The following is a 140,955-nucleotide window of genomic DNA, read 5'->3' as shown; positions in this document are numbered from 1 at the left end:
GAGAATCAGAAGCATTAACGAAGGCAAGGAAGTTAGAAAGGATGTTTCAGGGTAGTGAAAACAGAATGAATACAGTCCTCAAAGCATGAAACCATATAGTGTGTGTTAAATATTCACCAAAGAGTGAATAATAAAATGGAAAATGGAAAGAAATGAAATTGGGAAAACAGCTAGGGGTCAGTCCAGGAGGGTTCACATCCATGGTAAGGGACTGGCTCAGTATTCTGAAGGTCATAGGAAGGTATTGAAGCCCTTTAAACCAGGAGCTAGATGGTCATATGTATGTTTTACATAGATTTCTCTGAGAACAAGATGGACACAGAACTGGTTAAAAAAGCGACTGCAGTATTCTAGGAGAGAGGGAATGAAGTCCTGGATTAGGACAGTAATAGGAAGTATAGAGAATATGGGATGGATTGGGATCTTGTTTTGACTGGGGCAGGAGAAGCAGGAGGTGAAGGAAAAAAAGAAACTGGGATAATGTAGTGGACCTGTGACCTTCTGCCAAGATCCCCTCTTTGGGGCTTTGTGAAAGATCTGCCACTGACTACCCCCAGTGGCTCCTTTGCTAGACATTCTCGTGGCTTCAGGGAATTGTTTCATCCAGTCCTTCAGGGGTTGCCTGTGACCAATGACGGTCTGATAAGGGTATTGAGCATATACCCATGATATTCAGGAGAGATAAAGGTTTAAGAATCATCAAATACAGATGATAGGTAAAACCATACAGTGGATGTGAGCATGTAAGGAGAGGAGGCAGAGAAGGAATGGTAGGCCACTACAAGGTACTGGAAACATCTGGGGCACCTGGGTGGCTCAGTTGATTAAGTGTCCAACTCTTGATTTTGGCTCAGGTCATAATCTCATGGTTTCTGGGATCAAGCCCCGTGTAGGGCTCTGAGCTGACAGTGCGGAGCCTGCTGAGGATTCTCTCTCTCCCTCTCTGTCTGCTCCTCCTCCACTTGCACTCTCTCTCTCTCACACACAATAAATGAATGAATGAATGAATGAATGAATGAATGAATGTCACTGGAGACATCAACAGTGAGAGAGTGAGCTGAGCAGGAGGAGATCATGAAGGGGTTTGAGAAAGGATGGTCAGAATGGTGTGAGGAAGAACAGGACAGGAGTGTCTTGGAAGCTATGGAAGTTGAGATGGTTAAGAAGAGAGTAGATTAATGCACAGGCCCCTTTGCCATCAGCCAAACTCCCCTACAAACTATTGTCCTCCTTTCTAAAATACAAGCCTAATCATGTCACTCTTCTGTTCAACATTTCCTGCTGGGATGCCCTTTCCTGTCCCTGCCCTTTGCCTCATTCCTTATTCCATAAGGTTAATCAGAGGAGACATCACACCTACAGCTCAGCCATGGTTGGTGTGTAAAAATTAGATGATTACTTGGAAGCTGACTCTTGGAGGAGAATCATGCCTTTTCAGAAGAAAGCATTCCCCTTTTCAATTCTTGGGTAAGGCCTAGAAGCTGCAGCTATTTTATAAGCTGGGAAGTATAGCAGGATAATCTTGAGCCCCTGCAGAGACTGAGCACATGGAGCCAGCAAACTCTGCCCCTGCCCATCCAAAAACTCTGGTGTCTTTTGTAGTAGGTGACAGGCAAGGAAATGGTCTTTCTTGGTTAAGTGGGAGGGATGATATTTGTGCATCAGCTTATAGATAGAGAAGAAATGGAGAAGAGCAGGGTTACTTGTTCCTTGGCCAATAAGGAACAAGATCTGACCCCCTGGAGAGATGGTAGAAGCACAAGGGAGAATTTTTTTGGATATAGGATCTTGGGAGATTCAGCATACAACTGTTATTTCAGTTGCAAATCACTGAAACTAACTCAAGTGCAATAGGATCTTAAGATCTGAAGGTCATGGGAAGTTACTGAAGCCATTTAAACCAGGAGCTAGATGCTTCAGATTCTGTCTCTGTCTCTCTGCCCCTCCCCCTTGCGTGCTCTCTCTCTCTTTCAAATATAAATAAATATTTTAAAAATAAATAAAAATTTAAAAAAATAGCACGGAGGGCCACAGAATCAATTTATCTGTAGATACTGAGGCATCTTTTATTCCTTTGTCAACCTGCTCCCATCACTGTGAATAAAAACACAAACCCCCAAACCACTCTTACTCATCCACCCTTGCACAAACTCAATTCCCAAAAGAGAGGGAAGGCATCAGAAGTAGACAGTGGCCTGTGTGAGGCTTTGTTGTGGGCCTGTTGTAACTAGCCACGCCTCTGAGTAAGGAGGGTGTTGGTCCTAAACCCCGCCAATAAGTCAGTGATATGCCAGTATCAATGTTCAAGTGTCCTTATTTTTATCCAGATACTAGAGAAACATGAGGATATTTGGGTTATAATAGAAACTGCTGTTTGTGGCACCATACCTTTGAAATAAAACAGTTTCAACATAGATGTGAAATGCAACATATCACCAAATTTACAAACTCTTAGAGTTCCCAAAGCCTAACAGATGCACTCATAAGATTGCTTAGTGTTTCTGAAAGCTTGCCAATTGGTCATTCATATACCCTCAGCATTATCCTATATCAAGGGTTCTCAAACTTGAGTATGCATGCATCAGAATCACCTGGAGGGCTTATTGAATCCAGATTACAGGATCCCAACTCCAGAGGGTCTCACAAAATGGGTCTGGGCTGGGGCCTGAGAAATTCCGTTTCAAATCTGGGAGCTGCTCCACCACTCCTAGGACCACACCTTGAGAACCACTGATCTGTGTCACTTTCCTTCTTAATTTGCCAAATAATACGTAATTGCTTCTTATTATATGGTTTTGAGGTAGGGAAGCTGTAGGGACTCCATTTTAGAAAGGTTCTGTCTTGGGGCACCTGAGTGGCTGAGTCGGTTAAGTGTCCAACTCTTCTTGGTTTTGGCTCAGGTCACGATCTCATGGCTTTGTGCGTTCAAGCCCTGAGTGGTGCCGTGCTGTCAGCACAGAGACCAGTTGGGATTCTCTCTCTGCCCCTCCCCTACTGTGCTTTCTTTCTCAAAATAAGTAAACTTTAAAAAAAAAAAGAGAGAGAGAAATAAGCTGGAAAGAACTTAGTGAATTAGAAAATACAGATAAAATGGAGGTATAGTTGAAGTCCACTTTCAGATGCATAAAATATAAAAAGTCTTCTCTTACAATAATTCTACAAGGATGCCCTGCAATGCCATAAACAAAAATGAAAAGTCTCTTTAAATTGAAACAAGTAATAAATATTTCCTTGTCTTCTGTTTTCTGTGATTCCTCTCTCTCTCTCTCTCTCTCTCTCTCTCTCTCTCTCTCTCTCTCTTTTTCCCTTGTTCCTTCTTTCTTTCTAAAACACTTGGAGTTTTTCCTCAAGTCATTTGGAAGTTGTTCTACAACAGATGATGCACAAGGCAGGGTTATTTGTGGATTACAGCTAAGTGTTTTTATTCACAGTAAAGCTGCAAATGTGCTCAATTAAGGTAACCTGCTGACAAGCTAAGTGCTTTTCTTTGTTAATGATGGCAGTCGTTGAGAACCACAGTAAAAGACTAAAATCTAAAGAAGAGGACAGTCTCATATATTAACAGGAGTCGGAGTTTTCTATTCTGAGCAAAATGCTCGCTCTGTTTAAAATTAATAAACCCCTACCACTCACTCCAAGCGACTAAGAATGTCTTCCTGCCATGTCTCATAAAGAAATTTTACATGTGTTTTTGTTTTTGTTTTGCAAGAGGAAGAGTTTTGATCCATACAACTTGAATAAGCAGGCAGAGAAAGGATGCTCTGCGCTAGACCAGAAACGCCTGATGGAGTAAGGCAGAGTGACACAGTCACAGAATAGTGGCAAGGCAAACAAGACAACAGGATTTTGTAATTTTGAGGAACGATTTTCTTTTGTTCAAATTGTCTTTGTAGTATTGCTACATTTATTTTCAATTACAATTATTTAAAATATAAACTGATGTCAGAATTTAGGCCTCTCCTTTGCTTACCTGTTTTTTTTAATCATCATTTTGTTTAATCGAAGCAGAATGCTAACAGAAAAGGATACAAATCCTAAGTGTACACCTTGATGGATTTTAGAGTGAACCCCCTCAAGTAACCACTACCCAAAATAGGAACTAGAATACCACCAGCATCCCCAAATCCCATCATACCTCCTCTCAGTTACTATCCATCCCCTCCTCCATTAACTGCTATTTTGATTTCCATCACCATATTAATTTTTTAAACTTCATGTTTTAAAATTTATTCATATTGATGCATTTATCAGTTATTCATTTCCATTGCTATAGGGTATTCATTCCACTGCATTAAGAATTGAGATTTGGGGCATCTGTGTGGCTCAGCTGGTTAAGCATCTGACTCTTGATTTCAGCTCACCCCATGATCTCATGGCTGTGAGATCGAGCTCCATGTTGGGCTCTGTGTTGAGTGTGGAGCCTGCTTGAGATTGTCTCTCTTCCTCTCTCTGCTCTTCCCCTGGGCTCGCTCTTGCATGCACGCTCTCTCTCAAAATAAATAAATAAATTTTTTTTAAATGGAGATTGCCTGCACCTACATAAACTTAAATGATGGGACTGATTGCTAAGACCACCTGTGTCAATATTACTGCCTTTACCCCCAGGAAATTCTTGCCAAGGAAGATAAAGTCACAGATCAATAAAATTTAACAGTTTGTATCAGGAAAATTGCAGAAACCAATTCCTATAAGCAAATAGTTTTCTTATCTGGGTAAACAACTCACTTATCAGGATAATAGTTTGTTCTTCATAAAACTCATCTCCAGATTATAACCTTGTTATGACCATCAATTCTAAAATGCGTGTCATGAACTTCATCCAGTTCCAACCAGTTCCCTACTGTGAACAACCTGTCATAAACCTGAGTTCAGAATCCCCAAACCTACAAATACTCTTCCCTAATGTCCCCTTTTAGGGACACTACTTATTAATGTCACCAGCTAGGCCCCAAAACTTGACCTTTAGTACTCACCTTCTTGTATTAGCCAATATTTGCTCCACATTTTTCCTTAAGCTTTTCTTTCCAGTTTATCTCTTAGCTCAGGTAAATGCAAAACCACCCCTAGAGCAATAGCAACTGCTCTGACAAGACCTCCAGCCGTCCCAGACCATCCAGACCAGTTTGAACTTTTCCCATTTTCTTTGGTGAAATGTCTTTTCCCATTTTCTAATTGGATTGTTTTTTTTACTGTTGAGTTTAGAAAATTCGCTGTTATGGATACAAGTTTTTTGTCATATATGTCAATTTATATGTCATATAAATATTTGTCATCAAAAATGTCAATATTTTCTCCTAGTCAATGGCTTTTTTATCTTTTTAATAGGCTCTTTTGCAAAGCAAAAGTTTTAAACTTTGATGAACCCCAATTAATGCATTTCTCTTTCTTTTTTCTTTTCTTTTCTTTTCTTTTCTTTTCTTTTCTTTCTTTCTTTCCTCCCCTCCCCTCCCCTCCCCCCCTCCCCTCCCCTCCCCTCCTCCTCTCCCCTCCTCTCCCCTCCTCCCCTCCCCTCCCTCCCCTCCCCTCCCCTCTCCTCTCCTCTCCTCTCCTCTCCTCTCCTCTCCTTTCCTTTCCAGAGCTTTATGGTATTATTTCTAAGAACTCTGCCTATCCCTAGTTGGTGAAGAGTTTCTCCTGTGTTCTCTTCTAAAAGTTTTATAGTAGTATGGTTTATATTTACCTCTATAATCTGTTTTGAGTCAATTTTTGGATAAAGTACAAGGTTTAGGTTGAGTTTTTGTTTGTTTTTTGCCTATTGCTGCCCATTTATATGTTTGTTTTTCATTCAGACACCCTATTGCAAAAATACCTGTTCTTTTGCCTATTTTTATATTGGGCTTTCTAATTTGTATTTTTAATTTGCATGGATTCTATAAAGATAGTGGATATGAGTCTCTTCTTAGATGTATGAAAATATCTTCTCCCAACCTGTGACTGCGTTTTCTCTCTCTTAGTGGTATCTTCTGATGAATTGTTCTTAATTTTAATGAAATTAACCAATTCCTTGAAAATTTGAAATTCACTTTACTAACCCTTCTGATTTGTGCTTTTTGTATCATGTTTAAGAAATCTTTAGGGGTGCCTGGGTGGCTCAGTTGGTTGAGTGTCCGACTCTCAATTTTGGCTCAGGTCATGATCCCAGGGTTGTGGGATCGAGCCCCATGTCATGCTCCACACTGAGCATGGAGCCTGCATAAGATTCCTTTTCTCCCTCTCCCCCCACTCATGTGTGTTCTCTGTCTTTCTCAAAAAAGAAAAGAAAAGAAAAGAATAGAAAAGAAAAGAAAAAAGGAAAGGAAAGAAAAGAAAAGAAAAGAAAAGAAAAGAAAAGAAAAGAAAAGAAAAGAAAAGAAAAGAAAAGAAATATTTTCCTTCATCAAGGAAGGCCACGAAAATATTGTTATCTTCTAGAACCCTAGAATCTTTATTGTTTTCTTTCTTGTTTAGATCTACAATCCTTCTAGAGTCATATTTTGTTTATTGTGTGAGGTCAAAATTAAGATGCATGTTTCTTTTATACGGATTTCCAATTGACCAGCACTGTTTATTGAAAAGGCCATTCTTTTCTCGTTGTGCTGCAGTACTATCACTGTAAAAAATTAAGAACTGTATATGTGTGAGTCCATCTGGACTTTCAGGGAATTTGCTTATGTAATTGTGGGAGCTGGTTAAGCAGGCTCTGTAAGACTGTCATCTCCTTGTCTGATGTTGGAGTTTGAAGTCCATAGGGCAGGCAATCAGGAAGAGAAGATCACGAAGCAGGCTGGAACTCACAAACATGAGTTGGAAAGCCACAAGGAACACTGAAACCTTTGTTCTTGTTGCCTCTGACCTTGGTGACAGGGGCATCCTGCTGAAGCCTCAGCCCTCAGTCACAGAGATAAACACATACCTGGCCCAGGAGTTAGGGAAGTTTAAGGAGGATCCTGGAGAAGGTGAAGTGATTGTGGGTCCAGCTGCTACTTCACAACAGCAAGGGGAATCAGCATATTAGCTACAGTAGCTGTTGCTTCCCTTTTACCTTCCAAATCTCCCAAGTATCTCTCTGGAAGCTCACCTTAATCAGGAACATACAAGAAAGCATTCTGGGAAATGTAGTTCATCCGGCCAAACAGACACAGTACGAAGCTACTTCAGAGTTATTTAAATATTTTTGTTCTTTCTTTGAGGAAAAAGAGATGGGGATGTGTTTTTTATAAGATTTTCACTAGGTTTAGAGTATTACATTGTCACTTCATTCAACACTTTTGTGTGTCATTTTATTGTTTTCTGGAGTTCATTGTTAATATTAATTGATCAGCAATCACTCTTATTTGTTCTTTAAAAGAAATGCATCTTTTTATCTGGCTGCTCTTAAGATTTTCTTTTTGTCTTTGGGTTTCTATTGTCTTACTATGATATAGCTAAGTATGTTTTCTTATGTATTTTATCCTGCTTGGGATTCATAAAATTTCTTAAATTTGTGTCTTGATAATTTTCATATGGTTTAGGAGATTCTTGCCTAATAATTAAATAGTATTTCTTCACATTTTGTCTTTCTTCTCCTTTTGGGACTCTAATAACTATATGTTAAAACTTTTCTTTAGATTCCAAATCTTTCTTTCTTTCTTTTTCTCTTTCTTTCTTTCTTTCTTTCTTTCTTTCTTTCTTTCTTTCTTTCTTTCATCCTCATTTGTCTCTGTGCTTCAGTCTTCAATCTGGATATTTTTTACTGACTTGTTTTCAGATTGCTAAATCTCTCTTCAGCTAATGTGAAACAATATGTATCTACCTATATCTATATCTGTGTCTATTTCTATATATATATCTATGTCTATATATAAAACTTCCCCCAGTTCCTGGCACAGAGCACCTGAACCCTTGTAAATTCCTAAGTAATAAGAGCACTAGGATCATCTTTTTTCTAACAAAGTGATACTAGGTGAGCTCCTGGATGGGGACTGATCACCACAAAGATCAAGAAGCGATTTGAGGCTTGAAATTTTCAGCTCTATCCTTCATCCTCCAGAGAGGGGGAAAGGCCTATACATGAAGTTAATAACTGATAATACCTACATGAGGAAGCCTCCACAAAAACCCCAATAGTAGGGAGCTTCCAGGTTGGTGAACATATCCACATACCAGGAAGGTGATATATTGCACCTCCACAGGAACAGAAGCTCCTGCAGTCAGGGCCCTCTCAGATCTCACCCTATATATATCTTCATTTGGCTGTTTACTGTATCTTTTATCACATCCTTTAATAAACTGGTAAACATAAGTGTTTCCCTGAGTTCTGTGAGCCACTCTAGCAAATAAATGAAATCCAAGGAGGGGTTTGCAGGAACCTCAGATTTATAGATAGTCAGTCAGAAGCATAGGGGACGATCTGGACTTGAAATGGCATCTGAAGTCAAGTGGGAGCAGTCTTGTGGGATTGAGTCCTTAGCCTGTGGGATCTGATATCATCTCCAGGTATGAAGTATCAGCCTTTGTTGAATTGTAGGACACCCAGCTGGTGTCAAAGAGAACTGCTTAGTGGGGAAAAAACCCACATCAGGTATCAGAAATGTGTGAGAGACAGAAAAGGAAACACACAGGAGGAAAGACTGAGGTTTTCCCCCAAACAGCTAATTGGTTGTTAAAGCCATCTAGTCCATTCTTAATTTTAGATATTGAATATTAACTAGAAATTCTAATTGATTTTTTAATATACTTTAGTTCACTGATGAAATTCTCCATCTTGTCGTCTACTTCCTTGGACACATTAATTATAGCTATTTTAAAGTCTGTATCTACTAACACCAATTTTCGGAATACCTGTGGGTCTGCTTTATGTTCTCATTTTTCTCAAATCTTTTAGTATGCCTGGTAATTTTTTATTAAATGCCTGAAATTGTGTATTTAATACTGTAGAAGTTCTTGGTAATACTATTTCCTTCCAGAGAGGTTGTTTTTTTTTTTTTTTTAAGCTTCTGAGACTCCATTAAAATAGAATCATATTACCCTCATCTAATAAGGAATTGATCTGATTCAGAGTTAAGTTTCAGCCCTTTAAAAGCCTAGTCTATTTCTTGTTTTCTTACTGAAAGCCTGGGAGTCTATACCAGGACCTCTATATCTTGGCAAACCCTGAAGACCAATTTTAACTCCCTAGAACTATGCGATGCTGGTAGCTCTATGTAAGATTCTCAGTCTCCTAATATCTACTTTCCTTGCAGTTCTCTTTCCTCCTGATCTGTGCTGCTTCCATAGCAGTATATGCCTAAGGGAAACAGAAAAGTTGGATATTGACTACCCCAATGAGTTTCCTTTCTTTCAGGGATCTTGGCTCCTCAAGTCCTGATTACATTGGTGGCTGTCTGATGCCTTCAAACAATTTTGTCTTGTTTTATTTTTGTATTGTATTTAGCTTTCTAGCTGTTCTCAGCTAGATGATTGATTTGCTACAAATTAATCTGCTATAGTTGAAAGGAGGAGTACTCTTCTATTCGTTTTGATTCTATCTTTGACTTTTCAGCACCTTCCTTCCCTTGCTTTGAATTGATAAGAACATTTAATTCTGGTGACAAAGTTGTACAAACACCCGTTATCTTCTCCCTTTGTCCAATGATCACCTCTTCTCTGGAGAATTTTTATATGCAAAATAAACAACAACAAAAAAATGGCCCTGCATTCAGGGTCAGTTGAACAGTCCCCACAAAATTCTTAAGTCCTTCACTCCACCTGTCCAGTAGGAGTGAGGAACACCACTGACTCAATGTTTATCCCATGAGAAAATCCTCTCTCATTATGCTGTAATCATGTGTGTAAGCCTAGAAATATCTCTGGCTTCCACTCGACTGAATTCCTTCAGAAAACTTTATTGTCTGCATACTCTTCTGTTGCCTCTCCATAGGACAATAACTTTGTTAAATTTTCTCCAGAGAATAAACAGAGACAATCCAATCGTTTATCTAACATAGTGGTTCAAATTTGCTTTTTATTATTGATAATTTTGGGGCACCTGGGTGGCTCAGTCAGTTAAGTGTCTGACTCTTGATTTTGGCTCAGATCATGACCTCACGGTTCATGAAATGGAACCCTGCACCGGCTCTGTGCTGACAGCACGGATATTTTCTCTCCCTCTCTCCCTCTGCCCTTCCTTCTCTCTCTCTCTCTTTCACAAAATAAATAAAATTTTAAAAAACTAGAAAAACATTTTTCTAATTACTTTCTACTAATAGCATATACATTGGAGGTTATTGCCAATTTTGCAGGAAGCCTCCATGAAGTTTCATCGTATTTAGAAGAGTTTCCCAGACCAAAATTTTGCCTTGATATATTTCAAACCTTATTTCTGCTCCATAACCCGGATCCCTCTGATGCTGGGTTTCACTAGACACATTCAAATTGCAACGAGACCACAATCTCTGCACCTTTGTTATAGCAATGTGTGAGTGGGCACAAGGGGCAATAGGATGATTCTTGAAAGCCATCCTTACACTGGAACACTTTGTAATAACTCTAAACAAAAGTGAATGTGAAACACACAAATCTATTTCACTAAACCAAAACTAAACCTAAAACAACTTTCCCTTAGCTGGATCCTCAAAATGTCCATGGCCACTCCAAACTCTGACAAGAGGGGAAGTGCAACAAAGGAGAAATTCTAATAGAAAGAGACAGCAATCTCAAGTGATTGTCTTATCAGTTAAAATATATTAAATTTGCAAATTTTATAGAAATATGTGTCTATGAAAACACACTGCTAGGGCCATTTCCAGGGCATTGGAGGGCACTGTGCAGGTGAGGAAGGGCTTTTTTAGCTTCATAGTAAATATACCTTGTATTTAAATATTATTAAAGACCCCCCTCCACCCCACAGGGTAGCTCATTTAGAATGTGCACTCTAGGAAAAAGGAAACTTAGTGTACTGTTGGTGGAAATGTAAACTGGTGTAGCCACTTGGAAACAATATGGTGGTTCCACAAAGAATCAAATATATAATTACCATATGATTCAATAATTCCACCACTGAGCATTTACTCAAAGAAAATGAAAACATTAATTCAAAAAGATATATGCACCCTATGCTTATTGCAACATTATTTACAATAGTCAAGATATGGGAGGAACCCAAGTGTTCATCAATAGATAGATGGATAAAGAAGAGGTGATAGTTATATCTATCTATCTATACATATATACATACAGATATAGTGGAATATTAACCATAGAAAGAATGAAATCTTGCCACTTGCAACAAAATGGATGAAGCTACAGGGTATAACTCTAAGTGAAATAAGTCAATAAGAGAAAGACAAATACTATATGATTTCACTCATATGTGGAATTTAAGAAATAAAACAGGAGCACCTGGGTGGCTCAGTTGGTTGAGTGTTGGACTCTTGATTTCAGCTCAGGTCATAATCTCACGGTTGGTGTCAGAGCCTGTGTCAAGCTCTGCTCTGGCAGACGTGGAGCCTGGTTGGGATTCTGTCTCCATCTCTCTCTGTCCCTCCTCTGCTCATGCTTGCACACGCTCTCTCTCTCTCTCTCTCTCAAAATAAATAAATAAACTTTTTTTTAAAAAAAAGAAATAAGGGGCGCCTGGGTGGCGCAGTCGGTTAAGCGTCCGACTTCAGCCAGGTCACGATCTCGCGGTCCGTGAGTTCGAGCCCCGCGTCAGGCTCTGGGCTGATGGCTCAGAGCCTGGAGCCTGTTTCTGATTCTGTGTCTCCTTCTCTCTCTGCCCCTCCCCCGTTCATGCTCTGTCTCTCTGTCCCAAAAATAAATAAACGTTGAAAAAAAATTTTTTTAAAGAAATAAAACAAATAAACAAAGGACAAAGAGACAAAAAAAAAAACAAACAAAAAAAACAGACTTTTAAATATAGAGAACTGGTGGTTGCCAGAGGAGAAGCAGGTTGGGGATGGGTGAAATACATAAAGAGAATTAAGAGTACACTTATCATGATGAGCACTGAATAATGTATAGAGTTGTTGAATCGTTACATTGTGCATCTGAAGCTAATATAACAATGTATGTTAATTATACTTCAATTTAAAAAATAAATAAATAAGATAGCTGAAATTTAAAAAAAAAGAAAAGAATGTGGACTCTGGAATAATCCTAGACTAAGAAATCCTTGCCCTTTATATAAATTCATACACATGGTCTTAGGGAGATTCAGTACCACATCAAACCATGTCCCCTAACTGTCTCATTTCAGTAGGGCTTCCTGAGGGGAGGGGCAAGAGAACAATAATTGTTCCCCAAATTCCTCCTCTCTCTCTAAATGTCCAGTCAAATATACTGCCCCTACCTCTCTTCTTTCCTACTCTCAAAGTTCTCAGAGGACAAAGAGTGGTGAGAGCATTCTGAAATACATTGTCCTTACAGAAGACTGGAGTGAATAAAGCCTTGCCTCCCTCTACTCCCCACTTCTCCCACAAACCTTCTGGATTAGCTTTTAATCCTTGTACTTTCTCTCAAATGCCTAAGGGAAGGCCATTATACACCCTGGGTTTACCTCTTCACTTTTCCAAAAGGCTAAAGATGTTCAAATCTCTGGGATTTCAGTGTTGGGCTACAAAGTGTTGACTTTGGGTGCCATAGTCTTAATTCTAGGTACAAACATATAAAGGCTGTGTGCAAAGTTAGCTGTGTTTATTTCACCACAAGAAGAAAAATCTAAGCGTACTTGGGCATTAAAACTTAGAACAACGGATGGCTATATTATGTCCGTGTTTACAGAACACCATCTGCTGAGCTGTTATGGCAACATGCAGAGTGGTGCAATCCATAGACCTTAAGTCCTGAATGGGATTTGAAGTGTGTGTACTTCATCTGAACCACAAAAATAGTTGACTAAGGTACTTTTTTATGTTGTTGTTTTTGTTGTTCTTGTTAAGATTAGGTAAACACTGGAGGAAGCATTTGACCTAATTATTTCATCATCTATAATTACGAATGTTAAATATTAATACTTTTGCCCATCTATCCCATTGGACTAACCTATGATCTGAAGAAATCATGCTACTACTTTTAAAAATTTTAACTTACATCCAAGTTAGCATATAGTGCAATAATTTTTTCAGGAGTAGAATCCAGTGATTCATCCCCTACATATAACACCCAGTGTTCATCCCAAGTGTCTTCCTCAATACCCCTTGCCCATTTAGCCATCCCCCCATTCACAACCCCTCTAGAAACCCTCAGTTTGTTCTCTACATTTGAGAGTCTCTTATGTTTTGTCCCCCTTCCTGCATTTATATTATTTTTACTTCCCTTTCCTTATGTTCACCTGTTTTGTATTTTAAAGTCCTCATATGAGTGAAGTCATATGATATTTGTCTTTCTCTGACTAATTTCGCGTAGCATAATACCCTCTAGTTCCATCCACGTTGTTGCAAATGGCAAGATTTCATTCCTTTTGATTGCTAAGTAATACTCCATTGTATATATATATATACCACATCTTCTTTATCCATTCATCTGTCAATGGACACTTGGGCTCTTTCCATACTTTGGCTATTGTTGGTGACCCTGCTATAAACATTGGGGTGCATGTGTCCCTTCAAAACATCACACCTGTATCCTTTGGATAAATACCTAGTAGTCAGTTGCTGGGTCGTAAGGTAGTTCTATTTTTAATTTTTTGAGGAACCTCCATACTGTTCTCCAGAGTGGCTGCACTAGTTTGCATTCCCACCAGCAGTGCAAAAGAGTTCCCCTTTCTCCAATAATGCTATTACTTTTAACATGTGATTGTTTTTCAAATGTGAACCTCAAATTTTCAAACTCAAATTGCAATAGCATTTATCAAATTCCTGGGCACTGTTACCCAATACTTTCACATTATTGCCAGATAATCAGAGCTAACAATTCCCAAGCACATAATGAAGTTATAGTTGCAATGAGTCCAACCTATTCCAACCATCCTGGAGTGGGAGATCTTTACTCACATTTGTATGTATATTTCACATTATTAATCTCCAGGTTACATTTACAAATTTATATATATTTTCTATAGAAATGAGATTTTTTGCCTATATTTATGTATCCAGCTAAAATTTAACTTTTAAAATAATATTCTGGGGGGCATGCAAGCGATTAAATTATTTAGCCAAAGTTGGTGGAGAAGAGATAAAATTTGTTGTTTAATCTCCAATATATGCATTAACATCTATATGCACACAAAACTATTCATATTATTTCTTTTAAAGCAGATTCAAATAAAAGGGAAGAGAGATAAAAATTTAGGCTTATATGTCACACAAGTGTAATAACTTTTATATTGTATATAGTGTGAACATATCAGTTGGATTTAAATATTTTCCAATTCTGTGCACTTGTTTTCTTAAGTAAAGGTGCACAAAATGCTCATAAGTAAAATATGGCCTTTTATTTGTTGACTTAACAACAAGAAAAATTAACTAGAGCTAGAGGCACATGCAACTATCAACTTTGAGCCCTGTCAAATTTTGAAAGTTTTGAGAGAGCAGTAGCTACACTCATGATAGGTGAAGTTTTTTTCCTTAGAAAAACAGTTTCACAAACATTTCTTGGACATGGCAAATGCTTAGAAAGTATTTGATGCTTTAAATGCAAATATTGAAATTGTGAACCCTTTCAATGACATGGGAGGAGACATGGTATCCCGATGGGGTCTGGGGCTGTGGCTTGCTGACAGCCAGCTGTGGTGTGGGGCAAATTCTGTATTGCCACTGGGTCCAGAAAGGGCTAATTAAAGAGAAGTTAAAATCAAGGAGGCAATGTTCACATTTTCACTTGAAAAATGTTGAAAACTCATTTTAGATATAGAAATGGTGCTAAAATGTGACCTCTCCTACACCCCTGAGATATTCTGTACCCACAGGGCATTTTACCTTGATCCTTTCCTACATCAGTCAGAAGAGTAATAAATACTTATAGAGCCAGAAGAGACAGCAGCTGAAAGCACAGAGCCCCTCAAACCACTCTTACCGGAACAGGAAACTTCAGAAGCACTTGATATTGCCAACACCAATCATTATTAAGTAATACTTAGTATGTTCCTGGAGTTGTCTTAGGTGCTATAAATCTCCTACAAGCTCCTGGTGTAACTGAGAATTACTTTTTTCCTCATGTAAGGTGTCTTGTATTCACAAATGGTACTGAAAAATTGTTCAGAGATGTGCAGCCAAGTTCCCCCCAACATGAAAGGTAACTTTTGGTGTCAACTCTATGCATATGTCTCTCATTTCTGGCACCATTTTTTTTGGACAGGAAATTTCATAATCCAAGGTCAGTGCCGCTTTCAGTAGACAAAGATAATGGTGGCTACCATTTTTTTGAGCAGTTATTATTTCATTTAACCATCATAAGAACACAGAGGTAGGGAATGCCTTTCTATTATGCAAATGAGGAAATGGAGGTTCAGAGAGCTCAAGCATCTTGAGCAAAGCCACAAAGTTAAGTAAAAACTAGACTCAAGATCCCAACTCTGGTTTTTCTGAACTCAGAATCTGAAACAGAAACAGAGGTGAACGAGGTTTATGGTATTCATTACACTCTTTTTCTAGTTCTGCCTTCTTTTATTTCTCCCCAACCTGGGCTTTGAAATGACGTTATTTCAACAAGACAGCTCACTTTTTGCAGTTTTTATTATGTTTGTTTCTTCTAAATGAACAATGGTGGTGGAAGAATTAAATGTCTTTGTCAAAAGCATAGCCAAAAGTCATGAGTGTAACTGAGAAGGTATAGGGTTCAGCAGACACACTTTGTCCAGAACACACCCCTGTTCCTATCTCTCATTCCATAAAGATCCATATCCCATATCCCACCTCTTCTATAGAGCCTCTCCTGATTGCTCCCTGCCCCTGGCAATTTCTCCCTCCCCTGGCTTCTGTGTAAGGTGCTACAAGATCCTTGAGCAAGATCCTTGGGGACCTTTGTGTAGGGAACTGTGAATCCTACCTTTGTTTGGGTTAGTGCTAACGTTACTGGAAGGCTGGGATCCCCTGAATCATTAGTGCTCAAGGATTCAGTAAGGCCTCCCTGAAGGTTGCCCTAAAAACCAACTACCTCAAACCAAGTGCTCCTGGAAGAAGGTGTCTCAGTACAAACAGCTAATGTTTTAAGAGTATGGATAAAGCTTGGTAAGCGCCAATTGTAAACAAAGGAGTGGGAACTGAAAAGGGTGACCGATTCCAGAGACAAGACTCTGGGATCTTACTGTGATAGTAAGCCTTTGGAAACTGGGTCACTATTCTGGGATCCTGAGATCTCTGTAAAAACCAAACCAAACCAGATTTGCTTTTGGGGGTATAGAGAGGATTTATCCAGTAATTATCCAGTAATGTAATTAATAATGTAAATAGATGATTTTTCAAAATAAACTGCACTCTTCTTTGAATTTTGGATTGAATATATCAATATATGGGATCATGTTAAAGGCCACAAATGCTAAGAGCAGTAAGAGAGAACCTGTACGGAAATTCACATGGTCTGCAGAAGTGGCTATCACAGAGTAAAGGAAAGATCTCTGAGACTTGGCATTCATTCCCAGGTACTTCCTACACTCTCTATCCTAGCTCTGGGACCTGACACAGGCTGCTCTCTGTGGTTCTGTTTTCTCATCATTAAAATGAAGGCCTTGGGGCACCTGGGTGGCTCAGTTGGTGAAGCGCCTGCCTTTGGCTCAGGTCATGATCTCACGGTTTGTGGGTTCAAGCCCCTTGTCAGGCTCTGTGCTGACAGCTCAGAGCCTGGAGCCTGTTTCCGATTCTGTGTCTCCCTCTCTCTCTGCCCTTCCCCCACTCACGTGCTGTCTCTCTCCCTCTCAAAAATAAACATTAAATTTTTTTTAAAAAGTAAATAAAATGAAGGCCTTAAACTTCATAAATTTAATATCATTTCCAAATGTGAAATTCTGTTTCTAAGCTATTCTTCTTCCAAGAGAAAAATCATATTTTCATTTCCACATATCTTTAATTGTAACCAAATTCATACCTAGAAATAAAAAGATAAAGTACTTTCTCTTTCTCCCCTTCTTCCTGCCTCTCCCCTGCTTTCTCTCATCTGTTTGTTATGTACTTACAAAGTGTCTGTTATTGATGCTTTCTGGGTTTGTGAGAGTGATTTTTACTATGCCTTCTTACTTTCTGGATTGCTAAGAATAGGGTATATGATGTAAAGTTAAAGTAAGTTCATCAAAGATAGACTGACTTAAATTATTCTCTATCAACTCAATCCTTTAAAGAGATGAAAACCTTTCTCTCATTGTTCCAATTTCTTTGTGTAAATAATGACAAGGTTTTATAAAAAGAGATGTTCAATGAATTGTGTGTATGTGAATGGCTTTGAATTAGTTTTTCCAGTTTCAATTCTCTTTTAACATATATCGTGAACAGCAAAGACACAAGAGTTCTCATCTAAGTTATGAGCCAAAACAAACGATCAGGTTACACCTGTTTGGCTTATGCTACCTTGGAAACCACTAGACTCCATTTGCCTGAGCTTAAAGCACTAGCTTCCTCTCAGGGAAATAATATAATCAACTCATGATTTTTTTTTTAATCAAATTAACAACTGACTGGATCTCTTCTTAATCTTCACATCTGAGCCAATGGGTAAGTTAAGCTTATTTCTCTTATAATAGGATTTGTTTATGCAAGGGAAGATGGCATTTCTTGTAATTGGGTAGTCATTACCTCTTTCCAAAAAGTTTTGGTGAGAGAAGTAATCCTAATTATTACAAACTAAATGCACCGCTATCCAGTTTTGTGCTGCATCACAGACACCCTTTCTGGATAAGCTGCCTCTAAGTAAATGGCCCATTTGGAAAGTGTGAGTGACTTGGGGGCTTTGTGGTTGTGGCCAGGTCAGAGCACCTGGCTTGAGCACAGAATGCGAATGAGTGGAATTTGGGGGCATAGTGGAACAGCCCAGGACCTCTCAGTGGCCCCTTCTGTGCGGCTTCAGGATAACCTTTGCACTGTTCTGAAGAGAGGATCCTCTAAAAATGTCAATATCTTTGTTCATACAGGAAATTGAAATACCTGGCAAGAGGTATATATATATATATATATATATATATATATGTATATATATATATATATATATATATATATATATATATATATATATACATACAGGTGTTGGCCTGGGTGGATACTGTTTTACTCAGCATTGTTCCTGTACCCTCAATGTTGACAATTTATTTTTTTAGTATACTGTTATTTATATGTAATGAGACCTAAAATTAGATGTGAAATAATTTTACATCCACAGGCTAATCCTTAGACGTATAGCTCTTAAGCAACTGTATTTACAAAAGTAAAATCAAATATCACAAAACCAATAAAATTAAAATTAATTCAAGTTTAGTGGACAAACGACACGGTTTGGCTAAAATTAAATTACTACTCACTAAGAGAATAAGATACTGACTGCAGAAGCCCAGATTCTTTGAAGCTGTGGACCCACCGTGGGTTGGGTAATGGCTTGTCCCTTGTTCACTTGTCTCCATTCAAACTGCCAGCAGGCTTCATTCATGCTGTGCTGTCAATATGCCTTCACATAGCTTTCTCTTGAGCAGGACCCATCATGTGTTGTTTCTTGGAAGCCCAGATAATGAAAGTTTTGCAACTTGGTTCCAGTATGATTTCAAATACGACATAAATATCAGAGGTCGGCAAATGACCTCTACAAAGGCCAGATAGTAAATAATTTAGGGTTTGAGGGCTGTGCTATCTCTACTGAAACTAGTCAACTCTGCTATTTTAGCATGAAAGCAGCCATAGACCATAGTAAATGAATGGGCATGGCTGTGTCCCCACAAAACTTTATTTACAAAACAGGTGGAAAACTGGATTTAGCCTGCAGGCTGTATAGTTTGCCAAACACTGGTAAATATGAGTACTGAAATACTGTGGCTATGAACTAGTCCTTGGTTATGAATTAGTCATCCAGCATTGTTTTGTTTGTTTAAGATCATAAAAACAAAATACAAAATACACACATATAAACTCATAGACCCTTGAGAATCTAATGACAGACCTTCAGGGGTCATGGATCCTGGGTTTAGAAACACTCTGCTTTCAGGATTTTCCAAATAAGCTACTGTTAAAAGTGAAAATGCCTTGTATTCAAATAAGGCATTTTATGGAATTTGCAAGAGTCAGCAGGTGGTGGAAAGAGAATCTGAGAGGAAATTCTATTCTTTAGGGGTTAAATAATTTGTGTACAAGGTAGCACAGAGTTGTTAATGAACCAGAAAATCCAGCCTGCTGAGGGGGAGCTGGAGACCAGTCATTTGGGATCTGGGTTCTGCTGCTGAGTTTTCTACTGAGGAGTTTCTGCTACTGAATTTCTGGAGGAGTCTTGCACAAGCCCCTTCTCTGAATTTCCATTTCTTCATTACTACATTGGGGTCCATACCACAGACGATATCAACCCAGAGGATGGAGGTAAGGGTTACATGAGATGCTGTGAAACTCTTCAGGAACGCTCAAGCACTATCCAAGGACAGGCACTGTTATTACTGAGACATGAAAGGGGCTGCCTATGAAGCTGACAGCTTTTTCATGGCTTGTCATGGTGGTCTGCAAGGATATTGGAAATCCAGTGCCCCTCAAACTCAACTTGCAAAAAAGCACTTTTTAATAACTTCAGAGCAGGACTCCGGCTCCCAGCAGTGCCAGGGCTCCTTAGTGTTTTTGTGCCCATTCAGGGCACAGAGAAGGCATGTGCTTATAGATGGCTGAACCACACAAGTAGTGAAGACTCATGTCAGGAAAGTTGTTGGCATAAAGGTTCGTCCTGAAATAAGTGAAGGACAGGTGGGCTGGTGTTCAGTCCCAAAGGCTCAAAAGCTCAAGTGTATGATTCACCCCAAGTTGAATCAGCTTTAAGGGATTCATTAACCAAACCCAGAGGAGCCTGATTTATAAGGCGCCTCTCCAGGGACTGGAACTCTTGTATGTAATCTCAGGAGAATATCCTTGCACAGTTTAAGGAATCTCCTCAGCAAGAAAATTATTACTCAGAGGTTGCTTGGTTAATTGGAAGAATGAGAATCAAATGATTGTAACAGACATTTAATCCAGGATGTAGAAAAGTCACATTATTAATTATCCTTGCTGCTACTATATGGTTATTGTAACTCATTTTCTCAACCCAAAACTTGTACATGTTCTCATTAGTTCTGACATCAGCTTAGCATGCTTGCAATAGGGTTATTCCAGAAAATCCAGAATCCTTGGTTGCAGAAGAAAATGATGGAGTATTTTACACATGTACAGATAATATTTTCCCTGTATATAGACTGATGTAGACATTGAGAAGGTCTATGTGGTTTCTGTTCACGTATCATTCACACAGAGCTCTACTCTTCTGCTAAACTTTGCTTCCATATCATTATGCCAGTGCAGGACCACATGGTTGATTAGCTTCTATCCATTTTACTCAGGTACCCTCTGGTTGTGGGGAACTATATGGGAAAATAAGTTTCTAATTCTCACCTTTATGTTTGAGGTCTTACATAATTTTACACCTTTATCTCTACTAACGTTCTAATATTTTCCAGCTCCCAGGAATATGGGACAAATGGTCTCTTTGGGATAGGTTTCTTCTACAAATTGGTAATCCTTTCCCATGAGGGTTTTTACTCATTTCACACTCAAAGGAAGTATTTGTCTCCAAATTCTGAGTTACTTAATTTAGTCTGACTATGCTCTCCACCCAGGATGTCACATTTTATGGAGGCCTGTGATTGTATTCTTCATGGTGTTGTTGTTGCTTGATCAGTTAGTAGAAACTTAGTATAGTTGGTGGAAGATTTTTAGTCAAGTTTTTTTGGGTCCTTCAACTTTCACTAAGTTCATAATGATGATATTTCAATTCATATTTGTTATATATCAGATGATATCCTAACTACTTCAAATGAACTTATTCATTTGTATCTATTTACTCATAGCTATACTAAAGCAAGTTCCTTCTAAGAGAGTAGACTGTGATGTGTACAAATTTATTTCCTCTATGTATTCTTTTGGTTGTGACTCTGAAATATGTGGCACACAGGGGATAGTTATTTTAAATTTGACATTTACAGGGGCGCCTGAGCAGCTCAGTATGTTAAGCATCCAACTCTTTTAAAAAAATTTTTTTTTTCAACGTTTTTTATTTATTTTTGGGACAGAGAGAGACAGAGCATGAACGGGGGAGGGGCAGAGAGAGAGGGAGACACAGAATCGGAAACAGGCTCCGAGCCATCAGCCCAGAGCCTGACACGGGGCTCGAACGCTCGAACTCACGGACCGCGAGATCATGACCTGACTGAAGTCGGACGCTTAACCGACTGCGCCACCCAGGCACCCCAAGCATCCAACTCTTAATCTCATGGTCAGTCGTGAGATCAAGCCCTGCATTGGGCTCCACGCTAGGCATGGAGCCTACTTAAGATTCTCTCTCTCTTCCCTGCTGTGCCCCCTCCCCTGCTTGCACTCTCTTTTTCTCAAAAAAAAATTTTTTTTTGACATTTACACATTTTTCTCCAAAGTCTGCATTTTGATGATTAGATCTCTGCCATGAAGATAAGAGTTAAAACAATTCATCAATGTTACTAGGGCCTTCCAACTCCTCATTACAATAGTGCATGTGCACGTGTGCACCCACACACATTTCATTTGGGATTTTTAACGGAATTATGAAATACTTGAATCAATCAACACTGATGCCAATCCTGAAAAAAAAAAAAAAAACCCTTGCTGTAAGTTTAACATTTGAATTTGTTGAGTAAATAGGAATGAATGGATATTTTCTATTAATATTAGTATTAAGTATAATAGCAAAGTGATATGAAAATTAATTTCTCATGTTTCAGCTAAGTTTTCTTAACGTGGTCAATGGAAAGAATTACGGCCCTCAAAGACTGTATGAGTGACTTATTCTATGTCAAAGAGCAAAAAAATTTGAAACTGAATATTTCACCTGAGAGTCAACATTCAACTTTGCTATTTCTTTCTTTTCTTATGTGTGTGTGTGTGCTTTATGAAATTCTTATATTTCATCTTGATTTATATTCACAACAAACCTCATGAAGTCAGCTTGGAGAATATTAGTATCCCCCTTTACAGATGGGGAAATTGAACCCTCCCAAGAGTGAACTTCTTGTTTATAGTGACATAGCATGGAACAGCCCACTCCAAAGTGCCATGTAACCTGGCTGGACCTCCTTTTCCAACCTCATCTCAGGCCATCCATCCCTCATTCACTGAGGTCTAGTCACATGGGCCTTCTGTTCCTCAAATTCATTCTGTCCAGCCATTCCATTTTCCTAGGACGTTCTTCCTCAGATCTTCATGTAGAGCTGACTCCTTGTCTCTTGGGGCTCGATCCAAAGGTTACCACATCAGAGAGGCCTCCCATGGCCAACTGAAAGAAGCTCTCCTGGACCCATCATAATTACATTACTCTACTTGTGCTTCTTCACAGCTTTCATCATTATCTGATATTATCTTATGCATTTGTTTCTTGTTTGTTTCTCTCACTCCCTAGAATATAAGCTCCTTGAGAGCGAGGTCCTTCTCTGCCTAGCTTGCTCTTGCACCTAGAGCATATATTTGTCATAATTTCTAATTGCATATTTAGGTAACTAAAAAAAAACATACCTATTTAACCTCTATGCTGTAAGTTTTTGAGAGAAGGAACGCTATTTTGTTTACTGCTGTGCAACACAGATTAGGTACCTACAACTTTGCTGTTTCTTTAGCTACATGCAGCTAATAAACATTTACTAAACAGCCACTTTATGCTAAGTACTTTGGAGTATACAAAACAAGTAACAAACATGGTCTTAAGGCATGTTAAAGCAAGGCATAAGGTTCTTTGGTGAGAAACACCAAAGTCTATATGAGAGCCACCAAGGGCTAAAATATGTGCTAAGGCTTAAGGGCTACAAATACGAAGAGAGAAAAATCACAACTTGGAAGGCAATAGTGAGGTAGGGCAGGGAGGAGGGAGGAACAGCATGAGCAAGTGCATGGAGATGAGAAGAACATGAGGCCTTGAGACAGGAAGACATAGGTAGGTGGGTGGGAGGATGAACCATCTGACCAAAGTGGGTATTGGTGAATGTTGGTAGACACAAGAGTGTAAGATCTTGAACATGAAGGTGAGACTCGGAAACTTATTCCAGAAGTCTCATGGAAGCTAGAGAGTATTCCCAAGCAGAAGAATAACAGGATGGAAACAGCATTCCACTCTAGCAGTCAAAAGCATGGAGTGGATTTTAGGAGAAAGTCTGGGGGTATATCCCACTTGCTTTTCTTGCAGAGATGAAGCAAGATGGTCTGAATCTCAGGTCCATCCAGAAGTTACAGGAAGTGGGGACCTCAGAGCAGACTGCATAGTTTTGTGGAGAACATAGCAACTTAATTAAGGTGCAGATAGAGAGGCTGGGTATAAGGAGAAGAATGATTGAGTTTTCCAAATGTTTCTGAGCTTTAGAGCAAGCTGTGTTCCCATTTGTTACTGAATTTTGCACTGTTACTTAGGCACTGAGTACACAACAAAGGACAATCAAAGTACTTGTTTAGGTTGCCACATAAAATATAGATTGTCCAGTTAATTTTGAATATCAGATAACTAATGGATACTTTTTGGGGCGCCTGGGTGCGTCAGTCAGTTAAGCCTCCGACTTCAGCTCAGGTCATGATTTCATGGTTCGTGGGTTTGAGCCCTGCATCAGGCTCCGTGCTGACAGCTCAGAGCCTGGAGCCTGTTTCAGATTCTGTGTCTCCCTCTCTCTCTGCCCCTCCCCGACTTGTGCTCTGTCTCCCTCTCTGTCAAAAATAAATAAACATTAAAAGTAATTAAGAAAAAATAATGGAATACTTTTTCAGTTTAAGTAATCCTGAATATTGGATGGCACAGTAAGAAATTATTCATTGTTTACCTGAAATTCAAATTTAACTGGACAGCCTACATTTTATTTGCTTGCTCAATCTGGCATCCCTAGTCCTTTCTCTTATAGAACACACAGTATCTTCAGATATTAGTCATATAAATAAGTGATTATAAGTTATAAATGGCACGAACGAAAGATGCCAATATTGTAAACAAGAATACCAAAGAAGACTAATTTAGATTGGTGGGGTCACAAAAAGCTTCTCTCATTCAGGTGAGGGAGACAAGATCATCTCAGGTAGGAGGAACAAAATGGATGTAGGATCTAAAGGAGGAAATGAAAGGAGAGGAGCATGCCTGGAATTCACTGTGCCTTGGGGATGTGCAAGATGAGGTTGGAGAGACAGGCAAGGGCACCAATATGCAAGGCTTCATCGTTTGGTAAATATTTGCCCTTTTTTTCCTACCCTAAGTGCAATGGGAAGTTGGGTTAGAGGTTTAAGCAGAGAGATGATAGAACGAGATGATATATTCTCCATTTTATTTTCATTATTATTTTTTATTTTTTAATGTATATTTCTATGTGCACTTTTTCAAATTTTTATTTAAATTCTAGTTAGTTAACATATAGTGTAATATTGAACTTAGTGATTCATCACTTACATATAATACCCAGTTCTCATCATAAAAAATGCTCTCCTTAATACCCATCACCCATCTAGCCCATCCCATGCCCATCTCTCCTCCACCAACCCTCAGTTTGTTCTCTATAGTAGACAGTCTATTATGATTTGCTTCCCTCTTTTTTTCCCCTTCTCTTATGTTCATCTGTTTTGTTTCTTAAATTGCACATATGAGTGAAATCATACGGCATTTGTTTTTCTCTCACTCACTTGTTTTACTTAGCATAATACATTCTAGCTCCATCCACATCCTTGCAAATGGCAAGATTTCACTTTCTGATGACTGAGTAATATTCCTTTGTGTATATATATCACATATTCTTTATCCATTCATCAGTCAAAGGACATTTGGGCTTTGTTAAAACTGGACTAATATTTGGGGCGCCTGGGTGGCGCAGTCGGTTAAGCGTCGGACTTCAGCCAGGTCGATCTCACGGTCCGCGAGTTCGAGCCCCGCGTCGGGCTCTGGGCTGATGGCTCAGAGCCTGGAGCCTGTTTCTGATTCTGTGTCTCCCTCTCTCTCTGCCCCTCCCCCGTTCATGCTCTGTCTCTCTCTGTCCCGAAAATAAATAAAAACGTTGAAAAAAATTTTTTTTAAAAACTGGACTAATATTAGAACACCTTTCCCTCCTAAGAAAAGCCACTGCCTTTCTATCAGCAGAGAATTTCAAAATAGGATAGACATTCATCAGTCAAATGAAATTCATGATTCTTACACATTTGATGGTGTCAGTCTTCTAACTCTATTCAAACAGCAGTTTCTTTCTTACTGCTTTTCTTTTAGCAAAACAGTCTGGATCTAGTCTTGCCTTCCTCCCTTTTCTAAAATGATCAGCAGGGTACTTTCAAATGTTTTGTAACATTACATAAATATCCTTTTAAATAATATGGACAAATGCCCAATGACACATGTTGTAGGAAAACATAATACCTTTTGTTTTCCCTTTTTAACCTTTGGGACTTTGTTTTAATAATTCATGGAGACATTAACCTTTCAGGTGGATTTGAAACTCCTTTTTATTTAATACAATTTTGTTTGTGTTCTGAAAACCCAAGGACATTGAAGTATTTATTCCCTGCTCAATAGATCACTGTGTACATGTATGTTTGTTTTCTCTGAAAACATCTCTTAACCTTCATACATCTCCTCAGGGCTTTTGTGTGTGGGCTTGCTACATATTGTTTCCCCTGTAAGAGGTAATGTGCCATGCTACAACAGGTGTGCTGCTATTAACAATATCCCAATTTTCTTAACCTCCTCATTCCTCTCACATGATCATTTCCATGATACTCTTTCAGCTGAGTTAGAGAGAAAGCAAAAGGTAATTAATTTTTGTAATAGAAAACAAGAACTAAAATGGCAAGAATTTCACCTAAGAAATCACAAAGTATATTAGTGGCAGACCTGGAGCTCTAGCCCACATCTTCTGATTATAGCAGAGAGTTATGAGAAGTGGCTTTCACTTGGAGAGATTCTGTCTCATCTCCACAGGGTACATTTGGAAATGTCTGGAGACATTTTTAGTTGTCCAAAATGGGGAGGTGGTGCTACTGGCATCTAGCTGGTAGAGGCGAGAGATTCTGCTAAACAACCTACAAGGCATAGGATAGCTGCTCCAACAAAGAATTATCCAGCCCCAAATATCAATGGTGCCACCGTTGAGAAGCTCTGTTTTAGAGTGATGGAAATTAGATTTGAACCCTCTGCATCTTATTTTGTGACCTTGGGAAAGTGGCTTCATTTTTCAGAATGTGCTTTCTCATCTGAAAGAACAAAACATCCACCACCATAAACAAACAAACCAAACCAACCAACCGACCAACTAAACAAACAAAACCCCCACTTTCCAGGGTAGTTGGGAGAGACCAACTCAAAAGCACTGAACAGAGTATGCTGTGTATATAATGGGCCCAACAAACATAAATCAGGGAATCCAATTATAAGAAAAGATGGAAGTGGAGTGTGCCAGAAAGACAACATCACTGAAATGAAAAAGGCGGCTCCCTAGTTTCCTTTCAACTTTTATATAGAAAAGGGCAAAAGAGATGGAGAGAGGTACAAGATAATTAAACAGCATCAAGGACATATTAGGAGGAGAGGGGAAGAGATGGTAAGACTGGGAATAGAAATCTGTGAGAAGGCTGTACAGGTGAGAGAGATTTTAGCAGTGACCTGGAGATGAATTTGAGAGATATTTGGAGGGAGGAACCAGAAGAATTTTGTGAGTAATTAAGAAGGGTCATAAAAGGGGCACCTGTGTGACTCGATTAAGTGTCTGACTCTTGGTTTTGGCTCAGGTCATGAGCTCACCATTCCTGAGTTTGAGCCCCGTGTTGGGCTCTGCACTGGCAGCATGGAATCTTCTTGGAATTCTCTCTCTCTCTCTCTCTCTCTCTCTCTCTCTCTCTCTCTCTCTCCTTCTCTCTCTCCCCCTCTCTCTGCTGCTCCCCTGCTTGTACTCTCCTCACCCCGCTCTCTCAAAATAAGTAAATAAATATTTAAAAATTTTTTTAAAGGGTCATAAGAGAGAGAGGTCCAGGATGAATATGAGATTTCCAACTTGGGTGCTTGGGTATTGGTGATGCCATTAAGCAATAAAATCAAAGAGCAGAGCAGATAATAAATTCATCTATAGATACTTCAAGTTTGAGAGGCCTGTGGCATATTTAAATGATAACCAAGAGGCAGTGAGATATGGAAATCTGGTGAGAAGCCAAATATTTGAGAGTCAGAAATCTGAAAATGGTAGATGAATCCCTGGGAGTGAATGAGATTTTCTAGGGAGAGCATATGGAGTAAGAAAAGAGCAGAGGACACAGCTTTTACGAATTAGACAAAGGAAACTAAGATGGTACAATCAAGAGAATCAGAACAATAGAAAGAGAAGATAGAAACAATAGAAAGAAGATGATCCTGGATGTCAAGGCTCAAAGAGTTTCAAGAACACAAGAGCAGGCAACAGTATCATAGAAAAATTAAGTGAGATCCAGAGTGTCCAGAAGATTTGGCAAGTCGGTGGTAGTGCTAATTTTAGCATGCAATGATGAGCAGAAAAACTAGACTCAGTGAGTTGAAGAGTAAATGATAGTTGTAATAGTAGAAATAAGGGATAAAACTTAGGCACATTTATATGCTGAGATGAAGGAACCAGTGAAGGTTGAAGATACAGAAGCAGGGAAAATGGATAAATCAGAGTGGGGTGTAGAGTTGGAATGATCATTTTGAGGCAAGATGAGGCTGACCCCTCCCTCTAAACTGTGTAGAGCATGTTAAGTTGGGCATTGATGTAAGTAGACCTGCAGGGGTGAGGAAACATGAGTTTGAAGAAGTTCATATTGGAGACCCTCACTTTTCACTATGGGACTGTAGGTGAGCTCAGTTGTTGGTATGGGATATGGGACACAGGACATGAGAGGAGCTAGGGGAAGGAAATAACCTTTAAGGATTGGGGAGGGGCATTAACAAACTAGAGAAAGTGAGTAGAGATTACAATTTCAAGAAGCTGGTATGTGAGGGGTATTTCAAGGTGCCAGTGTCACCTTGGGATTCATATCTATTTTTTTTTCTAGATCACTAACAGAACCCATCCATCCTTAGAAGCAATAAGCTGGAAGGATTTGTTTGAAAATGAGATAGTGTGTGTGGGATCACCAACTAAATTCCAAACTTAACTTGGCAAGGAATCAATTACGTCTGTGGACCGATTGTGTCATCTCCTTGTATGAATGTGAGTCCTCAACAACCAGAGTTGAAATTCAACTTTATCGTCCATAATTCATAATCAAGTAAGACAGTGGAAATGATCAATAAAATGAAAATAAATGAATCTTGATGAAATTGTTTTCTTTTGCAGAATCTTACCTTCTTTTGAGCCTAAGTCATGAGTTGGATGTTCCTCAGAGACCTCCTAACTGGAGTAAATAAATACTCAACCGGAATTGGGCGGATTTGGTTGGCTGTTGTGTTCATCTTCCGTTTGCTGGTCTACATGGTGGCAGCAGAGCATGTGTGGAAAGATGAGCAGAAAGAGTTTGAGTGCAACATTAAACAGCCTGGTTGCGAAAATGTGTGTTTTGATCACTTCTTCCCCATTTCCCAGGTCAGACTTTGGGCCTTACAGCTGATCATGGTCTCTATGCCTTCACTTCTTGTGGTTCTACATGTAGCCTGTTGTGACAGTAGAGAGAAAAGGCACAGAAAGAAACTCTATGTCAGCCTAGGTGTGATGGATGGGGGTCTGTGGTACACTTACCTGATCAGTCTCATTGTTAAAACTGGTTTTGAAATTGGCTTCCTGGTTTTATTTTACAAGCTGTATGATGGCTTTAGTGTTCCGTACCTTATGAAGTGTGATTTGAAGCCTTGTCCCAACACTGTGGACTGCTTCATATCCAAACCCACCGAGAAAACGATCTTCATCTTCTTCTTGGTTATTACCTCATGCCTGTGCATTGTGTTGAATTTCATTGAACTGAGCTTTTTGGTTCTCAAGTGCCTTATTAAGTGCTATCTCCAAAAACACTCTAAGACACTCAAGTCTTCAGTGTGTGAGTGCCACAACCTCAGATATGTTGAATGTGGTGGGATAGGGGCTCCTCCCCTGCTCCAGAATTGCCACTCAGACTCAGCCATAAGCACACTGCACACCCCTGAACCCCCTCCCTCCCGAGGTAAAACAAAACTGCTTTGTGATACACAAGAGGGTTGGCAAGGAGAATCTGCATCCTTCCTAAGCAAGACCTAAGCTGTGTTGGAAAACGAAGGGTGTCAGCCTTAATGTCATTTGGGAAAATTTTTAAAAAAATTTTCAGTATGTGCTCAGTTGTACACACTAGACAGAGATCTCATTGTCATAGGGTTCAAGTGGATATGTGAGTTGTGTTTGAATAGTTAATTGCAAATTAGTCTGAAAAAATCCAGTGAACGGCATTCTCTTAAACACTTAGATCTGTCACCTGGAAAATATAGAAAGTGACATTTCTGACAAACGTGATGGCTTCCAAGCTGAGGTTGAGGCACTGGCAATCTTTCCAAAGTGGCAGCCAAGGCTCCCCTCACTCAGCTCTACACAATCTTTGCAGAGAAAGAGCGTGGTGAGGGCACAGTAGCAGGTAGCCAAGGCAAACAGAAGCACACTCAGTGAGAAGGCCTGGCCTGGGGAAATGACCACAGAGCCCAGGCCTCAGCAGTTTAGGTCTCCCTGGATATAAATGGACTAGGGGAGAGGGAAGAAAGCCATAATTTGTGGTTTCCAAGTTAACACAAATATTACTGGGGACATGTCCCACTTAAGCCTGAACCTAGCAGATACCTGAAAGGGTCACTCCAGTCATACCAGAAGGCAGGTCCCACCAACTACACAGACAGGGAGCAGGTAGGACCCAGAAAAGGAACATACCCACTTGATAATTACTTAACCCTTCTCTTTTAACCACTGAACATTGAATACTTTGTAAATTTCTGTATTTATTGGACCTTTTTATGATCAGGAATTCACAGTGTGTTATACAATATGTCATAGTTTGCCTACAATTTACTAGTACATCTCTCTCTAGAATGGATAATAAAATGCGTACTATGCTGTTACATTGGTTTGAAAAATGTAAAAAAAAAAAGATGCTTATTATTACTTTATTTGGAGCCTAGCTCTTTCTTATTTTTTAAAAAATCATATATTATCTTTGTATTTAACACTCTAACAGACGTGCATTTCTCCAGAATAAAAATTCAGTGGTTTTGTTGTGTTATTTGGCTGTCCTTGATATTGTTACTTGACTGCACGGGTACAATTATTCTGTGAAATAAAACTTTTCTGACAATTTTAGAGCAGGACTTGCAGCCCTGCTTGATAAAAATAGTTCAGAAATCATTCTTGTCCACTGGGAATTTTTTTAATGAGAAATCAGTGCATAAAAATGTAATTTTAACTGAAACTGATTATGTCATGTCTTCCATGGCCCTGCCCTCTTCAGCATAAAGTCACTACAATTCATGCAGGTTTTCCCCTTCTTTCAATTTATATCCCAGATCCCTCACTGCTGCACTCCTGAGCTTACATTCATTTGACATGAAAACAGCCAATCTTTGCAAATGCAGGTAACCACTAAAGGATTTAAAGGAATATAAACACGTGTTTTTGACAGTGATGGGGGTTAAAGAGGTTTGAGATTTTTGAGGCCCTCATCATGGCATAAAATCTAGAAAATGGGGTTTTAGTGCACAGAAGTGAAATGGAGGCAAGATGATTTTTCCCTTTAAGTTTGTAGCCAAAAATATTTTTGAAGAGCTCAGACTTCACATCAGTTATGACCAGTGCTGCTGTAGGGAAAAGGATTGGTGGGACATGTGCATTTTTTGCTCTTTCCACTTTGCATTAAGAGGAAATGACGAGGTAATGGGAGCAAGAGCTGTGAATGAAGTTGTTTAGACAGGCAGGGGAATGATTTTTTCCCCTGTAATCTTAGTTTATAAAATGAGTTTCCTATAAGAATACTCTGGAGGTTGTCTTGGCATCAGTGAGGACCCAAAGCGTTTGACTGAGAGAAACTGGCATTTAAATTTGGCATCTTTAGTCTCTTATCAATAAATTAATTTTTATTGAGCTATGATCAGCAGGAACAAGACACTGCATTATGCACCTTCAGAGATATATAATTCCGGCTGTAAGAAAATTTCCACTTTCATGCGGGAGCATGGATGTTAAGATGGGGTGGAGTATCTTGCACTGGTCCTCACTGGTCACCTCACTTGACCTGACTCCCCCACACAACATTGGTGCTCAGAGAGTAGACATTAACCTTAGAGATGAAGAAGACCCAAAAATTCAGTCCCTTTTTTCAGGGATATTCATCCAGTAAAAGCCGAGTTACCATAGTTCTTTCTTAAACCTTCCTCACCTCATCGGGCTTCCCGGATCACTGAACAGGTGTCTTCTTAATTTCATTCAAGCCATTCCTGGCCGGCAGTTGGCTCTCTAAGACTTATCCCCCAAATCTTTCCTGTTAAGACACTGTCTGTGGTCACAAGGTTTCGTCTCAATGGAGCTGGAAGGAAATTTTTTTCAGTATTGTATGAAAGAATGCCTAGGGTTGCAAGTAGCTATGGTTCCAGTCTTCCCAAGGAAATTTAACAAAGATAGCTTAAGACAGAAAGACTGCAAAGTTAAGAGAAGGGGGAAAAGGCAAAGACCTGAGAATGTTTGAATTTTTAATTCCTGCTGTCTCTGACACAGACTCCCCCCTATCCTTTCTGTAGTTTAGTTACATGAATGATAAATTCCCCATTTTTGCTTAAACTGGCTTAAATAGGGTTTCTGTATCTTGCAACTGAAAGAATCCTGATAACACCATGTTTTTCATATGTTTCTTTCCAGTACAGTGTAAAAAGGCGGGGGGTGGGGGATGGGAGGACACTTCTCTTGTACTTACTCTTTCTTTTTTAGGTTAGGCATTGAGTATCCTAACTTTTACATGTGGCTACGTACAGAATGTGTGAGTAGGGGGAGAGATGTGGAAGGATCTCAACATTGGTTACAATAAGAGGAGAGTGAATTTTTTCTTTATAAATCTTTTCATTGTTTCATGTTATTTTTGTTCTTAAAATTTTAATAAAGAAGTCAATTAAAAGCCCAAACTGCCCTGTCCCTCCTTTTTCTATCTCACATCCCATCATATGCATAGAACACTTTCCTTAGATATTGATGCCGATTTATTCCTAGTTTACATTTTATTTTGTTTGTATATTTAATACTGCACAGAGTACAAAAGAGAGGGCATGTCACAATTCTGTAAAAAAAAAAATGGTGAGGAAAGAAAGAACCAGTGGTGGGGCATGTAAAGGCAAAAAGTGTTAGCATTCCTTTGAATTTTATGACAAAGTCTGAAGGGACAGATATGTTCTGGGAGAAACTTACCAGAAGCTGTCTCTTTTTTTTCTCACAGAGCAAATCTTCCTTTAGCTGTAAAAGACAATGGTTTGTGGGGAGTTTTGAAAATTTTCCACAGACCTATCCTGTTTCTACTATGTCAGAAAGTCTTAATAAACAATTCTATTCTAAGATGATAAAGATTATCTTTAAAAATGCTGTAATGTATCCATATATTCTGTTTGAAAGTAAAATGAGTTCTGGATGTTACCCAAATAGGTCAACATTCCCACCTACTTATAGTTGAAGTATCTGATCCTTCCCTGACTATGGAGATTTAATTTTCTTCTAAAAAGGAAAAGGAAAAATGTTGTTCAGAGAAAAACAGTATTTGGAACTTCTGTTAATTTATTTTTGTCTCGAAATTTTTTCAGACATTAATGCTTTCTGTCAGAGGTGGACAGATGGCTGTGGTATAGAATTGTCTGTACAGAATAACAGGAAATTGAAGAAGTAGACTCCAGTTTTCTATCCTTTAAAAAGATCACTATTGGACTCTGTGCAGTAGATTGGGTCCAGAAGAGACAAATATTAAATGATCCCGTTTTCACTTTCTTACTATAAAAATGTCAGTAACTAAATTTGATCATGAATCCCCTGTGAGTATTAGTCATTAGGTGAACCAAGTGCTTTCATTTATAAAGCATTTATTGCAAAGGAGAGTCAGTGCAGTAACTTGAGATTTGACTTTCTATGGAAGATTAGCAAATATGATAAACTGATCTTCTGGAGAAAATGCCTTCTAATCACATTTGATGATGACATTAAAAACTTACTGTGGCTAACATGAAAGATTGTCTTACTAATCTTTCCATATCCTGTATCCCCACAGTTTAGGTCTCTGGCATTTAGGAGCTCAGTTTCTTGGAAAAATATCTGTTCCTCTCCTTCTTCCTTCTTTTGCCTACCCAACATTTACCCTTCTTCACCTAAAAGAATTCTGACTTTGTTGGAGGTAGCAATATCCCCAGCTAAAAAGTCACATTTCCAGGTCTCCTTTGCATGTAAACATAGCAGTGTGAAATCTTGTCAAGACAAGATTTTTTGACTGATGCTTTGGGGAAAGTTAAAAAGTGGGCCTGACCTGGCTTGCATGCATCTTTTTGCCCCCCAACCCCTTCCTGCCTGAGACATCATGGCTAGAACTGCAGTAAACATCTTTCTACCATGAGATACTTTCAAGATGGAAGTATAACCTTATGGATGAAGGAGCAGAAAGACAGCTCCCGGAACTTTGACGCCATCAGGGAATTGCTGTATCAGCTCTGAACTGCCTATCTCCATGCTTTTGTTTTCGTTGTTGTTATGTGAGAGATAACTCCTACCTGATGTAAGCTATTGCCTTGTTGGGCTTCTTTACTTATAGCCAAAAATAGTTCCTGACTACTTTCATGTGAGTGATTAGGATGAAAACACAGAAGGTGTGCTTGTATCTACTGAAGACAAAAGAGATGACCTGGATATTGAATGGCAGAAATAAAACATGATTAAAAACCTCACAATTTTTTTCAGAACGAGTCAGTTGAAATGGAACAAGTAGTCATTCTGCATCGATTTAAAATTTTAATATGAGACAAAGATTTAGTTCACGACATAAAGTCCTTGGAATTTAAGCTTACACCTTACAAATGAGCAATGTGTAGTATTAGACTATTGAAAAAAAGTTAATCTTGTGTTGGAAATGTGTCCAGACTATAGGGAATGATTTTCCCAATGCTTGATAAATAGCTTATTATATGTCCCAATGTTTCAGAACCAGGACTAATTGGTAAACATCAAAGAGATGAAGATTTTTACCTAATATAGAAGTATTCTATTAATTTGAACTGCCTCAAAATGAAACGATTGCCCAATAAAGTAGTGAAAACCTTAACATTGAAAGAGATGATCAAAAATATTCCTGGATTGTATGGCAGGTGTAATAGCTAGATGACCTCCAAATTTCCTTTTCTCTCTCCAAGATTCTATAGTTCTCAGACTTAGAACATATACTGGGTAATGGCAAAATGAGACTTTGTATTGGTTATCTCACTATATAAACTTGATACCACAGAAAAATCTCTGATTAATCATCTTTAAAATACAAATTTCATGTACAATAAGACAACTCATTAAACAATTTAGGCAGTTCCAAAGAACTGATTATAACAAGATTTATTTTCTTTACAATCATGTGACATGTAAAGTACTTAATATTTTCTGTAGTTTCATTATTTTCTCCATCTTGAAAAGTCTAATTTCATTGCAAGGCTTGGATCAAATATTTCTATCGGAGAGCATTTTTTAAATTGTAAAATGGGGATAAATAATACCTATGCCATAGCTCGTTGACCAGATTAAATGAGAGGATCCTTGCAAAGCACTGATACATGGAGGTTATTTTTTTCAATTTTAGATATTACAATTAACATTACATGGCTTTATTATCACTTATTCCTATATAATTTGCTTGTGCATTTGTACCGCCCTCTAAATTATGAGCATATTAAATGTGGGCAAGAACCATGTCCTTTACCATTATACCCTTGAGGTTTAATCCACAGTAGCTGCTCAGCAAAGATTAAAGTATCCATGAATCTTACAGCCTAACTATGTTGTATGAACTGAAAAATCATGGTATTCTGGAATACCAAGATTTAAGAAATCCTTAAAATGCTTATAAGGAGACTATAACTCACAATGATAAAGTGACTTGCCTAATGTTACATGAAGTGATGGAGTAAGAATTCAGGGTTTTGTTTTTTTTTTTAATGTTTACTTTTGAGAGAGAGTGCATGTGAGCAAGCAGAGGAGGTGCAGACAGAGAAGGAGACAGAGGATCCAAAGTAGGCTATGCATTGACATCAGAGAGCCCAATGCAGGGCTTGAACTCATGAACTGTAAGATCATGCATGACCTGAGCTTAAGCCACTGAACCATCCAGGTGCCCCAAGAATTCAGGGTTTTTTTTTTTTTTTTTTTTTTTTTTTACTCCAAATCTAGTCTTCCACAAGTTTTCTGTACAAAATTGTTCCAAAGTCCCAGTTTTTGGCACCAAAGAAAAAAAGATATTTGGAATATTGGTATCCCACATAATAACCAACTGCATTACACTCAGTTGTTTTTTGTTGTATTTTTACCTTATTAGTCAACTAAATTCTGATTTGGTTGGGAGTGACAATGTGCCCAGCTAAAAAAAAAAATGTACATTTCCAAGTCTCCTTTGCATGTAGAGGTAGCAGCACGACTACCTTGTTGTCAAAACAAGATTTTCTCATGCTTTGAAGAAAGTTAAAATATGTATAATACATGCAATATTACTGTAGCCTGTTTCCATTATAAATGGTGGTCTATTAAAACGTACACATCATCGTTACTTCCCAATTTTTAGACTTCAGTTAACTGTTCAATTTATCATAAATATTCAAAAATATAAATGACACACCACATCTTAGCCCATGTGTTAGCTTGTAACAAATAAAAAGTAATGGAAAAGTAATTTTTGGTTCCATTTCCAGACCTCAGCTCTATACCACATCTCCTATGTTAGCTTGCCATCTTGTGGCCTCTTACTCCTGTGCAACTCAGTATCAGACCACCACACACTCACACATCCACTTTTTAACTTGTCTTATATGCAGCACGTAAGTCAGGTGCACATCCGATTTCACTCCCAGACCAATTTCATTCCAGCAAAAGCTGACAAACCTATAGTCAGAAAGACAAATGCTGACAGCTACAAGTAAAGTGAATCACCTAATCAAAAAAATATGCTCTGAGAGACAAGTACTTAAAAAACATCTGAGTATTTATTGAATAGAACATGCATACGTTTGCTGAAAAGGGGTGTACGTAACTTTTTTGGTGAAATCAGTATGAACACGGCCTCTGATAAAGATGTAGAAGCAAGGTAGTAACAGGATTTAAATGTAGATTTTACCAAATCAGAATGGTGACATGGTCTTTCTTTCCACTCTGACAGAACTATACAATCTCCAGTGTTTGCTTTCTCCGTTGAAGGTATACATATGTGTGTGTGTATGCACATATATTCCATAGTGACTACTATTTAAATCCTTCTTCAAGCAGTATTCTAGGTTTAATCTCAGAACACACAGGTCTCTTAGAATAGAGGAATCAGGTGGGGTTACGAATAAAAACCGTGACAGTTATCTCCAATACCAGCTACTTCCTTTCTATGGTTGTGATTAAATGAATTGACATATAATGAACTCAGAGGTCTGACACATATATGATCTATTGCCCTTACGAGATAGATAAAGCCAGACTTCAGTCTTTGGCTTCCCAAGCCTCCCTCCCTGCTCAGCACTCCAACTGTTGCTCTGCTGACTGCCCAATTCAATGTACCAAAGACCTGAAGACTCTGCCAGATGGAGCACGTCTCTGTCCTTTACTTCAGTGTTGTATTTCTGAGAAAAGCTGCCTACACAGATGCTATAGCTTGGTCAGTGAAAAGGGAAAGAAAATAAAAATGTATCCTGGCCATAGGATACTGGGCTCCTGCCTACAGTTTTAAAATACAAATTCGGATTTTCTCTTGTCAGGAATACTGACAACTAAAATCTGAATGATTACACACAACCCACCACATTTTGTTGTGGAAAGATTCACACCATTCTGGATGTTTCTGGTCTTTTCTGGATATTCATATAGAACATTCTGGATGTTTCTGGTCTTTTCACTTCTAGCAGAACAGCTGTTGCCTTTCATACTTCTGGCTCATCAACTTTGGTTGGGGAGCTGGTGTAGGATCAAGATTTTACTGGAATAAACTAGAATTGCTTCAGTTTCTCATTTTATACTGGTAACATATAGACTACATTTAAACAAAAACTATTTTTAAAGCGTAAGACATCAACATATGCCACGACATGTGACAGAACTCATAATTCTGCCTTATTTACTCATAAGTATATTGCACTGCCTTCCACATTTGCAGTAAAAATTTTCACTATAAAATCCTGACCTTCTCCACATTCATCCTTCTGCTTTGAAACGGCAATACTTTCAGCATCAGGACAGTAGAGAAAGCATTCTAAGAGAGGGGTCAGACCTATTTTATAGGTTGGCTGTTACAAGTCATTACATTTCCCCATACATCGCTGTCCTCATCTATAAAATGGGATTGCTACTTTTTCTATTCCTCTCATGGGGCAAGGCTCATTTGAGAATTCCATTTTAAACTGCCTAAATACGATTTAGACAACCACCCAACTGTCATCATGGGATGAGTAAATTCTAGTGGCATATACACTTGAGAAAAACTTTGTAATGCTCTAGCTTTAAGAAGCCATAAGTAGGTTTAGTAAATAAGGATTGTTTTAAAATTTTCAAATAAGTATGATAATGAGTTTACCAGCTAACTGTGTTTATGATAATGAGATTACCAGGGACAATTGGCAAAATGACTTATTAGAATATTTGGACTGTATTGATTGTAAAACTGTTTTGCTAGTATGTAAGAGATTCTCTGTATATCCCATCCTCCTTCCCATCTCTAAGTGTTTAGGTGTTGGTAAACATCTTGAAGCCTCCACATAAAAGGGGTTACTTTGGCTTGGCAAGAGGGGTGGCACTCTCCTTGTAGGAGTGACTCCTGGTACCTATTTCCAATAAGAATTTCCTGGTGTGACCTGCTCCTTAACAGGTTGAAACCTACCCATTGTCCTCAAAAGCCCAGTGACTTAAACACTTCACTGCTATTGAGGGACTGTAGCACAGGAGGGCTATCATTATCAACCTGATGCCCCATTCCTCTTCTCCAACCTACCCTGGGTGACGGGGGTATTTACAGGATCTAGGGATGGTCATACTAAACGCTATTTAAGTGCAGCTTACCTAGTGAACATTTTTTTTTTTTTGCCATGCCCATAGTTATTTTGGGGAACACAAGAACCTAGAAGCTGAGACGGCAGCAAACAAAACCTCTACTAGTTTCGATTGTAGGGCTCCCAGTACACATGGACTATAAAGTGAAAGGAGCTGGTCAGAAACCATTCGACCCCTCCACAACTGCTTATTTCCTTCTCTCTTCGCTTCTTTGGTTTAAGAGTACACAGCTGCAATGAAGACCTCTAGTAGCAAGCCCTTTGGTCTACCGTACTCCCTACCTTCATCAACACAGCTATATGCTTCATGGCTCCAGACTTGATTCTAGAAGTTCATCTTTTTTTTCCTTTGGAATCAATATAAATTAACTGTAAACAATATATATATGAATTATCTCCTAATTGCCTGGGAGAGAATTCTCTTCAGCTACCAGTTTTTACAGCATCATTCCAAATAGACAGTGAGCAACCTGTTACCTCATTTGGCTGCCTATGTCTTCCAAACAAAGCCATGTACAAGCTCTGATGTCAGTGTGCATGGTTTCAACACTCAGTTCTGCCACACACTAGCTGTTAACCCTTAGGCGAGACATAGACACTTTCCAAATATTAACTGTTACTATTATTAGCAGACCTGACACATGGGACCCTAGGCTTGGGAAAGCTAGAAACAGCAGATTCTTGTTAGACTGTAGCCTAAAGATGCCTCCCCCTACAACCTTCACTACCATCCTTACTATTTTACTTTCTCTCCCTGACTTGTCTATGCCTTTTAATTCTATTCATTATGCTCTTTAAAGAGTTTTCTCTAAAACTGTTCTTTGCTGCTTCACAAATTTATATTCTGTAACTTTAACTGAATATGGATCTCCTAAGACTTCTGGGCCAAGAGTATACAAGAAGCTACTTCCCTAAACTCCTTACATGTACCACATAGCCTGGAGGCACTCTCCCTGACAAAACCTCTAAAGGACTTCAACACTTGAGTCAATCTCCTTACACCCAGTTCCTACTAAGGGCATCTTCTGTGCATAGTCCACCAAATAATTTAGACCAAAATTCTTTAAATTTCTCAACTCCAACAACTTTCATCTACATTCTAATTCAGCAATCTACTATTGCCATTTCCAGACACTGCAAGCTGTATTACTCCTAAAATTTTAAATTTCAATGCCCTGGTCTTTCATACTTAATTCTTGGCTTCATTCCCACTACACTCTCTCTTTGGTGCCATAAAGACTTCCAGTCCCTTGACTACTCTCTTTTCTTCGGTTCTTTTGGCTTTGTTTTCTTCCCTAATTGGGCTCAACTCATTGATGCATTACTTCTGCCAGGACTATCCAACCTCTTCCTTGTTCCTCCTCCATTCATACCAAGGAACAGTATTGGAAATACTACATAATCATGCAGACGGTGCCACTACGTGATCATGCTCTCCTAACTCAGCTATGCCTGAATGCTGATCAGTAATCCTTATAAAAAACCTGCTACTTAGCTCCTTCTCCCATTCTTCACCTCAAACTTTCACTATTTAAACCTTGGTTTCCTACTTTTCCAAGGATTGCTATTCTGCACATTTCTGTTTCCTTTCTTCATTGACAAAGAGCTCAACATTTCTACTTAATAGGAGTCTAAGAGATGTCCTTTCTATTTTGTAAAGCTAGTACTTCTAACCTGCGTTCTTGGGACCAGGTTCCATCTTCTACTCAAACTTCTACCTCTTTAATGGGTACCTCCCCAGAATCCGCAAATACTCAAGACTCATCCTAAAATCCTGAAAATAAGGGCAAGCACTGGCCAATTCTATTTCTTTCAAGCAAGATACTTAATTCATTGTCTTCACTTCCTTAGCTCATTCACCATTCAATTGAATATGACTAGACATTCATTACTTAGCATCCACTAAAACTTCAAGATCGATGACCACCAAAGGTTAATTCTAGTATCCTTTTTATTCTTAACGATCACCCAGTGACACATGGCAGGACCAGCTACTCTTCATCATTCTCCTCCAGCTTCCATAATGCCCCCAAACCTTACCTTTATTTCTGTACCTCACCTAACCTAAACAAACCTTCCTTCCCAAAACATCTTTGCTAGTTTCTTTTCTTCTGCCCATTAAGTGTTGGTGTTCCTCAGGGCTCTCTCCTTGGTGATCTAGCTTTTCCTACATGCTTGCTATTTCTTTCAATTCTAGCAAAATGTAGTAAGTGCTCACTGTATCTCAGATTCGGAGCAAAATGTTCATGAAACAGAAGCCAACATACTTATCCTCAAAGGATTAAAGTCTACATCTGCAGCTTCAGACCCCTATAATTGATCACTATTCTTCTCTGCCTTAACGACCTGTAAGAACCTCAAACTCAGTATTAACCTTTCTTCCAACCCTATTCCTTCCATATATCTTGGTAAACAGCATCACCAGTCACATTACTCAGGCGGGAAACTTAAGAATTTTACGTGCTGTTTTTCAAATCTTAAATAATCTTTCTCATTGGAACCTGAATATGCTCAAATTTGCCTATTATTTGAAAAACCGGTTGGACTCCATGGCACCCTTCGGCTGCCATTCTATCATTTCCTCTCCTTCACAACCAAACTTTCCAAAAACAGGTGTTTCCACTTGCTCTCTACAGTCCTCAAACTGACTTCCACTCTAAGTAATGGCAAAGGTTACTGATTTTCTTACCACTAAATCCACAAAGGACACTACAATCTCCTTAGCAGAATGTGACACAACTGCACACCCATTAAATAGTTCCATCCTACTAGTCTCAGGATTTTTCCTATTTCTCTTTTAATCTACTTTGAAAGACTGAGTTTCTCAGAGATAAGCCCTGAGTCTTTTTCTATACACTCCCCTAGGCAATCATCAATTCACAAAACTGCTTTTATCCTCACCTACCTAAATAGATTTCTTCAACCACTTATTGAAACCAAAAACCTGAAATTTTTCTCAACTTCTGTCCTCTTCCTCTCTTCCCATAATCCATGATCAAGTTCTGTCAGGTATTCTAGACCTCTCAAGTCTGTCCACTTTCCTCCTTCAGCCATCATCACTCTTCAAGACAGTATTCTCTCTTTCTGGACAATTTGGACAGCTTCTGTAACTGGTCTCCTTGAATTTTCCACAGGAATACTTCCTCACCAGAATTAAAAAAAAAAAAAAAAAAAAAAAAAAGCCTGGAATTTTCTTTAACTTCCCTCCTCTTCTCTCTCTAGAAAAGTCCCTAAACTGCTTTCCCTCATCACAGACTATATAGTACCAAATTCTCACCATATATTTTTTATAATGCCCTTAGCACTAATGATTATAGTAATTGTGGAGACTCTGACCTCCAGTAGAGCCAGAATCAAGTTCTCTTCATCTCCCATTTAAGCATCCAAGAAATTTTTACTACTGCTAAGTATGTACTATGTTAAAGGTACCAGATTAGATCCATGGCATAGAGTAAAAAGTAGTAACAACCTGATAAACGCTATCAAGGAAGGTAAATGCTATAATGTAGTAACCAGTAACGAGGGCAGAGGCCTAAAACTTGAAGAAGGAGTAAGTCAGTACACAGTAAATTACAGTATCCCAAGCAGAAGGAACAGCTAGTACAAGGGCCTTGCGATGTGAGTACAAGGGTTGGTTTGAGGAACTCAAAAGTAACCTATGTGGCTAGAACACAATGGGCAAAAGGAGAGCAAAACGATGTACTTAGAAAAAGATAGGCAGGCATCATAGTAAAACATTTTTTTTTTTTTTTAATTCAAAGGGCAGTGTGGAGAAAAAGAATGTCCCTTCTCCACCCATTCACCCCCAGAGCCACTAAAATTACTTTAAAATTTTAACGTGTTTGGTGGGTAATATTCTGGAAGAAAGCTCTTAAGAACGATATTATGGTGGGTAGGGAAGAAGTGATGGTGGAGAAGTGGAAGAGTTCCTTTTTGCTTGAGGTAAAAATGACTATACTTGTGACCAAAAACATAGGGAAAGGGCATGAATTGGCTACTATAACAGCATTAAAGAACTTAGCTTGAGAAACCTAGGTAGTGATTTCACTTATCCAGATAAGGAATACTGGGAGAGGAATAGATTGAAGGTGAGGTGGGGAAAGAAATAATGATTTGGAGGTAATATGTTTAACTATGAGGTAGGCAGTTGAAAACACAAGCCTGGAACTATGAAGTTTGGTGTTAGAGGTATAAATGTGGTGTGACAGGTACATTCATACTGAACTCCAGAGAATGGACTAAATCTAGAGAGTGGAAACACACACACACACACACACACTAAGCCAAGTTTAGGTATTGAGAGAGGAGTTAGGGTTGGAGTCAGTGATGGAGCAGCCAGAAGAGGTAAAGAGAAAACCAAGAAATGAGTATTTCAGGAGTACGTCATCAACCCTGCTGGATGCTCCTGAGACAGTGGGTGAGAGCAGAAAAGGATAGGGCAGCATGGAGAATGGTGATCCTGAGGACAGCAACTTCAGAGCAGTTGTGGGGATACATAATGTGGTAGTAAATGAGAATGAAAGGTTTGAAGAGACAACTCAGATTAGATATAAACCAAATAAAATGGGTTATCATTAGATGGAATCAAGTGATCACCCTCCCCACCCTCTACTTATAAGAATAGTAGCTACGAGAGCACAAGTATAAATTGTTGAAAATGATCTAGTAAGAGAAAGTCTGATGAAAACAGAGTAGTTAACTGAAAGTTTTGGGGGTGAGGAAGGAAGGAATTTTGATAATAGTGCAGATACAGATTGGGTTTATAAATTTGGTGGTGAAAAGTGGAGAAAATTCCTGTCAAATTTTTGTACTTTCTTGGTAAAATATGATTAAAAGGTCAAAGATGAGGGGAATAGGAAAATTGGGGCAAAAAAGCGTATAAATCACTTAAGTTTGTGGAAGCAAGTTATTACAATAAAAATGCATAAAAACTGCCAGTTTTGAGCCTCTTTGAGATTATAAACTTGCCTACTGTAGTAATTTCTCCCCATCCAACTGCTCAAGAGCAGACAGGTTTCTGAAATTGTTCCAAATCATGACAGAGTGGGGCATGGTGTGAGAATATGTGCAAAGGAATTCATGTAACAATGGGATCTAGTCTAAGTAGGACAAGTTGAGGACAGAGTGAGCTGATGAATAGTGAGCAGGTGGTAGGATTAACTGATTAACTGTAATGAGGTAGAAGTATTTTTTAGTGGAGATATCTCGAGCAGGTGAACTAGAAGTTTGTGGCTGGACAAAGAGAATCTGAATTCCAGTTAAGGAAGTGATACATGTTTTGATTACAGCAAGGTATAGGGATCCCACTTATGGGGAGATCACGGAAATGAAGCACCTCTAATAAGCAAAATCACTGAGAAATAAAACAGACACTATCATTTTGTTCATTGAGAGGTAGTGTTGGGAGGCACAGATAATAATATAAAAATTAAAAACACTAGGAGCACTGGGTGGCTCAGTCGGTTAAGTGTCTGACTCTTGATCTCAGCTCAGGTCTTGATCTCAGGATCGTGAGTTCAAGCCCTGCAATGGGCTCCAAGCTGGGAGTGAGGCCTACTTAAAATAAAAAAATTAAAAAGCTATAAAAAGACATGTGAAACTTATCAACCAATTAGAACAGTTAAATTGGCCAACTGGAAAAAAATCACCATTTGTAAACAGCCAATACGGCTGCTTTGGTGCACACACCTGCTGATTTTCAGCCCTGGTTTAATAAAATGCCATTTAAGAGGAGCAGTTCCTAAAGTGTATTCCTTAGAACACTAAGTCAGTAGGATACACCTAAGTATTAATATTTAAAATGAAAAATATTTTCATTGTCAGTTAAGCCTGAAAAACTCCCACTTTAACAGTTAACATGTTTTCTGTACAGAACTTGAATATACTAATGTTCACTGGATTAAGAGGGAGCTATAACATGCAGTTTAGAAAACTTTGACTACAGACTTCACCTTCCAACCTGCTGGTATTTCACTACAATAAACATTTTGAAAAAGGTTGTCTTACTGCTCTACTCTTTCTCAACTGTTAACATTTTTTCTTCTGGCCTCCACAATTTTTTTTTGTTTTTTTTTTTTGCCTCAAGTCTCTCTGCTTTTAGTCTCAACTTATCCAATCTACCCTCTATACAATGCCAATTGTCTAAAATTGGTACCTGATCAAACTGTTCAACTTAAACACATTCAGTAACCACTTAATCAAAACTGAAAACTTTATGGCATACAAGAACCTTCATGATCTGGCCCATTTGCCTCTTCAGCTTCTCCAACCCCCTATCTTCCCACATAGACCACTTGCAATACTGCAAGTGCACTATGTTGCTTCATCATTTCTCCATACGTAGAATTCCCATTTCCCCTATGACCATCCAAGGACTCATTCATTCCTCTCTCAAGACTGATCTTTTCTACAAAAACTTTCATTAATACCCTCCCCCAAATAGAGCATTCCCTCTTTGATATCTCTAGCTGTAGTATTTGAGTAGTCTTAACAGCTATAGCAACTGTGTTTGCTTACCTGATAGTCAAAAAATTGCCTTGCTAAAACTTGATCTCTGTCTAGCCCTTTAAAATAATTTAGCTATGCTGAATTTAACACTGCTGAAAAATTCCCAACTGTTACCATTTCACTTAACACGATGTATTTTGAATAATCTGTTCTGTAAGATTCAAATTCTTTGGATTTAAAAGAGGGAAAAAATCCATTTTTAAGTGATAAAAGCTTAGGTAAACTGAGATTACAGGAAGAAAATACCCCAAGACAATAGACTGAGGAAAAGTATACCATGAAAAATATATACTTTATGATTCCTTTTTAATACTTAGGCATTACATTCCATATCAAATTTTACCAACATGCTGTTTTATAAATTCATATTTTATACCATAATTTGAGTTTTCTGTTCCATGCTAAAAAGCCCACTCTTCCATAATTACTTTTAGCATACAGTACCTGGAATATAAAAAAAAATAACTCAGTGTTGGCAAACTTTCTCCTGATACGTAGGAGAACAATTACAGAAATGTCTAGTTAAGCTAATGAGCAAAAGAAAAGCCCCAATCCACTGGTATTTTCACGTAACTGTGGCTCATCACTACATTTATCAGAAATAAAACTACTTGCTACTGCACTATCTAGGGCAGTTTTGCCCAAGGCCTATCTTTAAGAGCTAGGTCAACTTCCAAGAAAACTGTACAGAAACATTCAGTTGTTAACAAAAATTTAATTTTAAAATCATTCAGAGTTAAGTTATTGTTAATTTAGAAAAAAAAACATGTATTAATCACCCATAAGAACAACTTTTATTTTAATAAATAACAGTGGGCTTGCCAAAGGGAAGGGATTTTAATGTGTCAAGTTTTATGCATATTGGTAATAAACTTTAAGGAGGTGAAACCAACTATTCAATATAACCCATTAGGCCCTAAAAATAAAACTACAATACTTCAATAAAACTTAAAAAAATATTTTCCAAAAGAAAATAATTCACTCCTTGACCATGCTTATTTATTCAGAGTACCAGCAATTTCAGTTAAGTGCTTCATTTGTCCTGCAAATCTGATGTTGCACAGGGAATATACACATTTTCATATTATCACAACATCATCAATATCTCAGGCTAATAATATTGTGAATGCAACTAGTTTATAACAAACACAAAGTCAAAAATCAATGCTACTATATATGGCAAACAGAAACAAAAGTAAATCTGAGAAGATGTTTTGTTTCCAGTACTGACTTAGTTGGACTTCAAATGAAGGTCCTAAACTCTCCTGAAATAACCTCTATCTCTGGCCGTGAATCCACAGTATAAATATGGTGAATAGAGCTAACCTATACGAGCTAACTATATACTGAATAACCAAAATAATCAATTATGACAACTAATACTGCTCTGGAAGACCAATCTAATGAAAAAAGTATCATTAGATATGGTGGGAAAATACAAATCTGTACAATCTAACATCTATAAACAGTAAAATCAAAACATCCAACTTCCTTATAGAAAGTGTTTCATCTATGTAATTATAAATGTTAAGGACTCTTGCATTTTATAAACACAAGATGGGCTCACTTTGATGATACCAATTTTAAGATTTATAAAAATGTTTAAAAAAATCTTTCCACAAAAGTTTATACAGTTTAAAGCTATACACCAATCTATAAATCTCAGAAAATGGAAAAAAAAAACTTTATAAGATCACATGTATAAAACAAGAAATGAAATGTGATTTTATTTAAGGCAATACTGGGCTACTTCACAAATCACCACCTCAAATATTTACACTGCTCCACACTACTAGTTTCTATCACATTCACAACGGATTTTTTTTTAATACCAAATGTTTAAAATCTTTGATGTAGTAAATTCTTTATTCACATTTCCATTATATTTCATGGAACCATAATAACTATATCCAATTAGAAGCAATGAAAAAACTGTCGCTATAGGAAACTGCTAAAGAATCTGCTATAATTTCACATGAATACCATCCCCAAATCCTAGAGGATAAATTTACAAAGCAGAGCAAGGTGTTGATACAATGTGCCTACTTTGTGAAAAGTAATTTTGAGATCTTGTAAATAAATGTTTTATGTAAAAATCAATGAGCTATGGCAGAGTTTCTACTTTTAGTTTGAAAAATTCTTAATTTAAAATAATAAAAGAACAGTTTTAAAAACTTGATCACTTAGTTAAAAATTAAAATTCCAAATATAAATGTGTCATTTAATAGTTTAGACTTACACACTGCTGGTGGCAGCAAATGATTTACAATAATAAATATATACAAAAAAGATATCTACAGAGTACTGTTCTACATGAGCAGTGACCTGGTGAAACATATCAATCACACAGATAATTCAGATTAGTTCATGGAAAGGGCAACTGGCTGATAGAAATCTGAGGTGTAGCTCAACTATTTACAATAACTGAAGTATTGATTCTGTTCCTCAAGTCCCATAGGGATAAAAAAAAAAGTTTTACATGACAAATGTCATGTTTTTTTTTTTTTTTTTCCTTTTTTCGGCCAGGTTAATTCATGTCAACAACAAAAATTAATGAAGAAGTGTCACAATTCTAGCATGCGTGATGACTTCCTATTTAAAATAAAACCGTAAATGACGTATTTATATTACATTAGGTATCAGTACTGCCCTCTCCCTGTTGCTTTACCCAAACTAATTTCTTTCATAACAGACACATCTGGATCATTTGAATGTACTTCAAGTTTTTTCAGACTGACGGTAGGTTTCATTTCCTGAAGCTGTTTTAACACAAGTTCAGTGCAATCTTTAAGAGTCTTGTCTAAAACAATTTTTACATTATCACTGCACTGAAGCTGGGATGGATTGGCAAACTGTACAAAGGTTTCACTTTCTTTACAAGAACATACATGATTTCCACTAGTCACAGCAGTCTTGTCAATATTTTTTCTTGAATTTGAATGGGACCCTTTCTTATTTCCACTATTTGGATGGTCTTTGTCAGAATTTTTCTTCTGCTTCACTGCAGACTCTTCAAGAAACTTCAGAAATGATACTTCAAATCCCATTGGTTTAAACGAGCTCCAGTCAAAAGATGCAGGATGCTCCTCCGTAGTCTGAATTGCAACAGCAGTTTCTTCTTCTTTATGTGTGCTACTTAACTCAACTGCCGATGTTGGTTCAGCTTTTTCAACTTTCCTCTTTTTATTTTGGGAGACATTTTTTTCTTTATTAACTCTCTTCAAATTACTTGTTTTTTGTTTTTCTGACTGGCAGGGGTTACTTTCCTGAAAATTATTACTTACATTTGAAGAGGTATGAGCTTGGGTCTCCACACTTGCATTGTCTTCGTTTATTAATTTTGTAATAAATAATTCTGTTAGCTCATCCATTTCGTCTTTCTCATTTTTTTCAGTTTCCCTCTGTGGAACTGTAGCTGTTCTGGAGTTATCACTGCTCTCTGGTACACATGTGTCAGAATTTTTCACATCACTCTTATCAACTTCTTGCTCAGAAGTTTCCTTTAATTGTGAGCTGCAACACCGTTTGAAGACAATGAGAAGATTACGGTGTTGTGATGTAAATGCCTTTGATAATTTATGGCATTTATAATGTCTAATTATATTGCTTTCACTTGTAACAACTGATGTACACCCCTTTATCATACATGGATACTGGGTTACAAATCTGCTTGTACACTCAGACAAGGCATCGTTCCTAGCCTTTATAGAATATACATGCTTTCCACGTTTCAGAGAATAAGGTTTATTTTCTTCAATCTGCACAATTTTTGCAGTCTTATTTTCTAAATTATTTTTTTTCTTTCGTTTAGTCTTAGGCATTTTTATTCCTTCCTTTCCAGATCTGTGTTTTGTACCCCGATGTTTAGACTTTGTCTTTTCTTGGTTTGCCTTGCTTGATATATTTTCCTGACCAGGTGTTAATCTTCTTGGCCGAATCAAATGAGCTTTATGTTTGTCATTATGCTTATTAAAAATGTGTCGGAGGAGATTTGACCGAGTTGCATATATACGGTCACAGCCTTCACAGTCACACTTGTATATGCCATCTTCTTCAGTTTTATTTCCCTTTATCCCAATTCCATGATCTGCCTCAAGATGAACAACATAGTTCAAATATGTAGTAAATGAAGATTTACACTCTAACTGGTCACATGGAAATTTCCCAACATCCACAGAAGCAGTCATACTTTCAATTTCCTCAGGAGTCATTTCATGAAGTTTCATGTAGTGCTGGATCAGGCCAGTAATTGCTTGGAAGATTCGAGAACAGTCACTCACCTGACATCGAAATTCTTTCACAGTTTGTTTAGTTTCAATCTCTTCACTTTCTTTACCAGCTTCACTTTCCTCTTCAATCTCTGCAGAAAATGCAGGTAGATCTGATTTGTGGACAGCCTGGTAATGCAGAATTAAGTTTTGCTGTATAGTGAAAGCGGCAAAGCAACCTTGGTGAACACATCGATAAGGTCTGTAGGGACTGTATCTTGTTGGAAACTCATGGGAGTGGGAAACTGGCTTCTTGCGTTTTTTCTCCTCCTTTTCTTTTTTATGTCTCCTAATTTTCCGCCCTTTGGTTTGTATGTTTGTGAGAGAATTTGTATTACATTGTTCTGAAGTAACTGTAATCACTTGCAAAGAACTTTCTGTTTTTTCAGGACTTTTTTTTTCTACAAGTTGTTTTTCTGGGATCACTGCTGTATTACTGAGGGCATTTTCCTTCATTGCTCCCAATTCTAAAGCAGGCTGGAACTCCCTTTTATTTTCCTCTGTCATAGTTAGCTGTCTTTTTACTTGTGCAATTCGTGGAGCTGACAAATTTTCACTCTGAGATTTTCTTCCATAAGGCCTTTTTATTTTTAACTTTACCATTTCTTCTGTTGTAAAATGATGGACCAACTGGCAGTGTGCTCGGAGATTAGAATTTCTTGTAAATGTTTTTGTGCAGGTAGGCACTACACATTTAAATGGAGCAAATTTCAACTGATTCTTCTTAATTTCAAGAATCATCTCTGGAGTGTATTGATGAATCTTACCATAGTGCTTAAATAAAGCATCCTTTGTCATAGCGCTATAATTACACCCTTGGTTTTGACACACAAAGGGTTTATTAACTTTGTCACTAAACTGAATGTTGCTTATCATTTCAGAAACTGGCTGAACCACTGTGACATTTGGGATTGGTTTAATGGGAGTGGGAGTCAGTGTCACTGATGTATTTATTAGTACACACTGAGATGCTGGAGTGGACAGGTCATTTTCTAATTTTAATTTCTGTAAGCCTTCTAAAATTTCCTGTATTTGATCCTCCTTATGTAATACTTCAGACTGAGGAATGTTACTTTTTGCTGGCAATACACCTATGAAGGAGGAAAACTGAGAAGAATCAGGTAACTTGCTATTTTGTACAGTGTTTACTGAAGGAAGCTGAATGTTATAATTTATTTGAGCATTCTGTGATGTTTCACCAACACCCTGAGATCCACTTTTTACCTCTAGTATTTGAGAATTCATAGCACTTTTAATAATTTCAAGAGTCTTTTCAAAGTTTTGTATAACATTGTCTTCAGAAATCTGCAAATCAGAATTTATTGAAGTTGTGCATGAATTCAAAGCCATCATTTGGGAATCCCCATTTTCAGTTTTTAATGTTAAAGGAGCTAACACCGTATGGGACTCAAGATTGGTTTTAAAGTTTTCTTTCACATCAGTAATAAATAACTGATTGTCAACATTATTTAATTTCTGTGCTAGGTTTTCCACCAAACCCTGAGGCTCACAATTTGGAATTACATTTGAATGGAGGTTAGTGGTTGGTATCTCAATACTCTTTGCTATAAGTCCCATTGCTGTCAAGTCACTTGTTACCAAGTTTTGGGAAGCATTGGGTGCAATTAGGGGAGGGGCAACTTTCTTTCTTCTCTTCGAAGCACTGTTTCCCTTTTTATTTAAATGACTAGACCTTGTGTTCTGAGGACCACTTATAACTGAAACACGTGAACTGTTACTGGTAAAATTTTGTGATGGCCCACTAGAATTAGGGAATGAACTAGAACACAAACCATTTTCAACAGTCTTCAGTAGTAAGTCATTTGTTGGGAAAACAGGTAAACTGCTGCATTCCTCAATGGAGGAAGTTTTGGAGTTTGGTGTCCTATTCTGGTTTGTCAGCAGGGCGTTTGGGTGGCATACAGTCTGCAACAGGGGTGGCACAGCTGGGTTTGGCATCACTGTTGCATTTACTTGTGCTGCATCTGAAACACAACCTGCTGGAACATGAGAAAGCATTTCAGCACCCTCAAACGTACTGGGAATGCCAGCAGTTTCCAAAGCCTGTTTAATAATTTCACTTCCTTCTTGACTAACACTGGTACTAAAGCTAGTCACACCAGTCCGGGGAAATGTATTTGGTAAAAATGTTGATGAGCGATTTTCAGCAGCAAGAAGTTGCAGGAATGATGGATCTTTAAAACACGCTTCTGGGTTGAAGGTAGACTGTTGAGGCTGCTGCAAATTTACTGCATTTGTGGAGAGAATCATGCTGGCAAGAAGAGAAGGCTGCCCATTATTCTGTAGAAGTTCTTGAGCAATTTCTGCTCCATCCAGTGGTTTACAGTAAGATCGCTTAGACAAGTGTCCACCCAGAGACCTGGGATTAGTAAAAGCCCTGTAACACCTGCTACAGATAAATTTCCCATCTCTGATAATTGCAGGCCATTTGGCCCTTTTGTTGTGCTTGGGTTTTCTTTCCTTCCCATTTGGGCCCCGCCCACGGTCTTTTTTAACTTTTTCAGGGGCAGACTGTTGGGCACTGGTGCTATTAAAGTCATTTGCAACATTGACTTGTGAAGGAAAAACTGCATTTTCACCATTGCCTCCCTTTAGAAAGGAGGAATTGGTGTTTCCTTCAATCTGCGAGGAAAAATGATTTGTATTATTTTCCAGCTGGGAAAAAACAGAATTAGCCCCATTATCTGCTGGTGAAGGGAAAAGAGACATTGAACTACTTTCTGCAGGTAAAGGAAGGAAAGGATCCGAGCCACTGTCAATATTCAAAGGCAAAACTGTTTTGGTTAGATCTTCCATTTGTGCTGGCAAGGCAGTAGTAGATAAATTTTCCATTTGGGAACATATAATACCACCACCTTGTTCATTTTTATCCTGAGAAGGTATATTTGGATTTATGACACTTTCCACTGAGGGCAACAGTGGAGCTGACACACTTGCTAAATGAGCTGGAAAAATGGAAGGCGAGACATGCTGCAACTGATTTGAACAAGTAGGATTCCCATTGGCTTTGGTCTGTGGTGTAAAAAATGCATTGTTAGAGCTGCTCACCTGTGATGGCAAAAAATAAACAAACTTGCCATTATTTGGTGTATTTAAGTTGTTCGATTTTTGACCTTTTTTACTTTTGCGCTGCATTTTAAATGCCGCATACTGGTCAGGGTGTGCTGTCTTCATGTGTTTCCCAATACTCTGTGAAGAATTATAGGTTCGAGTACATCCCTCAACCTGGCAACTGAATTTCTGACCTGGCGCTTTTGGAGGCACTGATGGAGTTCCTAAAGAACTACTTGGGTTGGGCTGTGATGGAACAAATGTGATACTTTCCAATGTCTTAAGAGGTAAATTATAAAGACTGGATGATGTTTTAACATTACCTCCACATTCAAACTTAGAAGCTGGTAAACTGTTTTGAAATCCTGCCTGGTTTTGCACAGAAAAGGTCATCAGGTTGTTCACTTGCCTTTCTAAGTTTTGTGGGGTAAGGTCACCTATTTTAAGGGTTTCTGAATTTACTAAAGGATTCTGAGTTATCTGGGCTTCATTAAAGCAATCCTGTTCTTTTCTTTCTTGAAAACCTGGACGACACAAATCATTACAAGTATCTTCAACCGGTGTATGTAAGTTTGTGACCAATGATTCACCAGTGCCTTCCACAGTTGAGTTTTCTTGCTTTCCAAAGTTATCCTCGATCCCCTGATTGAGGGACACTTTAATGGACACAGCCACTTCACTGGCCTGAAGCAGAGGAGTCGTCACTGGGTTTTCCAAACCATTTGACAATTGTCCATCAGCTTGCCTGAGCTCTGATGCAGAAATCTGGTCTTGTTTGGTCACAGCTGATTCTGTTTTGCTTTTATCCCAAGCATCACTTCTCTCTGCTGGTAAGGCGTTTTCAATGTTATTTTCTGAAGGAAGCATAGACCTCTCTTTCTCAATGCTCACTTCTGTGTTCTGATTCACTTTAGAAGGCTGAACACAATCTCCAGATGAATTAAGTTGGTCTTCAGGAGGCAGCACTTTTTCAGGAGTACTGTGATCATCCAGATGCTTTTCTAGCTCACTCTGAGAACGATAAACTTTACCGCAACCTGTGAACTTACAAGTATAGGTATTATAATGCTGTGCTTCATGATCATATAGTAAGTAAGCTTCTGAAAAAATTCTGCCGCATTTAGGAAACATACATTTCGCTCTAAAGACTTGATGTTCCTTTCGGTGTGTTAAGAGCTCTGCATAACTATTAAAACCAGCCTTACATTTCATCTGTATACAGATATATGGTTTACTGCCACAGTGCATTTGTAGGTGATCATTAAGATGAGTAACACTTACAAAATGCCGTCTACAGTATTGGCAAATAACTTTTTTGCTTTGCATTTCAAGAAAGCGCTTGGCATCTTCATTATCCTTATGTCCCTTTACATGAGCGATTAAATTTTTAAAGTACTTAAAGCCCTTTTTACAAAAAGTTACAGGGCAATTAAATTCATTAACAGGTACTGGTTTCTGGACTGGGATCACTTCTGGCTCGTAAGATTTATCTTTGTCATCATTCTCATCATCTGAACCATCATTGTCATTAAATACTATGAAATCTGTTGAATAGAGACTATTCTTTTTTATAGGCCGCTGTTCCTGCTTGGTCACAGCATTAGTCTTTTGATTCTCATTGGTAGTTGTGATCTTAGGTGGCCTCCCCAATCTTCTTAATGGTTTCATAGCTGCTAGTCTCTCTTTACTAGATTGTTTAACATGCAATGTGACATGAGGGACAAAAGTTTCTTTAGAATTGAAGTTCTTTGCACATATAGGGCAACTGTAAATCCCATCTTTGTAATGTTTTTGAGCATGTCGTACTATTCTATGACCAAGGAATTCTTTGTCACACAACACACAATACTGCATGTAGGCTTGCCAATTCCTAAACCTAGCAGATATAAATCCTCTCTCTCTTAATTGTTTTATCTCTCTCTTCTTCTGCTTTTCATCACAGATGTCTTTGAGAAGGCCAGAATTAGCACCAACTCCACCAGAAAGTCCATTCATAGAAGTTTCTTTTATCTCTTCCTGGTAGTCTACTGCTTTCTCATAAACTTCACTGTCGTTTAGTTCATCTATTGAAGACACAATGGATGCTTCTTCCCCCATTAATGCAAGACATTGTCGTTTTAAGGTTTTCCAATCCCAGAATTCTGGATCAAAGGGCCACTGAGTTTTCAATACCAGTAAGAGCTCACAGCGTAGAGAATTTGGTATTGGAAGATTTTCTTCATCATATTTCTGATCTGGCTGGTTATACAACATTTCCACAGCATAATATGCATCTACTGTAGGCTCAAGAAGAAATTCACTCAGTTGACAAGCACGTTTAACTTCCAGATCATCAGGCAACAAGCAGGAAATGGTCTTGCAAATAGATATTTTCACTTCAGTATTTTCTGTAGATTCCAAACGAAGGGCTTTTACACATAGTTCTATACAGGTGGCAAGTCCAGCCCCTTCAGTCTGTGAAAAAGCAAACAAGAAATGTCAAATGTCAATTTATACTTAATCAACCCTTATAAGTGAATTTGGTTATTTTTAAATTGAGGTTTGAGGGGCGCCTGGGTGGCGCAGTCGGCTAAGCGTCCGACTTCAGCCAGGTCACGATCTCGCGGTCCGGGAGTTCGAGCCCCGCGTCAGGCTCTGGGCTGATGGCTCAGAGCCTGGAGCCTGTTTCCGATTCTGTGTCTCCCTCTCTCTCTGCCCCTCCCCCGTTCATGCTCTGTCTCTCTCTGTCCCAAAAATAAATAAACGTTGAGAAAAAAAAATTTAAAAAAAAAAATAAATAAATAAATAAATTGAGGTTTGCTTTTCTCAAATTTTGCAAATAGCAACATATGAAAAACTGCCTCTTCTAAAGCATCGTAGCTTAGCCGTGTGTGTGTGTGTGTGTGTGTGTGTGTGTGTGTGTGTGTGTGTGTGTAAAATGAATTATAAAGAATAGCAGAAAATGGATAAGCACTGGGAACTAAGACAAGACCTGGGTATAAAATCATCTAATACAGCTAGGTAAACTTGAAGTTATTACCATCTCTAACCGTTCATAGCCCACTTATAAAAGACAGATCAAAACAACACAAACTTCATAAAACTGCTGTATTAGTGAATATTATGTATTTAAAGTATCTGCTATAGTATAACGTCTGGCACATAGGAAGTGATCGATAAATGTCAACTCTATCACAAATTTCATTTCTTAACTTTGTATTTACAGTCCTTCTGAAATAAAAAAACTCTTAATCCAATTACAGAACGGAGAATGTCCCCCTATTTCCTAACTTACTAGTAATGAAAGGAGATTTTCACTTTTAACAGAATAATCTGATCCTTCATGGGGGAAGGGGTTGTAGTTCTATCATACATTGGCTGAATGCCAAATCACCTACCTTGCTGCTGAACCATCTTAAAAATGAGTAGAAGGAGACACAATAAATGTTTTTCCTTTTGAATTAGCATTTTTTAAAGTTTATTTATTTTGAGAGAGAGAGAGAGAGTGTGTGTGTGTGTGTGTGTGTGTGTGTGTGAGAGAGAGAGAGAGAGAGAGAGAGAGAGAGAGAGAGAGCAGGGGAGGGACAGAGAGAGAGGAAGAGAGAGAATCCTAAGCAGGCTCCACGCTGTCAGCGTAGAGCCTGACATGGGGCTCAAACTCACAAACTGAAATCACATAACCTGAGCTGAAATCAAGAGTTGGATGCTGAACTGACTGGGCCACCTAGGAATCCCTGAATTAGCATCCTGAACTATTACTACAAGACAGCAGTAATGAAGGTAAAAGTTATTTGAAGATATATGAAGAGATAAAAAAAATGGGTTTTTAAAGACTAAGGAGAACATAAATATAAGAAATAAGCCAGCTATAAGGTGTGGCCACGTTCATGGGAATGGAATATATGTTATATAGGATCAAAAGGCAAGAAAAAAAATAAGTAAAAAAAAGCTGATAGGGTCTGTATTTTCACAGACTAAGAAGGAAATAAAGTTTTTTGTTTTTTTACTAAAACAGAAGCTTAGATTCGTGAGCCAAAAGGAAAGTGAGGGGAAGATAAATTGGTCTTGACTTTAGGAAAAGCAAGGACACAAAGACCAAGAAGAAAATGGACAAAAATAGATATGAGACCTATTAAATTTTTTTTTAATGTTTGTTTATTTTTGAGAGAGAGACAGAGGATGAGCAGGGAAGGGGCAAAGAGAGAGGGAGATAAAGAATCTGAAGCAGGCTCCAGGCTCTGAGCTGTCAGCACAGAGCCCAACATGGGTCTCGAACTCACTGACTGCAAGATCATGACCTGAACCGAAGTCAGATGCTCAAGTGACTGAGCCACCCAGGTGCCTGAGACCTGTATTCTTAAAAGTGACAGTGAAGAAAGGACAACTAGGAAAGAACTGGGACCATATGGTTGTCTCTAGCTTTCATATCAAACCTGTATAGTTATTTTATACTATTCCGAGATAAATCTGAGCCAGAAAACTTTTGTAGTAAAAAACATTTGCACCTCTGTTACATGACTTAGGGGCTACTTCTAATAATGCACAAGTGATGATGAAGGCACATATCAAAAGGACTAGTAAATATGTAGGGGACGAGAATTCTGAAAAAGGCTGTAATTATTTAGAAAATTCAGGAAATGGTAGAGAAAGAAAGTACTTTAAGAAAGGATTCAGGATATAGGGGTTTTGTGGATGAAGAACACCTACTCTGATGAAGCTGACTGTAACTATTTCGTCATGTGAATGTTGATCTCTTTCTCTATAAACGACAAAAGTGGATTCAAAAATTTTACTTATTGCTTAGAAAATGCAACTAAAATTATTTCAGAGAGAAACTCAACTGACAGTTCTATCCTAATACAGTTGGCTCCTGGATTCAAGGGTTCATTTCAACTCATTAAGAGCAAATGGCTTTGAATAAATTTGCTTTAAGAACATCTTAATGTTGTGTAATTAAATGTGAAACCTTAAATGATGCCAACAGAAGTACAACAAAATTTTTATTCTTTAACTCCCAACCCTGAAATCAAGACCTGAGCTGAGATCAAGTGTCTGTTGCCTAGCCGACTGAGCCATCCAGGTGTCCTTATAATGGTGGGGTTTTTTTTGTTAATTTTATTTTATATTTACTATTTTTTAATTTTTTTTAAATCTTTTTTTTTTTTTGAGAGAGAGAGAGAGAGAGAGAGAGAGAGACAGACAGACAGACAGACAGACAGAATGCAAGTGGGAAAGGAACAGAAAAAGAGGGAGACACAGAATCCCAAGCAGGCTCCAGGCTCTGAGCTGTCAGCACAGAGCCCAACGCAGGGCTTGAACTCATGGACCACAAGATCGTGACCTGAGCCAAAGTCACTTAACTGACTGAGCCACCTACAATAAGGGTTTTTAAAGATGAGTCTGAATTCACAATTTTCCATAAATATGTGATTAAACAAGTAATTAGCCTATAATAATGTACTTAATCAATAACATTAGTTAATAAAAGTACTGATAGCACCAGCCTGAATTTAAGAGTCACAGGAACAGAAGAAAGCTAAGTGCTAAAAACTCAGAGGGAGGAATAGAGACCCACCCCCTTCCCGCCGCCCCCAGACAGTGGTCCAGCACCAGGCAACCTTCTGAAAAAGACAAGGTTTTATATTTGGTATCTACCCCCTTGCCTCCACTTCTCTGTTCCTCTCCTCTGACTGCCTAGTGTCCTTGACCCAAAGCTACTTAAGGCTTACAGACTGGTTAGTTTCCCCATGAACATCCTATTCAGCTCTTCTCCATCCGTGCATACCATGTCTTACCCTGCTTTAAAATTCTTAAATGGTTACCTTTGTATTTCAGAATTAAATATATATTCTTAATTGGTAATACAAAAAGGCCTTAACAATCCTACCTATGCTTCATCTGGTCTAGACTCATCTTTTATCTTTTGCCCTACACCCAAATAGCCTATACTGCAGGTAAACTAAGATAACTGTAGATCCCAAAATATGCCATTCTCTCATTTGCTTGATACCACTTGTGATATTGTGATATAAGAAATACATATATATTTTTTCATCCAGGGCTCCCAGCACATAGTCCTAAAACCTTGGTAATTTCCTAAATGATAAGAGCTATAAGGGAACCTTTTGTTCCCAGCTCCTAAAATAGCTCCAGAGCCTTAAGCCATGAAACAGGTGTTGCTATTAATAAGGCCTTTTTAACCACAAAGGAGTTTGTTAATGAGGGGATTTTTGGAGAGCCCCCAGATAACCACCGGATGGTGTCTGGTAGTCAGGGGAACAAACTTGTAATTAGAGGGTTGGAACTTTCAGGTCTTGCCCGCACCCCCACCTCCAAGGGAGGGAGAGATGCTGGGTTCTGAATCAATCACCAACGCTGGCCAATGATTTAATCAACTGTGCTTATGTAATGAAGCCTCTGTAAAAACCCAAAAAGAACAGGGTTCAGGGACCTTCTGCACTGGTAAACATGCAGAGATCTGGGGAGGCAGCTTGCCCTTTCCCCCATACTTTGCCCTGAGCATCTCTTTCATCTTGCGCTTTCTAAGTTGTATCCTTTTACAACAAACCAGTAAGCTAGTAGGTAAATTGTCTTCCTGAATTCTGTGAGCCACTCTAGCAAACTAATCAAATCTAGGGAAAGATATTGTAGGAACTTCTGATTTCAGCCAGTTGGTCAGAAGCACAAGTGACAAATTGGACCTGTGATTAGCATCTGAAAGGGGTTTTGTGTGTGTGTGTGTGTGTGTGTGTGTGTGTGTGTGTGTGTGTGTGTGTCAGTCTTGTGGGATTGGGCACTTAATCTTTGAGATCTGTGCTACCTCCAGGTAAATAGTGTCAGAATTAAGTTGTAGGATACCCAGCTGGTGTCCAGAGAATTGTTTGATGTGAAGAAAACCCCCACACATTTGATGAACAGAAGTATTCAGTGAGTAGTGAAGAAAAGTTTTTTCTTCACACTACTTTACATGCTTTTTCTAATACTAGGGACACTTTCCCCTCCCATTCTGTCTGGCTATCACTCAGTCAAAACAGACAAGTGGGTTGGATGGCCTACATGTTTGTGTGTCTCCATCAATAGACTGAGTGCTATAGTGCAATAGTGCTATATTTTTCAACCTTTTAATTTCAAGGGTCTAGGAAAAAGCATGAATAAACTGGCCAACAGTCTTCAACAAACCCTGGAATTGTGTTTTTTAAATTCATTTATTTATTTTTAAATTTATTTTAGAGACAGAGAGTGTGTACAAGCGGGGAACAGAGGCAGAGAGAGAGAGAAAGAGAGAATGAGAATGAATCTTAAGCAGGCTCCCATGACCCCAGGATCATGACCTGAGTCAAAATCAAGAGTCAGATGCTCAACCAACTGAACTACCCAGGTGCCCCTAACTCTTGGATTTTTTTTTTTTAAAGTTTATTTATTTTTGAGACAGAGAGAGACAGAGCATGAACGGGGGAGGGTCAGAGAGAGGGAGACACAGAATCTGAAACAGGCTCCAGGCTCTGAGCTGTCAGCCCAGAGCCCGACGCGGGGCTCGAACTCACGGACCGCGAGATTGTGACCTGAGCTGAAGTTGGACGCTTAACCGACTGAGCCACCCAGGCGCCCCACTCCTGGAATTTTTAAAAAGGGCCACCAGGTAACCCAAATCACTGACCTTGAGACTAAATTGCATCATGTGAAAACTGAGAAGTTTTACTAGAACCTAGTCACTATAGCATTAATTTTAAGGTCTCTTTTGGTCCTTAATAATAATCTAGGATTCTAGTTTAAGATAAAACCTCTGCTTGATCAGATTTCAAAAAGTAAAAAACAAAGGGAAAAAACTTTTATGGAATGGGAAACAAGATTTTTGGGGCAGAGTAATTAGCAAGTTGCAAGTTATTCTTGTCAGTAGGTGTGCTCCCCTGACCAACTCTCTAAGCTATTATTCATGCTTTTAAGCGTTTTATATAGGTGCTTTACTTCTGAATCCAAAGTCTCTCCAGAAAGGCACTACTCAACAGAACTGTGATGATTGAAGTCTTTTTTATACTATTCAATATGGTAGTCACTAGCCACATGGAGCTACTGAGCCCCTAAAATGTGGCTACTGGCTACGACAATGCACAGTGTAGCTCTTGTCCAAGTTCTTCCCCTCTCCAACACAATCTCCTTCTAAGTGGGGTGTAAGTTTGACGGAGGAGAGTCACTTTTACTTAACGTCCTTAATTAATCTAATTAAGGAATGAGGGGCGCTTGGGTCGCTCAGTCAGCTGAGCATCTGACTCTTGATTTCAGCTCAGGTCATGATCATATGATCATGGGATCGAGCTCCATGCTCAGCATGGCGCCTGCTTAAGATTCTCTCTCCTCTCTGTCAAAATAAATAAAAATGAAAATAAAATTTTAAAAAATTAACACAAAAGTGGTTAGAGTTAACAGGTGGTCAACAGAACATCAAGTTTCATACCCAATTTGTCTGGCTTCTGATTTCAAGCTCCTTCTACTTTGCTAAACTGTTCTTTAAGTGAGACATAAAGCCACTAGTGGCACAACCTATGTTTTAAAATTGCACATTAATTTTTTAAGAAACTTACTATTGTAAGTTCATTTTCTTTTAACTGCAACACTACAATATAGAAAATGGAAAATCAGAATGAATTAACAAGGCTGACAGAGGAAAAACTGGAAAGCAGGACTCATTCCTGTCCTTTACTTTGAGAGAAATTCTTTTCTCCTGAAAAGAAATTATTTCAGGAGAAAAAGTGAAGATATATGTAAAATTTATGGACCAACTACAGATTTAAAAAGTTACTTTTAAAGGGGGACAGAAGAGTATCTTTCGGTCCCTCCTTTCAAAAAAAAAAAAAACTACACATGAATTAAAAAATACTTCTTGTCATGCTGCACACCAGATTGTAAGGATTCCTAAACACTGTTTGGCATCCCATTCTATGCAACGTAGCAACTATGGAAAATGTCTTCTGTGTACATTTAAAATGGGAACCAACTGCATTACTGCAAGGGTTATGCTATAAGAAAATAAATTAATCTTATAAAACTTGGATTCCAATTTAAATAAATAAATGGAAACACATAGGCAACCTCTGATTATTACGTGCCTCTTCAGTTGTATTTGTTTAATCTACTTATTAAATGTTTTCATTTCAATGACTTGTGCTTTATTTGCAAAAGTTCTTCTGACTCTTTAAAATCTGATCATTTTGATAGTGTCTTTCTTATACTTCAATCCCTTATTCTATGTCTTTAAATACATGTATTTTATAGAATTTTCCATAATTGTGTTAAACTACTAAGCAAATAATTCTATTCTTTTTGTCTACCGAAATTTAGTCATGTCGTTTCACATGCTTTATAAATCTTGGTGGTTAAATTTACTTATGTCTTCAAATATATATAATTTATAGTTTCTATCCTTTCATGTTTAATCCTATTGTTACTTCTCTCTGACAGAATTCCCTCATGACAAACTGCTTCATGTTCTGTAAATCTTGATCACAAACTCATCTTAAGCAGGGCTTTATCTAAGAATCCTACATTGAGGGTTATGTCCCTCCAAAGTTCTACATTTGCTTCTGCCAGGTATCCCAGCTGTTACCAGCCCAGTTCCACCCTTACCTTCTTCAACATTACTTATTCAGCATGGGGATTTCTGGACTATACAGACAGGGTAAATCTGGACCCCAAATCTGTGTAAGGATAGACCTATGGGTACAACTGCTTAAAGAAAACTTTTTTCCTTCTGTGACCCACAGCCCAGTTGGACATGCACAAAGTTTCCTATCATCTATCTGTGTTAAATAAAAAGTAGTATTTTTCTAGTCTACTTTTTCAGTGAAATTATAGGACTTCAAGGTTGGGGAGGGGAAGGGGGACAGGGGAACTCACTTTCAGCTCCCTAACATGAGAGGGCCGAGCCCAAGATCTTATCTCCTATCCCCATAAAGCTATCTCCTACCCCCATGTGCATATTAAAACTCAAACCCCTTAGTTACCACAAGTAGTAACATACCCTAATCCCCACCCAAGCCAGGAGGGGCCCAGCATCAGCTCAAGCTTTCTGCTCCAGTTTTTAGGTTCTTCTTCATTTTCAGCCTAAGGATTTCCCCTCCCTAACATTCATGCAATCTCAGATGCTATACATCAATAGAAATGTTTATGTCATCAAGTATTTTGGGGCATTTTGTAGAAAAAGGATTTTTAGACAATGTAATCTGCCAAACTACCAACAAAGGAAGCTATCTCTCCATTTCTCTTCACACTTTCTAAATCTCTACAGAGCCAAACTATCAAAACAGCAGAACACATAGGAGTAAAAATTATAGAATGATAAAATACTAGAATATTACTTTTCTTCAGGCCAAGAGCAAGACTCTGGCTCTCATTTGCATTTTTAAGTTTCTCTATAGCAAATCTCTATTATTAGACTAATAAGGAAAGCAATGTTGAAAACTCTAAATGAAATAAACAAAAATCACTGGAAGAAGTGCCAAAATAATGTCTTTTATTAAAGATTATTTATGTATCTTAAATTAAGAAAAAATAGCTTGATTATTCTTACCTCAGAATTAATAACTTTAATCAGGAAGAAAATGTGATATACCGTCTTGGTTAACAGAGAAAGCTGACGACATCTTTCTAGGTACACTTGTATAGATGGTTCTACTCTTTGCTGTAATTTACTCCAAAAGAGAGTGAGTTCCCTAAAAAAAAGAAAAAAAAAATAAGTTGGAACAATAATGTAACAATCATGGACTATGTCAGTCCAGTCATTACATCTGAAATTAAAGCTGGTTTTAGATTCCAATTCTACATGTGAAATTAAGTTTAAATAAAATATAAAATAGATCTCAATTTTTTAGAGACTAAATAAAATCAGGATATGATTTATCACTTTATTGACTGATATTTTTTCAATCTCAGGGAGAAGCACTGCCTGTCACTAATGAAGCACCTCTCATTTAAACTAAAAGTATACAAATGGTAACTGAGTCACATCTGTGACTTTATATAATAAAGTACAAAATGTATGTATACATAAAATGCATATACATATATATCAATGGCATATTTTAAAAAGCATTTCATTTTATCTTCTACCTTAAATTTAAAATTGACCAACTGGTCAATTAAATTTAAAATTTTAAATTTAATATTATTAAATGTTAACAATCAACGATCACACAGAACCCAAAAGAAAGTAATTTAACTAATTTCTGTCAAATTGGTAAAATAAAGAAATTTTTGAAAATGGACTTTAAAATTGATTTCAAATGCAATTAGAATGTATCTTTCATAGAAAATAATCCTACTGAAATGATGAATTTTCCTCCCTTTTACCTATTGTCCTATTTCTCTTCTGTCCTCTGTGGTTAATTTACACAAAAACCTTCTTCCTCGTTTCAAATTTTTTCACCAAGTATTCTCCTCAATACATGCCTTTCCTATTATTATTTCCTCAGTCTGCACTTCTAGGAACTCTGCTCTTTCACCACCCAATTGAACAACTTGCTCATTTACTGGATTTTAACCTATATATGGAGGACTTCAAAAATCTGTCTCTCCAGTCTTGACCACTTTCACCTCTCTAGTTCTTTATAAGACTTCTCCACTTTGATCTCTTCTGAAACCTGAAACTTAATATATGAAAAAGATGATTAACATTCTTTCCAGTTCACCATCTTTCTAATTTAATGCATCATTATCACTGACCCTAACAGCCCCTGCTTTTTACTATCCTAAACACAGCTATCGTCATTTTTTTTCGCCCCATCCAACATCCATAAGGAAGCCTTCGTAACTTCCCAGATGGACTGTTGTACTGGTTTTCTAGTTGATTTTCCTATCTCAGCTCTGTCCTGCCACTTCTTCATCCCAACTCTACCCTCACCATTCAGCCCCCAACCCATTTTTCTCCATTACTTGTATTAAACAGCATTTCTTACACATAAACTTCTACTTTGCCTTCCTTCTTAAGACCTTATAATAGATTGCCTGTGTTGGTCATATGAAATTCAGACTTTGATGCCTTTTTTAAAGCAATAGCACACTTAATTTCTTAGTCACTACTATTTATGTTACATAGAAAATATACTTGTCCTCAGTAGTATATGCATGTTATTTATTCTCCCTTCAGAATCTTCCTACCTGCCTTTTATATCAATCCTCTCTGTCCTGCATTTATGATTTTCCCTTCATAACAAAACTCACAGCTGCTCAGAAAACCTTTATAAACTTTATTCTTTAATTACACATTTATTTAGCTTGCCTGTTCCATATTCATTTGTATGTAATGTGTTAGCCACTTGGTAAAAATTCTTAAATGTTAGAATATTGTAAACTAAATTTTGTGTTCCCATATTACCAATACAACACTGAAGACTAATAATGCTGTTCACTGAACAGATTGTCAGCTTTAGCTAACACATTAAGACAGCTGACCTTAAGATTTTTGAATCAGCTGAGGTCAACAGCTCCATTAGTTGCAAGCTCCCAAAAGATTATATAGAACAGACTTTGCAGAATTGAAAATGTATCATATAAAGTAATGTGCACTGAAGAAGTTAGTGAAGTAAAATATCTCACAGACAGAAAATGAACTATATTTCTATACACGAATGATTAGCAGCTAATTATGTAATTGAAAGTGTATAATATGCAGAGGGAAAAAATACAGACATTCAATCATAGACTGTTTACATATCTGAAAAAATTGTTTTTGTGGCATCAGATAAAATAAACCTTTCTTTCATCTTCTAATATCTATTAATTATTATACAATCATTACTGGTATACTAAGGAGTTGTGTGGTCCTTAATAGAAAAAAATTTTTAAGTTATAATATGAATTAGTTGACAGTTTACATAGCATGTAATAACTGCAAATAAGCTTTTTGTCTTGTTAAGACTTTAAAAGATTAAAAATATGTTCTTGAGCTCTGCACTCTCACAACCTATCTTGTTTTTTTGTTTAACAAAGTTTTCCTTACAAAATAAAATCAACTCACCAAGCACAGTACATATCTCCTTGTTGGAGCTGACGTGATAGAAATGCAGTACATAAGACAAGAGCACTTTTTTCATCACCCTCAGATTCTAAGTTACAGATCATTTCTAGTGCATCTTTGCAATCAACTTCTGAGATCTACAGAAAAAGGACACAGAAATATGCCATAAAATGGTTTGTATTAGGATATATAGCAATACATGTTAAAATCTTCACTAGATATTTACAGATCATTTTTATCAGTAAAACCTCATACTCGTATACTATCAATTCATAGTTTGTCATTACTAGGCTGCAATAAAGAAATCTTTTTTCAAGTCAAAAACCAACTATTTTCAAGAACTTTACAAATATCTATATGTAAAAAACTAGTGCTCATTGTAAGTACCCTCTACCCATTAATCAAGTCTATGATACTGAAAAAGAAAAGCTGTATTTTTCCCCTTCTTCATCTGGTAATTTAAAAAGCATTAGAATCAGCAGAAAGACACAGAGATCTACTGGATATAAACTAATAAAGTGTCTATTCATCTGAGGGAAAAAGGTATAATATGAAACATTTTATACTGTAGTTATACTACCTTTAAACTCATCTCAGCTTTCTATAAATCTCCATTATGTTTCTTTTCATATCAATTCATTTCATCTCAAAGCCTGTCAACAGCCATGCATACATAAGTATAACCTAGATGAAGGCAACTTCATTTAATTACACACATCTTATTGCTTATTTTTTGAAAAGTTAAAATTTACTATCATATTACAATGATTTACTACATAAACAGAACTTACATATGATCTCTACAAGCATTTGCTGTAAAACAAGAATATGGCAAACATCACATAATCACAAATCACCAGTGTTCCACAAAATAAAAAGATTAATTCCAACATGTTATAAATGACAAATGGCCAAAAAAAAACTGAAGACGATACAGAGCACTGGTACCCATGCACCACAGAGGTAACCATGCCCCTCCTTATTGATCTTATGTCTCTCCTCATCAACTTCTGAGTATGTCAGTGTGAGAAAGTGTGTGTGTGTGTGTGTGTGTGTGTGTGTGTGTGTGTGTGTGTGTGTGTGTGTGTGTGTAAAATATGTGTTTAGGACTGAATAAGTATCTAAATGAGGATAACTTTGAGGCTCATCTTTGAGAACAAAGGTTGCATGAGAATAGATTCAGAGGTCCCATTCTATACCTTAAGCTGCGCTAGAAAACACTAAAACAAGAGAAGACACAGCTCTGAGTTTTTGTGTTTAACAACAATGACTTCTGAAAGGAATTATGAAGTTAGTGGCAGCGTTAAGAGTGAAACTGGAGTCTCGGAATTCCAACTCCCTGGTGCAGTGCTCTTTCCACTATGCCTCTATCTAACTCCTTCTAACAAATCTTTAAGTGAGCTCATTTAAAAAAATTAAAAAGGGGCTGAACAATATGTAATCATACAATATTTTCAGATATCTATATCACATTAAGTGCACTGTCAGACATATTTTATTATTTAATCAGAAATTTTCTACTAGGTAGGCATTATAATTAACATTTTTTACACAATGAATGTGGTGTTCAAACAAATTATTTGCCCAAGTTGCAAAAGTTAATTAAGTGGTAGAACTACAAATCAAATTTTGTCTGATTGACATCAAATACTCACATTCTTTCCATTTAATCACATTATCTTTTACTGCAAACTGTGTTAATTTTAAACAATTATCCTGGTACACACATACAATTATTAGAAGTCGACCTATGAGTTTTGTTTACTTTTTCATGTTAATAATAACAATTAATAGCAGCTTCTATTTATTTGTGCCAGCTTCTTCAGAAACAGTATTGCTAAATCTGCACAATATCTTGCCTGGTAGATATTACTATTAACTTTTTAGAGAGAAGGTTCAGAGAGGTTACTTGCTCAGTCACATGCTTAATTAGTGGTAGTCAAGATTTCAACCCAGATGTAGCTTCAAAGTCTGTATTCTTTTCAGAATTCTCCATGCACAAGCAAGTTGAGGCCCTTTATTGCTAAATATTGATTTTCACATGTTCAGGTTTAGTAAAAAAATCTTATATCCTGAAAATCTAATTTGTTTTGAAACCGATCTTTTGTTGTCATTCTTCTACACTATTTTTTTTTTTAATGTTTATTCACTTTTGAGAGAGAGAGAAAGAGAGAGACAGAGCGTGAGTGGGGGAGCGACAGAGAGAGAGGGAGACACAGAATCCAAAGCAGGCTTCAGGCTCCTGGATGTCCATAGAGCCCGACGTGAGGCTCAAACTCACAAACTGTAAGATCATGACCTGAGCTGAAGTCGAAGTCGGACACTTAACCAACTGTGCCACCCAGGTGCCCATGTTGTCCGGTTCTTCTAAAACCTAAGCCACTCTTCTTGCTCCAATGATGTAAAATGTGTATATTATATATAAGGAAACCTATTTTCCCAATGCCATTACTTACATTAGCTTACAGTTAATCATTAGAAATATATATTTGTATGTTAGGTAGCCTCTACATACTTATTTCATACATATACAACATATCAACTGAAACATTTGCCATATTCAATAATACAGAAAACCTCACTTTTTATAGGTATACTAAATTTTTACTGTCTTTCATTTCCCTGATTTGCCACTAGAGAGTCCTCTCAAAAAAACAGGACACTAAAGAGAATGGCAGGGAAAATGAAACTGTATTTAGACTAATGAATGGCTCTATTCAAACTATGAAAGTGAAATACAAGTCAAATATAGCTATCAATGAACAAGAATTATTATTTTTTTAAATCCAAGGCAGCATAAAGTAGCAATTACCAGTGTTTACCTAAATAGGGACTATTTATATAATATGGATATCTTTTCTCTATTGCTTTGAAAAATGAGCAAAAATTTAAGTACCAGAAAATTTAGAACTGAATAAATTTTTAAAATCAGAATGATCTGTTAAAGACATATTATGCTAAACTCTCTGTAAAACAGAAAAACCATTTCAAAAACATGAAAGATGAGGGGTGCCTGGGTGGCTCAGTCGGTTAAGCATCCAACTTCAGCTCAGGTCATGATCTCGTGGTTCTTAGGTTCGAGCCCCACATCAGGCTCTGTGCTGATAGCACAGAGCCTGGAGCCTGCTTTGGATTCTGTGTCTCCCTCTCTCTCTGCCCCTACCCTGCTCATACATGCAGATATAAACATTAAAAAAATTAAAAAAAAAACATGAAAGATGACTTTTAGGTTTTAATATGGCTCTTTATGCCAGGTATTCAAAAAATATAGAACATTTCACCAGTATTTATATACATTTACTGAGTATACTTTTAAAATGTATTGGCTCTAATCACATTTTAAAAAGTCTTTTTTGCTTACCAAGATAAAATTGCTTTCCTTCTATAAAATAATTTAAATGGTAGACCTCTCATACTAATAAAACATAAAATCAAATAACGAGCTTTTTTTTTTTTTTTAACTCTCAAGCTAGCAAAAATTTAAAAGACAAATTATCTCCAGTGTTAGGGAAGAGGAAATTTCATATGCTGTTTATGGGAATATAAATTGGCATAATCTTTTTTGGCTGGTAGTAAGTCCCTATCTATTAATTTAAAAATTCCTTGATCCAGGAAGTCCACTTCCAGAAATCTGTCCCACCAGTGTACCCCTGACAGGAATGAAAGGATATATATACAAGACAATAGTTCAAATGCCCCCTAGTCTGACTAAAGTTATTACAAATACATACTATGGAATTATGCAGCCATAAGAATGAGGTTGATCTATATGGAACAATATGGAAAGATGTTTATAATAAATGGGGAAAAAGTAATTAGCTGCCAGGGTGCATACATATATAGAAAAATATACAGAAAAAAAAATATATATATAACTATCAGAAAGGTTATATATCAAATTTCAAACTGAATGATTACTTGGGGGAGTATTAAATTGAGAAGTGATGGTTAGAGAGAAAGAAAATTTTACTTTTTAAATTCTATGTTTATTTTAATGACAAAACCAACAGAAATACTGGATCTAAAATAAATAATGCTCATTTCGTTTTATACCTCTATCAAGATTACAGACCAAGCTAGTAATTCCAGAGAAGCCAGACAGACACTCCACTCTCTCAGCCCCATTCTTCAGCCATCTACCAGGGCTAGCTGCTAATTCTATTACAATGAAAGGATCGTGGGGGAATAGTCAATCCCTTGCCTACTGGCTCACTTGGACAAGGATTTCCTCAAAAGGACCACAGAATCCAGCCTATGGTTGACTCTTTCCAGTATCTATTCCCACCGTACTATAAGGAATGGGTAAAAACCTCAAATGCTTACAAGGACCAGACAAGTAAAGGTAAATGAATGTGTGTGTGAGAGAGAGAGAGAAAGAGAGAATACCACCTCTGTCTTTGGGCAATTGTTCCAAAGTGACTACTCTTCCCTGGGGCAGAAATAAAATAGACCTTGGTGACAGCCAATCTTAACCCACTTCACATGGGAAATGAAGAAAAAGTTTCTATATGTTTGTAATAGGAACATAAAAGAATAACCAAACAATCTATAAGCAAAGGGAGACTTTTAGCAAGAATGTGTAGACTTGGGGTGCCTGGGTGGCTCAGTCGGTTAAGCGTCAGAATTCAGCTCAGGTCATAATCTCACAGCTTGTACATTTGAACCTCGTATCAGGCCCTCTGCTGTCAGCATGGAGCTTGCTTTCGATCCTCTGTCCCTATCTCTCTGCCACTCCCTTTTCTCTCTCTCAAAAAGAAATAAACATTAAACAAACAAACAAAAAGAACATGGAATGCCTTAATTCTATCTGCTTAATGTAAGAAGGAAAAAAATCATTTCATAGGATATCAGAGATACTTGCGGTCCTCATAGAGAATTTTCCTGAGGACGTCCCAGAGCAAGCTGGGTTGCTACTACTCAACTAAACCAAAAGGAAACTTAGGTTCAGTATTGCAAGATCTTTTGATTATTCAAGAGAGTTAGAAATACAGATTCTTCCTGGAAATTACAAATTCATACTCTTCAACTTCAAACAGGACTTCAAAGCTAATCCAATGACCCTATGTTTAGAAAGTTTTCTATTAGAAGCTAAAGATTCTTTAGGCCAAGGCTTATGCCTTAACTCACATTTAACCCCACGGTGCTTAATAAAAATTTGCTGAAGGGAGGATGGATGGATGGACAGATTGACATAAGGACAAGAGCTGAACTGATAATGAAAGCTTTATTTGAGTTGAAAAAAATCTAAGATGTAGCAGCAGCACAATAGTTAATTTAAGAATTTTAGAAAAACTGTTAAATACATTTCAAAAGCTATCTTAAGAAACTATGTATCTGCCAATTAACTGCATAGCTATTCTGAACTAATAAGAAAACTTCAGTCTCCTACTTTGCTCTGATATAGAGACTAAAAAGCCAATTATCTGAGATAGAAGAGAAATAAAGAAAAAAATCTATGGATTAGCCAATGTCTAAACTAATGATATAATTCCCTAGGCTACAGCCCTGGGAACTATTCTATCCAGCCTAGAAAATGCCAGACATCACTCTTCCCAGTATCCTCATTATCCTCACCATCCGCAACAACCTTATTGGACCTAATCTTGGTCCAAGGCTACCATCTTCCTCTTCATTTTCTAGTCTTTAAAAAAAAAAAAAAAAAAAAAAATCACACAATTACCTCTACAATTACAACCTGTAACCTCATGTAGGCGTTCAGGTTTCTGTCTGAGGCTATATTATGCAAATTCCCATTTGGACCATGATTCTACCTCAGAATTCTGTAGTATAAAACAAATACATGAATACTATTGTTTTATGTCAAACTAGAAGTAAAAATATCGTATGTCACACAGAGAAAAATAAAGCTTTACATTAAATATACAGGTAAAATTGTGACCTATATATAGACATTTATCTATCTGTATTCATAACTTCTTCCTAGGATACATTATGTTTTTGAATACATTATGTGTGCGTGCATGAGTGTGTGTGTGTGTGTGTGTGTGTGTGTGTAAAACAGAAAACATATTCTTAGTAAGAAGTCAAATAAATTCCAATAGTTACTTAAATTAGCCGGTTAGAAAGATCTACAAGTATCCTACAAGTATCAGGTAAAACTAAAGTTAAGGCCCAACTGCTGACAAATATAAACATCCTACTAAATTGTTAAGCCACCTCCATCTTTCCCATAATTTAACCAAAGCAGTAAAAAGATTCGAATTATTTAAAACAGAAGCTAGATGAAATCAGTTTACATATAATTCTGAAAGCTGCTTAGAATCACTACCCAAGAGCATACTGAAAAGTTAAGACTGACAATAGTCCCTCACTATCTAAAAGAAAGAGAAGTCAAAGACATTCTAATTGAAAATTAACTTCTTCATTTTTAAAATTAATTACTAACAAAAGAAAATATACTCACCTCTTCCATTAACTTTTCATTTGGTGATGATGTACAAAGACAAACAAGGTAAGTTTGCTTAAAACTACCTTTTGTACCAATCTCTGGATGGTCAGAACACAGCTTTGCTAGAGCAGTTGCTTGACTTAACTGATTGGTTTTGATTAGATGTTTAATTCTCATATCCAACAAGATGGGACCCTCAAAAGCTAAAAATTCATTCACTTTAAAAAACAAGACATAATAGATTATTAACATTTGAAAATTCATTTGCAATACAAATACTTATCAGGAATATATATATATATTTTTTAAGCACAGGAGCTACTACTCTTTTTTCTTTGCAATTTTCTATTACTGTCACACTATTACAAAATACTTGACCTTAATAAGCAAAAGGAGATTACACTGCTAACTTTTAAAAGTTGCATTAAATATTTTTACCTGAGAGTACCATTTAGAATGAAGTGAATTAACTTAAAAATAATTTTGTATTGAATTCTAATAGCCATTGCTATTAAAATTATACTAAATTCTTTTCCTCACATTTATTCTTGAATACCAGAAAGTAGCATCCCTAGAAGTTTGCAGTACTGGAGCACTACACACTCATACTGGTAACCACAAAAGGATACTTGGATACGCTAGAGGATGAGATTCAACCAATAACTGTGTTCAGTACTGATGATGTATTTTTTATTTTACAAAGGTGAGGTCTATTTTGCTTTAATAGGTGTTCTAAAACAAATTAAATATCTATAGAAAAATTAAGGGAGTGGGTGAAGTCTGCTGAAACTTCGTAAGTTTGTAACTTTTAAAACATTAACCGATAAACCTCAACATTTCCTCACGACCCACTTAAGCATAATACACTTCTTCTCTGTTCAAGTCTTTGAATTTCCTACTGCCTGTTTGATGAACTACAAATAAGAATCTTTACTTTTTGTATTTGTGAGGGAGAGTCTAAATTTTAACAGTGCAAATTTAAACTCTTCCCTGTTTTCTTTATCACAATGAGAAAATCATGTTTAAAAATCTACTGGGTGATGGCTAGCCTGAAACCTTTGGAAGGCTTTTGGGAATACAATTTTAATACTCCAAATAAAACACACAATTTCTCTCTTTATGAACAGACTGGAAGATACGTCTAGTAAGCAATTTGTAAGTTAAAAGATGGAAAGTGAGAGATGTTCTTCCTTTTTTAAACATCCTTTGCTACCCACTAGTACCTTTATTTTTTAGGTATAACTGTACTATATTCCTGTATTCCACTGTAAAAAGACTCTCCTGTAAGACAGTATAATCATGGCTCCTCAGTATTAAAACCATGAGTGTATAAGCATTTTAACACAGAAACCCAAATTCCATCCTTTTCTTGAAGTCTAGACCTTTGTACTTGCCACTTTCTATTCTACTCTCTGCCACATTAAACTAAATCAAAAAGTATAAAGACTGAACACAGAGAAATAAAACTAAACATAACTTTACAGTGCCTCTGACTATATGTCTTACATATATGGGGCATTACTTTTTTTTTTTTTAATATCACATGATTCTACTGGGGACAATTATATTGCAAATATCTTTTAACAGTTTAGTTCACTGCCAAACCAAAATCAGTAAAGATTTTAAATGAGAACTTAAAAAAAAAAAGTGAAAATAAAGTTGTTCTGGCTATAAATAAGTCACAGACTTAAAAAAGTTTTACTTTCCTAGTCATTCTTTCAAAAGGAAAAAGCCAGCAATACAAAGTCTGGGAATTACTTAAAATATTCCCATTAAAACTCAAAATCAACAAATTCTGAGGACTGTGGCAAAGAAATTATTTAAAGGTGGCAAGTATTTATCAAAACTGATGACACTCTGAATAGAAACTCAAATCGTCCCTAAAATCTCAAATAGCAACATATAAATTAGAATGACAGATTGTACAAAATAATTTCTGTGCTAGTTCAATGTATAGGAGGATATATGTTAATACTGTAAAATGTCAAAAACATAGTTGCACGTGGATTTTTTTTTTTTTTTTAATGATAAGAAACCACTGCCACGCTTAGGGCAAAATTGATTCCAAAGAAATACAGAGTATTAGAGCAGAAGGGACTTTACAAATCATTTTGTCCAGCTCCATCATTTGGCAGATGAGTAAACTGAGGCTCACAGAAGGTAAGTAACGTCCTAAGGTCATACAGCCAGTTAATGACAGAACCAGGACCAGAAAGAAAAAATGGGTCCTCTGACTTCCAGCTTAATACAGTGGTGGCATTAGAAAACAAAATTCACATTTGACTAGTGTGTCTACTTTTTTTTTTTTTTTAAAGTAGGCTCCACGCTGGGCATTTTTTAAATAGGCTTCAACATGGGACCTTGAACTCACGACACTGAGATTAAGACCTGAGCTGAGATCAAGAGTCAGATGCTTAACTGACTAGGATGCCCCTAGTGTGTCTACTTCTAATTAGAGTGGCACTGTATAGCAGTAAAGAGCTGTGAGGTGGCATTAAGTTTTAAGGGAAAATAATTCTGAAGCATGGGGTTCAAATGGATCAAAAGTAGATTATATCTTAATACCCACTTCAGAACCTAATAAATGCTCACTCTCCCCCGCCTTTCTCCATTTCTTCCTCACTGCTTTCCTTTTTCCCATTCCTCTGTATCTTTCTCTATTCCTCTCCAATCCAGACATCACAGATGTTATAACATCACCTCAAAGACTACCTGTTTTAGTGCTTGCCAGACTTACGAAAAAAGTTTTATATTTATCCTTGAATAGCTAGTCATAGCACATCTCATTCCTCACCTTGCTTTTCACATTCCCATTCTAGAAAAGTAAAAATATCCTGAATTTTACTGGTGTGTAACCCTTTAATCTATTTTACCTGTATTTATGGACTTGAACAGAAAAGCAGGTTTTACCACATTTGAGCCGGTCAAGAGAGCTGGATTACATAAAATGACAATGTACATCAATGTTTAGCCAGTTCAATTGAGAAAGTAAGAAATGGCCTCTTCTCATAGAATGCCACATACATAATATTTAAAAATACTAGTTCCTACATTAAAGATAATTAACTTTAAATATATTACAATATATATGTTGGATTTTTGTGATAAATCATTCCACAAATACCAAACGAGCATGTCCTATGCACAAAAACTTAATTCAGACTAGGTCCTGAATTTTCCTCAAAGTGGAATGAACTTATTAATTAGATGTGTATTTCCATGCCAAGATCTGCACACGTTTTCCTCTGTAGCATCTCTGAACTAGCTATTTAACAACCATCTCAAACTCTGCATACAAAAATCTCTATACTGGGATGCCTGGGTGTCTCAGTTGGTTAAGCATCCTACTCTTGATTTTAGCTCAGGTCGTGGTCTCACAGTTTGTGAGATGGAGCCCTCACTGGGCTCTGTGCAGACAGTGCAGAGCCTGCTTGGGATTCTCTTCTCTCTCTCTCTTAAAATAAATAGATAAACATTTGGGGGGAAAAACCTCCATACCACAGCATATGTCATCTCAATCCACTTAGTTGTACTCAAAGCCAGGAATCTAAGAGTTGGCCTTAAAAATGCTCTCTCGTACTTGCTTCTCACCCACACATCCAATCCACCACCTAATTCTGTCACTTATAATTCCTAAATAGTCAATCCATTCACTCTTCCCCATCTCTACTCCTGCCATTCACCCACTCCTCCCAGCCCAGTCTTTAATCTACCAGACCACTTTGTTGCACTTTGTTAGTCTCCTGCATCCACTCTTAAGCCATCATCTCCACTAGGACTTGCGTCTTCTTTTCTTTTCTTTTTTTAAATTTATTTTTTTCTTTTCTTTTTTTTTTTTTTTTTAAAGTACACACTTGATTGTCTTCTCCCAGTTTAAAATCCTCCAATGGTCCCTTTGCCTTCAGAGTAAATTCTAAAATCTTCATCATGGCCTACCCGAATCTGCATTATCTATTCCTTTTTAAAAAATACAATTTGTATTTTATCATAAAAACAATTTAGCATTTAGATGAGAGAAAAAAAAAGAAAACGCATTCAAATTGGAAAGAAGTAAAATAATCGGACTGCAGATGACATGATCTTACATATAGAAAACCCTAAAGATTCCACACACACAAAAAAAAACAATTAGAATAAATGACTTTAGCAAAAATTACAGGATACAAAAATAAATTGCATTTTTATACACTAGCAATGAACAACCTGAAAAGGAAATTAAGAAAACAATTCTATTTTACAATATTAACAAAAAAGAATAAAATACTTAGAAATAAACCTAACTGGGGCACCTGGGTGGCTCAGTCGGTTGAGCGTTCGACTTTGGCTCCGGTTGTGAGTTCGAGCCCTGCACTCTGTGCTGACAGCTCGGAGCCTGGAGCCTGCTTCAGATTCTGTGTCTCCCTCTCTCTCTGCCCCTCCCCTGCTTGTGTTCTCTCTCTTTCTCTCTCAAAAATAAACAAACATGAAAACAAATTAAAAAAAAAAAAGAAATAAGCCTAACCAAGAAGGTGAAATACTTGTCCCTGAAATCTATAAAACATGGCTGAAAGAAATTAAAGACACAAGTAAGTGGAAAGATTCCTGTGTTCATAGATTGAAAGACTTAATAATTGTCAAAATGTCCACCTATCAAAACAATTTAAGAATTCAATACAATTCCTGTCAAAATTTCAATGGCATTTTTTGCAGAGATAGAAAAATTTAGCCTAACATTCATATAATCTCAAGATATTCCAAATAGCCAAAATAATTTTGAAAAAGATCGAAGTCTGAGGTGTCACACTTCCTCACTTCAAAATAATTTATAAAGCTACATTTTCAAAACAGTGTGGTACTGGCCTAATAACAAAGATATATAGGCAATGCTGTAGAACAGAAAGTCCAAAAATAAACCCTCACATATATAGTCAAATGATCTTCAACAAGACTGCCAAAATCACTCAATGAGAAATGGACAATCTTTTCAGCAAATGGTGCTGGGAAAACTCATATCCACGTGTAAAAAAATGAAGTGGGACACTTACTGTATATCATATAAGAATTTAACTCAAAATGGATTGAAGATCTAAATTTAAGACACAAAACCATAAAACTCCTAGGAGAAAACAAAGAGGATAAGCTTGAAGACACTAGACTTGGCAAGGATTTATTGGATATGACACCAAGGTACATACAAAAAACCCAAACACAGACAACTGGAACTACATCAAACGTAATTTTTATGCATCAAAGGACAGAATCAACGGGGTGAAAAGGCAGCCTACATAATGGGAGGAAGTATTTGCAAATCATATACCTGATAAGGAGTTGATATCCAGGATATATAAAAAAATGTTTAGAACAATAAAATACCAAATAATCCTATTATAAAGTCGACAAATGGCTTTAACAGACATTTCTGCAAAGAGGATATACAAAAGTCTAACACATGAGAAGATACCCAACTAATCATCAGAGAAATGCAAATCAAAACTACAATGAGATATTACCTCACACCATTAGAATAGTTAGTATCAAAAACAAACAAACAAAAAAACAACCCAGAAAATAAATGCTGGTGAGGATATGGAGAAATTGGAACCTTTGTGCACTGTTGATGGGACTGTAAAACAGAGCAACTTCTATGGAAAACAATATGGAAGTTCCCCAAAAAGTTAAAATAGAACTAGCTACCATACGATCCAGCTATCCCACTTACGGGTATATACACCTAAGAACTGAAAGGAGGGTCTTAAAGTGATATGCACATGCACCCCCATGTTTACAGCAATATTACTCATAACAGCCAAGAAGTGGAAGCAATCCCAATGTCCACCAATAAATGAATAAACAAAATGTGGTATATACATGCAGTGGAATGTTATTCACTTTTTTTTATTTTTGAGAGAGGGCATGCGAGCAAGGGAGAGAGAAAAAATCTTAAGCAGTCTCCACATTCAGAGCAGAGCCCAACACAGGGCTCAATCCCACAACCCTGGGATCATGACCTGAGCTGGAATCAAGAGTCAGACACTCAACTGACTGATGCACACAGGTGCCTTAAAAAGAAAGGAAATCCTGTCACATGCTACAACACGGATTATCCTTGAAAACATTATGTTAAGTGAAATAAGCTAGTCACAAAAAGGTAAATATGGTATTAAAGTAATCAAATCACAGAAACCAAAAGTAAAATGGTGCTTAACTACTGGCTGGTAGAAGTGGGTAGGGTAGAAGGAGTTGCTATTATTACAGAATTTTAGTTTTGCAAATGAAAAAGTTCTGGAGACCTGTTTTACAACAATATGAATATACTTAACACTGGACCATACACTTAAAAATGATTAAATGGTATATTTTATGTTACATGTTTTTAACCACAATAAAAAAAATAAATTAAAAAATCAATGCAGCATTGTTAGTCACAAATATCCAAATTTAGAAATTTAATAAAACCACAACACGTCAAGCTCTGGATAAGTGGCTCTTAACCCTGGCTGTACAATTATCTTGATCTTACAAAAAACTACTGATGACTGGGGCTCAGACCCACAGACTATGGTCTGAGGTAGGCCTCTTAAGCACTGAAATGTCTGAAAACTGTCCAGGTGATTTAGGCACAGCCAGGATTGAGTACCACTGCTGTAGGTATCTAGATTTCAGTGCCCAAATTACCAATTAGGGATAGTCTTAATATTCACCCCACCCCTCATCCTTTCTTGAGGGAATATACTACATTTGTAAGAAATAGAATTTTTACTTAAAAGATTTCAGTCTTGCTTCCTTTTTCATTAATCTGAAACTTTATGGTCATAATGGATTATAGTAAAAATTTATGATAACTGAATTTTTGACATGATTGATATGAAACAGAATTTTTAAAAATTAAAAAAAAAATTCTCTGTCAGAGCACCTGGGTGGCTCAGTCGGTTAAGGGTCAGGCTCTTGGTTTCAGCTCAGGTCATGATCTCACAACTTGTGGGTTCAAGCCCTGTGTCGGGCTCTGCGCTGGCGACACCAGCCATGCTTGGGATTCTCTGTCTCCCCTGTCTCTCTCTGCCCCTCCCCCACTTGTGCTGTCTCTGTCTCAAAAATAAACATTTAAAAAGAATTTTTTATTTAATAAAAATCCACATCATAGATGAACCTAGTTAGTACGCAACATTAAAATTTTTGTGTGAAGTAAGATCTCATTATGAGTTTTACGTTTAAGTTCTGACATATTTATCCACGTAACATTATTATAAAATACACTCATTAATGTTTCAAGATGTTTCAAGAAACCAGTGAGTGTATTTTAAAATCATTTTTAGTGAAAATGAAAATATGGGGGTCACTATGTTTATATTTAATTACATAAAAATAGAGTATAAATACAAATATGTCATCAGCCCAAAACTGCAAGTGAATACTTTTATAAGCTTACTGTAGTTTAATTCTGTCAGCTTAATTTTATCCCGTCACTGATCCTCAAGGATCTAAGGGTTATATACAAGTAAAAGGCAATCTAATTTAGTAGTGATTTTTAAAAATAAAATCTAAAATGTTCCCTTCAGTTATTTTGTATACCAAGACAAGGTCAGTTAAGGGCAAAGAAGAGAAGGGGACACAAAGCAATAGAAAAAGGAAATTAAACAAACAACAGAGGAAGGGAGGGAGGGAGGGACAACCAAAGAGAAACAAGTTAGGTCAACTGTATTCCTAAAAGTACTTCATACAGTCTTTAAGGTTTTCTTTTTAGTAACTTTCTGTAAGAAATGTCCTAACACAAAAAAAATTGTCAGTAGATTTAAGTCTACTTAAAGGTTTCAGAGTCACCTCTTCTGGCATTCTCTGTATAGACAGGTAAAGATATACATATGTATCTTTATACAAAAAAAAATATATATAGTATATATCTTTATACAAAAAAAAAAAAAAAAATACACCAAAAATGTACCAAAAGAGTGAAGGAACTACAGATTTCTTATCCAAAAGTAAATGCAGCTGTAATCATATCTGGCCTCATCCTATTTACCTGGAAAGTATGAGTTATCACCTGCTCTCTCCTCCCATATCCCCTCCCTTCAAAATATTATTATATCTTATGTATACTAATACCTGATATACCAAGGAACAATTCTCTACCTTCACTTTTAAATGCAAAGTTTATTACTGAAATAAAGACTTATTTTCTCACAAAACTCTTAAGGATTTATAAGTACTGTGGTAAAGCTTAAGCTTTAGAAATTTCCTTTGAAAAAGAATGGGTTCTGGGGGGAAAGACACTGCTGGGCTTCAAATTCAAGAAAGGACTGGAAAGATGATAAAAATTTAATCTGTGCAACTGCAAATTATCCCAATATATCAGAATAAGGGGAAAGGCTGAAGGGATTCAGTGTGACTGTAATAGGGAGCTCTCTCAGAGTCTAGATTGTAAAATGATGACATATACAAAAGAAGGGGAAGCAGGCTCAAGACCAAGGATACACACACCCTGAATGTTATAGACCTGGTACTAATCTGTGTGAACTGTTATTAAAGCTAGAACCCAAGATGGCCCCTAGCTCACCACAAATGTTGAGAACAATCAAACTGGCAAAGGTGGGTACCTTCTCGAGAAAAGTCTGCTGCTTGGGTGTGACTATGTATTATTTATAATGACAGAGAAAAGGGAGACTTCCTCTTTTCTTATGGTGGTTCTGATAATAATAAACTTTAGACTTAAAAGGATAGATAGGAAAATGTAATTTTCAAAATGGGGCTGAGCAATAGAAATAATCCTAAATAAGAGTCTCAAAATTAATTATATTAAAAACATGGCTTGTGATTGTTCAGAAGAAGGTATGTGAGTGTTAAGTGACAAGACAGATTCACTAAACACAAATTAGGTTATACCTGCCAAATTATCCCAAAATGTCCCCAAATGTATCAGAGACCCAAATATAAAATGCAAAACTTCTATGAGAAAAAAATCTACAGAACTCTAGGTTTGGTAGTGAGGATGTATGTATTTATGTATGCATGTACTGTTATTCTATTTTATTTCAGTATAGTTAACACAGTGGTAATGAGTTTTTAGATAAAACACCAAAAGCATGATCCACAATAGAAAAAATTCCTAAGTTGGACTTCCTTAAAATTTAAAATTTCTGCACTGTTAAGGAAAAGGATAAGCCACAGATTGAAAGAACATATTTGCAAAACTTATAAAGGACTTGTATCCAAAATATACAAAGAACTGTTAAAACTTAACAATAAGAGGGGCGCCTGGGTGGCGCAGTCGGTTAAGCGTCCGACTTCAGCCAGGTCACGATCTCGCAGTCCGTGAGTTCAAGCCCCGCGTCGGGCTCTGGGCTGATGGCTCAGAGCCTGGAGCCTGTTTCCGATTCTGTGTCTCCCTCTCTCTCTGCCCCTCCCCCGTTCATGCTCTGTCTCTCTCTGTCCCAAAAATAAATAAATGTTGAAAAAAAAAAAAAAACTTAACAATAAGAAAACAAATGATCTGATTAAAAAACAGGCAAGAATTCTAAAGGGATGCCTCATCAAAGAAGATATACAGATGGCAAGCATGCATATTTAAAGATCTTCAGGATCTTATGTCATTACAGAAATTGTTAACTGAAACAAAAATGTGGTATTACTATACACCTATTAGAATGCTAAATTCCCCCAAATAGGTAATACCAATTGCCAGTGGGGGTCTAGAGCAATAAGAATTCTCATTCATTGCTGGTGAGAATACAAAATGGTATAGTCACTTTAGAAAAAGTCTGGCAGATTCTTACAAAGCAAAACATAGTCTTACCATAAGATTTAGCAATCTTACTCCTAGTATTTACCCAACTGATGTGAAACTTGTGTCCACACAGAAACTTGCATGCACATGTTTATAGTAGCTTTGTTCATACACAGCAACTTGTAGCAAACAAGATATCTTTTAACAGGTGAATGGATAAAGAAACGGGATGAAGAATCTTTTTTATTGCTAATCAGCAATAAAACAGCAATGAGCTGTTAAGGTATTAAAAACATAGAGGTCTTTAATAAGCAATAAAAAATATTCAGCAATAAAACAGAATGAGCTGTTAAGGTATCAGAGACATAGATGAATGTTAAATGCATACTGCCAAGTAAAAGACACTAGACCAAAAGCCTATAATTATGAAAATCTCGAAAAGGCAAAACTATAGAGATGGTAAATAATCAGTAGTTGTCAGGTGTTCAGGAGAGGGTTAAATGGGTGAAGATAGTAGATATTTTCACGGCAGTGAAACTATTCTGTATGATACCGTAATGGTGGATACATGGCCACCATGCATTTGTCAAAGCCTATAGAACCTTACAGAACAAAGAAGGAATCTTAAGACATGCAAATTAAAAAATTATTTAGGAAGTTGGGGACACCCAGGATGAAATGCAGAATACGGCAAAAAAAAAAAAAAAAAAAAAAAAAAATCTAAACGGTACTACAAGTGTTACGAAAGAACTTTACTGGAAGAGGTGGGGAAATACTCATCTAACTTTGGATGAGTGGAGCCTATCAGAAAAATGGCAAGATACTGTACACAAGCATTGTACTCTAATCAATAAAGCCGTTTTCCACAGAGGTAGAAAACATGTACACTAAGACTGATTAATTAAGTACACAGACGGCCAATGGTGTAGGAGGTCAGTCTGAAAAGGCTACATTATTGCATGACTCCAATTATATGACATTCTGTTTATGTGAGAGGTTATAGATAAGCAAGAGAAGGCTAGAATGATCCTTGTGGTATGGATTTGAGTGAAATACATCAGCATGAACACATTCATATTTAGTTTAATACACATACAGCTGGTTACATATAGAAATATTTACAGATGTGTATATACACGGCTTAGCATACCTACATATATTTTCTTGCTTTGTCTGTTGAAAGGTCCTAAAAGCAATGACACCTCCACAGCAATGAACACACCCAGTTATCAGATCTTAGTTTCTAATACTAGTCTCTAAGAAAAAGAACAAGGGCTCTTTGGAAAAATAGCTGATTCTAGGACTGGGGTAGAAAATATGCAAAATAAGCTGGAGTACCTTACAGTGTCAGAAAGCAAGGAAGTACTCAAATGAAAAACATAACCCACAACGAAGGGGGTATGTAAAAGGGACGCAGAAGTTAAATCAAAGAGTTCTCAATGGCCAAAGCTGGGACAATTTGAGCAACTAAAATAAAGTAGTATTGGATTATCACCAAAGTAGACAATGAATATCCATTAGTCCATACTGATATAAATAAATGACTGAATAAAAGGGTTAAAAGACAAATCTGTGTAGAATTCCAAATAATCTGTATAGATACTGCCCCCTCAAGAAAGTGGAGCTCAAATTTCCACCTCTGAAGTGTGGTCTGTATGTAGTAACTTCCTTCCAAAGAGTACTGTATGGAAAGGGAGGAAAAGAATAACTTTGAAGTGGAGAAACTTGATAAACACATTACCTCATCCAGGTAATCAAGTAATGTTAATATCAACAATGAGAAGTCATGCGGAGAGTATGTACCCTTGATATGATGTGATAACAATGACATTTTACCTCTGTGATCTTTCTCCCCAAATCCATAAGCCCAGTTCTAATCATGAGAGCAACATCAGATAACTCCCAGTTAAGGGACATTCTACAAAATACCTGACCAGTATTCCTCAAAACTGTCAAGGTCATCAAAAACAAGGAAAGTCTGAAAAATTGTCACAGCCAAGAGGAGCCTAAGAAGACATGACGACTAAATGTAATGTGGTATCCTGGATGGGATCCTGGAACAGAAAAAGGACATTAGGTAAAAACTAAGGAAATCTGAATAAAGTATGGAAGTTAGTTAATAACAAAGTATAAATATTGGTTTATTAATTGTGACAAATGTAGCATACTAATTTAAGATATGAAGAGTAAGGAAAATTGGCTGTGGGGTATATGGGGACTTTTCACAATTCTAAAACTATTCTAAAAATAAGAAGTTCATTTTTAAAAGTAATAAATTAGGTCATAGTAACCTCAGTATTAAACAACACTACTTAAAAGAACTCTAGCCAAGTACTTGTTATGGTCTTTCACCCAATCCTTATATACAAAAAAGGAGAACCATGGAGCAGACAAAAAGAAAAATAGGAATATTTGATCAAACAACCATAATCAAACAGTACTGATTAAAGGACTAAAAGCAAGAAGGAAGATTTCTAGAAATATCTCAGGGGCTAGGTTTCTGGACACGACCATTTTATGGTTATTATCAAGGACGTGGATGTCAACAGAATATATGTTAATAAGAGGAAACTGGTAAGGACAAAAACCTTGAATGACAAAATCAAGACTTAAAAGAATATTGACAAGTTGCCGAGACAGAATAAATCTAACAGTGAAATTAAGCAGAACGGGGAAAAAAAGGCAATGCCTTGTGTGCCAAAAGACAAAGTATAAAAATGTAGTTGAGGGGTGCTTGGGTGGCTCAGTCAGTTGAGTGTCCAACTCTTGATTTTGGCTCAGGTCATGATCTCACAAATCTGGAGTTTAAGCCCCACACTGGACTCTGAGCTGTCGGGCTCTGTATTGACAGCACAGAGCCTGCGTGGGATTCTCTCTCTCCCTCTCTCTCTGCCCCTCCCCTGCTCATGCCCTCTCTCTCTCTCTCTCTCTCTCAAAATAAATAAATAAGCTTAAAAAATGTAGTTGATAATTTAAGGGTAGCATTTGTTTTAAAAATTTTGTGTGATTTTAGTAATGTCATCAAGTTGTATGATATGACTACCCAAAACGGTTAATGTCATCTCAAGTCACACTAACATGTATAAAATGTTAGGATGAAAAATATGAGAGCACCAATGACTTCAAAGCTGGCCAGATCATATTTAGGGTACACATGAAGTTCTAAGAATTATACATTAAAGAGAACAACAAAATGCACTGAAAAACAGGAATCATGGGGACGCCTGGGTAGCTCAGTCAGTTAAGTGTGACTTCAGCTCAAGTCATGATTTTGCAGTTTGTGAGTTCGAGCCCTGCGTCGGGCTCTGTGCTGACAGCTCGGAGTCTGGAGTCTGGAGCCTGCTTCGGATTCTGTGTCTCCCTCTCTCTCTGCCCCTCTCCTGCTCGCACTCTTTCTCTCTCTGTCTCAAAAATAAACATTAAAAACAAAACAAAAACCAGGAATCATGAATGTAGATTTAACATCTTTAAAAATCTCAACTGCTATGGCATGAAAGAGGGATTTATACTTTGGCATGGCTTTAGGGGTAGCACTAGATCCAAAAGATGGAATTCTAAGAATGCAGTTTTCGCAATTTTCACAGTGAAGATTTTCTAATCATAGGTTAAGAATGGACTGAACTACCTAGCAAACCATTCTCTAGAAGTGTTCAAGCAAAGGCCAATTTATTATCAGTGATGTTTTAAACGGGAGTTAAAAGTGGGCTTTAAAAAAAAAAAAAAACAAAAACATTCAGTCTTTCCAATCTTGAGATTATGACCAAAGAAAGACTCAAGTAACATGTAAGCTTCAAGTTCCTGTGATATTCAAAGGCCATCTACCTGAATATGTTGATTTAGTTATTACAGTTACTTTATTCTAGGATGCTAAAACCTTAAAGTGAAACCAGCATTTAAAATTTTGAGTTCCACCCACGCTCAATCCCTCAAATCAAAGAGCATTTCTTGGTTTAGCTGGGTTGTAGTGGGTCCAAACTTAGTCAATTAAAAAAAAAATTCAGAATTAAGTAGATAACTGTTCAAATGCATGAAAACTCTAGAGGCTTTACTATAAACTAATGAGCACAGCCTACTGAGGTGTACTCATTCTCTCAGCTCTAGCTCTTCACTTCACACTTGCTGTAGGCTAGATTAAGTTAAACTAAGGGGCTAGAGAGGTAAAACTAAAAGCTCCCCATCCTTTTCAACCATCAAGTTTGAAAATGTAAATCAATTCGTATTTTTGTGTAAAATGTTAATTCCTTCAAGTTTTCCAAAGCAGGTAATAAACATACACTTCTAGTTTATGTGTGTGATTAGCCATAAAATAACTCCCATCAAAGAGACATTCTAAGTAAAAGAGGACCAAGTGAAGACTATGGATGCAAAATCTCTGTCATTTCACATCTGAGTTGTATTAAAGTCTGGCTACCTATAACCCACTGTACTGTAAGAAACTCCTCTTGGCTAAATAGTCCACAAATTACTCTAGTAGCTATGTCAGGCAAAGAACAAGAAATAGAGCAGCACAGAAATGGGCAGAGACTTTGTTAATAGAAACAATGTTAAGCACGTTTAAGCAAGTAAGGAAACTGAGCACATGCTCTTTTAAAATAAATCTTAAATCTCTGCTAAGGTAAAGATTCCATTTTCCTGTTTAGCGTAATGTGTAAGTTTGGCAAAAATGCTATTCAGAAACTAACAACAGAGAAGAGGAGTTAATTCTTTAATTTAAACTAGGTGCAATTTTATTTACAGGTTTTAGGCTAGGTGCCAGCAGGCATGATATAAAAAGGAGAGAAGTCCTGACTTCAATTCCTGGCTCTGCCTCACATCACTGGCAATGTGATATAGAAAAGACAACCAATCTTCCTGAGCCTCCATTTCTCATCTGTAAAATAGGGACAATAAAGATCCTGCCTTTTTCACAGGATCATTGTGAGGGTTAAATGAAACCAGTACTTCTAAAAGCACATTTCAAACCGTTAGGAACTATACAATGCAATTTGATATTATTATTAACATATTACATCCAATATTTCCAAAAGCTGGATAGATCAGAAAGTATAATTTGATTATAAGAACAAAATCACAGTGGTGGTAGTATACTAGGATAAAACTAATATGCCAAAGGCAAAAAAATCTGAGATTCTCAACTTTTAAATGTTGTTATTATTAATTTAAGTAATGAGAGTCCACTCCCCATTTCTCCAAGGTCTTGAGAACACTGTGGCTAATCTGTAGGTATCCATGATGGAAGGCGGTACTAAAAATCATCTGGCTTATGAAAATTAAGAAACAGATAACATTGCTAGAACTATCAGAAAAGCATGGAGAAATGGTTAAGAGGGGAGCCAGGTAGAAAAAAAACCCGCTTGAAGAGAAGTTTGGAGACTGGCTGGGAAGACTGTTTGGTAAATATCAAAATACCAGAAGAATTCACAAGCAATGGCCCTAACAACACTTTCTCAGGGCCTTCACAATTTGCTATTACATAGCAAAATACCTAGGGTTCGCCATCAATCAACAAGCAAAGCAGCAATAAACAACAGAAGTAGTTTATTTACTTCTTCAGTTAAATACCCTGGGAAAGGTCTGGATGAAATCTGGGTACTTTCCTAAACAATTTCAAGAAAAGTACCAAAGACTGTAACTGTGGTCTTCTTCATGGTGTATATAATTTTTGAACTCTTTTGAACATTAAGTGTTATACATATTATTAGTGATTTAGCCACCTACTTCAACAGGATATCTGCCAGTTTAACTGGAATCTTTACTGCCCAAGCTCATCCAATAACAACAAAACAGAATAAAATAAGATGGAGCAACAAGCTGAGAAAGAGTACTAATCTTAAAGGCAAAGACTTGAGAGTTCTAGCATGAATTTCTGTCTCTGTTTTGAGGAAAATCATTTAACTACCCTACTTCTGCTTCTCCATCTGTCAAGTAAGTTATCAAATATAAGCTAGACTGCCACCTGTCAGGATGTTGCAGAGTGAATTCCTCTACTGAAAAGATGCTGGGAAAATTTTTAGTTTTTCTGTTACTCTAAGATTGTGTAATATCCTATAAATACATCTTCCCCCAAATAAAATAAAGGTGAAGGGCCTGAAGCACCTCAGGTAAAATTTAATTAAATGGTCCTTCTCTGGGAAATCTTGAGATGAATTATACTTATCAAAACAGTTTTTTAAGTACTCATTTTTTTTTCTAGTCTAGTGATTTTTATTTTCTCTCTCTCTAGAAAATTTACCTTTATCCTTATCCAATGGTTCCTGGGAAAGAATAGTGCACAGTACCGGGTTTTTCCACACCCCAGTCTCTTGAGCTAGAGTAGCTAAAAAATGCAATTCACAGCTGCCATTCTCCATCAGCTTTTCATGAGCTACCTATAAATATTAAATAAACATCCAAAGAATTACAACAGATTTTTAAAAGCAAGCTTATCAGGCTCTAAATATAATACTAACTTTTGAAAAGACTTTTATCTTAAAATTTTCACATCACATTACAAAGTGCTGAATTCCTTTACTTCTGATTTTTTCAAGATGAATCTCAAGAATTGTATCAATTATAAATTTTAATAAATACAATGTATTTCTAGAAATAAGTCAAACTTATTTTTCCTCCAAAATCTAAACCAAGAGCAAAGTTATTTCTCAAGGAAGCTATCAGAATATCCATAGCATAAAAGACCTTACACATTTTATATCCTGTGTTAGTAAAAAAAAAACAAAAACAAAACTTTTCCCAAAAAACTACCATTAATAAGTGACAGATCTGCATCAAGGCCTAAGTGACAACATACACATATCCCAATAAAAGGGACTTTTGAAAACAACTAAATGCATGATTTTTCATTTATTTATTACATAGCCTTGGCAATATTCTATTTAAAGCTACGACACTAAAACTTGCTTACTAGTTGTTTCCAAGTGTTCATGCATTTAGTGTATTCTTCGAAACACAAAAGGACCAATAGTTTTTACCCAATTCAGAAACTGTTCATTGGGAATGTCTATGGGCAAAGGACTAAGGAAGAGAGCAACTGGTCCTGCATTTATGGGGCTTATCCTCTACTGGGGTAAAGAAAGGGGAAGCGCAGGCTAAATGAAACAAATGCTGTTAAGCAGGTATAAAATAACCCCAAGGAAGCTCTGAAATAAGAGCAAAGTGTTATGGAAACTCTTAAAGCTACATACTATGTTTATACAAAAAGTCTATTCCTCAGAACCATAGAATCTTCCCACTGCAACAAGTTCCAGGGCTTGAAGAAATTTTCTTTAAGTAATTGCTGAAAGCTACCATATAAGGATTTAAAGAGTTATTTCCTCCTCATTAACCCATATGGAAAATATCAACTAGTGCTTCTGTTTCAAAAAGGAAAGTTTAAAAGTTTATCTTATGTCAACAAACAAAATAATGAGAAATTCAGTATTATATTTGCATATAAACAACTTAATTCAGGGATAGAGTGCCAAACAATGAAAAGTTCTACAATAATTATTTACCTAAAAATAAATACTTGCTGGGGAAATAACCTAAGACATGAGGTACTGATATGCTGAAGTAGAAACTACATGATCAAAAAGTTATTTGCAACGTGACAAACAAGACAAGACACCTTCATTGCCACAAACAATTAAGTATTATGTGTAAAATACTATGTGAAATCCTATAATATTAAGATATGAATCCTACCTTCAAGAATTTTGCAACTGATGAAGATTTTAATGGTTAATATTGAAATAGGAAAGCTGATTTCTCTACCTAAATATAGTTTATTTCACATGCTTCTAAAATTTGAGAATAAAATTCTCTTTAATGTATCTCCTACAGAAAAACATCAAGCCAAAACATATTTTAAGAACTCTGGTTAGAGAAAGAGACAAGTATACTTTGTGAAACTAGCTAGCAGAAACATTCTTTTTAATTAATCAATTAATCAAAACGTACTTGAAGCTATAGTATATCCAGCACAATCTAGTGCTTGAAACAAAATTTAACATTCTTGAAAATATTCCAAGACAACTAAGTACTAAATTGTGTAGGACTACGTAAGGCAGAATAATAGCACTAAATAAAAAAGACAAAGCATGTGTTTTCAGTTATAGGAGAAAAGCATGAACTCTGGAATAAAGAACCTTGATTCAAATGACTACTCTGCAAAATCAACTGTACAAATTTGGGCAAATAAATATTTTAAAGTATGAGCCTCAGTTTCCTCACCTTTAAAATGGGAAAAATATACCTACCCCCACAAAGGATTATATGATATATTAAATTCTTATAAAAATATTGCAGATGTTCAGCAATTAAACTGTTTCTAAATACAAATTAGGGCATTTTCTTTTATTTTCCCTTACTGGTCTGGCAAAGTCCTAAACTGATCTTAAAGAACAGTGCAATATTCAACCAATCTATCTAAATGTATACATTCATTTAGCACACATTTATTGAACATCTACTATATGCATGACATTAGTGTTAACAAGAGCTGCAATTAATGCTTGTTATTAGTTAGATGTTTTAAAGTGTAACCAAAAAATTTATATAGAGTAAAGAAAACAGACATAAGATATGCCTATATGAAATCTAATAGGTAGATATTCTCACCTGCACCAGTGTCTGAAACTGTTCCCACTGTTTATCTGATAACTCGACAGGTAGGCACAATAAAAGTTCAACACAGCTTCTAAAAAACAAAAAATTGGTAACGATAGAAATAATTATTAAGATTCAAAGTAAAATAAAACAAATAATTCTAGTATCAGTAGGTACCCCAAAACTATTCTACTTAAACTATCATAAAAGACTGAAATACAGAATTAAAACAAAAGAGCTGTATCTGATTTTTTATTTACTCAAAGGTCTACTCACAATGCCAAGCGTTCCAGAACCAATGCTACATTTTCACATTCAGAGGTAAGATAAGGTCGGGCTTTAACATAACTTTGGATAGCCACTGTGTATACCTCCAATAAAGGTAAAGGATCTTCTGAAGTTTTCCATTTCTCTGCATATTCAAGGAGTGTCTGTTTTGGAAGGAATAATAAAAAATATTCAACGTAAATCAAAATACATACTGGCTAATCAGTTTTTCTCTCCTCCCTGAGAAATTCTGAAAAATAACATGCTTTATCTATGAAAACAAAAAGTAGCTTATACCAATTAAATTATTAAAAGTAATAAAGCCATAGTCTTATTTGTAGCAGCTCTCTAGAGGAGAAAAGATTAGTGTTAATTCATCCAACAACAGCATCATTTCATGAAGGATGACTTCCTTAGTCAAAATGTCACCTTTCACCCCCAAACTTCTAAGATTTAAAAGTTGTTTTAAAAACAAGATACCTAGACCAGCTTGACCAGGAGGCATGTAGTAAAGAATTTCAAATATTTACACTTCTATTTTTCATATAGGGAGCATAAAATTGAACACCTAAAATAAATAAATTGCATATATGGTCAGAAGAAATTAACTTTTCAGTTAACAAAAAATAACGGTACAACATATTGCTATTTTTTATGACAAGTTTTATCATTTAAAAAAAATCATCTAAAGAACTTCAACAATAATAAAGTCAAATAACTTGTATAATAAAGTGCTTATTTTTTTTAAATAGAAACTACTCCTCATCCCTTAATGAAGTAAATATTTCAAATGCACCATATCAGAATTACTAAAAGGAAAAAACCCTGTTTATTCTATAGAAAGAAGAGATGGAATAAACTGGCAGCAGCATTTAAGCAGACACCCACATTTAAGATTCTACAACTATTAAAATCGTGGGTTACTAAAAAGTATTATCTAAAAGGTTCTATAAGTATGCTAAATAAAGGACTCTAATTGTTTTTATAATATAGAAAACTGCCATAATTGGTCCTCTTCACACTTCAAGATTTAAGACTCGTCTCATCACATGTGTAAATTCAGTGTCCTTTCCTAGAAAAGAGGGTATCTTGAATGAAAACTCCACGAGGGCTTATTATTTTTTGGCCTACAGAAGCAGTTTTTTAAAAAATATGTAGGGGCGCCTGGGTGGCTCAGTTGGTTGAGCATCTACTTCGTTCAAGGTGATGATCTCGCAGTTCATGGAGGTCAAGCCCCACGGTGGGCTCTGTGCTGACAGCTCGGAGCCTGGAGCCTGCTTCCGATTCTGTGTCTCCCTCTCTCTGCCCCTTCCCTGCTCATGCTCTGTCTCTCTCTGCCTCTCAAAGATGAATAAATGTTAAAAAAAAAAAAAAAAAAAAAGTAAAAACAATATGTAGATAGGTAAGAAGGTAGGAAGGAAGTTAGGAAGGAGGAAGGAAGAAATTACATTCTACCATTAAACACTCAAAACACTGCCTTGTCTTCTCTACTACCTCTAATAGTAGTTAAGTGATCAGAGAGGATAAGGAAGGAAGAAAGGACTAGAAAGGGTAATCTGGTAAATTTAAGAGCAATGCAGCAACAACTCACTTTATGAGCAGTCATACATATATCCACAGACCCTGACCCTCTCCAAGTTGGACAGAAGTGCAGGTAACCTGGAGACCCAAGCACTCACTTGGCCACTGATATCGGAAGTGAGGACAATCTTGAGGAACTGAATCCTTTAACCTATGGAATCTGATGCTAAGTTCAGGTAGTTAGTGTCAGGCTTTAATTGTAGAACACCTACTTGGTTTTGGAGAGTTAGAGAAATAGTATTGGGAAAAACCATGTATTTCATGTTAGCAGTAAAAAAAAAAAAAAAAAAAAAAATTCCTGCAACAAAACTTTTAAAAGTCTAAACAAAAGCTACCAACTGAATGGAAAGATGTGCATTTAGAGGTTCTTCTGTGATTATCTGTCTATTTCTAGGAATGAAATGGAGTATAATATTCTGTGTTTCACACATGCAAATGTTGGCAAGGTTAGTTTTAATGTTTTCCTTGGACATTTTATGATGATGTGACAGAGGATGACCTTACTCACATGTTCAAGAATTTCAGAAGTAACACCAACGATGCATACAATTCTTACTTCAGCTAGCACTTGTTTTTCTACAAAAAGTTATTAAGTATCATTTTCCTTTTTCTGGAAAAACATGTTTGGATGTCTAGGGAATTTCATGCCAGGCAAATGTTCCTAATCTAACATAGATTAGATTGAACACTTAGGCCTCTTGCAATAATGAATCAATTTCCATAATAATAATAGCTTTTGCTAGAAGAGAAAATATATCATACCAATTTCCCAATAGTTCTGAAATTGTAAGCTTCCTTTTTAAAATTATCTCCTAACCTCCCAAAAAAAAAACCCTAAAGAAGGTGATATATTTCTACATATATATACATATCCAGGCATACCTCATTTTACCGCACTTCACTTTATTATGGTTCAAAGGTATTGTTTTTTGGTTTGTTTGTTTGTTTGTTTTTTACAAATTGAAGGTTTTGGCAACTTTGCATTGAGCAAGTCTATCAGCACAATTTTTCCAACAGTATTTACTTACATTGTGTCTTTGTCACATTTTGGTAATTCTTGCAATACTTCAAAATTTTTCATCATTATTCTTTTGTTTGTTATGGTGCTCGGTGATCTTTGATGTCACTACTGGAATTGTTAGGGCACCACAAACTGTATTCATAGGACAGTGAACTTAATCTATAAACGCTGCATGTGTTCTGACTGCTCCACCAACCATCTCTCTCCTTCTCCTTGGGCCTCCCTATTCTCAGAAACATAACACTATTGAAATTAGGGCAATTAACCCCGCTGTGGCGTCTAAGTATTCAAGAGAAAGAAGAGTCACATGTCTCTCTCTTTACATCAAAAGCTAGAAATGACTAAGCTTAATGAGGAAGGCATGTCGACAGCCAAGACAAGCTTAAAGCTAGGCCTCCTGTGCCAAACAGCCAAATTATGAATGCAAAGTTAAAGTTCTTGAAGGAAATGAAAAGTGCTGCTTCCATGAATACATGGATGCTAATAAAGTGAAACAGTCTTGGGGGCGCCTGGGTGGCGCAGTCGGTTAAGCGTCCGACTTCAACCAGGTCACGATCTCGCGGTCCGTGAGTTCGAGCCCCGCGTCAGGCTCTGGGCTGATGGCTCAGAGCCTGGAGCCTGTTTCCGATTCTGTGTCTCCCTCTCTCTCTGCCCCTCCCCCGTTCATGCTCTGTCTCTCTCTGTCCCAAAAATAAGATAAGCGTTGAAAAAAATTAAAAAAAAAAGTGAAACAGTCTTATTACTACTGATAACGCAGAAAGTTTTAGTGGTCTGAATAGAAGGTCACCAGCCACAACATTCCCTAAACCAAAGACCCTAACTCTCCTCAATCCATGACAGAGAGGTGGGTAAACTGCAGAAGAAATGTTTGAAGCCAGCAGAGGTTGGTTCAAGAAAAGATTTAAAGAAAAGAAGCCATCTCTGTAACATAAAAGTGTAAGGTGAAGCAACAAGTGCTGATAGAGAAGCTACAGCAAGTTATCCAGAAGATCTAGTTAAGATCATTAATGAAAGTGGCCACAGTAAACAACAGATTTTCAGTGTAGACAAAACAGCCTTCTATTTCAAGAAGATGCCATGTAAGACTTTCTTAGCTAGAAGGGAGAAGTCAATGCCTGGTTTCAAAGCTTCAAGGGATAGGCCAACTCTCTTGTCAGGGCCTAATACAGCTGGTGACTAAGCTGAAGCCCATGCTGAAGATTCTAGGGCCCTTAAGAATTATGCTAAAACTACACTGCTTGAGCTCTACAAATGGAACAAAGCTTAAGGGATAACATATCTGTTTACAACATGGTTTACCGAATATTTTAAGCCCACTGTTGAGAAAAAGATTCCTTTCAAAATCTTATCACTCACTGACAATGCACCTGGTCACCCAAGAGCTATGTCAGAGATGTACAAGATTCATGTGGCTTTCATACCTAACACAACATCTGTTCTGCAGCCCATGAATCAAAGAGTTACTTCAACTTTTAATTATTTAAGAAATACATTTCATAAGGCTAGAACTAACTGCCCTAAATAGTGATTCTTCTGATGGATCTGAGCAACATAATGAAAACATTCTGGAAAGGATTAACCATTCAAGATGCCATTAAGGACATTTGTGATTCATGAAAAGATATCAAAATATCAACATTAAAAGGAGTTTCGGGGCACCTGGATGGCTCAGTTGGTTAAGTGTCCAACTCCTGATTTAGGCTCAGGTCATGATCTCATAGTCTGTGAGATGGAGCCCTGTTGAGTCAGGCTCCATGCTGGCAGCACAGAGCCTGCTTGGGATTCTCCACCCCCACCCCCTCGTTCCTACCCCATCTGCATGTACGTATACTTGCTCTCTCTCTCAAAATAAATAAACATTCTTATTTTAAGAAAATGTCACTGGGGCGCCTGGGTGGCGCAGTCGGTTAAGCGTCCGACTTCAGCCAGGTCATGATCTCGCGGTCCGTGAGTTCGAGCCCCGCGTCAGGCTCTGGGCTGATGGCTCGGAGCCTGGAGCCTGTTTCCGATTCTGTGTCTCCCTCTCTCTCTGCCCCTTCCCCGTTCATGCTCTGTCTCTCTCTGTCCCAAAAATAAATAAACGTTGAAAAAAAAAAATTAAAAAAAAAAAAAAAAAAAAGAAAATGTCACTGCCACCCCAAACTTTAGCAACTATTATTCTGATCAGTCAGCAGCTACCATCAAAGCAAAACTCTCCACTTGCAAAAAGATTATGACTCGCTAAAAGCTCAGATGATGGTTAGCATGTTCTAGCAATTTTTTAAACTAAGTACATATTTTTTAGACTGAATACTACTGCACACTAAATAGACTGCAGTATAGTATAATTTTATAAGCACTGGGAAACCAAAGAAATTATTTAAAAAAAAATTTTTTTTAACATTTATTTCTGAGAGACAGAAAGACACAGAGCATTAGCAGAACAGGGGCAGAGAGAAGGAGAGACAGAATCCGAAGCAGGCTCCAGGCTCTGAGCTGTCAGCACAGAAACTGACGCAGGGCTCAAACCCACAAACTGTGGGATCATGACCTAAGCCAAAGTCAGACGCTTAACTAACTGAGCCACCCAGGCTCCCCAAAACAAAAAATTTATTGAACTCACTTTACTGATATTTGCTTTATTGTAGTAGTCTGGAATTGAACCTCCAATATCTTTGAGGTATGCTTGTATCTACATTTTCCCCAAGACCTAAAGTTCTGAATATGTCTAGCTCTGCAAAGGGTATATGAATTCTGTTCTCCTGTCCTCAGATGAAAGAAGTTTTTAAGCTTAATTCTAATATGTAACCAAAGATGAGTTCTTTTGGGTTTAACAGAGTCTGACTGAATTGATGAGAAATATAACTGACAAATTACAGAATGTTAGATCCAGAAAGTACCTTAAAAACCATCTTTTTTTTTTTTTTTTTTTTTTTTTTTTTTTTTTACCTCATTTTACAGATGAGAAAAGAGGGAGAGGAAGCAGACTGGTGAAAAGGAGACCATTTAGGTGGCTATTTATTTAATAGTGTGGGAAAAACTTAAGTAGGGAGAGGGTAGAAAGACGACAACATACTGAGATGTTATGAAAAAAGTGATGACATGCTTGCTCATAAGGATTACATATAAGAGCATAAGTTAAAAAGTTGGCTAAAAAGCAAATATGTAAAAAAAAAAAGCAAATATATATGTGTATAAGGCTTTGAGCGTTGGTATTCATAGAAGTATATTAATAGTAGAGGTTCCCTTGTTTCTCAAGACACTAAGATCAGCAGAACCACTGTGAAACTGAAAAAATCCCCAACATAACTGGTTATTAAATTATATTTCTTCAATTAAAAAAGAGTTACTTATTTATATCTACTTTATACAAGGGCTTTTAGGTGGGAATCTCAGACTGATCAGACTCATATTCTTTTCAGAGAATCAGAAAAGACTTTAAAGATCATTTAATTCTGTTTTACAGAGTAGTAATTAAAGGGTCCAGTGACCTGCACACTATGAATAGAACTGGTAATTAGCAAAGCCAGGCACCCTTACTCTCTGTGAAACATTCTGTCCGCTACAAACAAATATGGTTTGTGGTAATGTTAAGAGAACTATAAATCTGTGGTGTTACTTTATAATTACAAGTACCTTTTACCTGTATTGCTTCAATTATGCCTCATAACAATGAGAGGAAATACTACTTATCCAATTTGCCAGCCATACTAGGATTAAGTAACTTCTTTACCAATTAAGCTTATTTTATTTCATTTTTTAATGTTTATTTTATTTTTGAGACAGAGACAGAACATGAGTGGGGGAGGGGCGGAGAGAGAGGGAAACACAGAATCTGAAGCAGGCTCCAGGCTCTGAGCTGTTAGCACAGAGCCTGATGCGGGGCTCAAATTCATGGACCATGAGATCATGACCTGAGCCAAAGTCAGACGCTTAACTGACTGAGCCACCCAGGCACCCCGAATTAAGCTTATTTTAGTTGGAAGTAAGGAAATTCAACTCAAAGCAGCATACACTAAGAAAGGCTTCTCACATAACAAGAAATTAAGAGGAAGTTCCTGGACTGGTCAGCATAGTAGCTCAACAATGTCTTCAAGACTATGTATGACAAGCACTGAGTGTCACATGTAAGTAATGAATCATTAAAGCCTACACCTGAGATGAATATGACACTGTATGCTAACTAACTGGAATTTAAATAAAAACCTGAAAGAAAAATAAAATACAAACAATAAAAATAAAACACAATGCCTTCAAGAATGCACATATGCCTTCACTCTACCATCCTCAGGTGGTACCCACCCTCAACCTCCAGTCCTTAAGAGAGTGAAACAGGTTTCTTATCCAGACTCAGCAGTTACCTGAAAGATGAGATCATCTCTTCATGTATATCTCATTTAGGAACAAGGAAACTGTTCCCAAAAAAACCCAAACCCAATTCCCATCAGATTTCTCCTCAGGTCTCAATGGCCACAATGGCATCACACACCCATGTAGAAAATCCCCCAGCCACAATGGAACCCTATGGTTGAGTTTTAAACCAATCAGAACTCACTCTCTAACGCTGGAGATAGGGCTTGACTCTCACACAAAGCCATGTGGAGGAAGGAAACTATGAATAAAATCAGGGTTCTATTAGGAAAGTAAGGGAGGGGCCAGTCTCACACTTTGGTTGTTTCACTATTGGTTTTTTCTGTCCACATGCCCTCAGGAATAAGTGAGGGGCGCCTGGGTGGCTCAGTTGGTTGAGCATCTGACTCTTGATTTTAGTTCAGGTCATGATCTCAAGGTCTGTGAGTTTGAGCCCTGCGACAGGCTCTGAGCTAGTCGTGTGGAGCCTGCTGTGCTCTATGCTGACAGCGCGGAGCCTGCTTGGGATTCTGTCTCCCTTTCTGTCTGGCCCTCCCCTGTTCATGTGCACACTCACGTTCTCACTCTCTCCCTCTCAAAATAAATGATTTTTTTTTTTTTTTTTTTTTTTTAAAGATCCTCTCTCTCCCTCAAAAAAAAGTCACTATGATCTAGTTTGGGGAGGAGTGGGAAGGGGTGGATAATACAGAAGATAAAAGATAGGGAAAGAAACAAAGTTTTTCTGTAAGGCACCAGATTGTTTCCATTAACGAGTAAACTAAAAGTATGGCAGGAAACTTTAAAACCATGTTATATGAATAATGACTGATGGAACTAATACTGCTTAATCTGGATAATAAATAACATTTACTGAATATTTACTAAAGACTAGGTGCTATTCTGAGAGCTTTACATGTAATACCTATCAGCAATTAGATAAATTACAGTAATATACTTATATTAAAAATGAACAAACTGGGGCACAAAAAGATTAAAGTAACAAGTCCCAAGACTACAGAGCTAGTTAAGAGGCAAAGAAGAGATTCCAACACTTTGGCTTTGGAATCTGAGTTCTACTAAGTTCTATATTGCTGAAGAAATTTTTGATTCACAGCCAAATTCACAAATTTGAAGACTTGTCACATATGAGTAGTTTTCTTCTGTGTGATCTCACAGAACAAACCAGGACCATTAGGTTAACAAACCAGGACCATTAGGTTAAAGTTTGAAGGAGATATATTTCTACTTCCTCTGAGGCAGAGCCATCAAACAATTAGAGTTAACCAAAACAGGACAGATTAGCCTCCTGGGACAAGAGGACAGATCACAGTTATTCAAGTAGGAACAAGACTACTCTGAGTTCAGAATGCTGGAGAGGAGTCATCTTTTGGAGACACATTCTATCATACTGGAAAAGATACACTTACTGTGTTTGGGGGGGGGGGGGTTGGAAACTGGTGGTTCACAGAGATTTTGATTACTGTATTATTTTTAGATTATTTGAGTTTCTAATCCTTAAAAATAAGCCTGGGGCAGCTGCGTGGCTCAGTCAGTTAAGCGTCCAACTCTTGATTTCAGCTCAGGTCATGATCTCACACTTTGTAAGTTCAAGCCCCGCATTGGGCTTGCACTGACAGTGAGGAGCCTTTTTGGGATTCTTTCTCTGTCCTTCTCTCTCTCTCTCAAAAAAATACATTTAAAAACTAATAATAATAATAATAATAATAATAGTCTTAATAAAATTTGATCTCTGGCTTTTCTTTCTAAAAAAATTAAAAAGCGTTGGCAACCTTAGCCCCATATACTACCATCACAACAACTGGCTGGAGCAGAGTTATGAGTCAAGGTCCTCTGGCATGGACTCTCTGGTTGCTCTGAGCCTCACCTAGCTGCCTCCCTCTTTAAGGGACCTATTTGACCCCTAGGAGGTATTTGTGGAACAAGCCTAGAGAGGAGAAAGAAATACAAGTAAAAGAAAGGTTAAAGATAATGCTGCAACAGGATCTCTAATGCAGTGTTTTACGACCTGTCCACCCCCCTCCCCGCCACTCCCCCATCATCCTCTCCCTAAGGAACCTTTTTTTCCCACTAACCATCATCCCCCATCTCCAATGAAATGTTAATACCCAGACGTACTGTATGAGCCACAAACTATTGTTATAGCTAAGGGTTTTGTTTTGTTGTTTTTGTTTTTTGGTTTTTTCTTTTTTCTTTTCCTCTCGAAGAGCCAATTTTCACCCCCTGAGAATAAAAATGCACACTTTAAAATTCTGGCTCTTAAACTGATTTCTCAGGGGCTAAATCAGCAGAGACTGGAACATATATACACTAGGTAGACAGACATTATACATTTCCAGCAGCTTCTTTTTGTTCCTCTAAGGATTATCAGGAGAGAAAACAAAAAAAGGTTTGAATAAAACCATAGAAGTGTTAAATTTAATGAACATAAGGATTAAATTCCTTATGAAGATTAAAAGGATTAAATGTCTTATGTAGAGCTAAGACTAATGGAGTGTTGGATATGTTTATACTGTCATATTCAGCTCCAATTAATATCTAGGACTGTCTAGAATAGAAGCTCTCAAAAGTTTTGATCTCATGACTCTTTACTCTTAAGAATTACTGAGGATACCAAAGATTGTTTTTTATGTGAGTTACAACCATTGATACTTAACCATATTAGGAATAAAAACTTAGATTTTTAAACTATACATTTGAGTGGATTTTAAAAAATAATAAACCTATTGCACATTACTACAAATAAGGCATTTGTAGTGAAAAAAAGCTTTTCAAAAAATTAGTAAAAGAATGTCATTATTTTACATTTTTCAAACTTCTTCATTGTTTGACTTAGAAAAAACCAGGATTCTCCTATCTATTTCTGCATTTAATCTGTTGCAATATCACACAGCACATAACCTCTGGAAGACTCCACTGTATACAAGTGAATGAAGACAAATAACATCTTATAGTTTTGACCTTTTGGATCCCCTGAGCATTTGCTGTGTAATACTTTTTCAATTTCAAAGTTATTAAAATTTGTGTGAAAAATTGTTGGCCTGGATACATACATTTTTGCACCATGCTCTCTCCAAACTTCAGTAATTGTTTTAAAGTAGCATAAACCCACAAAAACTAAGAAAATAGAAATGGAAGAAAGAAACAAAACTTTAAACACTGAAAAGCATATGGAAGAGTGGCACTCTTAAGAAAAGTGACTGCTAAGGAGCCTTTACATAAAGACACTAACTGCAGGATCACCAAAGGGCTCAGGAATTGGGAGCATTAGGTGCCTCTGGAAATGGGAGTGAGGATGGGTCTAGGAAGAGGATTGGTTGAAAGTCTATTTAAGGGGCTAAGCCTCTCTGATCTCCTAGTCCCTCTCCACAGCTGGGTGACCCAAGCTAGGAACTGTTCCTCTCTATTGCCAGCAGTAGCTTATTCTGTAGATAAGCGTATGTTTGTTTGTTTGTTTGTTTGTTTGAAGGTGTCAGTGCACAATTGAGGGGAGATATCTTACTTTCATAACAAGGCATCAAAGTCAGCTTTACACAATGACGATACAAAAAGGTCCCCTTTTCAAGCCCTTTTCCACAACTTGTAGCCAGAGCCTCCAGAGGCCTTAGTGGAGTCCTTTTCTGGGAACTCAAGAGAAAAGACCCAAAGATTCTGCCAGGCCTTTCCCAGGAAAAGAAATAAGCTCCTTACGGTAAAGACCACAACACACCCTACTCACAGGCTTGAAACTCTGAATCAGTTTTTAAGTAGTCTACCTTTAAATACGGACAGTGAAGGACCACTAGACATTTAAAGGAAAGCATCTAATAGCGAGAGATCAAAACAAACAGTAAAACAAAACAAAACAAAAAGCCCAAAAAACAAAAAAGAAACTTGGAGTAAGCAGAGACTATGAGAGAAGACAATCCATAAAATTATCATTACACCAAAAACAGTAATGATGCAGCAATAGCATCCCATCCAAAGCAATCTACACATTTAATGCAATCTTTATCAAAACGCAAATAGCATTTTTCACAGAGCTAGAACGAACAATCTTAAAATTTGCATGGAACCACAAAAGACTCCAAACAGCCAAAGTATTTAAAAAAAAAAAAAAAAAAAAAAAAAGCAAAGCCGGAGGCATCATGATTCTGGACTTCAAGCTATATTACAAAGCTGTAGTCATCAAGACAGTATGGTATTGGCACAAAAACAGACACACAGATCAATGGAACAGAACAGAAAACCCAGAAAAGGACCCACACTATATGGTCAACTAATCAACAAAGCAGGAAAGAATATCCAATGGAACAAAGTCTCTTCCAGAAATGGTGTTGGGAAAACTGGACAACAAAGAATTAAACTGGACCACTTTCTTATACCATATAAAAAAAATAAACTCAAAATGATAAAAGACCTAAATGTGAGACAGGAAACCATCGAAATCCTAGAGAAGAACACATACAGAAACCTCTTTGACTTCAGCCATAGCAACTTCTTGCTTGACGTGTTCTGGTGACAAGGGAAAAAAGTTAACATGAACTACTGGGACTTCATCAGAATAAAAGGCTTCTGCACAGCAAAGGAACAATCAACTAAAAGGCAGCCTCAGGAATGGGAGAAGATATCTGTAAATGACATATCCAATGAAGAGTTAGTATCCAGGAGCACCTGGGTGACTCAGTCAGTTAAGTGACCAACTCTTGATTTCAGCTCAGGTCAAGATCCCATGGTTTGTGAGCTCAAGCCATGCTGACAGCACAGAGCCTGCTTGGGATTCATTTCCTCTCTCTCTCTCTGCCCCTCTCCCCTTGCACTCTCTACTCTCTCAAAATAAATAAACATTTAAAAAATAATAATAGCAGAAATGAAATTCTCAAAGAACTGGAAGATACCTTGAGGAAATTTCCCCAACAAGTAAAAGGGATAAGAAAATGTGGAGGACAGTGCTCCAGGTCCCATAATTAAAAACAGGTATTCCAGAAAGTCAAAACAGAGAAACGTAGGGAGAAGAAAGTAAATTTCCTAACCTAAGGACGTGAATTTTAATGAAAAGACCCAATAAGTGCCCATCACAATTCGTGAATGTAGTCCTATACCAAGGTACTTTTTCATAAAATTTCAGAGCTCAAAGACAAAGAGAGGATCAAAATAAGCTTCAGGAGGGGGAAACAGCAGACTTCTCAACAGCAGCACTGGAACCAAAGGAAAATAAAGCACTGCATTAAAAACAGAGGGGAAGGGGGGCGCCTGGGTGGCTCAGTCGGTTAAGCATCCAACTTCGGCTCAGGTCATGGTCTCGTGGTTTGTGAGTTCGAGCCCTGCAGTGGGCTCTGTGCTGACAGCTGGGAGCCTGGAGCCTGCTTTGGATTCTGTGTCTCCCTCTCTCTCTGCCCCTCCCCCTGCTCATGCTCTGTCTCTGTCTCTCAAAAATGAATACATGTAAAAAAAAAATTAAAAAAAAAAAAAAAAAAAAACAGAGGGGAAGGGTGTCTGGGTGGCTCAGTAGGTTAAGAGCCTGACTCTTTGATTTTTGGCTCAGGTCGTGATCCCGGAGTTGTGGGATCAAGTCCCACGTCCGGCTTCTTGCTGAGCAAGGATAGAGCCTGCTCAAGATTCTCTCTTTCTCCCCTCCTCTGTCTCTCTCCCCCACTCCTGCTTTCTCTCTGTAAAATAAAATAACTTTTAATAATTAAAAAAAAAAAAAACTGAGGGGAAATTATTTCCATCCAGCCATCAAAAGTATTAAGACAGAAAAGTCAGGGGTGTCTGGGTGGCTCAGTTGGTTAAGCATCTGACTCTTAATTTTGGTTCAGGCCCCACATGGGGCTCTGCACTGACAAGTGTGGAGCCTGCTTGGGATCCTGTCTCCCCCTCTCCCTGCCTCTCCCCCATTCATACTCTCTCTCAAAACTTAAAAAAAAAAAAAAAAAAGAAAAGAAAAGAAAAGAAAAGTCATCTCAGACATGCAAGTTCCTAAAAATTTTACCTTCTAAGCACCTTTTTTCAGGATGCTACTATAGGGGGAATTTCACCAAAATGAGAGAATAAACCAGGAAAGGAGTATGAGTAATATCTAGGAAAAAGGAGTATCTAACAAAGAGAGGCAATGAAGATCCAAGAAGAAAGCTGTGTTAACAGGCCTGAAGGATAACTGCAACACAACAGACAGCTCTAGGAGGAATTTCTTGAAGATGAACCTGATAGACTGCCTAATGTGCCTGAATAAGCTGAGAGGAGATTTATACAACTAAGGAAGACTCTGGATTGAATTTAATACATACATAGAAAATTTAGCTAAGAAAATAAGGTAAGTCTACAGAAAATAGCAATTGAACAATTAGAGAATGAACATTCTTTACCAACACAAATAAAACACAAACTAGACAGTCACAAGAAAAAATTAATATCATACATTTTATTCTTTGAACACAATGAAATAAAATTAGAAACTATTAACCAAAGAATACCCCTACAAAGAAAACTACAAACTTGAAACATCTAAATGTACCTCTAAATCATGGCTGGAAGAAATCATAACAGAAATCAGAGAATAATACTTAGACTTGAACTACATCAAAAATACAACATATCAAAATTTGTAGGATGCAACTAACACAATCTTAAAAGGGAAATTTATAGATGTATATGTTTATACTCCAACTTCTGCTATAGTTTTTTCTTTTAAAAAACCACAAATTTGTTCTAACACAGTTTGAGCAAGACATGAATTTCCCACTTGCTTATGTGTAATTTTTTTTGGTGAGAAACATCAGGTAAAAGCAGAAAACTGAACTCAGCTGAAGTGAGCTGTGTAGGAATATGCAAAATACATACAACTAAAAACATGTACCATCTATCTCAGTTCACCAGGTGTGTTATGAGCCATACCTACACAGATGGTATTACACTTTCTTTTTTTCCTTTTCACATTTTTTTTTTCTAATGTTTACTTATCTTGAGAGAGAGTCAAAGTACGAACAGGGGAAGGGCAGAAAGAGAGGGAGACACAGAATTGGAAGCAGTCTCCAGGCTCTGAGCTGTCAGCAGAGAGCCCGATGAGGCGCTCGAACTCATGAACTGTGAGATCATGACCTGAGCTGAAGTTGGATGCTTAACCGACTGAGCCACCCAGGTGCCCCTCTTTTTTTTTTTTTTTTAAGTTTACTTATTTTGAGAGAGAAATTGAGAGAGAGAGAGAGAGAGAGAGAGAGAGAGAGAACGAGCAGGGGAGAAGAGAGAGACAGAGACAGAAAATCCCACACTGCCAGTGCAGAGCCCAATGCAGGGCTCAAACTCATGAACCGTGAGATCATGACCTGAGCTGAAAATCAAGAGCAGACGTTTAACCAACTGAGCCACCCAGGTGCCCCATGGTATTATACTTCCTGTCCAATGTCAAATAACTCTCCTTCCACCACCTCACAATAAGTCACAAGCTGTATCCCTCCTGATACCCACTTCCACAAGCAAACTTCAGTTCATGGGTCAAGTACCACATTCATTTTAGTAGTTATGTATGTCTTAACCACTAAATGTGTATAAAACAGTACTACTGTTTTTAGAAGGTTCTGAGGGGGGAGGGCAGGAGGTAGGAGGGAGGGAGAGAAAGGGCGGAAGGAATGGAGAGACATGAAGTTTTTGAATGTTATGCCTCTAACCCCATTTTCTCCATAAGCCCCATGATTTTTGTTGTACAATTCTCCACAGCAAGGTAATTGCTAGGAATACATATGTTGTGATAAAGCAAAACTGGCTGCATTAGAAAAGATACAATGAAAAACTTATAGAGGATATTATTGGGACAGAGAAGTCTAAACATATACTGTAATTAGATAGTATTATTGTGTCAATGTTAAATTTCCTGAGTGTGAAGGGGCAGAGAAAGAGAATCCCAAACAGGCTCTCCACTGGCAGTAGAGAGCCCAGTGCAAGGCTCGAACTCACGAACCTCGAGATCATGACCTGAGCCAAAACCAAAAGTCGGATGCTCAACTGACTGAGTCACCCAGACACCCCCAGACCCTTCTTTTATATAACTTTGGAATACTTCCCATACTGATAGAGAATATTTTCCTATCCCTTGCAACCTGTTTTAACCAAAAGAATGGGGCAGGAGTAATGGAAGTCCAGCTGTAAGTTTAAAACTGTTGCTCTGTCTTCAGCTTCTACTATCAACATGAGAAGATATATCCAGACCACCCTGATCAGGAGGATGAGAAGTAGATGGCATCCTGTTGCTCCAGTTGAGGCCAACCTGTGTCAGTCAACACCCAGCCAACTTCAGACCTGTGCATGAGTCCAGCCAAGACCAGCAGACTGCCTAGCCAACTGTCTCCTGACCTCCAGAAGTGAGCAATACATGCTTACTGTTACACATCATTAAGATTTTTGTGGTTATTCAGAATTTTGTGAAAACAATGAGGTAGTCAACTTATGTCAACTTAGACAAAGAAGAGAATACACTTGAAGTACAAAATTTTTTTTTTTCAACGTTTTATTTATTTTTGGGACAGAGAGAGACAGAGCATGAACGGGGGAGGGGCAGAGAGAGAGAGGGAGACACAGAATCGGAAACAGGCTCCAGGCTCTGAGCCATCAGCCCAGAGCCCGATGCGGGGCTCGAACTCGCAGACCGCGAGATCGTGACCTGGCTGAAGTCGGACGCTTAACCGACTGCGCCACCCAGGCGCCCCTGAAGTACAAAATTTTTTAAAAATTAAAATTAAGGGGCGCCTGGGTGGCTCAGTCAGGTAAACATCCAATTCCTGATTTTGGCTCAGCTCATGATCTTACAGTTTGCACATTGAGCCCCGAGTCAGCCCTTGCTGACAGCGTGGAACCTGTTTGGGATCCTCCGCTTCCCCATCTCTGCCCCGCCCTGCTTTGCCCTTCTCCTGCTCACTCCCTCTCTCAAAAATAGATAAATAAATAAGCATCTAAAAATTTTAAAAGTAAAAATAAGAGAAGAAATATATGAAACAAAATAAAGACACAAGAGAAAGGATCAACAAACCCAAACACTGGTCATTTGAAAGACTGAAAAATAAACCTTTTGACAAAATATATCAAGAAAAAAGAGAAAGCACAAGTAAACAAAATTAGGAATGACAAAGGGACACCACTACAGAAACAATACAGTTTTTTTTTTAACTCTTAAGATAATACATTAAAGAACTTTATTCCTTATTTGAAATAGCTTAAAAATCTGAATAGAAGTATTTTAGAAAAGCTACTAAAACTGTCTCAAAAAGAAGCAGAGTCATTTACTCACTGAAGAAACTAAATCCAATTTTTAAAAATCACCACATGATTTTTATAGGAAAATCCAGGAAACAATCTGCTAGAAAACAGATTTCTTTATTATGAAACTTTTGGAAAAAAGGAAAGAAAAAAGGGAGGGATGGAAAACTCTCCCAATTCATTGTTCGAGGCTACCATACACTTGAAAACTGGGCATATGTAGTATGATAAAAGAAAAACCATAGGCCATTCTCACTTATAAACACAAATTTAGGGGTGTCTGGGTGGCTCAGTCCGTTGGGCATCCGACTTCAGCTCAGGTCATGATCTCACGTTTCGTGGGTTTGAGCCCCACATGAGGCTCTGTGCTGACAGCTCAGAGCCTAGAGCCTGCTTCAGATTCTGTGTCTTCCTCTCTCTCTGCTCCTCCCCTGCTTGCATGCTCTCTCTCTCTCTCTCTCTCAAAAATACACAAACACTAAACAGAGATTTAAAAGTCCTAAGTATTACCAAATCAAATCCTGCAATAAACACTTTAAAAAATTTAAAAATACTTTGAAACATGGGATGCCTTAGGTGGCTCAGTCAGTTAAGCCATCTGACTCTTGACCTCAGGGTTGTAAGTTTAAGACCCTTGTTGAGATCCAAGCTGGGCATGAAGCCTACTTTTGAAACAATCGCACACTTACAGAAAAGTTGGAAATACAATATAGAGAAAAAAAACTTTCCTGAACCATTTGGAAGTTAGTTGCCAACCTGATGCCTCCACTGCCTTTAAATATTTTAGTGTGTATTTCCTACAAACAAGGACTTCCTATGACATAACAGAATATGACCATGAGAATCTGGAAATACTGATATGTTAATGCCATTTAACCCTCAGACACCATTCAAGTGTGCCAATTATCCCAATGACCCCTTATATAGATAGAAAAGGATACAGTTCAGAACCATGCAATGTATTTAGTATCATGCCCCTTCAGTCTCTTAAGACCCACTTAGGATCCTTACACTATCAAAAATTATGGGCCAGTTATTTTGTACAATGTCCCTTAATTTGGGTTTGATATTTTCTCATAATTATATTCATGTTATGCATTTCAGCAGGAACCTGGCAGAAGTGACAGTGAGCGACTTCTTCTTATTGTATCCTATTAAGTGGTGCCTGATTTCAATCTGTCCCATTACGATGCTCACTTTGATCACCTGGTTGAAGGAGGGTCTGCCCTCCTCACTCCCTTTTGGCTCTGACTCAGCATGCTGGAACTGGCTGTCTCTCTAAGTAATTCCACTCCTCACCCTTCTCCTCCTGCTTAGGATCTGACATCCTATGCCAAGGTTGCCCCTCTGCAGAAATGCCCCCCTCACCCTGAAGCCCCTGAAGCCCCTGAAGCCCCACCTCAAGCTGCTCCCTTCCCCCTTCAAGGATGCTCTACTTACTACACTTGGGCTCTAAATCCCCACACACAGCCATGTGAACCACCTCCCTACAGAGCATTCCTCACCTTAAATGGGCTCTGACTCCAGACCCGCTGAACTGCTACTCTGTGCAGATACCTCTTCTCCCAATCTGAGCTTTGACACTCCCTCTGGGTCAATGCAGCACCCCTACTCCCATCCCCAGATACCCACTTCACCTTACATAATCGATTAAAGATAAGGACTGAATTATTTGCGAAGGGAAGAAGAATGGCTACAATGTATTTTTAAAATGATGTTGGACTCAGTAGGATTCATCCTAGCAATAAGAGGGTGGTTTAAAATTAGAAAAATCTATTCACTGATTTACCATAGTAATAAATTTAAATGAAGAACTATGTGATTATCTCAATATTTACTCAAAAAAAAGGACATATGAAAATACAACCCATTCAAGGTAAAGAAAAAAACAAAACCTTTGCAACAATAAATAAAAGGATATCCCCTTAACATACTTGAGGGTATTCAGTAAAACCCACAGGAAAATGTCATACTTAAGGGTGTAAGGTTAAAAATATTTCCCTTTAAAGTCAGAAACAAAACAAAAATGCCTGCTTCTATTCAATACTGTATTTACAATAATCAGTGCGCTTAGAAAAAAAGTGAAAGTAATAAAGTCTGGAGAGGAAAAATAAAAATGTCATTACTGTTAGACAATGGACGCATACGAAGCTGAAGGGGGTGCGGCACCTGGGTGGCTCAGTTGGTTGAATGTCCGACTTTGATTGTCCAACTTTGGCTCAGGTCATGATATCACGGTTCGTGAATTCAAGCCCTGTACTGGGTTCGCTGCTGTCAGAACAGAGTCCCCCCTCTCTCTCTCTCTCTGCCCCTCACCTGCTCATGCTTTCACTCTAAAAAAATAGAACATTAAAAAAAAAAAGAAGCTGAAGGGAATGTCATATAGTTGCAGTGTATCACAGCAACAGAAAAAAATCAATTCTGTTCACAATAAGTAGAGAATAGAATTGTTCAAAAATACCATTCACAATAACTAAAAAATTTAACAAAACATTCTTAAGATCTTGTCAGAAAAAAATTATGAAACTTCACATAAAGACATAAAAGGCCTGCATAAATGGAAATACCACATTTGCAGTAGTAAGACAAAATTCAAAGATCACAATATAACCTAAATTTAATCTATAAAATCAAAGCCAATGCCAATGAAATTCCCCATGGAGTTTTCATAACTTGATACGTTGACTGTAAAATTCATACAAAAGGAAAAACCAATTTTGAAGAGCCAGGTGGCAGTATTTGCCCTATCAGCTAGCAAAACTTATCCCAAAGGGAAACCAAGACAATGAAATATTAGTACAGGCACAGATGATAGAAGAGAATTCAAGCTTTAAAACAGCACTAGAAATCAGTGCCATTAGAAATCAGTGACTTAAGTACAGAATATTCCTTAACTACTGCTGAGACGACCAGCTTTCCAGGGGAAAAAATTACAACTATTCCCAGCATACAGCAAAATGATATCCCATGTGGACTAAATACAAAAATATGAAAAGCAATACTTTAAAACTTTATAAGAAGAAAATATGAGAGAGGAATATCTCAAGGGACAACGAAGGACTTCTCAAACAAGACACAAAACACACAACCATAAAGGAAGACAATGACAACTGCAGCAACATTAGAATTTAAACCTGTGTTGATCAAAATCCCACAAAAATCATCAAACGAAAAGCCACAAATTGGGGAGAAATATTTGCAACCCATACTCCCCCAAAATGCTTAATATATTCATAATATAAAAACAACTCTTCCAAATCAGTGAAAAGAAAGAAAGAAAGAAAGAAAGAAAGAAAGACAGACAGACAGACAGACAGACATACGCAATCCAATCGAAATGGGCCAAGGATAGAAACAATTATCTAAATGGCTAATCAAGTATAAAGACAAAATTGTGATCAACTAAAATCCTGAGTTGACTTTGGGGTAAAAGATGCCTCTGACTAGAATCGGGGAAAGTGAAATGTTAAAAGCATTTCCCTTTAAAGTCAGAAACAAAATGAAAATGCCTGCTATCACTGCTTCTATTCAATAGTGTGTTGAATAGGGCTAATCAGTGCAATTAGGAAAAGAAACGTAATAAAGGCTGAAAAGGAAAAATAATAATGTCATTATGGTGGACAATGCATACATAAGAAGTCTAAGAGAATTCCAACTACTAAGAAGCTTTTCAGAAGTCTGACTTAAAGAACTGATGTTCATCTACATCACTTCCAGCTCCCAAATCTGCCTCTGTATCTGAGTTTTGAGCTTTCCATCACTATATTTTCTTCTGGGGGTGCTTTTACACACTTTCTTCCAATAGTGAGAATTCAGGAAAGTCTCTTACTTACAATGAAATCCAACATTATTTCATCATCTTACTTCTTATACCATTCTGGCCCTAATACTTTTGCCCCACTTCTTTGTCTACTGTCCTTGGCAAATGGCCAACATCATAGCTATTTCAGGAGCACTTTAGGATTTTCAAAGAGTAGCAATTATGGGAGCTTCCGGGTTGAACACAAGGAGGTGCTGGGAGAGTGGCGTCCCTGGAGAGGTCATAGAAGCTAGCTCTGTGCCCTTTCCCCTGGCCTTGCCCTATGCATCTCTTCCATCTGGCTATTCCTAAGTTATATTCTTTTAAAATAAACCATTCAGGTGTTGGGAAGATATGTAGTAGCTGAGCACCCTTTCTTCTTAACACCATCCTCAGAATCTGCTTCTGGGATTGCTTTCTCCCCATTCATCTTCTGAAGCAGCCAGGCATGGTGCTCTTTCATAGCAGTGAGGAACACTTCAGGCTCCAGAAAGGCTGGAGTTAATCGGAAGAGCACCATTCTCTCTTGAAAAAAAAGTTGCCACTGATATTTTTATTGGATAAAGTTCAAATATGTTTCAATTCACAAAGGCTAATTGTTGAACTAATGTCCTGAAGAAATTGTCCACAGGAGCCAAAGCAGAAGTCTCTGATGCCAGCAGAACTGGCTCCATTAGACCATGGTTCATCCCCTTTTAAAATCAATTGTTTTTCTTCTGCCCTACAAGTATTTTTTTTTCCAAATAAAGAAAAAAGCCTACACTTGTATCAAGTTCTGCATTAATCTGTGTTACACTGCCATCCATGATTTAAAAGGCTAGAATCTTGGATAACCTGTATCACTTTAAAAATACATGTTTTACTATGACAAAAGTCAATTATGAATAACATAATTCACACTCCCATACACTATTTCTAGGAAGTGAGGTATCACTCAGAAACTGAGCTTCTGGTAGCTTTCAATCCTAAATAATCTCCGATATGTATGCTATCCTCTCCAGAGCTTCTCAGAGAAGGCCTAGTTTCTTTGTAGCAGTTTGAAACGTGGCATGAACATCAGGACCCCCAAATTTCCTATTTCTTACCCTGACATAGCTCATTAAATTCTAGTTCTTGTAAAGTATATACTTTGCTATAAGCAAGTATCTGGTTACAGATGCAACCAGATCAGTTTGTTGGTGTAGAGGGTGTCAATACTGAATCAGACGATTCGCAATGCTAACAAGGGACTCTAATTTCCTATGAAACTCGATGTAATGGAAGTTGTGGTTAAAAAAAGAAAAATGTCCAGGGGTGCCTGGGTGGCTCAGTCGGTTAAGCGTCCGACTTCAGCTCAGGTCATGATCTCGCGGTTTGTGAGTTCGAGCCCCATATCGGGCTCTATGCTGACAGCTCGGAGCCTGGTGCCTGCTTCGGATTCTGTGTCTCCTCTCTCTGCCCCTCCCCTGCTCATGCTCTGTCTCTCAATAATAAATAAACGTTAAAAAAATTTTTTTAAATGCCTAGTACATAACCTAGAAAGGGAATGTTTTTAGATTCCATCCAATGAACTAATTTTCATAATGAACATAATTCTCTCATTCAATGAACAGCTATGTAATGGTTTCTGTACAATTCTGACTGTGGATTTTTTTTTTTTTAACGTTTGCTTATTTTTGAGAGAGAGAGAGAGACAAAGCACGAGTGGGGGAGGGGCAGAAAGAGAGGGAGACACAGAATTCGAAGCAGTCTCCAGGCTTTGAGCTGTCAGCACAAAGCCCGACATGGGGCTCGAATTCACGAACTGTGAGATCATGACCTGAGCAGAAGTCGGGCACTTAACCAACTGAGCCACCCAGGTGCCCCTGACCGTGGAATTTAAATGAACAGCTATATAACTGTTTCTGTACAATTCTGACCATGGGATTTAATCTCCACAACATTTCTAACTGTGTATTTATTTTTCAAGTACCACAACAGCATATGTCTGATTGACCTGTACCTTTATATCATGACTCCAATAGTCAAACAGTCACAGCAAAGGGAAGCACATGTCAAGTCTACAGGGATGACTTTATTCTAACATACAGCTAAATACCATATGGGAAATCCAAAATCCTACAGAAAATAATCCTCTAGGCAGAAATTAACCTTAATGTGTCCAGGAACTTACATATGCACATAGCCATATTCAAAGCAGAATCAAGATGCCATAATAGCAGCATGAGTTTCAATCTGAAGTTGCTGGGGCTTAGCCAGAAAAGGTACCAGAGTCTACTGAGTATGTCTATCATGGGCCAAATGCCACATATATGACATCCCCACTCTCAAAATTCATATGCTGAAGTACTAACCAAGAAGATGGTATTAGGAGGTGGGGCTTTTGACAAGTGATTAGGTCAGAAGGATAGAGCCCTCGTGAATATGAGTAGAGCCATTACAAGAGAGATTCGAGAAAGCTCCTCTAGCTTTTCCACACATCAAGAAGGCGCCATCTATGAACTGCAAAGTAGGCTCTCTCACCAGACAATGAATCTGCCAGTGCCTTGATTCTGGACTCTCCAGTCTCCAAAACTGTGAGAAATGAATTTCTGTTGTTTTTAAGCCATCCAGTTTATGTTATTTTTTTTAATGTTTATTTATTTATTCTGAGAGAGAAAGAGAGAAAATACACGTGTGTGCAAGAGCAAGCAGAATCCAAAGCAGGCTCTGAGCCGTCAGCAAAGACAGGTGCCTCTAGAACTTTTAGTAACTATCCTGGATGGTAACAAAATTCATTAGAATCCAGTTTTTTCTGGGGCACCTGTGTGGCTCAGTTAGTTAAGTTTCTGACTTTGCCTCAGGTCATGATCTCCCGATTTGGGAGTTCAAGCCCTCCCTGCATGGGACTGTGCTGACTGTGCAGAGCCTCCTTGAAATTCTCTTTCCCTCTCTCTCTGCCCTTCCCCTGTTTGCACTTTCTCTCTCTCAAAATTAAAAAAAAACTAAAAAAAAAATCCAGTTTTTCCCTACTTATATTTATGCTCACTGATCCATAGAGAGCTTTGATTAAAGACAAATAAATAAGTTACCTCTTTTTCCTAGGAAAAATGTTAATCAACATAAACTGAACTATAAGGAGATGTGATCCATTCTCAACATAACAACTGGTAGGGGGACAACTGGATATCCACATACATAAAAGAGAAATGAGACATTTACATCATATATAAAAATTAACTCAAAATGGGTCATACTTAAATGAAGAGCCAAACCTGTAAAACTTCTAGAAAAAAACACAGGATGAAATCTTAGTGACACTGGGTTAGGAAAAGAGTTTTTAGATACAACACTAAAAAGCATGATCTAGGGGTGCCTGAGTGGCTCGGTTGGTTAAGCATCCAACTTCAGCTCAGGTCATGATCTCACAGTCTGTGAGTTCAAGCCCCGCCATCAGGCTCTGTACTGACACCTAAGAGGCTGGAGTCTGCTTCAGTTTCAGTGTCTCCCTCTCTCTCTCTCTGCCCTCCCACGCTCATGCTCTCTCTCACTCTCAAAAATAAACATTTGATTAAAAAAATTTTATAAAAAAAATAAAAGCATAATGTCTAAAAAGAAACAGTTGATGAATTGAACTTCATCAAAGTTAAAAATTTTACACTTCAAAAAACTCCATTGAGAAATGAAAAGACACATGGGGCGCCTGGGAGGCTCAGTCGGTTAAGTGTCCGACTTCAGCTCAGGTCATGACCTTGCAGTTCCTGAGTTTGAGCCCCGCGTAAGGCTCTGTGCTGACAGCTCAGAGCCTGGAGCCTGCTTCGGATTCTGTGTCTGCCTTTCTCTCTGCCCCTCCCCTGCTCCCACTCTGTCTCTCTCTCTCTCTCTCAAAAATAAATAAATGTTAAAAATTTTTTTTAAATGAAAAGACACAAATTCAGTAAACTTGCAAGGTATGAAATGAAAATACAAAAATCATTTGCATTTCTAATAATAATATTTCTATTTCTATCATGAATTTCTAACTAATAACAAGCTATCTGAAAAAACAATAAAGAAGATAATCCCACTGACAATACCATCAAGACCAATAAAATACTTACGAACAAATTCAACCAAGGAGGTGACCTATACCCTAAAAACTCTAAGACGTCAATGAAAAAAAAAAACAAAACCCACAGAAGATACAGGTTTCCCTCACTATCTGAAAGTTCACTTTATGGGTTTGCTTTTACTAAAGACCTACATTAGTACCTGTTTTAAGGTACCTGTTTTAAGGTCTTTTACTAAAGACCTACATTAGTACCTGAGAGAAATCTAAAGAGGATTTTTGCTTTTATGAAATACCTGCTTCACTTTACACAATTTTAGCTTGTGAAGTTTCACAGTAACGCTCTACCTTAGGCTAGTGGGAGAAACCTGTAAATGGAAAAATATTCCATGCTCATGGATTGGAAGAGTATTGTTAAAATGTCTGTAACTACCCAAAGCAATCCACATATTCAATGCAATTCTATCAAAAGTCCAATGACATTTGCCACAGAAATAGAATAAACAATCCTAAAATTTGTATGGAACCGCAAAAGACCCCAAATTACCAAAGCAATCCTAAGAAAGAACAAGGATGGATGCATCAACACTTCCTGGTTTCCAAACTGTATTACAAAGCTACAGTAATCAGAACAGGATGACACTGTCATAAAAAGAGATATACAGATCAGTGGAATATAATAGAGAGCCTGGAAATAAACCCATATGTATATGGACAACTAATCTTTTGACAAGGTTGCCAAGAACACACAATGGAGAAAGTCTCTTCAATAAATGCTCTTTGGAAAACTGAATATTCATATACAAAAGAATGAAACTGGACCCCCATCTCATACCACTTATAAAAATTAACTTGAAATATATTGAAGACAAAAATGTAAATAAGACCAGAAACCATAAAACTCCTAGAAGAAAACAGAAAAAAGCTCCTTAGCAATCACTGCTCTTAGCAATGATTTTTTTTGGAATATGACACCAAAAGCGCAGGCAACAAAAGCAAAAATAGACAAGTGGGACTACATCAAACTAGAAAGCTTCGGTAGCAAAGGAAACAATCAACAAAATTAAAAGGAAGCCTATGATATGGGAGAAAATATTTGCAAACTATATACCAATAAGGGGTTCATATCTGAAATGTGTAAGGAACTCATGACTTAAGAACAAAAAAAAATCCAACTAAAAAATGGGCAAAGGATGGAGACATTTTCCCAAAGGAGACATACAAATGGCCAAAAGGTATATATAGGAATAGGTGCTCAGTATCATTCATCAGGAAAATACAAATCAAAACCATAATGAGGGGTGCCTGGGTAACTTAGTTAAGCGTCTGGCTCTGATTTCAGCTCAGGCTCTCAGGGTTGTTAGATCGAGCCCCATGTCAGGCTCCATGCTCTCTCTCCTCTCTCTGCCAGTCACCCAATGGTGTGGGTGCTCTCTCAAAATAAATAAATAAACTTAAAAAAATAATTTATGGTATGCCCATACTATGAAATGTTTCATTTAAAAAGAATGAAGTAGTTTTGAGTCTGCTTTGGAATCTGTGTCTCCCTTTCTCTCTCTGTCCATCCCCTGCTCATGTTCTATCTCTCAAAAACAAACATTAAAAAAAATTTTTTTTTAAGAGAGACAGCATGCACAGGGAGGGGCAGAGAGAATCTTATGCAGGCTCCACACTCAGCTCAGAGTCTGACTCCAGGCTTGATCTCACAACCCTGAGATCATGGCCTGAGCTGAAATCAAGACACTTAACTGACAGAGCCACCAAGGTGCCCCTTAAAATTATTACTGTTACTTAGATTGGCATATTGTGTTAATTGAAGGAGGCTTTTTTTTTTAAGTAACTTCTTAGTAAGATACAATACATGCCATATGAATTTCATGTTGTATTTTCTTGCAGGAGCTACCCTGAAACAAAAAATACATATTTGACAGCAACATATGAATTATTTTCTTCTCTATTATTCTTACTGTTGCAAAAATCCTATTTTCCTTTAAGATGATCAGGTTCATTCCCCTATAATTATCTTTATCTAGCACATTACACCCTCACAAAATTTCACATGTCAAAGAACAAAATAAAATACCATTGTTTCCATTGCAAGTGAGGGGGCGGAATTTGTATTTGTAACTTAAAAAAATTTTTTTTTCTTAACGTTTATTTATTTACTTTTGAGAGGGAGAGAGACAGAGGAAGAGAGAGCATGTGCACGCACAAGCAGGGGGAGAAGCAGAAAGAGGGAGACACAGAATCCGAAGCAGGCTCAAGGCTCTGAGCTATCAGCACAGACGCGGGGCTCAAACCTAGAAAGTATAAGATCATGACCTGAGCCAAAGTCAGATGCTCAACCAACGGAGCCACCCAGGCACTCTCTTTTTGTAACTTTTTTGAGAAGTATTTTTTTTCCCTTTCAAAAACATTCACTGTACACATAGCAATTATATCCCAAGTTTTAAAAAATTAGGCTCCTCTACAGAAAAGATCATTTGCTTTTAGGGACGCTTTGGTGACTCAATCGGTTAAGTGTCCAATTCTTTCTTTTTTTTTTCAATTTTTTTCAAGTTTGTTTATTTTGGAAAAAAATAAAGTTTATTTTGAGAGAGAGAGAGCACGAACTGAGTAGGGGCAGAGAGACAGGGGAGAGAGAGAATCCCAAGTAGGCACTGCACTGTCAGTGAAGAGCCTAATGTGACGCTCAAACCCACAAACTACAAGATCATGACCTGAGCCGAAAACAAGAGTGGGACTCCCAAATGACTGAGCCACCCAAGTGTCCCAAGTATCCAACTCTTGATCTAGGCTCAGGTCATAATCTCACGAACCCAGCAACTGAGCCCAAAGTAAGCACAGAGTCTGCTTGGGATTCTCTCTCTCTCTCTCTCTCTCTTTCTCTCTCTCTCTCTCTCTCTCTCTCTGCCCCTCCCCCACTTGTGCTCTCTCAAAATTAACTTTTACGGGCACCTGGGCGGCTCAGGTCATGATCTCGCAGTTGGTGGGTTCGAGCCTTGCATCGGGCTCTGTGCTGACAGTTCAGAGGCTGGAGCTTGCTTTGGATTCTGTGTGTGTGTGTCACTGTCTCTGTCTCTCTGCCCCTCCCCCACTCATGCTTTGCCTCTGAAAAAAAATATTAAAAAAATAAAAATAAACTTTTTAAAATATAAGAATAAATATAAATTTACTTAAAATACTAACTAGATAAATGTTCCATTGGTAAGATCATCATCTACAGAGCCAGGGACATCAGTTTTATCTTCAATTATACCTCTACACTAAGTTGTCACAAACAGTGAAGTTAAAGCAGTAGGACCAGGAGGTAGGAACCCCTCAAACAAGATTCTGGTATCCTACTGTGTTACTGATTTTACTATAAATAACATAATAACATAATTTATTTATTGCAACATACAGATTCATTACTTCTGTACCAGTATATAGGCTATTGGATATAGATTTAACAAATGTTGCTATAAAATCAACAATCAATTTTATTCTTTCCTCCTTCAATATCTTGAGACATCATCATTTATTTTAAATACATATCACACCTTCAAAGAGAAAGCTAGAACTAGGGTGCACAAAAGCCAACACAGAAGTCAGAAATCCAGTATCCACTGAATTGAGAAGAATTCCTGGGAACTGAAGGCAGTATTAACAGAACACTAATCAAATGCACAGAAATAACTGCAGATATGTGGCAAATGTTATGAAAAATATGAAGAGATCTTAAAATTAGCAAAGCTACTGATTTTAAAACCTCACACGAAAACTCAAATATGAAAATGATGAACAATCAAATTTAGAGGTCTACAAGTAAAACATTTAACAAGTCAGCACTACTAAGAAATCAGTCACAACAGCACTTCTGTGTCTCCTTTGCCTTACCGGTCCCACATCCTCTGGAAGTATGGGGTGTGCTTTTCTTTTAATCCAACCTCCTATTTGGGTAACTTTTTATTTATTTTTTAATTTTTTTTTAACATTTATTTATTTTTGAGAGACAGAGAGAGACAGAGTACTAGTTGAGGAGGGATAGAGAGAGAGAGGGAGACACAGAATCCGAAGCAGGCTCCAGGCTCCAAGCTATCAGCACAGAGCCTGATGTGGGGCTGAAACTCACAAACCATGAGATCATGACCTGAGCCGAAGCCAGGCACTTAACCAACTGAGCCACCCAGGTGCCCCTTGGGTAACTTTTTAAAAGATAATTCACATGACTGTCATTTGTTAATATTCAAAAAGAAATGACCAGGGGCACCTGGGTGGCTCAGTCGGTTGAGCGGCCGACTTCAGCTCAGGTCATGATCTCATGGTCCATGAGTTCGAGCCCCGCATCAGGCTCTGTGCTGACAGCTCAGAGCCTGGAGCCTGTTTCAGACTCTGTGTCTCCCTCTCTCTGACCCTCCCCCGTTCATGCTCTCTCTCTGTCTCAAAAATAAATATACGTTAAAAAAAAATTAAAAAAAAAAAAAAAAAAGACAAAAAGAAATGACCAGGTAGAAATTTTTTGAGCTATCAGATATGCTAATATCTTAATAGAATTGAAAAGTTCTCACTTGATGTTTAGATTGTTTAGAGATATATTTAACCATGAAAACATATTCATTCCATTCCCTCATCCTTAACAATTTTTGGCACCAGTGGCTTTTAAGGATGACTCCTGCACAATTACAATCCCAGTAGAATGAATAAATGAATTTTACAACCATAGTGACTTTATTAATACTAAATTTAGTTTCCATGGATGAGGTGATGACCCAAATATGCCATGGATATGAGGGGAAAAGTACTGGTACTAATCTACAGGCTTAATGTTTAAGTATAGTATGTAATTTATTTCATTTTAGCCTACTGCATCGAATAGGGTCCAACCAAGAAATAGGAATCACACAGTAATTTGAAAATAAAAAGTTTCATTTAAAGAATTATTAATTATAACAGAGGAGTAACACATATAAATGCATGGAGAGAATACTAAAGAATACCAGAAGACTCAGTGAGAGTACCCAAGGCAGAAACAAACGTAGAAGGCCGTTCCCCAGAACTAGGGTATGGACCAAAGAGAAGGTGTGGTTGCAGCCTACTGGATGGCAAAGAAGCTCACCAGGTTGGGTTGTATGGGCCTAACAAGCTGGTTAGTGAGCACACAAAGGGAGATGAAACCGGGAGCCTGACCCAGCAGTGGCTGCATAGGAGAGCAATAGGAAAACAATCCTCTGTGGTATAAGCAGATGTGCAGGGGGAGTTGGGGTGTTGGCTGCTAGCTCTCCAGGAAGGAGACATGATATCTGGGGTGTGCAATGTCCATGGCAGAGGAACTGGTGAGGTGGTCACTAAGTTGGGGCTGGGGTTGTAAGTTTACCAAGAATGTGTCTACTGTGGGCATTCTCTTGGGGCAGAGGACCACTAGATGTCCCCATACCTGTGCCACTAGTAGCCATGCAGAAGGAATAAGAAACAAAAACAGAAACCCCTTCCTTGTGTAGTGTCCCCTCAGTATCCTCTACTGACAAAGTTTAACATCAATCAAAGAAGAAATGCTTAAAGCATCCAATATCACAGAGCAAGTAACAGAGTTGATTCAGAGCTGAGAGGGAATATGATAACCGGCACACTTAATACTCAGGTGTCTTCATAAAGGGTAAAGCATGACAAAAAACAAACTGGAAATACACACAACATCAAGTGTGACTAAAAGGCAATAATTAAAAAAATTTGCTGTCACTGCTGTCATTTCTCCAGTACAATCTGAAAACGGGAAAAATAAGCAAATATATTATTATATTTAAGAATATATCTCAGAAACCTCAGCTACTCATAGCACTATAAACCAGTGGTTTTCAAAGAGAGAGAGTATACAGTGAAGGACAAAAGCGGGGGGACTTTTTCTATTGAATATATCTAAAACATAAACTTTATAATTCAGTACTCAGACCGAAATAAGTATATAAGCTGTAATAATAGGTATATGTGGAGAGTGTGTATGTGTGTGTGTGTGTGTATACATACTCTCTCAAAATATCTTACTGTACTGTACTAACCCTTCTTCTTAGGATAAAACTATAAAATGCCTACGTGATGAGACAAAGTGAGGTGAACGATATAGGTACTGTGATGTAGCATTAGGCTACTAGTGACCTGACTATATGTCAGAAGGAGGATCGTCTGCTCTGGACCACACATGATGATGGGTAACCAAAACTGCAAGAACAGTGAAATAGTGGATAAGAGGGGGGACTACAGTCTATAAATATAAATATATATGATTTATAATCAGACATTCCTATACTGAGGCTTCATATTCAAATGTTTACTGATAGAATACTCAATTAAAAGCAGCTTAAATATCGTCGATGTAAACAATGACCCAATTTTTTCCTATGATTTTTAGGTACTTCTTTGTGCCAAATAAAGAGACAAAACACCTTACAAATGCAGATTTTTTTCTTAATCCAACAAAGAAATTATCTTACTTATACACAGAGCTTAGAAACCGATTTCTTCAATCAGCTGCTCCCATTATAGTTTATAAATATCAATCACCTTTATAAATTTTTTATTTTAGAGAGAGTGAGAGAGTGGAAGCAAGGAAGAGGGGCAGAGGGAGAAAGAGAATCCCAAGCAAGCTTCACGCTCAGTGCAGAGACTGACATGGGCCAATCCCACTACCCCAAGATCATGACCTGTGCCGAAATCAAGAGTCAGACGCCCAATGTACTTACTGAGCCACCCAGGCACTCCTGTATCAATTACCTTTAAAAGATTCATACATTACTCAAATAAATTCAAAACTAATAAAATTCCCACTATTGCTAAACCAAGAGCCCTAATTAATACGTTCTTAAATAAGGCTAGTAATTAATCTCCACTACAATAGTAAAAGGCTTACATTCATTATTCTACTTTCCTAAAGTTTAATTTCAAATTCCTGGGGTGCTTGAGTGGCTCAGTCGGTTAAGCTCAGGTCATGATCTCGTGGTTTGTGAGTTCAAGCCCCAAATTGGGCTCTGTGCCGACAGTGCAGAGCCTACTTGGGATTCTTGCTCTCTCTCTGCCCCTCCCCTACTCGTGTTTTCTCTCTCAAAATAAATAAATAAAACTTAAAGAAAAAGGATATCAAATTCTTCAAGTTTACTATTACAAATTCCCTCTGTACCCTAAAAGAAATGTCAAAAAACAACACCTATGGATTCCTCCCTAAAGGAAAAAAAAATTTATTTAATTTGCGTTTTGCTTTTTGTTTTTTAAACATTAAATCATAGTTACTTACTTAGCCAAGTTATTTACTTCTCTGTGCCTTAGCAATCTCATATAAATAGGAATAGTAATTCTACCTACTTCAGAGAGTTGTTGAGAATTGAGTTCATCTCTCAATTTCAATCTCTCTCCCTTTCTTGCCCCAACATACACACACACACACACACACACACACACACACGCACACACATGTTCTCTCTCTCCCACAAATACACACATTTTTAATAGTTCCTGGCACACAGCATTTAATAAATATAAGCTATTAAGATGACTGTTATTAATCATATACTCATGTATACTTCATAAGAACTATATGTATTTGACCCAACTCAATCCTTGCCTGAACACTGATACCTAATGTGAGAACTGAGATGAAATAAAAGTGGTCAAAAGAAACCTAATTTCAGTAAGTAACAGCCTCTTAGGAGCACAAAATTCACTCTACTCTCCAATAATTAAAACATCTATTCAAGGGAAAAAGAGGAGAAAAACATTCAACAAGATTTAATTACCTATGATTCAGTAAAATAAGACACGGCCCCTGTTTTTAAGAAGCACCAATTTGGGAGTAAGTTGAGGAGACTAACAATCATAATACAGAAAAACTTTGATAAAAGCCAGAAAAAACATAAAAGTCTAATATAAATAAGGCAAATATGTCATTAAATCCATTTAGGAGTGTAGGAAAGCCTCATTAGAAATCTAATACCTAATAATTTTATCAGATTGAGGGAAAGAAATGTAGAGATATGGGGTTGATAAGAGGAAACACTAAAGGAAAAAGCTAAAGCCAAAGCACAGAGGTGAGGGACGATATGAAAATTATAGTATAAGAACAAAACATAAAGACTTAAGGCTACAGAGAAGAAATATAGCTCCCAATTAGCCAAGCTGGTGCGTTGGGAGCCAGGTCATAAATCTGAACGTAGGCAAGTAAACTTGAATTTTATTTTTCATGGAACAGCTTCTTATGTGGTGCTTACTAATGTGATGGGCACTGTGATGATGCCTCATTTAATCCTCACAATCCTATGAAGTAGTATTATCCTCATTTAATAGGTTAAGGAACTGAATCCACAGCTGCTATATGGTAGAACTGAGATTTCACCTCATGATATCTAACACAGAACCTGAAATCTTCAACAATGGGCTGCCTTTTAAAATCTTTAAGGAGTGCCTGGGTGACTCAGTCAAGTGTCTGACTTCGGCTCAGGTCATGATCTCACAGCTTGTGAGTTCAAGCCCTGTATCTGGCTCTGTTCTAACAGCTCAGAGCCTGAAGCCTGCTTCGTAGTCTGTGTCTTCCTCTCTCTCTTTGCCCCTCCCCCAGCTCATGCTGTCTCTCTCTCTCTCTCTCTCTCTCTCTCTCTCTCTCTCTCAAAAATAAATTAAAAAATTTAAAAAGAGGATTGTTAAAAAATTGTTAAATAAATAAAATCTTTAAGGAAAGTATATGATGTGATATGCTTTAAAAAGATAACTGATTATCTTAGAGACAATATAAAGACAGATTGAAGAGAATGGAGGACAGAAAAGCACCTTCATGAAAAAAAAAATCTTTGAGTTTTCTTGCTGCAAGAAACTAAGTGGCCACTGATTAATATATCAGATCTAGCCAGAGAAGGCTACAGGAAGCAGTGCATGAATAAAATCAACAGAACTTGGTGAGTTGATTGTGGAGGTGAAAGGAGGAGTTAAAAATGGCTCAAGGTTTCAAATCCTAAGTTTAAGTGTGAGTGGGGGAAATGTCACCAATACTAACTACCTTTCTGTTTTGTGGGAGTGGAAGAATGTAAGGGAGAGTGATGAGTACAATTTCAAACATATTTAATTAGAAGTACCTGCTGAACTCCATGAGGAAGAGTTCCAGAGAGCTGGAAATAAGAGCTAAGAAGAGTAGTAAGATCTAAAAGAATGGATACTGGGGCACCTGGGTGGCTCAGTCGATTAAGCATCTGACTTTGGCTCAGGTCATGATGTTGGGGTTCATGACTTCAAGCCCCACATCGGGCTCTCTGCTGTCAGCATGGGGTCCACTTCAGATTTTGTCCCCACCTCTCTCTGTACCTCCCCCACACGTGTGCTCTCTCTCGCAAAAAACAAACATTTAAAAATAAGTAAATAAAAGAATGGATAACTGGAAATGCTATCCAGAGTGACAGGGGATGCTGTCAGAGTGGATGACAACTGAAGATTAGTATGTAAATCATGGATTATCAACTAGGGCATCATGAGCCTCTTTCTGATGAGACTCCAATTTCAGACACAATGATAAAGTGGGAAAAATGGTTGAGGGTTACTCATGAAGAGTGCAAGAAAGAAAAGAACATATGAGGAAATGACACCAAAAAAAAAATCCTGAAATACTGAATCTAGCCTTTTAAATAAATCAATGGTAGCTAATAATTACTGTGGAACTGCAGCAGGTAAAAGGAAGAGTCAGTGAAGGTGACTAAGGAGCAGTCACAAAAGGCAGAAGATTAGGAGAGCAGTGTAAATAAATCTGAAGGGAGATGAACTTAAGATCACAAACATTTAAAATGCCAACAGAGGCTGAGCAGGCAAGCTACTTCAGCTTGTAGCCATGAATGAGTCTAATACTGCCAGATTCCTGACATTCCAAGATTAAGCCAAACATCCATATTTCAATATGAAAGCTTGTAACTTTTCATAAACTTTTTTAATGTTTATTTTTGAGAGAGACACAGAGAGTAGGGGAGGGGCAGAGAGAGAGGGAGACATAGAATCTGAAGCAGGCTTCAGGCTCTGAGCTGTAGGAACAGAGCCCAAAGCGGGGCTCAAACTCACAAACTGCAAGATCATGACCTCAGCCGAAGTCAGCCATCCAGGGGCCCCAAAGCTTATAACTTTTTAAATAAATGTTTATTTATTTTTGAGAAGGAAAATGCACACGTGAGAGTAGGGGAAGGATGGGTGGGGGGGGCAGAGGATCCAAAGCAGGCTCTGCAATGACAGGAGAGAGCATGATGCAGGGCTTGGACTCACAAACAGTGAGATCATGACCTGAGCCAAAATCAAGAGTCAGACACAGGAGCGCCTGGGTGGCTCAGTCAGTTGAGTGTCCGACTTCGGCTCAGGTCATTATCTTGTGGTTTGAGCCCCGTGTAGGGCTCTGTGATGACAGCTCAGAGCCAGGAGCCTGCTTCAGATTCTGTGTTTCCCTCTCTCTCTGCCCCTCTCCCGCTCATGCTCTGTCTCTCTCTTTCTCTCAAAAATAAACATTAAAAAAAATAAAAAAAAGTCAGACACTTAACTGACTGAGCCACCCAGGCACTCCAAAGCTTGTAATTTTTAAAATGTGGACAATTACACTTTCTTACAAACAATGCAAACACGTGAAGTAATCTGAGCTGCTGGATTGCTACCTGGGTCTACACTTAATAATGTATTACAAATATGCTGAGCAAGTGACCTTTAAAAGAACATTTTCTTTGGTACGATGGGTAGAATCCAAACTGCAAAGGAACGTAAGAAATAAAGACAACAAATATGGTAACTTTCCAAGAAGTGTGGCAGTAAAGATTAGAAAACAAGATTAAAAGGCCACTTTTTAAGGTAGAAGTTTCATATGTGGAGAGACGGACTTAAAGAAAATGAAAAAAATCCTAATATAAACGACCAACAGGGGCACCTGGGTGGCTCAGTCAGTTAAGCATCCAACTCTTGATCTTGGCTTAGGTCATGATCTCTCTGTGACTTCGAGCCCTGCATTGGGTTCCATGGTGACAGTGTAGAGCCTGCTTGAGATTCTGTCTCCCTCTTTCTGCCCCTTCCCCACTTGCACTCTCTCCCTCTCTCAAAATACATAAACTTAAAAGAGGCAGAGAGAGAAAAGAAAAGGAAAAAAAAAAAGATAAGTGACAACAAAGCAAAAAGATGAAAAAGACTTATCTGCAAGTTCAAGGTCAGGAATGATGGAAAGAAAAATGACGAAGACACAGGAAAAGTGGAAAGGTTCTCTGAGGGGGTGGAGAATCTCAACTGCACTGATGGAAAGATCCACTTTCCAGGGAACAGCCACTACTCTGGAAACACTAGGAAGAAAATGAAAGCTCCAGAGAAAATAAGATGAAGATTTGGGGGAATGTGTAAGATGGCATAGGTCTTCTGTATAAACTTTAAAAAAGATTAAAACCTTAGCACTCAGTATATCTGTAGAACTATTTGTGTGTGAGTTGCACTATTTTTTTATTATTGCTTTAATGTTTGTTTATTTTTGAGAGGCGGGAGGGGCAGAGAGAGAGACACACACAGAATCCAAAGCGGGCCCCAGGCTCTGAGCTGTCAGCACTGAGCCCAATGCGGGGCTCAAATTCACAAACCGTGAGATCATGACCTGAGCTGAAGTTGGATGCTTAACCAACTGAGCCACCCAGGCGCCCCTAAGTTTCACTATTAAAAAAAAAAATTGTTTTAAGTTTCACTAGTATTTAATGTTTATTGTTCCTCTGAAAAGGTATGATTTCTCTATTCAGACAACATACATGTCAGCTCCATGCTTCCAGAGAAATAAATTTATTTTAAATCTCAGGTGCCAAAAAATGAGTTTACTTAACATGCATGGTATGTAAAACAAAAGTAAGCAGCACAATTAAAACTCTTTAAAAACTAAATACAATACATGAAAATTGTTAGTGATGGCTTTATTATGTCATTCATAAACTATCTTCACCAGAATACAAAGAAGAAAGGAGTAAAATTAAGAAAAATAAGGGGAAAAAATCCCAGTTGTTTAAGAAAATAATGTCAGAAAAGAAGTATGCCTGAACCCCTTTTATAACTCTGGCATGGTACTGTTTTGTGTTAGATCAGTCCTTGTCAAACTTTGCTGTTTTATACATCAAGATATCAAGTAAGACTTTGGGGTAGAGGAAAGGAGTTCCCTTAACAAAAAAATTTTTTTAAGTTTCAAAACCACTATCTAGATGACAATAAACAGTATTTTACTAATATTAATATTCATGAGGGGCAATTTCAGATCTAGTCCTCTTAAGTGTATTAATATCTAGCATTTACTGTGTACTTCCAGCATCATAATATACAAAGTGATCAGCAAACATTATGCCTTAATCACAACAGCTTGAACACAGATATTATTACCTTGTCTATAGATGAGGACACAGACACAAAACCAAGCCTGAAGTCCAATAAGGGAGTTGTAATTCAAACCATAGTTCAAAATCTATACTTTTAGTTATAATGTAATACACCTTCTCTCATCCCCAGCCTCTCAAATCCCAGGTTTCAAATTTTGGATGAAGGAAAGGTTTCAATGGTAAAGCCACACACAAGTAATCTCTTTCCCCTTCACACCACCAAAATAAAAAGATTTTTTAAAAATATTTTTTGATGTTTATTTATTTTTGAGAGGGAGAGAAAGAGAGAGACAGAGACAGAGAGAGAGCGAGGAAGGGAGAGAGAAAGAGGGAGACAGAATCTGAAGCAGGCTCCAGGCTCTGTGCTGTCAACAGAGCTCGATGCGGGCCTCAAACTCACAAACCATGAGATCATGACCTGAGCCAAAGTCAGATGCTTAAATGACTGAGCCACCCAGGCACCACAAAAGATTTTTTTTATAAATTATCATAAGATCAAATTCCACCTTCTCTAGAATATAGACTTCAAAAAATTTGGTAAATCAGTAATTGTTATTTTTCAAAGTGATGATAATAGATGGCATTGAAAATGACAGTTTCCAAATTATGCTGGGTCATTATCACATATAAAACATCAAAGGTGGTTCCAAAGTAGTCTCTAAGTGTAAATGAAAATGTTTTTATATTTTAACAATCATTTAAAATAACTACGCCTTTTATCAATTCTTACAGCAAAGGTCTGTATCATTTCCATTTCAAGGATAAAGAAACAAAAATTATAAGAAGCATGCCAAGGGTCACAATAAACAATTTTGTGGAAATTAAAACCAGTGTCCTTAGAATCCCAAACCATTAATTCACAGTATCTAATGGGCTGTCAAGAAAAGTATATATGAAAGACAGGATACAAAGAACAGGTTTCTTTCATCAAGGAAAACAAGATTTAGAAAAGATTCGCCCCCCCCCGGGGGGGGGGGGGGCGGGGGGTGTCAAACACCACAAATGGTTTCAATGAAGATAGGTAAATCCTCAAATATCTTTTTTGTGTTAAAAATAATTTCTCTTTGGGGCGCCTGGGTGGCTCAGCTTTCGACTTCAGCTCAGGTCGTGATCTTGCAGTCTGGGAGTTCAAGCCCCACACTGGGCTCTGTGCTGACAGCTCAGAGTCTGGAGGCTGCTTCAAATTCTGTGTCTCCCTCTCTCTGCCCCTCCCCTGCTCACACTCTGTCTCTGTCTCTCAAAGATGAATAAATGTTAAAAAAAAAATTTTTTTTTTAATCTCTTTAAGGTAGCATTTACAACATCAGGTCACGTTTTCAGAAATATTTTATAAACAGGCCACAATATTGTATATACTAAGTCTGACTCACTTCTTGTCAACATATTCAGTTTTACATACTAGGGTGAATTCTTAATTACTAAAGAAACACCTAGTTATGATACAAGCATTCCGAACTGTTTCCTACAAAATATCTTCATGCTGACCATGAACTTCATGATCACTTTGAGAATGTAAGTTTTATTCATAATATCAGTTATTATGTGTAATATCCCAATTTAAGCAGGCAACAATTTTTTTTTTAATTTCCCTAATAGAGCTTTAAAATAAAGTGATACAAATATGATTTGGATAAGTCCAAATCACAGTACATCACAAGATTCAAACTACTTAAGTATCAATTTTAACAAGTATTTTATTAAACTTCATGTTTTATTCTTTAGAAATATAATCTGTGAGGGGCACCTGGGTGGGTCAGTCGGTTAAGCGTCCAACTTCAGCTCAGGTCATGATCTCACAGTCTGTGAGTTTGAGCCCCACATCGGGCTCTGTGCTGACAGCAACAGAGCCTGGATCCTACTTCAGATTCTGTGTCTCCCTTTCTCTTTGCCCCTCCTCTGCTCATGCTCTGTCTCTCCCTCTCAAAAATAAATAAACATTAAAAAAGTTAAAAATATATATATAATCTTGTGAAAGTTTTTTTCAAAATATTAAAAATAAAAATTTGTATTTTGCAGAGTATGAATTGATAAAATGTTAATACTTTTAAGTTAGACATGTAATGTTTCAGGTTTTTTATTGACTGAGACCATACCTGCAAAACTTAGGGAAAGATCAAGAAATGCTTATATAGAAAATACAAAATGTAAGCTATTGATTTGGAGTTAACAAAATTCTAGGGGCATCTAGGTGGCTCAGTCAGTTGAGTGTCCAACTCCTGATTTCAGATCAGGTCATGATCCCAGGGTCATGGAACTGGACTCTGAGCATGGAGCCTGCTTAAGATTCTCTCTCTGCCCCTCTGTTTCTCTCCCCAGCTTAAGTGCACACTTCTCTCTCTCTAATATAAATAAAATAAAATTCTAAATGCCTGGTTTTGATGATAATAGCTCACCTAAAAAAGGTAGTAAAATCACTGCTACTTAAAGGAAATAATTGTCTTTCAAAAATCACATATATCTGCAGGGCACCTGGGTGGCTATGTTGGTTAACCATCTGACTCTTGATTTCGTCTCAGGTCATGATCTCACAGTTCATGAGTTCAAGCCCTACATAGAACCTACACCTGCACTGTCAGTGCACAGCCTGCTTGAAATTCTCTCTGCCCCTCCTCCACTCTCTCTCAAAAATAAATAAATACGGACACCTGGGAGACTCAGTTAGGCATCTGACTCTTCATTTCAGCTCAGGTCATGAGCTCATGGTTAGTGAGTTCAAGCCCTGCATCAGGCTCTGTGCTGACAGCATGGAGACTGCTTGGGATTCTCTGTCTCCCTCTTTGCCCCTCCCCAACTTGTACTCTCCTGCTGGCTCTCTTCCCGCTCCCCCCCCACCAAAATAAATAAACAAACTTAAAAATAAATAAACATTTAAAAAATAAAATACAATAAAATCCTCTCTCCCTCTACCTGCTCCCCCCACTCTGTGCACCCAATACATGTGCACTCACTCTCCAAAAAAAAAAAAAAAAAAAAAAACCACGGCACCTGGGTAGCTCAGTCAATAAAGCATCTGACCAACTTCAGCTCAGGTCATGATCTCATGGTTCATGAGTTCAAGTCCCACATTGGGCTCTGTGCTGACAGCTAGGAGCCTGAAGCCTGCTTCAGATTCTGTGTCTCCCTCTCTCTGCCTCTCCCCCGCTTGCACTCTAACCCTCTCTCTCTCAAAAATAAACATTAAAAATTTATTTAATTAAAAAAATTTTTAAAAATCACAAATATTTGCTTCAATTAACTTTGGTAAACCAAAATTACTACAGCATACATATCTGATATGCTAACTTTCATATATCCCCATAAAACTGGTTGGGGTAGGAATCAAGTCAATTATTAATTACCACTTTTAAATTTAGATTACCTCTTTATAAATATAAAACCTGTATCTACAAGGTATAAAGTTAATATATAACATTGCCTATGTCAGGCATCAATAAGGATGCCAAATGTTCCACATGAATACACTGTCCAGATATTTGAACTGCTTTATTTTAGCCATTTAACCAAATATCTGTCTTCCTAAACAAATGCCTAATAAAATTTAATATTCTCTAATGATTCAGTGTCATACCAAACAAGTATTACATAGTAATGATGAGATCCTATGAAGCAATTTGGATTAAATGGGACATTTAAACAAATGAATGGTATTTAATCCTATGATCTCACAGGTCTTCAGATTAAACAATTCACTATTAGTAAAGGATCTAACAGTGCTTGTTCTGAACATTAAATCTTTCCTCTTCAATTTGCTTAGTCCAGCCTCTAACTTCAAGCTTCACTCTCACCCCAGCCTTATTTTTTCAAAGAAAGCATGAGCTAAAGATCTTGTCCAGATTGCAGAGGAGCTCATATTTGAAATCAAATCCATCCGGCTTTCTACTACATAACATGGCTCCTCTAAGTCAAGTCACAAAGGAAGTAAAATGAACAGGTATACTTGTAAGGAATGAAGAGACCAATTTACATGGAGCAGAAAGTTCCCACTGAACAGTGAAAGGATGGACAAAAATAAACAACAGAGCAAACAGAGCCCTGGGCTAAGGCTTAAATTTGTATGTTATGCTATGCACCAGTATTTCTCAAACTGGGTTCCATGGTCATAATGCAGTTTCCAGCATTCACTGTAAAAAAACTTAAAACTGTATTTTAATTTTGATGCTCCTCCTAAATAAAATATAAGAATGTTCTGAATCAGCTAGAAGGCCAACTGATAAACTCAGGACTGCCTACCTTTGTACTTAACTACTAAACTGAGCACAGTGATGACCCTACAAGTAGTATTTTCCAAACTGCTGGTTATGACTATCAGTGGACTATAAAATCAAGAGCAGCTTTTCAAAATAATAATAAATAATAAAATAGAATGCATCACACATTGTAAGGATATATATGGTTTTGTGATAGTTCAGTGTGACAACTAAGTGCTGAAGTTAAAAAAAAGTTACATCTTAATCTATGAGCTGAGGTCAAAACTTGTAACTGTAAGATCTATAGACTCAGTCTCTTGGGTTTCTGCAAACTCAAATTTGAGAAACACTGTTGTAAGTACTGGACTGCCAATTAGGTACAAAGATAAAAGCAGGATATTGGGGAATTTCATAAATAGAAAGTAAGGTTAAAAGCAAGTTCATCAGTTAAGAAAAAAAGAGGGCCAAAGATTAAGATAAGAACTAGGATGCTATTATTGGACTGTACAATGTATAGACAGCACAAAACACCAAACTGCGACCAAATTTAACATTAAGGTGAACTATTGTAAATAAAGAGGTTGTTCTACAAATTTTCCAAAGTTTGAGTCATGTAGTAGGGATACCCTTCTTCTATTTAAAGAATGAGATTAGGGGCGGGTAGGTGGCTCAGTTGGTTAAGTGTCTGACTTCGGCTCAGGTCATGAGCTCATGGTTTGTGGGTTCGAGACCCACATCAGGCTCTGTGTTGACAGCTCAGAGCCTGGAGCCTGCTTCAGATTCTGTGTCTCCCTCTCTTTCTGCCCCTCCCCCACTGGCTCTTTCTTGCATGCATGCGCACACACTCTCCCTCTGTCAAAAATAAATAAACATTAAAAAAAAATTGTAAGTAAAGAATAAGATTAGTAAAAGAGACTCGATGGGGCACCTGGGTGGCTCAGTTGGGTTATGTGGCTGACTCTTGATTTCGGCTCAGGTCATGATCTCAGCATAGCGTGTAGCCTGCTTGGGATTCTCTCTTTCTCTCTCTCTCTGCACCTCCCTCACATGCCACATGCGCTCTCTCTCAAAATAAATAAATAAACGTTTAAAAAATCTTAAAAAAAAAGACTGAAAATATCTTTTGCAAACTAACAGAAAAGGAACAGAGAGCTGTGCTTTGATTACTGAATATGGGTGACCAAAAAAAAGCAAAGACAGGGCTATAGAGAGGAAAAATTTTAATTTTTTTTTTTTTAACGTTTATTTATTTTTGGGACAGAGAGAGACAGAGCATGAACAGGGGAGGGGCAGAGAGAGAGGGAGACACAGAATCGGAAACAGGCTCCAGGCTCCGAGCCATCAGCCCAGAGCCTGACGCGGGGCTCGAACTCACGGACCGCGAGATCGTGACCTGGCTGAAGTCGGACGCTTAACCGACTGCGCCACCCAGGCGCCCCAAGAGAGGAAAAATTTTAATTTGACCTATAAAAGTGCCTGAAATTGCAGTGGGGAATAAAGGAAAATGAGATATGTGGTAGATCGTTACATAAATGATCCCTAAAGAATCACATCTCCCTGAACCCAAAAGAAGCTGGGTTTGATCACTTGTTGTACCCAAAGGGACCATGGCAAATGCGACACATGCAGAGGTTTAAAAAGCAGTTGTGCAGTAGAACTTGTTCTCTTCCTGCCATGTAACAAAATCCTAGGTTACCTTACTAGATGATAAGAGTGGGGATGAGCCAACCCAACTGAAGAACCTTGACCAACCCACCTGACAACCACAAGACAAATTAGTGAGACCATCTGGGACATTCAGCCCCACACAACCTACCAGCTGACTGCAGACCACCCAACAGACCCACAGACTTGAGAACAGTAATAAAAACAGCTATTCTTCTGGGGCACCTGGCTGGCTCAATTGTTAGAGCATGTGACTCTTGACCTCAGCTGGAACCTCAGTTCCAAGCCCCAACCAAACACCTCTTCTTCCAAAGCCACTATGTTTTTGGGTAGTTTGTCACACTGCAATAAAACTGACTCAGGATACTTCAAGAAAAAACAAAGTTGGGGGTGCCTGGCTGGCTCAGTCAGTAGAGCATGTGACTCTCAATCTCAGGGTTCAAGCCCCATGTTGGGCATGAAGCCTACTTAGGAAACAAATACCAAAGGTTTTACCATTGTGAACTTCTTTTTGTTTGTTTCAATGCCCCAAATTTAGAAAAGAGAGTCTTTAGTCAATGTAACTATATATTATCTACACTTAAAAGATTCATTAAAATTCCTTTGTTTGGATCCTAAACCCTTAGTCTGGTTCTTACACTTTTCTAACCTATTTTTCAAACCAACTCCTGATATTTTCATCCAAGATGCCAGTTTGAAGTTGTTCCATTTTTCTGGGTGTTTATTCCCATCCTTCCCACTTGTTTGGTTATCTAAATTCATTCAAGACCCAATGTAAATAGTGTTTTCCTTTCCTGCCTAATTTTTACTAAATTAATTTCAAAATGACCAGTTCTCTTACTTCATACTCCACTTATTGTATTTATGACTATTTTACTATCTAATATTATTGCTTAACTCAATATATGCCTTAATTTTTCTAAGAGCTTTGAAGGCAGAGAGCTCCATAATGCTCCATAGCTCCCTTAGTACTCCCACATGAGGAATTTAATTATCTAAAATACATTAAGAAAAGATACATGTAATTGAATTTTAACATATCTTCTTGGCTAAATATATGTATTTACAGACCGTTAAGTTTTTGTAATGTAAAGTCAAGGGGGGGAAGGAAAAATTTTTTTTTGTTTTTGAGGTGCACTGCGCAACTCTCAAGGCTGAAAGAGAAATAACAAATCAAGAGGTTCTCCTGGAAAACAATACAGGGAGTATGTAACAAATACATTAATAACAAACTTTCCCTTTTATAAATGAGGCTTCTTTCATGGTGACTGGTTAATTTTATGAACTGGATTTATGTGTGGGAGTTGGAAAAAAACAAGGTAATTTCTCAACTTTGACAGAATTTCAAGGCAAATAAATAGACCAACAATTTCATATAGTTAAGAACATATATTTTCAAAGATTCTTGGTTTTGCAGATTAGTGATATAAAATATTATGAAGAGCAATTGCAGAATACATCTTATCTTGCCCTATTTCAATTTAGGACCAGAAAGTGTCAAAAAGGAGGCAAGCAAAATTTGGTAAAGTTTTCCTTTGCTAAAATTGGCATAAGCATATTCTGGAAAGTAGAATTTAGTATCTCTAATATGAAATCATACTAATTATGAACATTTAAAAATTTATTTCCCCTGAGCATTACCTACACTTTTAAAGTTTAAATGACTTATTACTCCCTCAATACCTAAAGTAATTATCACTAATTAACAAGCAAGCCATCTTTTCTTCTGATTAGAAGTGTCCTAAAAATTAACTTAAGATATCCTCTAATAATCAAAAGAATAAAATTTAGCTTTTTTTAAGAAAGCGAGCATTTTCAAAATACCACTATAATAAAGCTAAGAAAACAGGCAGATAAGCAAAAGAATGAACTTGTATCAAACAGATGAAACTAAAATATACATTAAAATATTTTAACTATATAATTTAAGTACTCAGTAGCTCTTCTAATAGTTTTGATTTTTGTTTCTTACACCAATAAGGCACTAGTTAATACAAGTATTAAGGCCCAGCTCAAATCCTATCTCAGTAAAGCTTTCTCTGATACCCCAGCCAGAGTGCTTACCTCTTACTTTGAACAATTTATTGAAATTATTATGCAAAAAATTAACTTATTTATCTAAATAGCCACCAATAATTAACTAAGCATGGCCACAGACTGGAATTACCATGCAGTTTAAAAATAGAAAAACATAGGGGTGCCTGAGTGGCTCAGTTGGTTGAGCACTGGACTTCAGCTCAGGTCATGAGCTTGTGGTTCATGGGTTCAAGACCCGCATCAGGTTCTGTGCTGACAGTTCAGAGTCTGGAGCCTGCTTCAGATTCTATGTCTCCCCCTCTTTCTCTCAAAAATAAATAAACATTAAAAATAGAAAAACATATGGGGTGCCTGGGTGGCTCACTGGGTTAAAGCGTCCGACTTCAGCTCAGGTCATGATCTCCTGGTTTGTGAGTTCAAGCCCCACATCGGGTTCTGTGCTGACAGCTCAGAGCCTGCAGCCTGCTACAGATTTGTGTCTCCCTCTCTCTCTGCCCCTGCCCCGTTCACACTCTGTTTCTCTCTTTCTCAAAAATAAATAACATTAAAAAATTTTTAAAAAGATGGGGCGCCTGGATGGTGGCTCAGTCGGTTGAGCATCTGACTTTGGCTCAGGTCATAATCTCACAGTTCATTAGTTCAAGCCTGGCGTCGGGCTCTGTGCTGACAGCTCAGAGCCTGGAGCTTCGGATTCTGTGTCTCCCTCTCTCTACCCCTTCCTCACTCATGCTCTGTCTCTCTCTGTCTCTCAAAGATGAATAAACGTTAAAAAAAAGAAAAACAGATTTACACGAGCAACTATGGAGTGATCTCGAAGAGATATTTTTGGTGAATAAAAGCAAGATGCAGTATATAATATGTCTACTTAAATTTTTAAAAAGGACAAATATGTATTTCTGGAAAGATGGATAAAAAAACTATTGGGGAACTGTCTTTGTGGAGGGTGACAGGAGGCCTGGGGTTGGAAGATCAAGTTTTTACTGTATGCCCTTTCTCTGTTTGAATTAAAAAAAAATTTCGTTACACTACATTTTCAATTTAAAAAATAAAATAAAAAAATAAAGTAAATCTGTTAATGATACACTGTCTTTTGACACTTCTTCAACTACCATCTTGAAGTTTCATTTAAATCTTATTATTTTATATACTAGAATCTTCTGTATCTTATATCCCCTGCTAACATCTAAATCTAGTCTTTGCATTAAATGCTTTCTTAAAAGTACAGAATTTTAATTATATCAAAAGGTCAAACCTCTGCTTTAATCAGGACAATAAAGGATGCTGAAATTGCTACCCACTTACCCCAGTAAAAGTGAATTGTTTTAGTAATTGTTTAAGTAACTACTTGCAATTTCTACTAAGGAAGCAGAAATTTTCTTGACCTCTCAAGCTCAGTGTGAATTTAAATATGGCCAAGCATTTACCTGGACCTGTTCCAGATTAACCACATTTCTTAATATGCTAACTATATTATCTTAAAATGAAAAGAGCATAATAACTTTTAAAAGTCTTCCTAATATGTTATTTTTCTTTCTGTTGTGTTCCTCCAAAGAACATTCTGGATATTTAGGCAGAGGAATACTTTTCAGTGGGGTGTAACTGTCCTGATCACCTCAAAAGTTAGCACCCATGGCCCATGGGCACTAAATGTCACTATCACATCCACAGATCCTGCAAATGACAAACTGACCCCACCTATTTTCAAATGCCTTAAAAGAGAGAGCTTCAGGAAGAAAAGGACTATGCCAGTTGAGAAACACTACTTGTATGAATGAAAGCATGCAGATACAAAATACAAACTTATTTCCACAAATCAATTCAACCTTTTCAAATAATTATCGGTCACCAGAAGATAAATGGCCAAAACCAGTGACAATTCATGTATTAATCAACCAGTCATCCAGCCCAGTATATAATGCTGTCAACATCATGCCCCAACAAATCATTCTTCCAACTATTACAATGGCTTAACTTTTTAAGTAATTATTTTAAAATCCTTTAAGAATAATTCTTCGGGGCGCCTGGGTGGCGCAGTCGGTTAAGCGTCCGACTTCAGCCAGGTCACGATCTCGCGGTCCGGGAGTTCGAGCCCCGCGTCAGGCTCTGGGCTGATGGCTCAGAGCCTGGAGCCTGTTTCCGATTCTGTGTGTCCCTCTCTCTCTGCCCCTCCCCCGTTCATGCTCTGTCTCTCTCTGTCCCAAAAATAAATAAACGTTGAAAAAAAAAATTAAAAAAAAAAAAAAAAAAGAATAATTCTTCTATTGAAATGCTTTTGTTTAAACTTCCAAATAAGTAGCTTTCCATTTTACTACACTGATCTCAGAAATAAAAGATACAAATCACAGTTTACTACAATTAGTTGTTTACCTTCCTTCAGAGACTGTAGGCTCCTCAAGCCAGGGACCAGATCTGCCTGGCCCACAGTGTAGGTATTCATTAACGATGGTGAGTGAGTGAGTGAATACTGACCAGGTCTAACACAAAAAAATAGCCCAAGAAGTTCCAACTATAATCAATTTTTATATAGTAATTATCCTGACACAAATAAGTGCAAGAAATTACTTCTGGCTATCCTATATTCTTATTCTAAGCGGATTTTAAGAAAATTAGTAAGTCAGGGTGCCTGGATGGCTCAGCTGGTTAAGCTTCGCACTTCTGCTCAGGTCATGATCTCACAGTTGGGGAGTATGAGCCCTGCAATGGGCTCTGCACTGGCAGTACAGGGCCTGCGTGGGATTCTCTCTGACCCTCCCCAGTGTGCATTCTCTCTCTCTCCTCTCAAAATAAATAAACTTAAAAAAAAATAAAATTAATAAGTCAATTACATTACCCATATTAAAGCTAGCTTGCAAAGATTTAAGGAAATTTTTGAGTTCTGACAGGTACTCTCTCACGCTCATCCTTTCCCACCTTTCCCTCCTCCTACTTCAGCTTTAAGCAAATGTTCAGGTATAAAAGTAAAAAGGGGGCATACTTCCAACTCAATATAAAGAAAACAATACTGTTAACAGTGAGAAAAATTTAATGTCTTTTATTTCTACTTTACTTCTCAGAACGCAATCTATTGTACTTAATTAAAAAAAAAATCTACTAACTAGGATGTATAAGCAACTTCTACTTATGTAGGTTTCACCATATTCTCCAGAAACTCATCTGTTGCTGAGGTAAAAACTCAAAATATAAACTAATTCATTTCTTTAAACTAATTCATTTTTTAAAATAAATGCAAGTTAGGATCACACAAGCACTAAGCATTAACACATAGAGAATATTAACTCTGAAGCCCACTGACAAATATTTATCTTTGTCTTTCTGAAGCATGTAAATATCCCAGTTTTGTGGGAAACCCTTACATAGAAAAAGCTAATCTCAACGCTAGAAATCAGGACATAATTTCTAGCTCCCTAGCATTTCAAGTACTGTTTTTAGATTGCTCTAATAAATTCTTTGTTAACCACTTCTTTGCTCAACTCATATCAGAATGTTAAGTAATAATGGCTGGGATACAATTTTAAAGAAACAATTATGTTTCAAGTTACCTCCCATTTAACAAAATCACTAAACAGTAACAGGTTACTTAAAAACAACAACAACAACAACAACAACAACAACAACAACAACAAAAGAGTATGTTCTAGAGGGATCAAATATCAGATACATTCTAACTGTTCAAGTAATGGAGATTACTTTCAAATGCATTTAAATTATTGTGGGATTTTAATGCACGAAATATTTCATTATTCTTGAAATCCACAAATCCAGTATTTGTTTTATTATGTTTCCTGTAGCATGGGTCAATAAAAACTATTTACATATTATAAGACTAATAGCTTAAAAGGAATACAGGAAATTCTTTTCATATCAATAAAAAGAAATGCTGCTTCATCCATTAAAAATACTTTTGAAAGTGATAACTTTATGATGTGGCATACACTCAAAAAAGTCCTACCTGCATGAGATTCCATTTTCCCAGAATTATTAATCCTGCGTAAAAATATTGCTGGCCAAGTGTATTTACATTAATTAGCCTTAAACCCATCTGTGGACACTGCTATCTGAAAAGTATCTTTAAGCAAAGCTAGACTTTAATACTTTTCAAAGGCTAAAAATCAGACTTCACTTATAAAGAAAGACTTTCCCTTAAAAGGGTGTTAAGTATTCTTTTATATCTAAAATAAATACATCTAAAAGACCAATTAACAAGTTGGTAGTTCCAGGCAGGTCAAATTGGCAAATTTCAACAATTCTTTAAAACAAGGATTCAAAGGAATGATGGAATCTCTAAGTTTGACACAAGTATTCACCAGACCTAGAGTACGCTAAGTGGGGAGCTTTCACATTGCATATACTGCTAGAGAAGTCACCACCTAATCTGACAAAGTTGTTTTTTTTTTTTTTTAGATAATGAACTACTACCAAATAGTGACAATAACTTGCATATTGAATTTTTTGTAGGTGTTCAAGTATCCCTTATCTTATAAAGAAAAAATTTCAGAACTTGGAGGTGAAAAATTAAAATGAAATCTATTTGAATATTCTAAATGGTCCTCCCATTGTTTGGCTTAAGCTCACTATGTTTCCAAAACAATTTCTCTATGATGATACATTCACAAATAAACTCTAAATGGGACCTGCAGATATGGTCTTTTTCCTCCTCAAGACAATCTAGCCAAAATCTTCACCACAACCAGTAACAGCACCTTGAAATTTCAAACGTAACTGGAGGGTTTTTAATCAAATCCAAATGTAGACCCAAACTCTCCGATTGCTATCAAGCAGTGTTACTAGCATTCCAAATCCTGCTTAGAACGCAGTTACTGGAAAGCAGTGTCCTTGTGCAAGAAAAGGAAGGAAAGGTCTGAAACTGACCTGAGCACAGGTCCACAAGAACCTCAATCCTCTCTCCTTTTCACCAGAATGCCAAATAGGGAAGGATCCAAGTAATAAGGGTGGCGGGGAGATGCGGGAGGAAGGGCAGAGGAAACCGTACTCCTCCAAGGGTGAAAGCAAAAGAGAAGCGGACTCTGGAAAGCCGCCCCACAAAAACATTCGACCGTAGGAGCAGGGGAGAGCTCCTCTCCTCTACCGAGGAGAGCAACCTTCACACCATGGAAGTGGTGCACCAAGCAAGCAAAGGCAGGAAAGGACAACCTCTGCGCCCCCCACCCCCGAACGTCTCGGCTAGCTCCAAGGGGTCGGCGGGGACTGTTCCCAGAACGTCAACAAAGGCCCCTTCAGTCCTAAGGCGAAACTCGAACAACAAAGGCCGGGAGACAGGGAGGACGGGGCCGGGGGCGGGACGGATGAAAGCAGGGGGAAGCAAAGGAATCAAACCAGTGGGGGCGGAGGCCCGTCGGAGTGGGAAACCAGAGGCGCAGAGGCGGGGGGCGCGGTAATCCCCAGTGCACAATAAGAGGAGGAGGAAAAAGGGGACCTGGCCTCCATTCCTCCCTTACCCTCTCCCTGCGGCGGAGAGGGCTCCAGTCTTCAGCCGTCTACATCTCCTCAGCCTCGGGGACCGCGCAGTCCCGAGTTCGGGGAAGGAAAGGGGCGGGGGGATTTTCCGCCCTGACCACAACTCCCTTCCCCCAGTTGGGAACTGCCGACAACAACCGCCACAACGGCAGCCACACAAAGGCGCCTGCCTCGTACTCTCCGCTCCCGCCTGGGCGGCGGCGCCAACGATGCCCCAGCAGCGACGACCACCGCTCGGCCGCCAGGCGCTCGCTCGCCCTCTTCCCTCTCTAGCTGGGGAAAAGGGGGAGGGGACCCCCAGGCGCCCTCACCTGGCACAGCTGCTGACAGTACTCCGTGGCCGCTTCCACGGCCGGCACGCGGCTCTCCCGCAGCTGTCGCTCCAGCTCCTGCAGCCGCTCGCCCAGGCGCTGCAGCTCCGCGACGCAGCCGCCTCCGCCGCGACTCAACCTCTCCTGCTCGGCCTCTTCGTCCGCCATCTTCACACCCCGCTCCGTCGCGTACGCACCTGGGTCACGTGATAACACAATGCCACGTTCGGCGGGGTCACGTGCCGGGCGCGCTCGCACGCCGCCGAGCACGTACAAAGGGCCCGGTGGGGAGGATGGGGGAGCGGGGAGATTGGCGCGAGGGAGCCCGAGGGAGGTGAAGGGAAGGGAAAAGGAAGAGGGCGGGGTTGGGGCGGTGCGGAAAACCGCGGTTTACTTACCCCGAGCGGGAAGTGGGCTGCTGCGGCCGAAAGGGGCGGGCCGGTGGAGGCCTGTTGTCGGTCACGTGGGCGCTGCGACCGTGGGGGGGTGTGGGGGGGAACCCTGGGGAGGGGCTGCCCTCTCGAGTGTCCCGATTCCGGCGTGGCTTTCCCCAATCCCCGAAGTCTTCTACGGACGTATGTCCTAATTCCCCAAGAGGACGGGTGAGCGAAAGCTCTGGGTGGGCTGGGGCAATGGCAGCATTTGCGGTTGGCCTGCAGGCAAGCCAGAGGCAGGGGAAAAGCAAGAAGGTAAAACCTACCCATGGACCACAAGCGTGAGAGCCAAAGTGGGATTATGGACTGTCAAAATTGTCTCGGACTTCTCCCCAGGCGGGCGGAGGAGGGATCTAGTGCCTAAGGTACTAAATCTCACCCCACTTGACTCTCCCCTTCAGCCCCAAGAACGCCTCTCC

General features: G+C 37.7%; 2 protein-coding genes across 5 annotated transcripts; one reads left to right on the top strand and one right to left on the bottom strand.

The window, feature by feature from the left end:
* Positions 1-28,127: 28,127 nt before the first annotated feature.
* On the top strand, positions 28,128-30,284 carry GJB7 (gap junction protein beta 7). Its single transcript, XM_023254167.2, has 2 exons — positions 28,128-28,264; positions 28,391-30,284. Exon 2 carries the CDS (start codon positions 28,418-28,420, stop codon positions 29,279-29,281), a length of 864 nt encoding a protein of 287 aa, XP_023109935.1. The 5' UTR covers positions 28,128-28,264; positions 28,391-28,417; the 3' UTR covers positions 29,282-30,284.
* A 14,801-nt stretch (positions 30,285-45,085) lies between these two features.
* On the bottom strand, positions 45,086-140,641 carry ZNF292 (zinc finger protein 292). Of its 4 annotated transcripts, XM_045057815.1 has the most exons (9): positions 140,501-140,641; positions 140,103-140,299; positions 90,090-90,244; positions 89,826-89,904; positions 87,463-87,598; positions 71,549-71,751; positions 65,125-65,261; positions 62,680-62,821; positions 45,086-54,590 (listed from the first exon to the last, which is right to left on the bottom strand). In XM_045057815.1, exons 2-9 carry the CDS (start codon positions 140,268-140,270, stop codon positions 47,436-47,438), a joined length of 8,175 nt encoding a protein of 2,724 aa, XP_044913750.1. In that variant the 5' UTR covers positions 140,271-140,299; positions 140,501-140,641; the 3' UTR covers positions 45,086-47,435. The 4 variants fall into 4 exon arrangements, with proteins under 4 accessions (XP_044913750.1, XP_003986403.3, XP_044913749.1 ...); XM_003986354.6 differs by lacking the exon at positions 140,501-140,641 and having other exon boundaries at positions 140,103-140,382; XM_045057814.1 differs by lacking the exons at positions 140,103-140,299; positions 140,501-140,641 and adding an exon at positions 139,186-139,206.
* Positions 140,642-140,955: the final 314 nt, after the last annotated feature.

This window comes from Felis catus, chromosome B2 (assembly GCF_018350175.1).
Source record: "Felis catus isolate Fca126 chromosome B2, F.catus_Fca126_mat1.0, whole genome shotgun sequence".
Taxonomy (NCBI): domain Eukaryota; kingdom Metazoa; phylum Chordata; class Mammalia; order Carnivora; family Felidae; genus Felis; species Felis catus.
The sequence above is the reverse complement of the archived record's forward strand: the minus strand, read 5'-3'. Positions and strand labels throughout refer to the sequence as shown.

What these genes read in the sequence shown, in the direction of transcription:
- ZNF292 (XM_045057815.1), bottom strand. Translation starts at nt 140,270, where the DNA reads ATGGCGGACGAAGAGGCCGAGCAGGAGAGGTTGAGTCGCGGCGGAGGC. An exon ending in ACCATTGGATAAGGATAAAG is followed by an intron (nt 71,752 to 87,462) that starts GTAAATTTTCTA and finishes TGTTTTTTAAAG; the next exon opens with TGAATGAATTTTTAGCTTTT. An exon ending in ATGAAAAGTTAATGGAAGAG is followed by an intron (nt 65,262 to 71,548) that starts GTGAGTATATTT and finishes CTTTTTCTGTAG; the next exon opens with ATCTCAGAAGTTGATTGCAA.
- GJB7 (XM_023254167.2), top strand. Translation starts at nt 28,418, where the DNA reads ATGAGTTGGATGTTCCTCAGAGACCTCCTAACTGGAGTAAATAAATAC.